The 130,554-nt window shown below is 48.9% G+C and overlaps 12 protein-coding genes, 1 long non-coding RNA gene and 2 pseudogenes across 19 annotated transcripts; 4 read left to right on the plus strand and 11 right to left on the minus strand.

Annotated features, from left to right (window-relative positions):
• Positions 1 to 11,971: 11,971 nt before the first annotated feature.
• LOC120672029 lies at positions 11,972 to 108,565 on the plus strand (annotated as a pseudogene). The gene is made up of 4 exons (XR_005673938.1): positions 11,972 to 12,157; positions 12,266 to 13,180; positions 24,123 to 24,149; positions 107,607 to 108,565. The product of XR_005673938.1 is annotated as an uncharacterized LOC120672029 (transcript).
• LOC120672033 (probable inactive purple acid phosphatase 16) lies at positions 19,340 to 21,347 on the minus strand. Its single transcript, XM_039952326.1, has 5 exons — positions 20,877 to 21,347; positions 20,543 to 20,767; positions 20,156 to 20,444; positions 19,876 to 20,050; positions 19,340 to 19,714 (listed from the first exon to the last, which is right to left on the minus strand). The coding sequence occupies exons 1-5, from the start codon at positions 21,160 to 21,162 to the stop codon at positions 19,493 to 19,495; spliced, it is 1,197 nt and encodes a 398-aa protein (XP_039808260.1). The 5' UTR covers positions 21,163 to 21,347; the 3' UTR covers positions 19,340 to 19,492.
• LOC120672037 (lichenase-2-like) lies at positions 23,277 to 27,947 on the minus strand. The gene is made up of 2 exons (XM_039952333.1): positions 27,601 to 27,947; positions 23,277 to 24,484 (listed from the first exon to the last, which is right to left on the minus strand). Exons 1-2 carry the CDS (start codon positions 27,680 to 27,682, stop codon positions 23,547 to 23,549), a joined length of 1,020 nt encoding a protein of 339 aa, XP_039808267.1. The 5' UTR covers positions 27,683 to 27,947; the 3' UTR covers positions 23,277 to 23,546.
• LOC120672038 (glucan endo-1,3-beta-glucosidase GII-like) lies at positions 30,058 to 32,414 on the minus strand. The gene is made up of 2 exons (XM_039952334.1): positions 32,336 to 32,414; positions 30,058 to 31,252 (listed from the first exon to the last, which is right to left on the minus strand). Exons 1-2 carry the CDS (start codon positions 32,412 to 32,414, stop codon positions 30,321 to 30,323), a joined length of 1,011 nt encoding a protein of 336 aa, XP_039808268.1. The 3' UTR covers positions 30,058 to 30,320.
• LOC120672028 (zinc finger MYM-type protein 1-like) lies at positions 47,919 to 51,069 on the minus strand. Its single transcript, XM_039952321.1, has 2 exons — positions 49,661 to 51,069; positions 47,919 to 49,571 (listed from the first exon to the last, which is right to left on the minus strand). Exons 1-2 carry the CDS (start codon positions 50,501 to 50,503, stop codon positions 48,009 to 48,011), a joined length of 2,406 nt encoding a protein of 801 aa, XP_039808255.1. The 5' UTR covers positions 50,504 to 51,069; the 3' UTR covers positions 47,919 to 48,008.
• Positions 56,615 to 58,203, minus strand: LOC120672034 (glucan endo-1,3-beta-glucosidase GII-like). The gene is made up of 2 exons (XM_039952328.1): positions 57,898 to 58,203; positions 56,615 to 57,787 (listed from the first exon to the last, which is right to left on the minus strand). The coding sequence occupies exons 1-2, from the start codon at positions 58,049 to 58,051 to the stop codon at positions 56,850 to 56,852; spliced, it is 1,092 nt and encodes a 363-aa protein (XP_039808262.1). The 5' UTR covers positions 58,052 to 58,203; the 3' UTR covers positions 56,615 to 56,849.
• On the minus strand, positions 58,542 to 64,350 carry LOC120672032 (DNA repair protein recA homolog 2, mitochondrial-like). The gene is made up of 8 exons (XM_039952325.1): positions 64,162 to 64,350; positions 62,718 to 62,778; positions 62,272 to 62,492; positions 60,499 to 60,586; positions 59,933 to 60,102; positions 59,527 to 59,673; positions 59,299 to 59,433; positions 58,542 to 59,225 (listed from the first exon to the last, which is right to left on the minus strand). The coding sequence occupies exons 1-8, from the start codon at positions 64,282 to 64,284 to the stop codon at positions 58,941 to 58,943; spliced, it is 1,230 nt and encodes a 409-aa protein (XP_039808259.1). The 5' UTR covers positions 64,285 to 64,350; the 3' UTR covers positions 58,542 to 58,940.
• LOC120672030 (amino-acid permease BAT1 homolog) lies at positions 64,535 to 69,062 on the minus strand. 2 transcript variants are annotated; one of them, XM_039952323.1, is made up of 9 exons: positions 68,909 to 69,062; positions 68,068 to 68,277; positions 67,720 to 67,980; positions 67,405 to 67,423; positions 66,109 to 66,328; positions 65,758 to 65,939; positions 65,334 to 65,623; positions 65,121 to 65,250; positions 64,535 to 65,014 (listed from the first exon to the last, which is right to left on the minus strand). In XM_039952323.1, exons 2-9 carry the CDS (start codon positions 68,184 to 68,186, stop codon positions 64,667 to 64,669), a joined length of 1,569 nt encoding a protein of 522 aa, XP_039808257.1. In that variant the 5' UTR covers positions 68,187 to 68,277; positions 68,909 to 69,062; the 3' UTR covers positions 64,535 to 64,666. The 2 variants fall into 2 exon arrangements, with proteins under 2 accessions (XP_039808257.1, XP_039808256.1); XM_039952322.1 differs by lacking the exon at positions 68,909 to 69,062 and having other exon boundaries at positions 68,068 to 68,460.
• LOC120672040 lies at positions 72,457 to 75,578 on the minus strand (annotated as a pseudogene).
• Positions 75,971 to 81,085, minus strand: LOC120672035 (RNA-binding protein Musashi homolog 2-like). Of its 2 annotated transcripts, none has more exons than XM_039952330.1 (15): positions 80,896 to 81,085; positions 80,027 to 80,038; positions 79,836 to 79,905; positions 79,655 to 79,744; positions 79,246 to 79,311; positions 79,082 to 79,147; positions 78,885 to 78,973; positions 78,751 to 78,796; positions 78,038 to 78,092; positions 77,472 to 77,548; positions 77,149 to 77,287; positions 76,919 to 77,055; positions 76,744 to 76,848; positions 76,483 to 76,617; positions 75,971 to 76,336 (listed from the first exon to the last, which is right to left on the minus strand). In XM_039952330.1, exons 3-15 carry the CDS (start codon positions 79,851 to 79,853, stop codon positions 76,271 to 76,273), a joined length of 1,089 nt encoding a protein of 362 aa, XP_039808264.1. In that variant the 5' UTR covers positions 79,854 to 79,905; positions 80,027 to 80,038; positions 80,896 to 81,085; the 3' UTR covers positions 75,971 to 76,270. The 2 variants fall into 2 exon arrangements, with proteins under 2 accessions (XP_039808264.1, XP_039808263.1); XM_039952329.1 differs by having other exon boundaries at positions 79,967 to 80,038.
• On the plus strand, positions 83,474 to 84,973 carry LOC120672031 (protein JINGUBANG-like). The gene has a single exon (XM_039952324.1). The coding sequence runs from the start codon at positions 83,496 to 83,498 to the stop codon at positions 84,768 to 84,770; it is 1,275 nt and encodes a 424-aa protein (XP_039808258.1). The 5' UTR covers positions 83,474 to 83,495; the 3' UTR covers positions 84,771 to 84,973.
• LOC120672039 (NAC domain-containing protein 48-like) lies at positions 93,408 to 94,431 on the plus strand. The gene has a single exon (XM_039952335.1). It carries the CDS (start codon positions 93,537 to 93,539, stop codon positions 94,179 to 94,181), a length of 645 nt encoding a protein of 214 aa, XP_039808269.1. The 5' UTR covers positions 93,408 to 93,536; the 3' UTR covers positions 94,182 to 94,431.
• On the minus strand, positions 99,357 to 101,828 carry LOC120672036 (F-box/LRR-repeat protein At3g26922-like). 2 transcript variants are annotated; one of them, XM_039952332.1, is made up of 5 exons: positions 101,576 to 101,828; positions 101,307 to 101,418; positions 100,351 to 101,208; positions 100,122 to 100,266; positions 99,357 to 99,875 (listed from the first exon to the last, which is right to left on the minus strand). In XM_039952332.1, the coding sequence occupies exons 2-4, from the start codon at positions 101,409 to 101,411 to the stop codon at positions 100,195 to 100,197; spliced, it is 1,035 nt and encodes a 344-aa protein (XP_039808266.1). In that variant the 5' UTR covers positions 101,412 to 101,418; positions 101,576 to 101,828; the 3' UTR covers positions 99,357 to 99,875; positions 100,122 to 100,194. The 2 variants fall into 2 exon arrangements, with proteins under 2 accessions (XP_039808266.1, XP_039808265.1); XM_039952331.1 differs by having other exon boundaries at positions 101,307 to 101,828.
• A 1,585-nt stretch (positions 108,566 to 110,150) lies between the features above and the next one.
• Positions 110,151 to 119,150, plus strand: LOC120673698 (crossover junction endonuclease MUS81-like). 3 transcript variants are annotated; one of them, XM_039954668.1, is made up of 15 exons: positions 110,151 to 110,490; positions 112,546 to 112,622; positions 112,748 to 112,826; positions 112,988 to 113,074; positions 113,159 to 113,272; positions 114,282 to 114,414; positions 115,222 to 115,297; positions 115,516 to 115,616; positions 115,712 to 115,857; positions 116,316 to 116,373; positions 116,956 to 117,114; positions 117,896 to 117,975; positions 118,148 to 118,382; positions 118,479 to 118,569; positions 118,744 to 119,150. In XM_039954668.1, exons 1-15 carry the CDS (start codon positions 110,255 to 110,257, stop codon positions 118,749 to 118,751), a joined length of 1,680 nt encoding a protein of 559 aa, XP_039810602.1. In that variant the 5' UTR covers positions 110,151 to 110,254; the 3' UTR covers positions 118,752 to 119,150. The 3 variants fall into 3 exon arrangements, with proteins under 3 accessions (XP_039810602.1, XP_039810600.1, XP_039810601.1); XM_039954666.1 differs by having other exon boundaries at positions 118,479 to 118,565; XM_039954667.1 differs by having other exon boundaries at positions 115,715 to 115,857; positions 118,479 to 118,565.
• LOC120673699 lies at positions 111,308 to 111,806 on the minus strand. The gene is made up of 2 exons (XR_005674753.1): positions 111,507 to 111,806; positions 111,308 to 111,430 (listed from the first exon to the last, which is right to left on the minus strand). It is a non-coding gene; the product is annotated as an uncharacterized LOC120673699 (long non-coding RNA).
• Positions 119,151 to 130,554: the final 11,404 nt, after the last annotated feature.

Consider the following 130,554-nt stretch of genomic DNA (forward strand, 5'->3'; position numbering starts at 1 on the left):
CGCCGACCGGAATCGAAGCTGCAGACCGCGGCCGCCATTGGAGTCTCATCGAGCTCCGCCCCCTCTCGTCGAGTTCCACTTTTCGGCCTCCCTCCGCGCAAAACGAGTCGCCGGTGAGCTTCTACGCGCGCCCTACTTCCTTCCCAGCCTTTTCCCCGCGCGATTTAGGCGCCGCCGACGCCGGAACACTGCTGCGCCGCCGTGGTCGCCATGGCGCCGCCGCTGCGCCCGCTGCGGGCCGCCTCTGTGCAGCCTTGCGCGGCGCCGCCTAGCGCATGGGGTTCGCCTGGGCCACTAGCCGCGCGCGCGCCCCGCCTCCGCCGCCGGCCGGCCACGGCTGGACCGGACCGCCGCGCCGCCGCGCGCGCCCCTGCGCTGCCGCCGCCGTCGCCTCGCAGGTGCCCCGCGCCGTCGCCCCGGCCCTGCGAGCGCCCTTGCCCCGCTCCACCGGCCGCCCTGGCCGCGGGCCCGCACCACCGCACCGCCGCCCGGAGCCCGCCCGCGGAGACCGCCGCCGCCGCCGAGCCTGGTGGTTGCCACGGCCATGGCGTGCGGGCGAGCAGAGAGCAGAGCAGGGGAGGGGCGCCCCCTTTTCTCTCTTTGAGCCACTGACGGGTGGGACCCGCGGGTCAGAGAGAGAAGGGGGGATTAGGGATGGTTTTGTTTTCTTTATTGTATATTTTTTGGCTGGAAGTTTGATAATTGGTAGAAAAATGCATAAAAATGCTAAAAATGCAAACCAAATTTTGTTAGTCTTCTTAAATCTAGATCTTCAGAAGAAAAATACTGGTTCATGTGAAATGTCACTTTTGCCCCTACTAAATTTAGGGTTTGCGTTTAAGCTAGATTATTTTGTATCGGTTGTTCTATTTGTCTAAAAATCCTGAAAAATTTGTGGTAACCTACTCATTGCATGTGTAATCCACTGTAAAAATCTCATGTGCTGGTGTTGTACACTTTGGCATAAATCTTTTTATGTTTAGTTTACCTTGCTAGAGTTAAATAAATGGTTTCGGTCGTCTTTAAATGTGAGAAAATTTGTGTAGCATGCTTTAGCAAAATCATGTTATTCTTATTTATTATTGCTAGATCATGTCTGCAAGTCAAGTCCTTGCTTTTAATTTATCCCTAGCTAGGTTCTGTTCTTATTTTTGTTGTAATTAATTCTTTTATGCATGCATGTGTTTTGCAACAAAACAAGCCCCTAGTTATTTTGATCCATGTTGTTCTAGGGTTGTGTTAATCCTTTGAAGCGAGTTCGTAACTTTTGCTTGATAGGAGACACTTCAGGCTAAAAAGGCCTTAGAACCAAAAGCTGCACATCCGTTCTAAACCATTGCTATCGTAACCCTAGTTGTAAGGTTGCTCTATAGACACTTTTGGAGTTGGTCCATGTCTTTCGTTGTTAGTAGTGCTTTGCATCATTTCTTGAGTCTCATGCATGGCATATTTTTCCTCGTGTAGCCGCCAACACCGAAATCGCCTACGAGCTGGTTGCCGAGCCGGTCCAGGAGCCTTTCGCAGGAGAACCGCAGCCAGGAGAAGTCGTTAATCAAGCTCCCGGAGAAACCACTAACCCCGCTGACTTGCAAGGCAAGCCCCGGAGCATAACCATAATTTAAAGTATTCATTGTTTATTTAAGTATTGTGCATTTATGTTCTAGGAGTTGAATGGAACCATAGTATGCATGTTCCCTAGGTACCGTGGGCCTATACTAGTATGCAGGTGTCGATAGAAATGCTTTGCTAAATAGGATTTCGGTAGAAGTCGAGTGATTGCTGTCACTCGCGAGTTTAGGATCTTGATCCCTTAGCTTGGGCTTGAAATGAATTGTGGAGTAAAGAGAAATGGAGACCGGGCGGAAATGAGTTGGTTTTGGTATGGAATGGATGGAAAGTAAGCTCCGCCTGTGTCGATTGAGGACCGTTCCGTTGTTGGCAGTGCTGATCGAGGATTGAACAGTACTAACCACATACCGGAAGTAGGAGGTAGTCGAAACCGGTAAGCTGTGTACCACCTTACAGCGGTAATTTGAATTCCGCCATGCTACGCTGGGCGTGGGAGTTGGCGGGTGTTGGATAGGATGCCGCCTCCGGGTTCTCCGGGAGTTCACTGCGAGGGGCCCATCACCTGGGTTTTAGCAGGCGTAGTTCAGATGCCGTGGTAATGTGGAAACAGTTGACGCGAGTGGCCCGACGGGGCTTGCATGTGTCGTGTGAGTTAGGTCCACCTTGCAAGGTTAAATCGGATCGATTCGCCGTGACTCGCGGATATGAGAGCCTTGGTCAATGCGTCGCATCGTAGTAAGAATTAAAAGGACAGAAAGAGAAAAGATGGTTTTATGTGGCGTTCTTGAAAAGATAATATGATTAACCATGTGTGCTCTAGAGAAGTAGGCAAACCTAGTTTCTAGCTATCAACACAATTGGAGCTAAAATATTGAAAGTAAGGATCCAGTTTTAGTAGCTTTTCAGCAAAATAACTCCAAAGCCAAAGAGCTGTGCATGTCTAGATAATGGGCTAAGTATACCCATCGACGGGTAAGCCTTGCTGAGTATTAGAATACTCAGGGTTTGGTTGTAACCCTTCTGAGCAGGTTGTATTCCGGAAGACTTCGAGGAAATCAGTGCGTCCTGGAGTGGTCAGCCTCTTCCTCCAGGTTGGACGTTCGAGTGGGTTCCGCCTTCTCCGTGATTGCAGGCAGGTGAGCCTCACATCAGTGGGCAAGATATGAAGTTCGTCTTTTGGTCATCGACGTTATTTATCGTACGGTATTTTGAAGCTTGTTTCAAACTGTTTGTATTTTCCGCTGCGTTTGAACTCTGTATTCGAAATGTAACTCTGGCTTGTAAAACTTTATTGTAAATTAATTTTGAAGACTTTTGTTTAACTCTGGCTGTAAGTTAAGTTTGGAAACTTTTGTTGCTTGTAATCACCTGTGCTCGTCTTTTGGCGAGAGTTCCTGTGCAACCGATCCTGGTTAAAGCAGGCAGTCTGAGTGTACTGGTGAAGTGCATTATTGGAGGATTAAGTTAAATGGTTAATTAGTGCACTTGATCGGTATTATTTGGACTGTTCTGTGACATAGCCTCAGCAGGCTACGCCGCAATCTACGCTACTCCAACGGGCGCCTAGCTGACGGGACAAGGAAAGACCCCCCTGGGTCAGAAGAGCAGCAGTACGCATATCGGAGGAAAAGATTCGTAACCACTGTTGTCTTTTAAGTACTCTGCGCAGTATGCTGCACAGCACGTTGGGCCCACTTGTCGGGGCCCAACGTCCAATGTATCCGCTCCCCCTTGATCTATAAAAGGAGGGGGCGTCGCTAGAAGACCTCAGGCTGGGCAAGAGCCAAGGCCAACAGAGGATAGATTCATACACACCACCAAGAACAATACATCTCCCAGTGGACGTAGGGCATTACGCTCCGGCGGCCCGAACCACTCTAAATCGTGTGTTCCTGAGTCCTTGTCTCAGCGTAGATTCAGCCCCATCGCCTAGTACTTCCCCGAGTACTCCCTCACGGGGAATAGGCGGGTGCGTTCCGCCACCCGGCTGTGGGTACCCCTAGAACCCCCACAACATTTTGGCGCCGTCCGTGGGGAAGTCAGGCGCAGGTTGGATCTTCAGGCCTCTGGGCTGTGTTCTTCCTCTGCAACGACGAACCTGAAGATGAAGGAAGGCAGGGCCACACTCACTCCACCTGTCTTGGCACCGGCGCAGCAACGCCCTCGGTGCGGCGGCGCACGATAGCGACGCCTGCTGTGCGTCGCCACTGCGACACCTCGGAGCCGGCGTAGCGGCGCACAGCGGAGGCGCCGCTGGGCGCTGCTGCCCCTACGTCGGCTCAAGGTTTTCTCACAAGCAACGGCCACACCTCCTCTGCGGTGGCATGGTGTCGGCTCAAGGCTTCCTCTCAACATGGAGCCTGGAGCCGACGGCCATCCCGGAGGATGTGGACCGTGTCGTCCTGCCGTCTCCAGCACCGGAGATCCACCTCAGCGTTGCTCGGTGCTGCTGCAGACAGGACCCCGCCTCCTCGCGCGGGGGCCCCTGGCGCTAGCACCAAGGACAAGCCGGCGAACGACCGCACTTCTCCACGCGTCGCACCGGTCCATCTGCTGCGCAAGGGCTCTGGTTTCCATCGGCAACGGCGACGGCAGGGGGAGGGGGCCTCTTCCATTCAAAGCCAAAGAATTTGTCTCATGCCATGTAAGCATGTGACAGCTCTTAAGGCAAGGAGGGGTCCCCCGAGCTCCCGAGGTGATGCTGGATGATGCGGTTCAGGCACGTCCAGGGCGCCTTCACCTCCGAAGAACACGCTGTATAGCATGCAGCCGTAGGTTACTCCTAAGAAAAGACTAAGAGAATTCCTCCTTTGTAATAACGTGGCGCCTACGTGTGTGTCCAGAGCGGTCAAGGTCCGACCTTGTAAACCCGACCTCTGGCCCTATCACACAAACAGGCAAAAAACGGTCCGGAGCGGTGGAGGTCCGACCTCGTAATCCCGACCTCTGATGTATACCGTGACAACCACAATAATAAAGGAGATTTACTTTCTCAGTTTTACCTAGGCTCCACCCTGATTACATTTATTCGCCTTGGTTTAACTATTCTTTCCTCTTGAACGGAGTTTTCCTTGTTGCTAACAATCCAAGTTAAGTTGCTAGCTTGTGGTCAGGTGAAGACACCCCTTCTAGATGGAAGGCAGTCCGGACCCCTGAGGACCTGCTCTGGAGAAGTGGTGCTTGTATCCTGGGGTAGAGAAGCTCCGCGTAGCTTAGCCTGGTAATGTACCCTAAGTTTACGTACTTCACTACCCTGTTACAAGTACTCTAGTATTCAGGACTGCTGTCCTTAGAGGTCCCGGGCTCCCTTCTAGTATAAGGCTTGGTTTCTTTACACCTTACTATGAGGTCTGGTAGCATGCTTCATCAGATCGTCAGCAATGACCCAAGTCCACTCCGGTGGCCCGCTCCGGCGGAGACCGCTCGCCACGGTCGCCCCAAGTCCACTCCAGTGGCCCGCTCCGGCGGAGACCGCTCGCCACGGTCGCCCCAAGTCCACTCCGGTGGCCCGCTCCGGCGGAGACTGCTCGCCACGGTCGCCCCAAGTCCACTCCGGTGGCCCGCTCCGGCGGAGACCGCTCGCCACGGTCGCCCCAAGTCCACTCCGGTGGCCCGCTCCGGCGGAGACTGCTCGCCACGGTCGCCCCAAGTCCACTCCGGTGGCCCGCTCCGGCGGAGACCGCTCGCCACGGTCGCCCCAAGTCCACTCCGGTGGCCCGCTCCGGCGGAGACCGCTCGCCACGGTCGCTCCAAGTCCACTCCCGTGGCCCGCTCCGGCGGAGACCGCTCGCCACAGTCGCTCCAAGTCCACTCCGGTGGCCCGCTCCGGCGGAGACCGCTCGCCACGGTCGCTCCAAGTGCCGGGTCCGGGAAGTGGTGCTTGCTCCCTGAGCGACCCGAGGTCTGTGTAGCCGCTTAGTTTGGTTCCGTACCCTAAGCCTACACCCTCGTCGCCCTGAGGAGAGCGCTCTAGTACCTGAGCCTGGCAACAGGTGTACCGGCCTCAGGGGTCCGGGGCACCCGATCTCTGCATGAGCACACCAACGCAACCGAGCTTGCATAGAAACACATCACGATAGTGGCCCACCCGCGGGTTCGTACCTCTCCCGAGGTGGGCCCGGGGGCCACTGTCGGTACCCCAGGACTGGGGTACCCCCTCTTGCTGTGTCTAGGCAAGGGCCTTGTAGTTATCCTTGACTACGTCCAAACAGCCGGACCCCTGTGGTCCGGAGTTCTGTTCTCTCGGCAACGGTCCCGGACCTACCTCACGACTGGGAAAGATCCGGGAACGACGCGTGTCCCGGAGGAGGCGGGCAGCCCGAACAGCCGGGGCTCCGGACCTCCCGAAGGGTCCGGACCCCCGCGGAAGTCCCGGACCCCTCATAGGGTCCCGGACCTCTTGTATGGTAACCGGACCCCTCGCTAAGGGAAGAAGTCGACGCCCTACCTCTGGGTGGTCCGGCGCGGACACGTATACAAGGGCGCTTGGTCTCCATACAAAGCCTCACCCACCACTGCATTTATTGCGGTAGGTGGACGCCCCGCATTGATACAGTGGAAGCCGAGGCGATTCTTTGACCAGGAGGCACTATTGATCGCGTATTACCAAGGTAGTGGAGCTGCTGGCGCCGCCCACGCCGCGCCTGCCAGTCTGCCATAGCAGATGGATACGACGGCTCGGTTTCGCCCATTATGACGCCTACATAATAGCCTCAGCAGGCTACGCCGCAAGCTACGCTACTCCAACGGGCGCCTAGCTGACGGGACAAGGAAAGACCCCCCTGGGTCAGAAGAGCAGCAGTACGCATATCGGAGGAAAAGATTCGTAACCACTGTTGTCTTTTAAGTACTCTGCGCAGTATGCTGCACAGCACGTTGGGCCCACTTGTCGGGGCCCAACGTCCAATGTATCCGCTCCCCCTTGATCTATAAAAGGAGGGGGCGTCGCTAGAAGACCTCAGGCTGGGCAAGAGCCAAGGCCAGCAGAGGATAGATTCATACACACCACTAAGAACAATACATCTCCCAGTGGACGTAGGGTATTACGCTCCGGCGGCCCGAACCACTCTAAATCGTGTGTTCCTGAGTCCTTGTCTCAGCGTAGATTCAGCCCCATCGCCTAGTACTTCCCCGAGTACTCCCTCACGGGGAATAGGCGGGTGCGTTTCGCCACCCGGCTGTGGGTACCCCTAGAACCCCCACAACACAATTGTTGCAGGATCGACCCACCTAATAAAACCACAGTTTTCTGTAGCATCGGAAGACTGCAAAACAAATTTCATGTAAGGCGTCTCAATGAAGATAAAGGAATAAAACAACCGAGTAGTACCCATATTACAGATATGTTCGATACAAACTCGACGCACGATATTTATACATTACAGATATGTTCCATACAAACTGGACGCACAATTACTACATATTACAGATATGTTCGATATAAACTCCACGCACGATTAGTATATAAGTAAAAACTGCACACTGGTGGATCATGACACCGAGTGCCTTCCACGAGAAATTCTCGCCGATGGTCGTCTGAACGTAGGAGGTGCTCTATCTCTGGGATTTTCGGAAGGACCGACGTCAGCAGGATCGTGAAATGCATTCTGAGGACACTTCTTGTAGTTGTGATCCAATGCTCCACATTGGCTGCAACGCTTTTGTGCCTTGCTTGCTTCAGACTCGTCCATACCATTCTGAATACGACGTGTCTGACGGCGGCCTTTGCCTTTCTTAGTGGCTGGATCGGGAATAAACATCTTATTCTTATTATCCTGAATGAAAAGTCACACTATTCCAATCCCGTATACCTCATGTCCCAGGTGGATACAGCTGCTTCCTTGCTGAAGTAAGGAGAAACAAATACTCATGTCTGCAACTCAGACTCTGCACATGCCGTAATGAGATGCGAACATGGCAAATGTAATAACTTAGACTTCATGCAGTAGCAGATGGCTTTGCCATCTACTGTAATCAAACTCTCCTGTACCACCCTATCTCTACGGATACCACGACCAGTTCTATCCTTACATAGAACCTCAAATCTATGCTCCATTGTACCTGTCGATATGATGCGGTGCAGTTTGGCCTTTTCAATCTTCTATTGCATATATTGTGTCACTCTTGTGCAAAACTGAATTTGGGGGTTGCTGATGTTTATGCTTGCAGCCATGTAACGCTCTCTGAAATACTTCATGCACCCATACATGATGAACTCAACAATTCTCACAAGAGGAAATGCACGACAAGAACGCATAACCATATTGAAACACTCTGCATGGTTCGTTGTCTGAATACCATACCGTATTCCGTTGGTATCATAAAGAAATGACTCCCTAGCCTCTGCAACCTAGCCTCGTACCATACCTCGAATCCAGTGTGAAAATGGCTTCTCAATTGAATCCCTAGCCTCTGCAACCTGACTCGTGCTTGCTCCTGATGCCCTTACCTTCACTAGCTCTGCAGTCAACTGATGAAGCATCTGCCATAATGCATTGAATTTTCTCTGTTGATTTTGGGTGCACAACCTCTTATACATATTCTTAAGATCCTTTTTCTTGAAGTGGCCATAGAAGTTTGCACCCATATGCCTAATGCACCACCTGTTTTGGACATTGGGCCACAATGGAGGCGTTGCCGCAGTTTCACGTTGCAATTTCAGTATTGATTGTAGCAGACCTGCATGCCTATCACTAATAAGACACACATCTAGATGTGCAGCAACAACATGAACCTTCACTCGTTCAAGGAACTAATACCAACTGTTTAAGTTCTCATTCTCAACAAATGCAAATGCGAGCGGAACTATTTGGTTGTTGCAATCTACCCCCATTGCGGTGAGTATCTGACCTTTATACCTTCCAGTCAGAAATGTGCCATCAATGCAGATCACCGGAAGACAATACTGAAATGCCCTAACACAGGCACCTAGGCAAAAGAAGGCTCGTTGCAGAATGCTTTACCCCCTAGTCACGGCTGGTACGGGGTATGTGTCATAAAAGCTTCCAGGATTGCTAGCAGCAACCCGGGATAACATACGAGGTAGGTTATCATATGATGCCTCGTATGTGCCGAACCGCATCTCGAACACCCTTTGTTTAGCCCGCCATGCCTTCAAATAACTAATGGTTTACTGGTAAGTCTGCTCAATGTGTCGAACAATCATTTTTGACTCATAATTTAGGTTGTCCATAACCAACCCATATATTTGCTTTGCAACGAAGTCGCATGATATATTGCGATGCGAGAGAAGAACTTCTGACAGCAAACAAGTGTGCTCTGTCACAATGGAACATTTCCAGTTCGAGTTCCATTTTCCCTTGAATACATGTACTCGCCATGGACATCCATCATTCACACACTTCACCTCATATTCTTTACTGCCAGACTTTACGACTCTAAATTCTCGTTGCAATGATATTGCCCATAGTCTCACAGCATCTTTTACGGCTTCAATGTTTGGATATGTTGCACCTTGCACTACCTCATTCCCTCTGTATTTCAACTCCTGATTTTGTACGTCTTCTGCGACATTATTGCCAAAACCATGCTCCTTCCACTCTTTTGTCAATGAGTACTGCTCGTCATCAGATGAGCCCTTATATTCTTTCATCTCTATTGCGGTTTGGTCTTCTGCCTCCATCTCGTTCACAATGCTATGTATCTTCTCTCCCTCATCAGCAAGGCCCTGTTGTCCGATGTTTTGGTTCTCTCTCTTCTGACTCATCTTGCTCAACATAGTTGGTCTCTCTTCGAATACTCGGAGTTGCTTGATCTGCACCATGTTGGATTTCATTTTGTGTCTTCTCCCGGATTTGAACAAGAATGGCCAGAGGCCACCCACGATCTAGAGCTGCTTGCATGTAATTCTGCTAGTCATCAGTGCTGTGTATCATCATCAATTTCCATAAATCACTTTCTACCTCCCAATTAACAAGAGACTAGACGGTCATCACATGTGTTAACAGATCAACACGGAATCCACGCTGCAGCCACTTACATATGGAACCAAAACTCCTTTCCAGATGTTTATCTATGACGCTAGATGTGCACTTAAAGGCAGAAAGGTCTACTCCATTTGGTCCATACAAAACATTGTAGTCACCAAAAAATACTTGAAACTGCATCTGCTCGACATATCTGTATATCACAGAATACTTATCGAGTTATACTCTTTACTTCACTACCTTATTCAATAATCCGTAAAAACTAAGTATGGATTTCAACTACAACATATAAGTATTCATAACTACGTGATGACACTCAAATTCTATACTGTATATGCGAAATTCTATTCTAAATCGTAATTAATTTATAAACACGTCTCTAATAGTACTGCAATTGTAATAATAATTGCGTAGTACTAATTTTCTAAACTAATTTATTACTACGTAAATAAAGTATCATTAAACTCCTACTTAAATGGTTCTACTATAGCACTAATTAAATTAAATTACTCTACAATACCAATGGAAAAATACATAAGCTAAATGCACTAACCTGCAGATCACAAGTGCGCAATCCGGCAGGACTTCGCCGCTTTCCTTCTCCTCGCCCCTCTCTTTTTTTTTGAATTTTTGGTGGAATTTTTGGACTCAAATGAGGAGAAAATAGAGGTAGAATGCTTATATAAGGGGGCAAGACCTGGTCGCCCGATGGGGGGGGCGACAGGCCCCCTTGCACCCGCGCGCCCCCGGTCAAGGACATCGTTGCAAATTTAAAGAAAAAAAATTATATTTAGGGCCTGTCGCTCCCCATAGGGCGATCGGGTATATTTTTGAAATTTTTCGAAATGGACATATATTTTTAAAATTTTGATTTTTTTAAATATAAAAAAGAAAAAATCGCCGGAATGCGATATGTGCCGACGCAACTGTGCTGGAGACGCGAGCAGCCGCCCGGAGGATCAGGCACGCCAACGACAGGCTGGTATGCACGGGTCTCTTGGGCCGAACCAAACTATTTTGTTTCTGTCTTTGAGGGCCGGGCGGGCCGAAACCAGAAAGTTAGGCAGATCTGAACGGGGTTCACGACTTGTCTTGTTCCTCTCCGCGGCGGAGCTGCAGTGCAACGAAACGAAAGCGAGAACGCGTCGCGGCACCACGTAGAAACAAGACGCAACTGGGAGCTAGCTAGGCGATCGATGTCGCCGTAGCCCCGTCAAACGGGGCAGTGCAGGATGGATTTCATTTTCAGGTCCCGGTCAGGTCAGAGAGGCTTGGAATTCCACGAGCCCGCCCAAGGCGCGGCTTTGTAGTGTATCTGTACGCGGTGCATGCTCCTACACAGACACGGTGACACGGAGGCCAGGCCGCGATCGCCGGAGGACCTCGCCCTGCTGTTGTCCATGGAGTTAGGCCGCCCGGGATCGCGACCACCACCAGCCTAGCCTCCCAGTTCAGACCCCGCCCAGCCTTCCGAGTTTCGAGTAATCTTATCATACTATTACTAATTGAAGATTTCTTTCAAAGCTCCACGTAAAGCCACTCAGGATTCTAAATGGACACTAAAATTCTAAAAATTCTCATAAAATTCAGAAACATCCGAGCGTCAATTTGACAACTCTAATTATAATATCTATTGGATCTGTTATCATTTCTTAACAAATTACCCACCTCTGCAATTATAAAAATAGACTAAAATAATGTATCTAAATTACCCACTTTTACTATTATAAAAAATCTAAAATAACCCTCTAATCTTCATGTAAATTATCCACCTATGCTAACATAAAAATAATGCAAATAATCTCCTAAATTTACATATAAATTATTTAATTATGACATTATTAAAATTTAAAGTAACCCCTAAATCAGAATCTAAATATATAGTTATAATAAAATATTAAATTGAACCAATATAGATTCTAAATTACTATCTCTATCATTATAATATATTATTTATGATATTATTTATATAAAATAATATCCACGATATGTGTCACCATATATTCATATATGATGGAAGAGATAAAAATACCAACTCAAAAACAAATAATTCAATTAAATATATATCAAACAAACATGAAGGTGTGATGCAAAATGAAATCTACTACAACTAGATAATGATAAATTTGTATTTTAGAGCATGTGTTAGAATATTTAATAGATGAAAGAAGACGTAAGCTAAATAATAATTATTATTAGCTATAAATCTTATTCCTTATATTCCGCACGAGTTGATACGCCAGTGTTGCTAGCTGGAGCCCGTGAACCAGCAGCGCCGATGGGTCAACTGATAACTACGCTTTGGCTCTACCTAGTGCCAGTGGTGGAAAATTGGCAAGAAAAAAGAAATGAACGGAATTGACGGACGTGTGGTATCGTGCCGAACCGGCCCGGGCAGAGGTACAGACAACTCGCCTATAAATAGGCCTCGGTGGATTGCATGCAAACTTCACTTCAGCAGCTGTTTCAGTAAATCTATCTGCTGTCTACCGGCTACAGGCACTCTTCCCGTACCTAGCCCTGCACGTAGCCGCACGGAGATAAGCAGCAGAGACGATCCAAGATGGCGAAGCAGCAGGGTGTCGTCGCTTCCATGGTTGCACTGGCATTGCTGCTCGGAACATTTGCAGCCATCCCTACAGGTACTGTCACGACTGATCGAGATAGATGATGTCCCTTAGTACAGAAAGAACACGCACGCACGTTAAGTAGATCAATGCTAATTAATCAGCTTTGTCGATCACCAACAGGGGTGCAATCCATCGGCGTGTGCTACGGCGTGAACGGCGGCGGCCTGCCCTCGGCCGGCGACGTCGTGCGGCTCTACCAGTCCAACGGCATCAACCTCATGCGCATCTACTTCCCGGACGCCGACGCGCTGCGGGCGCTGAGCGGCACCAACATCGGCCTCATCATGGACGTGCCCAACGAGAACCTCGGCTCCATCGCCTCCGACCCCAACGCCGCCGCCGCCTGGGTCCGGGACAACGTCCAGGCCTTCCCGGCCGTCTCCTTCCGCTACATCGCCGTGGGGAACGAGGTGGCCGGCGGGGACACCGCCAGCATCCTCCCCGCCATGCGCAACATCGACGCCGCCCTCGCCGACGCCGGCCTCGGCGCCGTCAAGGTGTCCACGGCGGTGCAGAGCGGCGTCACGCAGGGGTTCCCGCCGTCGGCCGGCAGCTTCTCGCAGGGCCACATGGGCCCCATCGCGCAGTACCTGCAGAGCACCGGCGCGCCGCTCCTCGCAAACGTCTACCCCTACTTCTCCTACATCGGCAACAAGGCCCAGATCGACATCAACTACGCGCTCTTCACCTCCCCCGGCACCGTCGTGCAGGACGGCGGCAACGCCTACCAGAACCTCTTCGACGCGCTCGTCGACACCTTCTACTCCGCGCTCGAGAACGCCGGCGCGGGGAACGTCGGCATCATCGTGTCGGAGAGCGGCTGGCCGTCGGCGGGGGGCGACGCGGCCACCGCGGCCAACGCGCAGACCTACAACCAGAACCTCATCAACCATGTCGGGCAGGGCACGCCCAAGCGCCCCGGGCCCATCGAGACCTACATATTCGCCATGTTCAACGAGGACCGGAAGCCCGGAGCAGAGACGGAGAAGCACTTCGGATTGTTCAACCCGGACCAATCGCCGGCATACCCCATCAGTTTCTGAGCCAACGGATTTCATACAAGAACAAGACATACATACAGATATACATACACACAGAAATAACGAGATAGTACTTCAAATTTGATGAATAAGCTATTTATCAGATGCCTATAAAATGCAAACTGCATTCATGTAACGCAAGCACTTCAATTGTTTCCTAAAGATGAATAAGAGGCATCACGTTGTAAAATTAAACGTGCATCGGCGAATATTGTGAATTAAGTGGTGGATTTGAGATTTGGAGAAAAGGGGAACAGCGGACATGAACAGGCAATGAGAAAACTCTGGATCTATCCCCCCTTCCCGATCCTTCCCTATCCATCTATTTATTCTTGGTATTTTTACACTCTAGTCCACATAACATATCTAATATACAAATACGTACACCAACACTCCCCCTCAAGATGGGGCGAATACATCGTGTAGACCCATCTTGCTACAAAATGCAGAAAATAATTTTTCAGGTAGTCCTTTGGTCAAAATATCAGCTACTTGACTAGCTGATTTTACATAAGGCAGACAAATTATTCCTCTATCTAACTTCTCCTTAATAAAATGACGATCGATCTCAATATGCTTAGTTCTGTCATGAAGAACCGGATTGTTGGCTATATCAATAGCTGCTTTGTTGTCACAGTATAGCATCAAAGGCTTGTGCTTAAACAATTTTAACTCCATGAGAAGGATTTGCAGCCATAAAAGTTCACACACACCATGAGCCATAGCACGAAACTCAGCTTCAGCAGTGGACCGTGCCACAACACTTTGCTTCTTACTTCGCCAAGAAACTAGGTTACCTCCAACAAAAGTACAATATCCAGAAGTTGAACGTCTATCATCCAAAGAGCCGGCCCAATCAGCATCAGTGTAGCACTCAACTTGTAAACTTCCTTGACGAGTGTATAAAAGACCCTTTCCTGGACAACTCTTAAGATATCGCAAGATGCGATAGACAGCATCCATATGAGATGATTTAGGATCATGCATAAATTGGCTCACCACACTTACTGCAAAGGCGATATCTGGTCGTGTGTGGGATAGGTATATAAGTCTCCCAACAAGTCTTTGATAACTTTCTCGATCCACAGCAGTCCCCACATCTTTACCTAAACGATGATTTTGCTCAATAGGTGTGGTTGCAGGACGGCATCCGAGCATACCAGTTTCTTTCAATAGATCTAGCACATATTTCCTCTGAGAAAGAAATATAACCTTTGGACCTCTGGAGATTTCAATTCCAAGGAAATATCTCAATTGCCCCAAATCTTTTACTTCAAATTCTTGTGCCAGATATTTCTTCAAAGAACATATCTGAGTAAGGTCATTCACAGTTATCACAATATCATCGACATACACTAATAGAATTGCCACCTTATTTGCATCATGCTTATAAAACAGTGTATGATCAGCATTACCTTGGTAATAACCCTGCTTGAGCATTGATTGTCTAAAACGGTCAAACCAAGCCCTTGGTGATTGCTTTAATCCATATAAGGATCGGTGCAAACGAAGCACCTTCCCATATGTTTGATTTGTTTCAAAGCCAGGTGGAATATGCATATATACTTCTTCATAAAGATCACCATGAAGAAATGCATTTTTTACATCCATCTGATATATTTCCCAATCCAGGTTGACAGCACAAGATATGAGCATCCTTACCGAATTCATTTTGGCTACCGGTGCAAAAGTCTCATCATAATCAATCCCATAAGTCTGCGTATATCCTTTTGCAACCAAACGAGCTTTGTACCTGTCCACTTTCCCTTCTGGTGTATGTTTGATGGTGAAAACCCACTTACAAACCTACAGGTTGCTTTCCTGGAGGTAGATCCACAAGCTCCCAAATTTTATTCTTCTCCAAAGCCTTCATCTCTTCTAACATTGCTTCTTTCCACTTAGGGTCGTCCTTGGCCATTTTCCAGTTAGTGGGAATGGATGTGGAATCTAGAGAGGCAATACAACTTTGAAAGGAAGGACTACAATTTTTAAGGGACAGGAAATTGGCAATATCATGTTTGTACCCAACATAATCTTTGAGCCGTGTAGGAAAATTTGAAGATCTATTTGGTTTTCTCAAGGCAATAGGTGAGTCATTCCGAGAAGAAGATTGAGTAAATGATTGATTCTCACCTTGCTTTAGAGTGCTAGATGGAGCAATAGGATCGGGAGACTCAGGGATAATATTTGGATCCTCATGCATAACAAACTCTATATTCTGAGAAGGGAGTGTATTTTGTATGTCTCTATGACAAGAATTATCATTATCAATATTGTCATTATTATCATACCTTACCTCCCCCTGACTTGTATTTTGATCAATACTAGAAGGTAACACACATGAAGTCGGAACATGAATAGAGCCCACGAGAATACCTCTACTGTTACTATCCCCCTCTTGTTCAGGTAGGGATAGAGTAATTCCAGTATCATTGGTTGGACCATAATATGGTTCATGTTCACGAAAAGTCACGTCCATACTCACAAAGAAGCGACGTTCAGATGAACACCAACATCTATAACCCTTTTTATTAGGAGGATAACCAACAAACACACATTTAATAGCATGTGGGTCAAGTTTTCCAACATTACTTCTATAATCATGAACAAAACATACACATCCAAAAACTTTTGAAGAAACAACAAAATCATTTGTTTTCAATAGTAATTCAGCAGGGGATTTATTATCAAGGACCCGAAGAGGCATGCGATTAATTAAATATGTTGCAATCTTCACAGCTTCCCTCCCAAAGAAACTTTGGAACATTCATAGTAACATAAGTGAACGGGCAACCTCAAGTAAATGCCTATTTTTTTCGTTCAGCGACACCATTTTGTTCCGGAGTGTTAACACAGGTTGTTTGATGTTCAATACCATTCGAACTAAGAAAGTGTTCAAATTCCTGGTTAACATACTCCGTACCATTGTCCGAGCGTAAGATTTTAATGGTGTTACCAAACTTATTTTTGATGAGAGCACATAGGTCCTTAAACACAACAAAGACATCACTCTTATGTTTCAACAAATAAAGCCAGGTATAACGACTAAAACCATCAATAAAAGTCACAAACCATCTATGCCCAGAAATAGATTGCACCTCACATGGCCCCCAAACATCAGAGTGAATAATATCAAATGGTTTGTTACTCCTTAAACCCAAACTAGGATAGGGAACCCTTGTATGTTTAGCAAACTCAGATGCATCACATATAAGTGATTCCCTATGGCAAGCATTAAAAAGAGATGGATAACTACAAGACATAGTAGCAAAAGAGGGATGTCCAAGCCTGCGACGAAGTAATAATAATTCTTGACATGGAGACATCTTGGTAGCAAAAGCAACCTCATCACTTCCTTCATCAAGATAATAGAGTCCATTATGCATGGTCCCAGTCCCAAGAATTCTCCCTGTCCCAACCTCCTGAAAAGCACAATGAGAAGGATCAAACCAACCTCTACAATTGAGAGATTTTGTGATAGAGCTAACAGATAATAGGTTAATAGTAGGTTAATAGGGAAATTAGGGACATGCAAAACCGGTGATAAGGATAATGTTTTGGTGCATCGGACGGATCCATGTCCAGTTATAGGAGCCATGGATCCATCAGCTACACGGACCTTATCCTTACCTGAACACGAAGTGTAGGAAGTGAAAAGATTTGACGCTCCTGTCATATGGTTAGTGGCTCTAGTGTCTATAATCCAGGATTTAGGTGTAGAGCTATGTTTTTAAAGCGGTAAGGCGAGGCGAGGTGATCCACCACCGCCTTATCGCCTAGGCGACGCCTAGGCGGGCTAAGGCGAGACCTTAAGCAAGGCGAGCCGCCACCACCTTGTCGCCTAGGCGACGCCTTGAAAACAGAGGTGTAGAGGTTTGGACATGATTTATACCTTGTGAGGTGGCATGATAACTGAAATTAGTGGAGGAACCTTGAGTGGAAGATAAGTCTTCAGAGAGTTTAAGCTTGGAGTTATATTTCTCAAGAGCTTGAGCATCTACCACTAGAAGCTCCCTTTCAGTTGCAGTGTGATTTGCCCTGTTCCAATTTCCACCTCGAACTCCCCCTGGCTGAGGTTTTCCTTTTTTCCACCCAGGTGGAAAACCATGTATCTTGAAACACTTCTCTATTTTATGCCCCTCACGACCGCAATGATCACATTTCAGCTTTGTGTTACTATGATCCCCTCTGGCATTAAGTGTGTGGCTGTTCCGAATAGATAAAGCAGCTTGAATATCAGCTTTCTTAAAATCATCTACTTTGGGATGAGCCAATCTTGTTTCTTCTTCTATGATGCTGGAAATTATATCATCTAAATTGGGCCATTTAGACTTGGAGAAAATAAGCTGACCCCGTAGATCGAATTCTTGATTCAATCCATCAAGAAACAGTTTGCTTATAAATGATTGAAACCATGTGTGATGAATAGCCATGTCCTTCTGATCAACTGGCTCAAATGGGTGATAATAATGTAGGTCTCGATATAGCCTTTTAATTTCACCAGCATATTCAGTCACTGATTTTGTGCCTTGCTTCAAATGTAACAACTCATGCATAATACGAGCAGCATGCATCTTGTTTGATTTACCTGCAAATTGATTATGTAAAGCACCCCACACTTCTGCTACTGTACTCATGGTTTCAACCTGTTCTCGAACAACTGGTTCCATACTACCCAACGGCCACACAAGTGCTCTGTCATTAATTTGTTTAGTCTGAGCATCCATCTCACCTTCATCAGTAACCAATAACTTCTCGTACCCATAAGAGCTCAAGATTAATCGGGCATGTCGAGCCCAACTTATATAATTTTTTTTCCTAGTAACTTTATGGGATTCTGCTCAAGAGCATATTCAACAACTTCTGAAACTATATTGGGCTGCTCCATTATTTTGCTAAGAATTTCACATAATTTTTCAATGCTAGAATCACCCTCCTCTTCTCCACTAGTGCCGGTCATGTTTCTATGCTCCAAAAATCACTAGAAAAGAACTCACAAGACAAGTAAATTTGGCTCCGAGAAATCACAGCATCACAAGCAGCACTACGGGCTGGCCTTGGACAGCATTACAGGCTGAGCTTTGAGCAACGCGGCCTCCGCTTCAGGCCGTGCCTTGCCGGAGGCCGGAGCTCCGCCACACGGCCCGCACCGAAGCCTCCCTGCAGACGAGCCCCACGCCCGCACTCCGCCCCATGGCGCGGGGCCTCTTCGCTGCTCTCTCTCTCTGCCTATGCGTCTCGGCGCGAGCGCCACGCCATCGCGTGACCGGCCCGTCCAGGCCTCCGCGCGGCCGGTGGGAGGGCGCGGGCGGCGCGAGGCCTGATGGTCGTGCAGGCGGCGGGCCGCCGAGCACCAATGCGCTCATCCTGGCCTTCGCCCTGCCGCTCTAGGGGAGTCCCTCTTCGTCAGCGCCCTTGCCACCGCCGCCCGCGTCGCAGATGTTCAACGAGGACCAGAAGCTCGGAGTAGAGGCGAAGATGCATTTCAGATCGCTCTACCCGGACAAAGCGCCGGTCGCTCCATCGCCGGCCGTCTTAGCCAGCGAAAGGAAATCCCGCTCTGCTGCCTTCTCTTGAGCCGGCGGACCACCGCGGCTCGAGGAGAAAGACGACTCCGCTGAATCCAGGCCGTACAGGTCCCATCGGACGGACGGTGTGTAACCAGGGGGTGGACGGTATATCAAACACCGTCCACCCGGTCGGTATTTGAAATGCCGCCGTCCGCCTCCGCATCGCGAGGAAAGCCGCCTCCGCTTCAGGCCGTGCCTTGCCGGAGCTCCGCCGCCCATAAGAAAAGACGACCAGTCGACCAACGCTCGGGCGCACAAGGGAGGCCCCCTCTCCGCCTCGCGCTCTCAAGCTCGCCGCGCGAATCCGGTCTGGCTTACCTTTAGTCTTTCTCATTCTCATGGAGGTCTCGCAGCCGCACGCCCTGCTTCGACCAAGGTCCAAAGTCCACGCGATCTCAGAGCGCGCGTTTAGATAGAGACAGGCAGATAGCTCTTCTGCAGGACTGCAACTCTGCAAGCTCCAGTAGTGCTGAGAATTCCGCTGTTTGTCAGTTATTCAGTTCAATCATTCAACGTCATCATCTCAAAGTCCTGCCGTATTGTCCTTTTTTTATAATCACCAAATTTTGTGATCCTCCACTATAGATGATTTATCACGCGACCATTATTTCAACTAAATAGGAATGCAACCCCATCATTTTTTCCACAAAAAAAAATCAGGGCTCACACACACTTTGTAATTTACAGAAAATAACCACTCAGTCCTCTGTTTCTCTTTTTTTTTCCTTTCTTTTTTTTTAAAAAAATATCCTCTGTACATGAAATTCAGGCAGATTCGTCCCGTTTTCCATCCGTATCCATGACACAGTCGAGGATGGGTTCTCAGTTATCTGAATGATCCTTGCTCCTTTGGGCCAGTTACCGTAACCTCCATAACCGGTGTGCCGTGCAAAACATAGCCAAATTTTCTCATACGGGCAGCACCAGTCCAGCCCGTGGTTGTGCCCAACAAAGATTGCCTGTCAAATAAAAATAGTGTTGTATTTTACACATTATAATATTTTGATCTAGGGACCTCAACCTGCCCATCCAAGGCATACAGTCCGGAGGAATAAGCAGCAGTACACACCATGGTATTCAGAATTTATCAGATGAAACTGAAATTAGTGCTCTGAGATACCTTAACTGACGGCCTCTTTGCAAGAGCATCCATCATACCCCATTCAGCTGCTTGTGGCGCTACATCCTCCTTGTTGATAGAGCCAACACAGGGCTTGCTTATTTCAGATTTGGCCTTTGGAGCTACCTTGACATACGCTGTGCTTGGTATGTGCCAAAAGATCAGCTCAGGGATCCTGCAGACCTCAAGGAAATGAGGGGAGAAATAACATCATACCACTGTCATCAGTGCGATTAACAGACAAGCTAACGTACTCGCCAACTGTAGTACTATGTCTGACCTTCCATTTGGATTCAGAAACTGAGACTGGCTCTGAAACCACTTGACCTGAGCACTGGATAAGACCTCCGTGTACGATCCTCCGCCGGAATCAAGGCCGGAATCAAGGAAATACATGAGCAGAGCCGGATCGTCGTGGGAGCGTGAGAGCACTTGCAAGACGTAGTTGGTGACGCCGGGCCACAGGTCCTTGGGGCCGTTCGATGAGTAGGACAGCCTGTTCTTGCTGATCTCTGCTGTGATGAGGTCAATCCGCGGAGTCTCTCGAAAGCTGCATCCTTGATCCGCACCTTATTACACACAACGGGAAGCAATCAAGGACCTGTCCTCAATTGAGGGGGGAAAAAGATGTTTGTTTTTCTATTTCAAGTTGTTCATTCATGTTTACCTGAAGCCGACATGCTCGTCGGTGGGCAGCGCAGCGGTGGAACGCCGTCGGGGGAGAACCACTCGGGCGGCCACTCGAAGGGCATGTCGTCGTGGTTCCCGAACACGGCCGCCCACGGGATCCCCCTGCCTCTGGCCGCGGAAACCGCCCTGTCCCAGTAGAGGCTCGCGTTGGGGATCGGGAGGTTGTTCGCCGTCACGAGATCGCCGAGGTACACCACGAAGTCTGGAAAGGAGAGGAGCTGAGCTTCAGAAGAAGAAAAAAAAACTGGAGTTTCGCAATTGCGCATGCGTGCATAGGGATGCAAGGGCAGAACAGAACGCAGGCACCGGACCGGGCTTCTCGGCGTCGAGGACGGCGGCCATGACGCGGTCGGAGCCGGCGTCCTGCGCGGGGCCCCAGTCCGTCCACGCGTCCTCGCCGTAGTGCAGGTCCGCGAAGAGCGCCACCTTGAACGACCCTCCCGACCCGAACCGCAGCGGCGGCCGGTTGGCGTCGGTGGCCGACGGATGCCCGCGCTCCGCGGCCGTCGGCCGCAGCCCCGCCACGGTGAGCGCCAGCGCGGCGGCGAGGGCTGCCAGCAGGACGCCCGCGGCGGCGAGGCTGCGCCACCGCCGCATCGCGGGCTCGGCGTGGCCCCTCCACCGGGTTTGGTGCGTTCTTGGTGGAGCTGCGCGAGACGTGACGCCGGGCGGTGGTGGTAGCACTAGCACCGTGACAGCTCGGGCCAGAAAAGGCTGCCAGGTAGTGATTGATGATTGGTAGATGCAGGCCCGTGTGATTTTTGTGAAAATTTAAAAGCAGCGCAATAACGTCGCTGCCGCTCCCGTCCTTGAGAAAACAATGTCAGAGCTGATGTGCCTGATCAGCCGATGCATCTGTACTGCATGTCGCGGATTAGGACACGCTTCATCATTTCGTCACTTAGGCTAACTTCAACTTGCGGTAGGCAAAATACGACATGCATATTTTTGTTTGCATTGTACACAGTAGAACTAAACTCACGCATTTTTCTTCGTCTCTAACAGTTAAAGCAAATCCGACTGCGCAGTCGCCTCCTCCGTCCATCCCACCCGAGCCCGCCGGCGGCGCCCCCTCCCCAAGTTCCTGCCGCTCCTTCCTCCCGGGCAGATCAGGGGCGGGGCACGGCGGCTCCTTCGTCCCGGCCGCTTGAGGGGCCATGGAGGTCTGGCCGCTCGAGGTCGATGGAGGTCCGGTGGCTCGAGGTCGGTGGACGTTTGGCGGCGGGAGCTCGAGGTCCGGCCCGCGTGTTGCCGCTGCGCCGCCTCCTCGCCCGCCGCACAGGCGCAGCAGCAGCCGCCCTCCTCCCTCGGTGCCTCCTCATTCCCGCTTGCGTGCGCCGAGCCTCCGCAGCGCGTTCCTCCCCTCCTCTATTCCCCCCACCCGCGAGCCCCGCCGCCCCAGGAGCTCGCCGGCCCTGGAGAGCCCCGCCGCCCCAGGAGCTCGCGACCGCCGGCCTTGGAGCAGGGGCCCTGCCCTCGGCGGCGGGCCTCGCGGCGGTGGATGTGGCCCACGCGGCGGCGGAGCAGAGCATGGGAAGGCGAGCAAGCGCAACGACGGCGTCGGCAGCGGCCCGCGTGGCTGGGGCAAGCTTGGGTGCGGCAGGCTCCGGTCTCCCTCGCCGGCCGGTGCTGCCCTGCGCCCAGAGCTCCCTCCTCCCCCGGCCGACCTCCTTCTCCCTCCCCTGCGCGCGCGGCGGCCGCGGCCTCTGCTTCGTCCGCGCGCGCCGGCAGGAGCACGACGGTCCATGGCGCCAGCCGAATCCCGGCGTCCCTCCTCCCTCGCCTTCCCCCACCGTGCCGACCCTCCTCCTTCCAGCTCCGGCGCTCGCTCCGCCTCCGTGCTCCGCCTCCGGCGCTCGCTGCTCGCAGCACGGATTTGCCTCCGAGGAGAGAGGGAATCCATTTTTAGCTCACCTCTCTCCTCGCGATGGAAATTGCCTCCGGCGTTGCCGCTTCTGTTGGACGACGAATCGAGCAGGCACAGTGGCGAGCGCGAGGCAAAATTGCTTTTGCCTCGCGCTGTTGGACTCAGTCTTAGTCTGAAGATAAGAGGAGTGTATGTATAGGAAAGAAAAACAGAGGCTGTTACATTACGCCGCTGATGGGATTCGTAGCATCGGAGCCCGTCAGGTCAGCAAACAGGGGAGGGGGATATGCTGCAGGAGCGCGCAAGAATATGCTTTAATTTGTTCGCATTAATCCAACGAGTGTCCCACGGCACCATTTTCTTAACCAACTAGTTAAAGCCGTAGGTGCTCATTATGAAAACTGTTTCATTGTCGTGTTATTTTATATGAGATTCTAATTTACTCCATCCATTCTGAAATATAAAACATTTTATTTTATCCTAAATAAATTATGAAAATATATTTCATAATGGATCTAATTATTCTCATTTAACATTTAAAATATTGTTAATTTTTCATATAATTTTAGTTAAATTTAGAATAATTTAACTTAAAACAAATCAAAATTACTGATAGTTCAGGATGGAAGGAGTACAGGACTACTAATATGGTGGCAATACTGGGGAGGTGGATGCCAAGGTAACAAAATCGCTCTCAAAAGTCAAAGCCAACATTCGCGGCAAAAGTGGTTCAAATTAGGAAATCAGACGACTACATCCAGGATAAAATTCATAATCATAGAAATAATTGACAGGCAAATCTTGTTCTAGCGACATCTAGTTTCAACTGTGTACTTGAGCACAGTGAAATGAAATTCAACTTTGTTTGTCCAACAAACGTGTCGAATGCCCAAATCTCAATACACCTCCCATACACCTACTGCTGTCTGGCAAGTATACTATACACATAACATGTACGATGGACCCCTCAGCGTACACGTCTGAGCAAACAAGAACTCAGCGGTCGCGATAATAACAAAAAAAAATCATTCCTGCACAAATACGGTACACGCAGACACCAAGCAAGCAACACCGGCAAATACATACGTATTCACTATTCAGGCAGGGTTTGTCATCAGGCGCCGAAGGTGATTGGGTAAACCCTCTCCATGTTGGGGTAGAAGAGCCCCCAGTTCTGCTCCACGCCGGCCTCCTTGAGGTTCTCGTTGAACATGGCGAACACGTAGGCCTCCACCCTCCTCGGCCGCCGCGGCGTGCCCTTCCGCACGTGCCGTACCAGGTTCTGGTTGTACGCCATCGCGTTCTCCACCGACGCCGCCGCGCCGCCCGCCGTCGGCCACCCGGTCTCCGACACCACCACCCGCACCCTGCTGCCCCCGAGCTTCGCCACCGCCGTGTACAGCGCGTCCACCGTCGCGTCGAACAGGTTCTGGTACCCGTACTCGCCGTCCTGCACCACCGTCCCCGGCGACGTGAACAGCGCGAAGCTCATGTCCATGTGCCCCAGGCCGAGCGTGTAGACGAAGTACGGGTACAGGTTGGCCAGGAGCGGCGCGCGGGTCCGCTCCAGGAAGGACACCACGTAGCCCATGAACGACCGCGCCTCCTCCGTGAACTCGCCGGCCGACGGCGGGAGGTGCACGGAGATGGTGCCCTGCGAGATGGCCGTCGTCACCTTCACGTGCCCCAGCCCCGCCGCCGCGAGCGCCGCGTGTACGTTCTCCATGGCGGGGACGAGGTGCGCCGTCGCGCCAGCGGGGACCTCGTTCCCGACCACGACGTACCGGAAGGTCACCAGCGGGTGGGCCTGGATGTTCTGCCGGACCCAGGCCGCCGCCGCGGACTCGCTGGCGGCCAGCGCGGGCAGGACGTCGTTCGGCGCGCCGACGACGACCTTGATGCCCGTGCCGGCGAGCGCCGCGAGCGCCGCGGGGTCCGGCCAGTACAGGCGCACCACGGTGAAGCCGTTCTCGCGGAGCATGCCCACCACGGTGCTCGCCGGCGGCAGGTTGTCGCCGCTCGTGCCATAGCACACGCCAACGGACGCCGCCCCTGCATTGAACCCCGCCATTACATCGATTAATAATCTCTAATAAACCAACACAAGATTAATAGTCCAATTAAGATTGTGGGTTAGTAGCGCAGGGTATGTAGAATGATCACCAACTACTCCGATTTATATCCATCAAAACTGAGCTATGTACTTGAGCCAGAGTATGCGTGGAAGGATCGATGAGTGAGTTACTAAAGATGGAACACAGTACATGAATGGAGAAGATGAGTGAATAACTGGATCTGGTACTTGTTGGGCATAAACATGCGTGTAAGGATGTATCGGTAATAATCGGTTTGTTTAGTTTGATGTTTCTTGTTGCCAAGAATTAAGTTGTGATGGCGCGGTAGTACCTCGTATGAATGGTACTCTGGCTCTATCTGAGTTCTCAGTTGCAGGATCAATCAACTATATGGATGGAGTGGACAAGAGGTTCAGTTCAGAAAAGGGCAGGCTTAAGGCTGTTCAAACATTTTTCTGAACTTTTTGTTTGTGATGGAGGAAGAAAAGGACAAGTAACTGAAAGTTCCGGTAGATTCCAAACGTTGCAACCTGTTTTCTTTATGTAGTGCTCTCTGATGGAACATGGTGCTAACTTATGTTGATTATTCTCTAATTTCTGGCTGACTATGATGTTTTACATTCTCCGATGACTTCCAAGAATCTAGCTAGGTCAACTACATGTCCTGTAAGGCTGTAACTGTAATGGAGAGGTACGGTAGTTGTTGACCGTTAAATCAACTGTCAGAACAAAAGTAAGCAATCAGCAGGCAAGACCAGCGACTTTTGTAACAAAAGAAAAAAAAAACAATGGATTAGAGAGCTTCTGTTGCAACGTCTGCAACAGGACCGTTAGTTAGTCCATCTCGCCTCCGAAAGGGAACAAAAAGATGTCCACTCCGACAGAAAGCAGTAGCTGCTGGCTGCTAGCACCACTCGTTACCGGAAATTGCTAGAATGCCGTGTGCCTCTCTGTTTGCCGTGTGCTTTTTGTCGGGCACACGGCAAAGAATCACTTTGCCGTGAATTCATGCTTTGCCGTGTGTTTTTTTACACACGGCAAAGTAAATAGTTTGCCGTGTGTTATTTTCGGCACACGGCAAAGTTATAATTTTTTTTCTCTTCTCACCTCGAAACTTTTTCTACCCACCACACACAACATGTAGTACCCCAAGTTAAAATTGGGTACATTTTTAATTTTTTTTTTGCTATATATAACTAATTAATTGCATTTCGAGCAATTTTTTGAATCAAGTCATATTTGAACTCCAAGTTATTCAAATAATAGAATAAAATGAGTGAAAAATAATATTCATGTTATTTAGCTCAGTTTGAGGCCTTACACGTGAAATGAAAAGAAATTCTCAACATCTTGTCTAGAAAACACGGTCACGAACGTGTGTTCGAATGATTTTAAAATTTTAAAAAAAGCAAATGAAGTCTGAAAATTATGATATTTGTCAATACCTCGTTATATCATATGTGAAGACAGTGGTAAAAAATTGAGTAGGTTTTGTAATTTTTTCACGTACGATGCTTACAAATGGAAACATCTCTGGAGAAGACTTAGAGATTTGAGAAGGATGCAGTTAAGTTTGGAGTAAAAGTGACGGTCGAATTTGAGTTCGACTTCGAAAATTTTTCTACTCTTCACATACAACATGTGGTACTCCATGTTAAAATTTGGATTTTTTTTGTATTTATTTGCTATATTTAATTAAATAAATATATTTCAAATAATTTTGGAAAAATAGAACTTTGCCGTGGGTTGGAATTGGGCACACGACAAAGATGCCATGTCATCAATCCATCCCTTCAAATGGGGCTCTCCTATTGGTCCCCTCCTCCCCCACCGGATCAGCCCCCTCTCATTTCTCTCCCACCCCTCACTCTCTCTCTCCTTCCCTCCCTCCATCTCTGCCGACAATTGCAGCGGCGCAGCCCCGAGTGGTGGCCGGCGCGACGATGGCCCCGAACGGCGGCGCGGCCCCGGACGGCGACGCGACCATGGGCGGCGGGGGCGCCCACGGGAGGCGGCGGCCCGGCCACGGGCGGCGGCTGCGCGGCCACAGGCGGTGGCGTGGCCCCGGACGGCGGCCGGCGGGGGCGTCCGCGGGCGGCGGCGGCGCGGCCCCGGGCGGCGGCGGCGCGGCCCCGGGCGGCGGCGGCGCAGCCCCGAACGGCGGACGGCGGGGGCGCCCGCGGGAGGCGGCGGCGCGGCCACGGGCGGCGGATCGGCCACGGCCGGCTGGGGCGCTCGCTGGAGGCCGAGTGTACCTATGTTTTTTTTTTGGAAAATTGTTTGCCGAGTGTCAGCTTTGGCACACGGCAAAGGCTTTGCCGTGTGTCCGATAAATGGCACACGGCAAACGACGCCTTTGCCGACGTCTGAATGCGGTGTGCATATAGGGCTTTGGCACACGGCAAAGCAGCAGTCTCCCGTAGTGACTAGAGCTCTCCAAGCCGGCCAAGCTCGAGTGCCTTACAAGCAACATGGATTATTATTTATTAGTGCAGAAGAATTGCAGTAATAGCATTTCTTAAACTAAACAAAAACTTCCTCATGATAATCAAGCTACTCGATTCTCAATGGGAGAAGTAATAACCTGCCCGTGCAACATGCCGGTGATCTGATGCCTGAATAATCGGTTGGTGCAATATTTTTCGGTTGCAGCCAGATGGCATGAACTGCATACGTGCTCTCGTACCCACAAAAGCTGGTATACAATCAAGCATCGTCATGGGACCCAGTTGACTAGATTGCGGTCCTAACGGAATGTAGCTTTACACGCCAAAAAAAAAAACGGAATGTAGCTTGATGAACCAAGCGACCAAGGGAACTTAAGCTAAGAAAGAGAAGGAAGGCTTTGCTTGCACGGAGGAATTGGACTTGATGAACCGAAATATATGCTGATGCTGGACTGCTAGTAGATCGATTCAATCAACAAAAATGCTGGTGGTTCCTAGACGCCACCACTGTCTCTCTTGTTCTCGGGCGGCACTCATATATTCAGAAAGAGACCTCTCGAAGACGAGAAGGATTAGCATCTACGGACAAGCTTATTATAATCAGGGTTCCCTGAAACGAACAAGTAAGAGAGATGGAGACTGTTACTTGCAAGGATAGAAGCCAAGACTCCGAGGAGCAGCGCCATGTCGAAGCCGGAGAAGAATGGGGGAGCAGCAGCTGCTGCCATTGACCTCTCTTCCAAGATGATGACTACCCAGACTTCTATCTAAGCTTCGAGCTGCTGCTGCTGCTGCTGCTGCTGCTTGCAGAGACCGATAACCACCGGTTCTGCTGTACTGGCCAATATATATACAAGTTGCAGATATGCTGCTGCAGTTGGGTCCAAACCAATGTATGGTGCTCTCTGACGTATTAAAGAAAAAACGGCGGTCTCTGTATGCGCTGGTCAGCATTTGGCCAACTTCACTTTAAGAAGGATGACCCACTGTCCACTGACTTACGCTTACGCTTGACCAACCTTTGTTAGGCCTTAAAAATAAACTTAAATCTCGGAAGCATCAAGTCAGGAACTCCGCTACTCTACTCCATATCTCAAGTCAAATTTTTAACAGGAAGTCACAGAGTGAACTCCGCTACTCCATATCTGAAATTTGTGAGACTGCTAGTGCTAGCTAGCCTACAATATAATTTCAGGGCCTACATGCGCGTCGGGTGGACAATGTGCAAATTTGGTGGCGTTTATGCAAATGGTCCTTCAGTTTGGAGTGCAACTGCGCAACGAGTGCAAATGGTGGCGTTTATGCATATGCTCTGACATACTCCCATAACCACCGGTGAAGACAGCATTAGGTGCACCGAATGCTAGCTTGGCTTGGACACCCTCTCTACGTAGTTCCATGCATTTTTGTTTTGGAAAAAACGAAATACTTGTACACTAGCATATACTTTGTGGCTACCTATATATAGCAATAGGCAAAATTGTCATTTTCCACCTTCCTCATCATCGCTTCTTAATTTTGGAACTACTCATGTGAAATAGCCGCCTAATTTACCAAGACAAAGAATTCTCTAGACTAATTATTGGTTCTAGCAAATATATGTATGTAGCCTATAGCTCTTTACCTACAGTAGTCGCGATGAGATTTCAAGATTTTCTTCTTCATCTGAAAATATGTGAAAAGATTTTATCAATTTTTAAGGGTAAACGAAAATGAAAATAATTATTGATAAAACAAAAACGAAAATGGTAAAACAATATGAAAATGAAAATAATTTGAGCATCCTCCGATCGTTTTTGAGAACTATCGTATTTTCAGGTATTCTGTCGTATCTCACCGATAGAAATACCGTATTCATGTACAATGCCAGCAACTGCTATCTATATTCATAGAACTATGAATAGTTTCTTGGATGGTGGGATTATTGTCTAAACTTTTTGTACTATGAAATGAGATACATGTCATGGATGGATGGATACTTGAATAACCATCAGTATTTGTGCACGAAATGTGTCAAGCCATATGGTTGGAGTTGTGCTCTATGTTTTGATATATTTATCGTTTTTCAAAATAGCATTTCGATAGGTTTCGATCATTATCGATATGTTCTCGATTGTAAATTTTTGTTTATGAAATTACCGTAATACCGATGTTGTTTTCGTTTCTGATAATATCGTATCGTTTCATTTTCGATGAAAAATGTGAAAGATAAAGTGATGGAGCCTTTCACCGATCGTTTCCGACCGTTTATAGATGAGTTTGATACAAACGAATGAATAATTTTATATATCCACCGTACAGTACTAAACTCTGAAAACAATCATAATTTCCAATATATTTTTTGAACATGTGGCTTATTATTTGGTATCTTCAGCCATCTCACAAAATTTGAACTAACGTATCCATCACCTTAAGATAAAAAAAAAAGAGAAGTATTATTTTGGTGCAGATTATTATACCAACTGAATTGAAATAGTTTGCGAGTAATCGAGCTGAGCGTTTTGTTGAAGAGTTAAGCGGTGGATTGTTCGGCTGGTGTTGGGCTGTTGGCGCTTGGCTTTACTTGTTTTGCGCGGCTGCTCATGCACGCAATTAGCGGCCGGTTTATGGTTAAGAGAGCGAGCGACCAGTAACGAGAGTGGAGGCGGACGTTATTGGGCCCAGCCCAGCGACAGGCAATTCGGCCTGTTGCTGAATGCTGATAGTGGCCTACGTAACGTAGTGGAAGAAGCAGGTGAGACGTCAAGCACCAAGTGAATTTTTTTAATTTTTATATTATTTTTTCCACGATTTGTTAAAAATATATGTCGATTTTTTTTTGCAAAAAAGCCATCCTGCCGCCAGTTCAACCGGCGGAATGAAAGCAACCTTTCGCCAGATGAACCGGCGGTATGTTTCTACAGTGCACCTGCCGCCGGTTCATCCGGCGGTACCTATCTTCCGCCGGATGAACTGGCGACAGGATGATATTTTTGCAAAAAAAATCGGCATATATTTTTGATAAATCGGAAAAAAATAATATAAAAATTAAAAAAAATTTGCACCAAGTACACGTTCTTGGGCCCGGTTAGTTCTCCTCTGCCCAAACATATGGGCCTGGGAATTGCTACAATCTTCAATTGGGCTTAAATTGCTACAATCTTCAACTGCTACTACAGTCATATCACACATAGATGTGCTTAATTCCCTTTATTCATACGTGCACGCTGCACTTTATGGAGTAGTTACCACTGCTGTGCATGCAGCTTATTACTCTAGTATTTTAATGTTTATTTAGGCTGATAAAATAAAAGCAATGAAGAAGAGGGAGGCATCTCCCTCCCATCATCTTCTTGCATAGCATAGCATATACCAGCTTTAGGTTGTTTAGAACCGGATCGGGTACACGGGCTGCTTGTTGGGGAAGAAGAGCCCGAAGTTCCTCTCCGTGGGGTCCCCGTCCTTCTGGTTCTCGTTGAACATGGCGAAGATGAAGGTCTCCAGCGCCCCGGGCCTCTTGGGCGTGCCGCGCCCGACGTGGTCGACCAGCCCCTGGTTGTAGCTCCGCGCGTTGTCCACGCTCGCCCCGAACCCGCCGGCCGACGGCCACCCGCTCTCCGACACCACGACCCTGACGTTCGGCGCCCCGGCCTTCTCCAGCGCCGCCACCACGGCGTCCACCATGGCGTCGAACAGGTTCGTGTAGGCCAGCCCGTTGCCGCTGTCCCTGACCGTGGTGCCCGGCCGGAACGTCGCGTAGCCGAGGCTGATGTCGCGCGGGTTGCCCCGGTACGCGAAGTAGGGGTACACGTTGGCCAGCAGCGGCGCGCCGGTGCCCGCCAGGTACCGCGCGATGTCGGCCATGTACCCCTGCGCGAACGCGCCGCTGGAGGGCGGGAAGGAGTTGGCGACGGCGTCGAAGCGCACCGACGTGGAGACCTTGATGGCGCCGAGCCCCGCCGCGGCCAGGGCGGCGTCGAGGTTCCGCATCGCCGGGAGGATGCGGCCCTGCGCGGCGGCGCCCTGGACCTCGTTGCCGACGGCGATGTACTTGATGCTGACGGCCGGGTAGTAGGGCCGCACGTTGGTCTGGACCCACGACGCGGCGCTGGAGGCGAGGCGGGCGAGGACGTCGTCGCTGTTGCCGGTGTCGAGGATGAGCGCGATGCCGGAGCCGCGGAGGGCGTCGAGGGCCTGGCTGTCGGGGAAGTAGACGCGCATGCCGGTGATGCCCCTGGACCTGTAGAGCTGCACCACGTCGCTCCTGGACGGGAGGTTGTTGCCCACCACGCCGTAGCAGACGCCGATGGATTCCACGGCTGCGACGCGCGCGCGCGGTTAATTCTTTATATTAATTATATATTAGGCAGAGACGACCACAGTAAAGATTCATGCATATGCACGCACACTGTACTTGTTAGCTGCTGTAAGCTGACGATAGATGCAACAATATTAGTGTTACTGTATGTGGGCCGGTGTGATGAGTGCTCGATCGGTTTAATTAATTATCTGGCTAAACACGAAAGGAATGAGGTACGACGACGGAATGTTATGTGTTAGTGCAAAAGGAATGTTAATTATTAGGGAACATATCTGGTGCAAACCACGACTTCGTGAAAACCTGTGCAAACCGCGGTAAAAAAGTCGTCTAAATTCACCAAAAAAATCACACATGTAGATGGTATGATGATATACAATGTTGTAAAATATCTTGTCCAAACTCGACTTCGTTTGTGAGATATAAAAATAACAAATTTGAAGCCAAAAAGCTGTCCAAATGTTTTGTTAGAAATTTGTTATTTTTATATCTCACAAATGAAGTAGATTTTGGACAAGATATTTTACAAGATTATGTATCATCATATCATCTACATGTGTGATTTTTTTTGGTGAATTTAGACGATCTTTTTGCCGTGGTTTGCACGGGTTTTCACGAAGGGTATGGTTTGCACTAGATACGTTCCTAATTATTAAACGCACGTGTCACTTTGTCAGAAGATGGATGCTGCTGCTTCTTGCTATATACATGATCGACAGGCACAGGCCTAATAAGATTCCTCCTGTGACGTGCACGCATAAAAATTACTAGCAGACCGATCGCTAGTAGTGGTAAATACCGTAGGAGCTAATATAAAACTTACGCTCAAAATCACCTGGCAGTTTCTTCTACAAATCCGATCCATTGCAGAATAAAGCAGGGGACAGCAACAAACAGATTAAATTGCAAAAACAAAAACGCAAAGCAGCAGTTAATTCAGGAACTGCATCCATATGGGCGCTGCTAGCTGTTTTTCATTCATTCATTAACTCTAGGTAATACTAGCTACCAGGATGCAAGCAAGTAAAACAGAGCGACAGAAGAGGCAGAGACTGTATATATGTATGACGCCCATCATCAGTACCTGTAGGAATGGAGGCAAAAGCTCCAACGATGAGAGCAACTGCAAGCATGGAAGAGGCAATAACTTGTTGCCTCGCCATTGTCGGCAACGCACACCCTTTTGCTGGGCACTCGAACAACCGATGTGCAGTGCAGTGCAGGCAATGCAAGCCATGCTCCCCCGGCCGGCTCCTTTTATAAACAAGTTTCAGTTGCCGGTCCGGTGCGTTTCCCGCGTCCAGAGGCGCATTCATGTGGCGGCGATGCGTCGCACCGTTCGCCGCCGGCCGCGTTCGTATGGCCACACGTCAAGTTGCCTGCCTACCACACGTCAAGTTGCGTTCGCATGGCGGCGCGTGTCCCTCTCCGCTCCGGCCACGGCCAGCCTGCCTGCCTACCACACGTCGCCCTCCGCCCATTTTCCACGGCAATAGCTACTACCTAGCTGCTGCTACCGGTAGGCCGGTCTCGATCTGTTTCTCTGCTGGCTGGCGCACCTGACCCCTGAGTGATCTGTGATCATAATGCGCGCGTGCATCTATATCGTCCCAATGCAACGAACAATTCATGGAATTCTCCTCCCCTGAGGTACACCGCCGGCGATCGCCTTTGCACGGATCGCCCATGGCGGCGGCCACTTAGCTCCGAACACGTCGTCGTCCATCTCTGGAAAAAAAAATGGCCATCTCCCGACGCGGTCGACAAAGTCCAGGGTTTGTGGAAGCCGGCGGTTTTCCTCGCGCACTCTGCTACTACCGCATCTCTCTGCGACACCGTACCGCATGGAAATTCTTCTCTCCCACCGGCCATGCACCTGCAGCGGCGTGTTTCGCATGGTTTGTTTTAGCTTCAGCTTCAGCTTCACTTATTTCGTTCACAAAGATTGATGAGATATTGTAGCATGGAGCCATTTTATAAGCCCATCTAAAATGAACTAGAAGCCAGGCAAAACTACGAAGCCGTTTGGCATAAGCTTATCTTATTTGCGTGCATACGCCGCCGCATGCGTACGGGTAGAGATGTTGACGAATACGTGGAATTTCAGGTCGTCGTCTGGGGCGCTATCGGATTTGACTTGGACTATGTACCCTAGTGGATCGGATTTGTTTCTGTCTCTGTTGTTGATCCCTGTTTCGTCAGATAGCAGGAGCTGCAAAAGAGTATTTTATTTAATTTCTTAATTGGAATTGTTTTTTTTCTTCTTTTAAGTCTTCATCGTTCAATAATTTGTGCATCATCTTGCACTGATCGAGATGTGCGCTAGGCTGACACGCCAGCATAATCATCCGCGCTCTGCATGACTGTAACAACCACCACGCGGACAGTCCGCGAGGTGACGGCGGACAGTCCGCGAGGCATCGCCAGATATTTATCTGGACGGATGTGGGACCCGCTGGTCAGATCTCTCTTCCTCCTCATTTCGTCCAGAACCGAGCGACTCTAGACCGCTCGCCTCGACGTCGCCCTCTCCCCTCGATCTCCCTTCTCCGGCCATCCTAACTCGATTCCTTGCGCGAGTACCTTCCCTAGCCCCTCCTCCACTTTCCCAAACCTCCAGACCGGCTCCTCACGGCCGGAATCCTTCCCACCACCGCCGGACGCCATTGGAGGCGTTGAAGCTCAGTTCCACCGCCGATCCGCCTCTCCGGTCGCCCTCCACTCGAACCGACCGCGGGAATGGATTCGTGGTGAGTTTCTTATGCTTCCCAGCCTTTTTCCCCTTCCATGGCGTGTCGCCGGCGCCGGAGCACGGCCTCCGCCGTCGCCGCCACCCTTGCTGCCGCCTAGGGCGAAGGTCAGAAATTAGTTATCGCGGACGGTCCGCCTGGGAGGCGCGGACGGTCCGCCGGTCAGGTTAGTTTTGTCCAGAGACGATGTTGCCTCTGGTTGTTTTTGCAAGATTGACTGCGGACAGTCCGCTATCGGGGAGCGGACGGTCCGCCATTGAGGCTCAAATTTGTTCCAGAGACGATGTCGTCTCTGGAGGTTCGCAGGGGTGAACTGCGGACGGTCCGCTACTAGGGCGCGGACAGTCCGCAGTAGAGTCTAGGAAATTGTCCAGAGATGTTTTCGTCTCTGGTGGGTTGAGTACTTGAACTGCGGACGGTCCGCCAGGGGTGGCCGGACAGTCCGCAGGTAAAATGGGAAAAAGTTCCAGAGACGTTGTTGCCTCTGCTGGGTTGGTAGGATAGTGCGGCGGACAGTCCGCCACTCGGGCGCGGACAGTCCGCAGGGTGTTTCAGTTAAAGTAAACTAGTTACATTCTTGGGCTGCACTCATTTAATTCATATGCATACGTGTAGCATCCGCATCTGAGGGAGCCGTCTTTGAGGTGATCGCGGCACCACAAGAGCAAACGACGCAAGCCCAAGAGGAGGGGTGTGAGCACCCGGCCCAAGGCCCGTCTGGCCCCAGTGTTGAGCAGCAGGCGCAAGGCAAGCCCCGGTGCACATCCTAGTATTTTAAATTAAGACACCTATGTATGTTTCTATTACTTGTGCATTAGGTTCAGGAATTATTTGGAACCCTAGTTGCATGATTCATAGGATTCCCGGAGTTATACTAGCATGTATAGGACGATAGTTGTGCTAAGCTTAATGTTACCGGTAGAAGACGAGTGGTCTCCTGCACTCGCGAGATGTAGGATGTTAGGAGTCGAGTAATTTCCGGTTACTTGCGAGATACATTATTATCTTTATATAATTCAGTATATGAGCTTGGTTTCGAAATGAACATGGAAATGTGAGACCGGGCGGGGATGATGGATAGGTATGGCAGCAGGACAGGGTTCCTGGGTGTCTTAGCCCCGTCTGTGTCGATTAAGGACCGGTGGATGTGGCAGTGCTGATCGGGGATTGAACTGTACTAACCGCATGCCGGGAGTAGGAGGTAGTCGAAACCGGTAAGCCGAGTACTGCCTTGCTTCGAAAGTACAGGAACCCGCACCCAACTCCTGGGGCGAGTCGAGTAGTCGCGGAGAATTGGGATGCATGTGTTTACTTTTGGTGGTCTCACGTTGAGCTCGGCTGACCATATGTCGTTGGGCTGGTTCCTGTAGTTCGAGGCGGGGAGGGGAATGGTTGGTATGTATAGTCCGACGGGGCAAATACGTGCCGTGTTGGTTAGGTCCACCTTGCAAGGTTAAATCGGATCGATTCGCCGTGTCTCGCGGTTATGAGGGCCTTGGTCTCTTTGTCACACCGTAGCAAAAATGTAGAATATGAGTTAGGTATGTTTATATAAAATATTGAGCTCATCGAATTATTTTGCTTGCATCACCATGTTTGCTATAGTAGGTCTTTGCGAATATGAGATGAGAGTTAATTTATTTAGAATCTGAAGCTAAAATAATGAAAGTAAGGAATTACTTTAGTTGCTTTTTCTGCAAAATAACCACCAGCCAAAAGCCTTGCATGTCTAGCTATGTGGGCTAAGTTATACCCACTGGTCGGGTAAGCCTTGCTGAGTATTAGAATACTCAGGGTTTGTTGCCAACATTATTTCAGGGCACGCAGACGTAGACTTCTGTCCCTGCTGCGCCAAGTTCATCCGCCGGGATGCAGAGGGATGGGTGGTCGTGGAGCCGGACGTTTAGTTAGGGATCTCTCTAGGGCTCACTTTTGGTAGCTGTAGGCCCGTTCCTCTAGACGAGCCAGGATTTCAGTATTGTAGAGTTTGTGAATTATGTATTTATTCAAACTCGGTTTGTAAAACTTAAGGTCAAGTTCTATGTATATTTGTTGTATATTCAAATATGTGTCGTGCTTGTACCATCTGCGCCCACCTTCGCGTGGGACTATCGGTGATGTTTCGATCGGGGCGTGGGTTGAGAAAGGATCGCCAAATTAAGCCATTAAGCTAATGAGCCCGATGTGTTCAAATGACGGCCATTACGCTTAATTAGAGTTTTAATTTGGCGGTTCCGTCACAGCTGGTATCAGAGCCGAAACTCACCGAGGGTGGTACAGGCGTGACTAAATTTCGAGTTTTTCTAAAAATATAAAAATGTGTTTTGTGCGTAGGGCGAGCATGCATCTCGTTTTTGTAAGGTTTTTTGGGGTTTTTCCGTGGGAATTGGTGGGGGTGTGAGTCTACGATCCTAAGGACCTTTGTAGATGACGTGCGGATCGAGAGGGTTGGTAGGGGGGCGTGAAAGGTTGCGAGAGTATCGTCGGCCGGACCGGAGGCACTGTCGCAAGGCATGTTCAGCGGACAGTCCGGTTAGGACCCGCGGACGGTCCGCCGGACCTTGAGAAAAATTTACCAGAGCCGGGTGGAACTGAATCTGGTTGACAGTGCGCACGGCGGACGGTCCGCAGACTCTCCGCGGACAGTCCGGTCAACTAGGATTTTGGGAAGCGGACGGTCCGCTTATGTACTGCGGACGGTCCGCCGTACTAATTTCGGCTGGACCAGGGCAGCTCGGTCAGACCAATTGGTGGCGCCGATCGATCGCCTGGCCCCGCCTGCTAGTATCCTTCAGAATTGTTTTGAAGCCCTACATTATGCATTGTGCCATGACTTGCAAGGATTAGTTGCTATCGGTTTTGTCTTGATTTACCATGGATGATGGAACTAACCTCGTCATGGTTGAATGCAGAATGGGAGAACCACCGAACCCTCCTGAGTTGGCCCAGGCCATTGCGGCCATGCTCACTGGGCGCGATGAGCAGACGGCACTCCTCCGTGAGCTCGTGGCGCAGGGCAGAGCGCCGCAGCCTGGACATCACCACCAGCCGCCTGCTCCTGGATATCCAGAGTTTCTGGCTACTCAACCACCGCTCTTCCATAAAGCGGATGAACCGCTGGAGGCAGACAGCTGGCTTCGGACTATCGAGTCCAAATTCACCCTGCACCAGTACAATGATGGGGACAAGGCAGGATTTGCCGCTCAGCAGCTTAGGGGCCCAGCACGCACATGGTGGGATAATCATGTGACAATGTTCCCCGCGGACACTCGTTTCACTTGGGAACAGTTCAAGGAAGCCTTCAGAGCGCAACATATTCCTGCAGGGGTTATTCGCAGGAAGCTCACCGAGTTCTTGGCCCTGAAGCAGGGCAATAACAGTGTACTACAGTACTCCCAAGCATTCAACACTCTCTCACAGTATGCTGGGTACCATGTGGACACTGACGAGAAGAAGCAGGTGTGTTTCAGGCAGGGGCTCAGTACCAAGCTCCAGGATCGCTTGGCGATGGTCAGGTTCGACAGTTTCAGTGAGCTAGTCAACGGGGCTATCATACAGGAGGACGCCCACCTAGCTCACAAGGCAGAAAAGAAGAGAAAGGCGCCGGCAGCGGGATCCTCAAGCAGTGCCCCTCAGAGGTTTCGCTTGGTGCAGTCGGGCCCACAGCGAGCCCCCTTTCAGCACCAGCCACAGCAGCAGTGGGGATACAGGCCCCCTCAGTACACTCAGCCACAGGGGACGGTCAGGCCTCCTGCTCCTCAGCTGAATGAGCAGAAGGTCTGGGTGCAGCAGCCGGGGGTGCGCCCCAATCTGTTTCCGTGCTACAACTGCGGGCAGCCGGGTCACTTTGCACGGAATTGCCCAATGCCACCCAAGCAAGGCCAGCAGTCGAGCCAGCAGGGTCAGAAGCAGCAAGTGGCCCACTTCAAGTCGGGGCAAGTGCACTACACCACCCTCGAGGGTATTCCTGAGGGAGCTCCAGTGATGGCGGGTACGTTCTCAGTAAATGAACAACCCGTTACAGTATTATTTGATTCAGGGGCGTCTCATACCTTTATTAGCAAGGGGTGTATTGTTAGACTGGGATTAAAAATTGAAAGCATGCCCAAGCCATACCACATTCATTCGCCTGGGGGAAAGTTAATCACCAATCAGTTTGTTAAGCAAGTACCCCTACAGTTGCAAGGAAAAATTTTCCCTATGGCCCTGATAATGTTACCAACCCAAAGGATAGATATTATATTGGGTATGAACTGGATGGAGGGTCAGGGAGTTACTCTGGACACGACCTCACAATCCGTGCACATCAACTCCTCTATTCATGGTAGTATGACTTTGAATTTGAGGGATCCAGCGTCTTTGACTCATGCGGTGCACCACGCTGAGGGCAAGAAGCTAGAGGACATACCAGTGGTGTGTGAATATCCGGACGTCTTTCCGGATGATTTGCCTGGAATGCCACCGGACCGTGATGTGGAATTTGCCATTGAATTGCAACCGGGTACGGCACCGATATCTAGGAGACCTTACCGGATGCCACCCAATGAGCTAGCAGAGCTAAAGAAGCAATTGCAGGAATTGCTTGATAAGGGCTACATCCATCCTAGCAAGTCACCCTGGGGCTGTCCTGCACTTTTTGTGAAAAAGAAGGATGAAAGCCTCAGGTTGTGTGTGGACTACAGACTTCTAAATGCTGTCACAATCAAGAATAAATATCCCCTTCCCCGGATTGATATTCTGTTTGATCAGCTATTCGGGGCCAAAGTATTTCCAAGATTGATCTCCGCTCTGGCTATTATCAGATAAAGATTAGAGCTGAGGATATTCCCAAGACAGCTTTTTCCACCAGATACGGACTTTTTGAATATCTGGTCATGTCTTTCGGGCTAACCAATGCCCCTGCTCATTTCATGTACCTCATGAACTCGGTATTCATGCCCGAGCTAGATAAGTTTGTCGTTGTTTTCATCGACGACATTCTTATATTTTCCAAGAATGAAGAAGAGCATGCAGAGCATCTCCGCATTGTGCTTCAGCGCCTGCGGGAGCACAAGCTGTATGCCAAATTTAGCAAATGCGATTTTTGGCTCAAGGAAGTCCAGTTCTTGGGCCACATCATCTCGGACAAAGGGATTTCTGTTGATCCTAGCAAGATTCAGGATGTCCTGGATTGGCAGGCTCCTACCTCTGTTCCTGAGATTCGAAGTTTTCTTGGGCTAGCAGGATATTATCGCCGGTTTGTACCGGAGTTCTCAAAAATTGCTAGGCCCATGACCGAATTACTCAAGAAAGGAGTGAGATTTAGTTGGGGCAACAATTGTGAGCAGGCTTTCCAGACCTTGAGAAGACTTCTGACGTCTGCTCCTGTCCTGGCTCAGCCAGATATCACTCGACCATTTGATGTTTATTGTGATGCATCAGGTATGAGTTTTGGCTGCATTCTCATTTCCGCCTTTGACTTAGCCAGGTATGATTCTGGCCTTGATGTTTGTATGTGATGCATTAGGTACGGGCCTTGGCTGCGTCCTTATGCAAGATCAGCGGGTGATAGCTTATGCTTCCAGAGCACTTAGGCGACACGAAGAGAATTATGCCACTCATGATTTGGAATTGGCAGCAGTGGTGCATGCGCTGAAGATTTGGCGTCATTATCTTCTGGGTAATCCTGTGCATATATACTCCGACCACAAGAGTCTAAAGTATATTTTTACTCAGAATGAGCTAAACTTGCGCCAGAGACGGTGGTTGGAATTGATTAAGGATTATGATCTGGAAATCCACTATCACCCGGGCAAAGCTAATGTGGTAGCAGATGCATTGAGCAGAAAGGCAAGTTGCAACTGTATCTCAGTAACCCCTATGCATGCAACTCTATGCCAAGAGATGGAGAAGCTGAATTTGGCTATAGTAGCTGAGGGTACACTTACTCATATTACCCTCACTCCAACACTGCGGGATCAAATTATTGCCGCTCAAAGAGATAATATTGGCATGGAAAGGATTAGGCAGAGGCTCATGGAAAGTGACCCTCGTGTGGCATGTTTTCAGCTAGATGGCGAGGGTGTGCTATGGTTTAAGAACCGGCTGGTGGTACCTAAGGATTTAGAACTCCGGAAACAAATTCTTGATGAGGCTCACCTCTCTAGGTATTCTATCCATCCTGGCAGCAACAAGATGTATCAGGATCTGAAACAGCGGTTTTGGTGGACAAGGATGAAGCGGGAAATCGCAAGTTATGTGTCAGAATGTGACACCTGTCGGAGGGTTAAGGCTAGCCACTTGAGATCAGCCGGCCCCTTGCAGCCATTGAGTATTCCATCCTGGAAGTGGGAAGACATTAGTATGGATTTCATCGTCGGTCTACCCAAAACTACCAAGGGGTATGACTCGATATGGGTTATTGTAGATCGTCTCACCAAGTCGGCCCATTTTCTACCGGTAAAGACCACACATGCGGCGAAGCAATACGCTCAGCTATATATAGATCGCATTGTGAGTCTTCATGGAATTCCAAAAACAATCATTTCAGACCGGGGTGCTCAGTTCATTGCCCGGTTTTGGGAGCACTTTCATGCCGCCCTCGGCACTCGGCTCCTCCGCAGCTCGGCTTATCATCCCCAGACTGACGGTCAAACAGAGAGAATAAACCAAATATTAGAGGACATGCTTAGGGCTTGCGTGCTCACCTACAGTCAGAAATGGGATGAGTGCTTGCCATTGGCCGAGTTTGCTTATAACAACAGTTATCAAGAAAGCATCAAGATGGCTCCATTTACGGCCTTATATGGACGGAAATGCAGAACGCCTTTGAATTGGTCAGAAGCGGGGGAGAGAACTTTCTTTGGGCCCGATATGGTGAATGAAGCAGAAGAGCAGGTTCGGGTCATTCAGGAAAATTTGAAGATTGCCCAATCCCGACAAAAGAGTTATGCGGACAAGAAGCGTCAATCCACCCTGTTTCTAGTGGGGGATCATGTCTATCTGCGGGTATCTCCAATGAAGGGGGTTCAACGGTTCGGGGTGAAAGGAAAGCTCGCACCTCGTTATGTTGGGCCTTTTCTTATTGTTGAGCAATGTGGGCCAGTGGCATACCGTTTGGAGCTTCCTGCCCACTTATCCGCGGTTCATAATATATTCCACGTATCTCAGCTCAGGAAATGCCTCCGTGTTCCAAAGAAGGTGCTTGACATTGAGAAACTACAAGTGGAACCCGATCTTGTCTATCCCGAATACCCAATCAAAATCGTTGATCACAAAACCAGGGTCACTCGGAATCAAACCAGTGTTTTCTATAAAGTGCAATGGAGCAACCACTCCGAGCGGGAAGCTACTTGGGAGACGGAGGAATTTGTTCAGGCTAAATGTTCGGAATTGCTACAAGTCTATCGAGGTACACACCAATTTATAACTCTCCCTTTAGCTATTCCTTGAATCTCGGGGCGAGATTTCTTTTAGGGGGTAGGATTGTAACAACCACCACGCGGATAGTCCGCGAGGTGACGGCGGACAGTCCGCGAGGCATCGCCAGATATTTATCTGGACGGATGTGGGACCCGCTGGTCAGATCTCTCTTCCTCCTCATTTCGTCCAGAACCGAGCGACTCTAGACCGCTCGCCTCGACGTCGCCCTCTCCCCTCGATCTCCCTTCTCCGGCCATCCTAACTCGATTCCTTGCGCGAGTACCTTCCCTAGCCCCTCCTCCACTTTCCCAAACCTCCAGACCGGCTCCTCACGGCCGGAATCCTTCCCACCACCGCCGGACGCCATTGGAGGCGTTGAAGCTCAGTTCCACCGCCGATCCGCCTCTCCGGTCGCCCTCCACTCGAACCGACCGCGGGAATGGATTCGTGGTGAGTTTCTTATGCTTCCCAGCCTTTTTCCCCTTCCATGGCGTGTCGCCGGCGCCGGAGCACGGCCTCCGCCGTCGCCGCCACCCTTGCTGCCGCCTAGGGCGAAGGTCAGAAATTAGTTATCGCGGACGGTCCGCCTGGGAGGCGCGGACGGTCCGCCGGTCAGGTTAGTTTTGTCCAGAGACGATGTTGCCTCTGGTTGTTTTTGCAAGATTGACTGCGGACAGTCCGCTATCGGGGAGCGGACGGTCCGCCATTGAGGCTCAAATTTGTTCCAGAGACGATGTCGTCTCTGGAGGTTCGCAGGGGTGAACTGCGGACGGTCCGCTACTAGGGCGCGGACAGTCCGCAGTAGAGTCTAGGAAATTGTCCAGAGACGTTTTCGTCTCTGGTGGGTTGAGTACTTGAACTGCGGACGGTCCGCCAGGGGTGGCCGGACAGTCCGCAGGTAAAATGGGAAAAAGTTCCAGAGACGTTGTTGCCTCTGCTGGGTTGGTAGGATAGTGCGGCGGACAGTCCGCCACTCGGGCGCGGACAGTCCGCAGGGTGTTTCAGTTAAAGTAAACTAGTTACATTCTTGGGCTGCACTCATTTAATTCATATGCATACGTGTAGCATCCGCATCTGAGGGAGCCGTCTTTGAGGTGATCGCGGCACCACAAGAGCAAACGACGCAAGCCCAAGAGGAGGGGTGTGAGCACCCAGCCCAAGGCCCGTCTGGCCCCAGTGTTGAGCAGCAGGCGCAAGGCAAGCCCCGGTGCACATCCTAGTATTTTAAATTAAGACACCTATGTATGTTTCTATTACTTGTGCATTAGGTTTAGGAATTGTTTGGAACCCTAGTTGCATGATTCATAGGATTTCCGGAGTTATACTAGCATGTATAGGACGATAGTTGTGCTAAGCTTAATGTTACCGGTAGAAGACGAGTGGTCTCCTGCACTCGCGAGATGTAGGATGTTAGGAGTCGAGTAATTTCCGGTTACTCGCGAGATACATTATTATCTTTATATAATTCAGTATATGAGCTTGGTTTCGAAATGAACATGGAAATGTGAGACCGGGCGGGGATGATGGATAGGTATGGCAGCAGGACAGGGTTCCTGGGTGTCTTAGCCCCGTCTGTGTCGATTAAGGACCGGTGGATGTGGCAGTGCTGATCGGGGATTGAACTGTACTAACCGCATGCCGGGAGTAGGAGGTAGTCGAAACCGGTAAGCCGAGTACTGCCTTGCTTCGAAAGTACAGGAACCCGCACCCAACTCCTGGGGCGAGTCGAGTAGTCGCGGAGAATTGGGATGCATGTGTTTACTTTTGGTGGTCTCACGTTGAGCTCGGCTGACCATATGTCGTTGGGCTGGTTCCTGTAGTTCGAGGCGGGGAGGGGAATGGTTGGTATGTATAGTCCGACGGGGCAAATACGTGCCGTGTTGGTTAGGTCCACCTTGCAAGGTTAAATCGGATCGATTCGCCGTGTCTCGCGGTTATGAGGGCCTTGGTCTCTTTGTCACACCGTAGCAAAAATGTAGAATATGAGTTAGGTATGTTTATATAAAATATTGAGCTCATCGAATTATTTTGCTTGCATCACCATATTTGCTATAGTAGGTCTTTGCGAATATGAGATGAGAGTTAATTTATTTAGAATCTGAAGCTAAAATAATGAAAGTAAGGAATTACTTTAGTTGCTTTTTCTGCAAAATAACCACCAGCCAAAAGCCTTGCATGTCTAGCTATGTGGGCTAAGTTATACCCACTGGTCGGGTAAGCCTTGCTGAGTATTAGAATACTCAGGGTTTGTTGCCAACATTATTTCAGGGCACGCAGACGTAGACTTCTGTCCCTGCTGCGCCAAGTTCATCTGCCGGGATGCAGAGGGATGGGTGGTCGTGGAGCCGGACGTTTAGTTAGGGATCTCTCTAGGGCTCACTTTTGGTAGCTGTAGGCCCGTTCCTCTAGACGAGCCAGGATTTCAGTATTGTAGAGTTTGTGAATTATGTATTTATTCAAACTCGGTTTGTAAAACTTAAGGTCAAGTTCTATGTATATTTGTTGTATATTCAAATATGTGTCGTGCTTGTACCATCTGCGCCCACCTTCGCGTGGGACTATCGGTGATGTTTCGATCGGGGCGTGGGTTGAGAAAGGATCGCCAAATTAAGCCATTAAGCTAATGAGCCCGATGTGTTCAAATGACGGCCATTACGCTTAATTAGAGTTTTAATTTGGCGGTTCCGTCACAATGACGACACTTTCACCGGAATTTGATGCGATACACGGCTGAGTGCTGACGACGTGTTTGGATGGAAGAGCCCAAAGCTTTTCTCCGTCGGCTCCCCCGGCTTCTGCTTCTCGTTGAACATGGCGAACACGTACGTCTCCAGCTGCACCCCGGGCCTCTTGGGCGTGCCCCGCCGGACGTGGTCGATGGCGGCCTGGTTGTACCTGCGCGCGTTGTCCACGGTCGCCGCGAACCCGCCGGCGGACGGCCACCCGGTCTCCGACACGACGACCCTGACGTTCGGCGCCCCGGCCTTCTCCAGCGCCGCGTAGATGGCGTCCAACAGGTTCGTGTAGACCAGCCCGTTGCCGCCGCCCCTCACCGTCGTGCCCGGCCGGAACGTCGCGTAGCTGAGGCTGATGCTCCGCGGGTCCTCCTTGTAGGCGAAGTAGGGGTACACGTTGGCCAGCAGCGGCGCGCCGGTGGTCGCCAGGGACCGCGCGATCTCCGCCACGCAGGGCTGCGCCAACACGCCGCCGGAGGGAGGGAACGAGTTGGTGACCACGTCCAGCCGCACGCACGTCGACACCTTGACGCCGGCGAGGTTCCGCATGGCCGGGAGGATGCTCCGCGTCGCGCCGCCCTGCACCTCGTTGCCGACGGCGATGTACGCGATGTTCACGGACGGGTAGTAGGGCTTGACGTTGGCCCGCACCCACGACGCGGCGGAGGCTCTGTTGGAGGCGAGGCCGGCGAGGTCCTCGTTGGCGACGCCGAGGACGAGCCTGATGCCTGATCCGCGTAGGGCGTCCAGGACATGGGTGTTGGGGGCGTAGATGCGCATGCTGGTGATGCCGGGGGACTTGTACAGCTTCACCACGCCGGTCGCTGGCGGGAGGTCGTTGCCGACCATGCCGTAGCAGACGCCGATGGACTCCACAGCCTGCACGCGCCGCGTGCTATAACCATAGTTAATATGCTTTCAAAAGCTGTGATGATGCATCGTGTTACTTTTCTAATTTCTATCCATGGTGAATTCCTACCTTCTAATATCAGAACGTCAAAGTCTAATTCACTTCTTGTTTCATGTAACGATGATAAAAAAAAAACAAGTATGAGCACGTACCCTTTGGAACCAAGCTGTGGAATAATAATCCAATAATATACAATGCGAATGCAAGCAAAGGAGCAACCCCGTTCATACCCACCATCTGAAATTCTGAATGAAACCAGCAAATGCAATGGGCAAGTAAAAATGGCACACCTTGTTTTATACTTGACGTCGTCCTTTGCTGATGGAACAGAGGGATATGCAACTTCTCATGGATTGCACTGGATAGCTAAGACATTTATGATTCTTCCATAAGACTGTTGTATGAAATAATCTTTGTTTACGTACGTGGATGGTAGTCCCCCAAACCACCAAATGCAATGCTTTGGGTATCAAATCAATGGGCATCAAAATCCACGAGCGTATCCAACTTCTTGTGGATTGATGCACATGTTTTATATAAAGGATGGAATAAAGTTATTCCTTTATCTTACAGAAAACATCTGTATGAAGTATTACATCCCAGCAAGTATACTTAAGACACATGATCCTTGTACCACATATCGTTGGTATTTTTATATAAATAATATAGTAATAGTGATAGAAATAGTAATTTAGAATTTTATATTGACACGCTTTAATTATTTATTATAATTATATAATCTAGATTCAGATTAAGAGATTACTTAATTTTTAATAATGATATAATTGGATAGTTTATATGTACATTTAGGGGGGGTTATATGTATTATTTTTATAGTATATAGGTGGGTAATTTACACGAAGATTAGAGGTTACTTTAAATTTTTTTAATGGTAAATATGGGTAATTTAGATTCAGGGTTATGCCGGCATAAAGCGGGGTCCTGTGCAAAATTCTAAGTGAGGTCTACTAGACTAGCGAAATAGAACAATCAAATATTGAATATAATATAATATATTACATAGGAACGAAACATGCCAAGAATTGTACGTATTTAATCTTAATTGCATAATATTTAGATAAACAACTTTATTTTTGTCATGTTTCTTGCAATAAAATATTCAATGCATCATCAATCTTCTCCAACATCTCTCAAGTACTATGATAATAAAATTATTAAGTGGGATTTGTTGGAATCATATTTTCTAGATCGATTTGCACAAGATATAACTTTAAGCGATCTTTATATCATAAAAGATGAATGCATGAGTTCGCGTCATGATGACGTGATTGCGTCAAGATGAATCAACACCTGCTAAGACTCGAGGGCAACTGGGCAAGCTAGCAGGTCTTTTTGGCCAGGGATGTGTGCCCAGCGTGTCTGCGTGTGTCAGTTACATTAGGGGTGATAAAGGGTCTTAAAATATAACCTAGATAATCTAAGGTCCGGGCACTAAAATAGTCGGACCCTAAAAAGACAAGCTCTAATATTATTTAATTTTGAGCCAAACATATATAAAGGCTAAATTGGATTGTGAAGCGACTATCAGGATCATGATCAGTTATCACCTCTAGTTATATTTGGGCCGACCGATTAGGAACAAGGGAGCTAGTTAATAATTATTGGGCTAATGAGCTTGATCGTGATGGGCTACATTAAAATTTTGGTGCCCCGAAAAAATGGGGCCCCTGTGCAGCTACACGGGCTGCACGCCCCTCCGTCCGACTCTGTTTAGATTCATGTTTAGAGGATTTACTTTAGTCTATTATGATAATAGCATAGGTGAGTAATTATTAGGAAAGATAACATATCCAACGACTAGTATGATTAAAGTTGTCGGATTGATGACCGGATGTTTCTAATTTGTATGATAATTTTTAGAATTTCTTTATTTTTTAAATATCCAAATTTGATTCTAGATGGCTTCACGTGGAAGTTTAAAATAAGCTTTTAATTAGTAATAGTAAGATTATTATTGTTGCGAATTTGCAATATTTGTTGGGGGAGTAGTAGGCATGTAGCATGATATTTTTATTGAAACAAAATAACAACACACTCGTATATAAGAGGTTCATCTGAAAGTGATGGGATACACCGGAAACTTGTTAGGATAGAAGAGTCCAAAGTTTTGCTCCGTCGGCTCCCCCGGCTTCTGGTTCTCGTTGAACATGGCGAACACCAAGGTCTCCAACGCCCCGGGCCTCTTGGGCGTGCCCTGGGCGCCATGGTTGATCAGGTTCTGGTTGTACGTCTGCGCATTCTGCACGCTGGCCGCCGTCCCACCTGCCGACGGCCACCCGCTCTCGGACACAACGACCCTGACGTTCGCCGCGCCGGCCTTCTCCAGCGCCGCCACCACGGCGTCCACCATCGCGTCGAACAGGTTGGTGTAGACCAGACCGTTGCCAGCGTCCGTCACCGTCGTGCCCGGCAAGAAGAGCGCGTAGTTGAGGCTGATGTCGCCGGGGCTGCCCTTGTAGGCGAAGTAGGGGTACACGTTGGCGAGCAGCGGCGCGCCGGCGGTCGCCAGGAACCGCGCGATGTCCGCCATGTAGGGCTGCGCGAACACGCCGCTGGAGGGAGGGAAGGAGTTGGTGACCACGTCCAGCCTCACGCACGTGGACACCTTGATGCCGGCGAGGCTGGCGGCGGCCAGGGCGCCTTGGAGGTTGCGCATGGCCGGGAGGATGCTCTGCGTCGCGCCGCCCTGCACCTCGTTGCCGACGGCGATGTACAGGATGTTCACGGCGGGGTAGTAGGGCTTGACGTTGGTCTGGACCCAGGTTGCGGCGCATGATGGGCAGGCAGCGAGGTTGCCCATGTCAGGGGCGAAGCCAGGATAAAATGCCACAATACAGATTTGGTAAAATATAGTACCATACAAAATCTTAATATCGATAAAATGAGATAAAGGACATTCACATATTGTGATAAATACAAAGTAAGCATTCACTCCCATGACTACCCTCTACGGTTACGGTCCTCCATCGTGTTAAAGCGGACAATTACATCTTTGATTGGAATTGTGGCTAGAAATCCTTGTTCTACAAAGCATATGATACAATGACTCATAAATTCATCACCAATACGATTTCGCAATATTGTCTTCACAATTTTCATTGCTGAAAAGCATCTCTCAACTGATGCAGTGGCAACAGGAAGAACTAGTATTAACTTGAGAAGCCGATAGACCAAAGAAAAAGCAAGATCCTTTTTTGTCCGCACCATCAACTTAGCAAGTTCAGAAATAGTATCCAAATTGGCAAATCTTTCATCAGCTCGCACATTATCAATGTAAATAGGAAGCTCAAGTCCAAGATCCTTCAATTGTGTTGAATTAAAATCATCGGGGTACGACTTAGCCAACTCCATCAAGCTCTCAACTTTGAAAGCCTCAAAAGAATTTTTGGGACTGAAAGCAGCAATCTGAGTAAGCAGTTTAGAATTCACCTCATTAAAACGGTCACTGAACTCTGCAAGCTGCAAGTCAATAATTGGATTCAAGCAATCATATCTATAATGTTGATAGTTGGTGCGATTGGTCTTTTTTCTTGGATTATGACGATCAATATAGTCCTCCTCCATATCAACCTTAGGAATGCCATGTTCTTCACAAAAGGAGTATATGGCCTCCAATAAAGAGTCACAGCCATCATCTCTAATTTGCTGAAATTTTTGCTTGGTTAACTTCACCTCTAACATGGCTTCTAAGATGTCTTTATCCTTCCTTTGCAATGATAGTGACAAAGAATTTGCATGTCCTAGAATAAGCAGCATTAACTGTAAATGGAACACAAAATCAAAATCTTTGAGATAGTTCAAGAGACCACGAGCTTGACGTCTCTTTGCATCATTTGGACCTTCTTTTTCAACATAATGGAGCACTTCAATAACTTCAGGGTACAGATTGTTAAGGCTCTTGAGGGTTTTATAATGAGAACCCCAACGTGTGTCTCCAGCTCTTTGAAGGGCTTGTTCTTGATTTAATCCAGTTCCACTACTAAGCTGTCCACTGCCTATGGCTTTTTTCACTCTCTCTTGTTGACTTTCTCGAATCATATCTTTACGTTTGCAAGAAGCCCCCGCCACAGTAAGCAATAGGGATACCATGTCAAAAAAATCACTAGAATCATCATTCTTTTTAGCTACTGCAACAATGACTAATTGCAGCTGATGGGCAAAGCAATGGATATAATACGCAGAGCTATTTTCTCTCATGATTAAAGCCCTTAAACCATTAAATTCACCTCTCATGTTGCTGGCTCCATCATAACCTTGTCCTCTAATTTGTTTGAAGCTCAATCCATATTTAGCAAACACATGATCGATGTTAGCTTTAAGACAAGAAGCTGATGTCTCTTTCACATGAACCACAGCAATAAGCCTCTCTTTTATTTCCCCGAGCTTATCAGCATATCGCAAAACAATAGCCATTTGTTCCTTACCAGAAACATCTGCTGATTCATCTACTAATATGCAAAAGACATCCCCACCAATTTCTTCAATGACAGATTTCACTATGATCTGCAAAAGAAATAATTAATTCATCTATTCACACTTAGAGAGAGAGAGCATATTTTCTGAAACAAAATAATATTGCAAAGTTCTCTTACCTCAGCAAAACACTCTGCAATATCCTTTTGAATTTCAGGAGCTATCATCTTATTGTTTTTTGGAGCCTTACTTATTGCTTCCTTTACCTTGTCATTTCCATCTGCCAAAAGTTGTAACAACTCTCGAAAATTTCCCTTATTTGTGGACTCTTCTGATTCATCATGGCCACGAAAAGCTAAACCTTGATTCAACAAGTATCGGACTGCTTTAATTGAAGTGGTCAATCGAATCAAATGCATCTCTTTAGTCAGATTACTTTGCTTGTTCAAAGCAGCACCAATTGATTGGCCAGGCTTCAATAAGTTGTTGCATCTTTTCACAGCTGTGTTATGAAAACTATTACATTTGCCTACATGATCTCGAAGCCTATCAGATTTGTTCCAGCCATCCCAACCAGCTATTACAAATGCATCATTCCCACCTTGGCCCATGTTGCAATCTCTAAACAAGTAGCAATATAAACAAAAGCACTTATCCACCTTTTCACTGTACTCTAGCCAATCATATCTAGTAAACCAATTAGATTGACATCGACGTGGATGACCTGCTATTATTGTCTCTGGAAACTTAAAACCAGGTGGTGGTTTAAAAGGACCCCTTATCAAATACTTTCGCCTTATGTCATCTTGTAGATTTTGGCCTATATAATATGATATTCTCCTTCTATCTGCTGGATCATATGGAAGCTCATCAAAATTTACCTCCTGTCGTGAGACCCGTGAAGAAAGATGAGTAAAATGATTAGCGTTTGGTGCAGTGTCATCTCTTCTTGAAGTGCCTCTATCAAGATTCTCATCGTTATCATCAGTTAGGGGCAATTTTCTTTTCAAGAATAGTTCCATTGTGCTTTGATTGCCTAAAAAATTAGTCAGCACAAATAAACATTAAATTAGATACTGAACGCAACACTAAAGTAGTCACTATTATTCAATCTCTTTACCTGGCATCTTGTTGGAACAAGGAATGCAGCTATCAAATAAATCTCTTTTCCTGGTTACAAGCAAAAAAAAATTCCTCTTTGCTTCTCCTTTAGTCCTTTCTCATCGCATAACTGAACCAGAATCAACAATTATAAAAATCCCTGAGACCCCTACATCTTCAACTCTGCAGCAATTTTTTCACCCGTTTAACAAACAAGGAATCGAATGGTCAATTGAAGTTGAGGAGTTGGGGTTACCTGGTACCTCTTAGGCTCCAAACATGGTGATGAGATGAGGAGAGGATGCACAAGATGGCAGGGGCTGGCCGCCTGGGCGCTAGGTCGACGGGTCGGCGCAAGACGAAGAGCCGGAGAGAAGGGGAAGAGTAGATGTCGATCTATTTTTCCCAGCGATCCTGACCCTGTCTACCGATTGGAGTATGGGCTGGTGGCCTGGTGTGCAACCTGGCTCATGGGCCAAGCAGTGCGCCTTGTAGCTGCCGTCTACCGATTGGAGTATGGGCTGGTGGCCTGGTGTGCAACCTGGCTCATGGGCCAAGCAGTGCGCCTTGTAGCTGCCTATGCTGGGCTGTTGGACTGGGCCACCGGGGTCATGCAATTTTTTTACTGGGGTCCAATATGGTGGAAAAATGCTGGGTACAACTGATGTTTCGTGGATCATCGGGTCGGCTGACCCCTACGCGAGCACGTAGCTTCGCCACTGGCCCATGTCTTGGTTGACGACGCCAAGGATGAGCCCGATGCCGGAGCCGCGCAGGGCTTCCATGACACGGCTGTCAGGGGCGTAGATTCAATACAGAAGCGTGCGCAGTACAGTGCTCTAGTTATTCATTCACAAATCGCAATGTTCAAAAAGCATTATACATGCTTCTGTTACCCGCAAAAAGAAAACCGTTTTTCTAACGGAGAAATTGTTAAAACACAACTATATGGAGCATGGGGATTGCATTTTTTATGGAACCAAACTAGTACTTCGATTTAGTGAAGCAATCCGACCACATAACAGTAAGAAGGGAGGCCAAAACTCCAACGGCCATTGCCCCAGCAGCAAGCATAGCAGCAGAGCCCTGCATAATCGCCATCTTGCAGACCAGGACTGAGAAAGGAGGCCGCCAAAACTCCAATAGCAAGCAGCAGAAGTTTGCACCTGGTTACCTAGAACATGTAAGCATTCTACAAGGAACTCACCAGGGCGACCTTATTTTATACTGGTTTCACCCACCTTGGGTTGGTGCTGGCCTGCTGGGGATTAATAATTTCCTTTAATGTGGTGCGGCAGAGCATGTGTGGTTGTTTTCAGAAGAGAAAAAAATAAACGCGTCTTCAATATGTGCCCAAATCAAATTGGATTGGGAGATTTTTTTTCCCCGATGCTAAGGCTTTGTTTGGATCACTTTGTATTTTGGTTTTTTGGATTTTTGGAAGGGAATCTTCAATATTTAAAGTATTAAATGTTGACTAATCACAAAACTAATTACAGATCTCGTCTGTAAACTATGAGACGAATCTAATGAGCCTAATTAAGATATAATTAGACACTAAATTGCTATATTAATGCTACAGTAACATGCTCTAATGGTAGACGTGAATAGACACTAAATTGCTACAGTACATGCTCTAGTGATAGATTGATTAGGCACATTAGATTCGTCTCGCGATTTACAGTCCATTTGTATAATGCGATTTATTTTCGATTACATTTAGTACACCATGCAAGCAATTTACAAAAAAATTGCATTTTGGCTTTATGAATCTAAACAGGGCCTAAATTTTATTTTACAGTCTTTTGACACCGTTTTCTCTCACTCTGAATGTAAACACTGTTCAAATCTGGTATATATGTGCCAACAGTCACCTCAAAAGATTTGTAATTTCAATGGGTCGGAGAAATTAGGCCCCCTACGGCTGGAACTTTGCAGTTCTGATTTGTGCCACCTCACAAAACTTGCCATGCATTCCGGAAGAAGTAGGACTGGAATTGTGAGGTTTGGATGATACGCGTGGCTCATTAAAACTTGCCATTCCGGAAGAGAAATATATAGGAATTGCGAGGTTTTGATATCTGCCATCTCGAAACTTTAAATAATGAAACCTCAAAAGAGGAAACTTGGCATTGAACAGCTTTGTAGTATGCAACAGAAGGCTAGCTATGCGCCACCTCAAAACGAGCCAATCTCTCTGTAAACACCTGCAATTCAAGAGAGAATTTCGACCTCAAAAGATTTGATTTGGTGAATCTCTCTGATACATGCCACTTAATTTAATGCGTTCCAAATGTGGAGAATGACACCATTAAACATTTTATTTCCAGCTAGTGGCATTATTCGAGGAGATTAAAATGAGAGAAAAACAAATATAAATCGCCAAGACCAATTCTACCACTTCTAGTCGAAGCAGTTGTCACAAGAAGGAAAAAAAAACAAGGGTCGTGGAAATAGAGGCCAATGCAGTATTCTTTCCTTTTTGAAAGGAGTACACAACCCAATCAATTAAGAGATCAAAGCGAGGCACCCTGCGCTCGAACATTAGTGGGCTAGTACCTGGGCACCATCGGATCTAGGCCATCAAAACTCGGGGGAGTCTATTCCTCACATGTGCGAGGAATCGACTGCACATCGCTGAAACCAGCGCCCCCGCCTCCCTTGCCTCCCCCAGCTCCAGCGATGCCACCGCCGCCGACCATAACCAAGCACGCTGCCAGTCTACTGCCTTGCCCCCGTCGCCGGCCTCCGCCCACCGGAGATCCAGCCCTACCCGGCCGGCGGCACTCTTGCGCCGCCTCGCCCTCCGCCGGCCCAACCGCCGCCACCGCCGGGCCGCCGCCGCCGCCCCCGGCCTCCTCTTCTATAGCCGGAGGCTATGGATCCATCCCACCCCCGGCAACCCAAACCCTAAAGGCCGCCGCCGCCCTCCACCACCCCGGCCGCCGGCGACCTCACCGGCAGCCGCTCCCCCCACCAACCACCCCTCGCCGACCGCCCTCTCCTCCTCCCCTAGTTGTCTCAGCTCGCAACCCCTCGCCCGCCGCCCTGGCTGGAGGTGGAAGACAATCCACAGTGCCTTCACGGGCTTCTGTGATGGATCACCGGGAAATCGCATATGAGATGAATAGATTTCTCGTCAAAACTCTCCTTGGTCCTACTAGAGTGCAATGTTTCAAATAGGAAAAAGTCCAGTTTTAACCTCTCAACTCTTCACGAAGTTTAATTTTAACCTCTCACTTCCAAACCGTCTAATATAGGGACCTCAACTTTACAAACCGGTCAATTTATACCCTGAGGCCGGTTTTTGGGTTTCATGCTGATGTGGCGGTGGTTTTCGGCGATCAAACAATGTGGTGCTGATGTGGCAGCCCATATAGAGAGGGAGAGAGAGAGAGGGGCGGGGAGCAGAGCAAAACAAAGCTCGGCGTCAACGCGTATTGTGCCCACTGCAGTACTGCATCTCCTCCTTCGCTGGAAGACGCGCAGCCACCCCCGCGTCCGCGCCCAGCCGTGCTCCTGGTGGAACTTAGAGCTCCCCATCCTTGTGCTGGAGGAGACAAAGAGCCTAGCCCCCAACAACATTGGCAGCCATGAATCCGACAGAGGAGGCGCCTCCCTGTCCCCAGCCCCCACTCATGTGCCAAGCCCCGCCCTCATACCCCCGCACCAGCCACGGAGAGGCCGGCGAAGAGGGCGAGGTTGTGCCTGCAGTGCGGAGCGGCCGAGATGTTGCGGTGGAGGTTGGGGCCGGGCACGCTCTGCAGCAGATCCACGCTCGCCGTAGCTCGAGCTTGAGGAGGGAGATGCGCGAGGAGAGGGAGGGAGAGGTGCCGCGGGGTCGCCGGGGAGAGGGAGAGAGAAGCGTCAGCGTCGGGGCTCTTCGGGGGAGGCATGGGAGAGGGAGGGAGGAGCTCCTACGTGGCAGCCAGCGAGGTTTAATCTACAGCTCTGTGCTAATAAAAGAGTGAGGGCGTGTTTAGTTCGTGAAATTTTTTGAGTTTGGCTACAGTAGAATTTTTGTTTTTATTTGATAATTAGTGTCCAATCATATACTAATTAGACTTAAAAGATTCATCTCATCATTTCTAGCTAAACTGTCTAATTAGTTATTTTTAAAATAAACTACATTTAATGCTCCATGCATGTGTTCAAAAATTCGATGTGACGGGAAATCTTAAAAAAATTTGGGAACTAAATAGGGCCTGAGTTTAAAAGATGTTCTTGGCACGATGACCATTTTCAAATTCCTGCACCAAGGGGAGTGTGTTCTCGGGTGATTCTAGCAATTTCGACTACTCTCTGAAAAGAAAGAAATAAACGATCGTATTTTTCAGGACACCAAACACACAGTGCAACTTGTAAATGAAGTGCGTGACATGGCTAGATTGTGGGTGGTTGCAGGGGCAAAATCCTTAGGAGCAGCTCTGGTCTGCCAAGCGGGGATTGTATGTCGTTTGGGCGCCTCGCACTTGTAAAACTCTACTCTTTAATGAATGCCGGAGTGGTCTGGGTCCTTCAAAAAAAAATCATGTGAGCTTGCAAACCAAGCTTTTGCTCTGTCCTCGGCACAATAGTTATTTTCAAATTCCTCTCTTTCCTCTATACTTGAAAATCATTATTTAATACCATTTAAAAAAGAGAAAATTATTATTTTAATAGCCATGATATCCATGAGCAAACAACCACCATTCAATTGTGGTTCACTAGGAAAGACAACATTGGATTGGTGTCCACCAACAGTTACCAACAAGGAAGAGTGTCCTTGAGCAAACTTACCCAGTAAAATATGTTCCTATGTTCCCACGGGATAATTCTTAATATGTAAAAAGAATAGCAATTCCATGCTTGTTCTCAAAAGTGTACTAATTACCTCTCAGTTCTTGCATGGACTGTAAAAATCAGAGCGTACCCGTGGTCAATATAATGTCCTCTTAAACTTGACTTGGACACGATCAAGATAGTACCAGTAGTCTAGTCTACTAGGGCCTTGTTTAGTTCATTTTGCATTTTTATATTTTTAGAAGGGAATCTTCAACATTTGTAGTATTAAATGTAGACTAATCACAAAACTAATTACAAACCTCGTCTGTAAACTACGAGATGAATCTAATGAGCCTAATTAATCCATCGTTAGAGCATGTTACTGTAGCAATTTAGTGTCTAATCGCGCCCTAATTAGGCTCATTAGATTCGTCTCGCGATTTACAATCCATTTGTGTAATGCAAATTATTTTTCGTCTATATTTATTACACCATGCAAGCGATGTAAAAAAAATTTGCATTTTACGTTTTGGAATGCCTAGATCTCCAGAGAAGTCCAAGTCCTATGTGCTTGTTTTCGTGTGCAGCTTTGAAGCACAGAATTTGTGATAAGGTATGGACTTGTTCTGACTCTGAGTCAACGTACTGCATGCATTTGGTCTTTGGTTTCTATAACTTCCAAGCTCTCGTGACAAAAATAAACTTGTCGACAAGCTTCAGTTTGGCTTAAAATATCAACATAAACACAATTTAGCAAACATCAGGTCTAAGCTAGTTCACACAAAATTAAAACTAATACCTGATAAATCCTTCTTTGTGTATACAGTATGTCTGTATCCACTTATTCATTCCGTTATCTATCTATTATCGTATTATTTGGCCAACAAACGGAGCCTCCACATTCGCTCTTAAGGTCTAGAAATTACTACGTTAATCGAAGAAAATTAGAAAAATAAAAATTACCCACCAATGCTATTACAATAAAAATAACCTAAAATATCCATGTGCCTAATTAAAAATTATGCACCCATGCCATTATAAAAATATAAATATAAAATATTATTTAGCTATGTATCAGCTACAAACATATTATTAATAAAAACTAAAGCTAACAACAATCAATCAAAATAAAAAGAAAATAAGAATAATTATATGCATAATATTATTAAAGCTCAACAAATCAAATTGTTATTATAGGTAGATCATATTTGAATTGTTTAACCAACAATAAGAAATAATTTACGATAATGATAATGAACAAGCTGATGTATGGTAATAAATAGTATACTCTTTAATAAAAATATAAGGATACAACAACATGCAAATTTTTGAATTTTCAATACTAACTGCGCAAATGCGCGGGGCCATACGCCTAGTTTATTATTTATATGGTTGCAAAAAAAGTTGTTCATATATACTCGTATGCAGTAGTATATGTATATGCAGTATTCGAAGCATGCGTAGAAATAATCCGGCTTGTATGTACTCCTGCGTTACTTAATCTCATGCGAAATTAATAGGGTAGACTGGTGTCTTGTCGGGACCATTGAACAGCCCGAACTTCTTCTCCGTGGGGTCGCCGTCCTTCTTGTCCTCGTTGAACATGGCGAACACGTACACCTCCATCGGGCCCGGCTTCCTCGGCGTGCCCTTGCCGGCGTGGTTGATCAGGTTCTGGTTGTATGTCCGCGCGTTCTCCACGCTGGCGCCCCTCCCGTCGGCCGACGGCCACCCGCTCTCCGACACCACGACGTCGACGCCGCCGCCGCCGACCTTGTCCAGCGCGGCGTGGATGGCGTCCACCATCGCGTCGAAGAGGTTCGTGTAGGTGAGCCCGTTGGTGTCGACCACCGTCGTGGAGCTCGGCTCGAACAGCGCGTAGTTGAGGTCGATGCCCTGGCTGTCCTTGTAGGCGAAGTAGGGGTACACGTTGGCGAGCAGCGGCGCGCCGTTGCCGGCGAGGAACTGCACGATGGGCGACATCACGGAGGGGTCCCTGAACACGCCGTTGGAGGGCGGCGAGGAGTTGTCGTCGAGCACGTCCATCTTCACCGCCGTCGACACCTTGATGCTGCTGGCGAGGTTGGCTGACGTGAGGGCGTCGTGGACGTTCTGCATGGCCTGGAGGACCGAGGCGGCGCCGTCGACCTCGTTCCCGACGACGATGTACCTGATGTTGACGTCCGGGTAGTAGGCCTGCACGTTGTCCTTGACCCAGGACGCCGCGGAGGCGGGGTTGGCGGCGAGGTCGCGGAGGTTCTCGTTGCCGACGTCGAGAGCGAGGCCGATGCCCGAGCCGCGCAGGGCTTTGAGGACATCCTGGTCGGCGAAGTAGAAGCGCATGTTGCCGATGCCGTGGGACTTGTAGAGCTGCACGACGTCGCTCTTGGACGGGAGGCCGCTGCCGATCACGCCGTAGCACACGCCGATGGCTCGCACACCTGCACGCAATAAATAAAGAAAGCAAGCAAGGGCTCTGAGTTTCGTTTTCCTCTCTACACTAGCCAGATGCATGGTTCGTTCGCCGGAGTTCAAGAAGATGGATATATACTTGTAGCGGTGGCGGCGAGTGCCGCAACGACCAATGCGGCTGCGAGCACGGGAGCAACGCCTCGCCGCCTAGCCATCTTCTTCGACGCCGCCGGCCGGCCTCTGCAACCGCTGCGAGTATCCAGAGATCGCCCGGCCTTGCAGTGGATGCTCATCACAACGCAACCCTGATTGTATTTATAGCCTTACATTCCTGCCTGCTGCTGGATGGAACTCGGAACTTTCAGCCCCAGCAAACGGGACTCTGGTGATGAGCAGAATTGGCTACCGTGCAATTAGGCGCAAAGACCGGACAGGGTCAGCCGATCGAAGAAAACCTCGCCGTCTTGCGTACGCTTGCTTGGAACAGTTTTTTTTTTTGGTGCGCCCATGGCCAAATTTTGCATCCTTGGCGAGAATCCGAGAGAGGCCGGATAGAGACGCATGCGTGCCAGTACAGAGAGGGCGCAGACTTGGAAGACCTCTGCAGACTCGCCTGGCCAAGTTTTCCAATGCCAACCAGGACTTGGCGCTACGGTCCGTCAGCATGTCACGCATGAAAACAATCAACGTATACGGCGAGTCTTGTACGCCAGTTCTTGTGGACAACACACGTATGGATCCAAAGCTGGACTTCCAGGCTATCAAGCCGCGTAGCAACAGGAATTCCATGATATCAACATAAGAATTTCAGGAGAAACCGGTTCACATTTAACTAACATAGGGAACTAGCAGCATTGGAGGGAATGGCCCTCGATTCACTGAGGTAAAATCCAGTAAGTTACAGAGCAAGATGTATCATATATAAATCTACTATGAATACATGATACAATCATACAACTATGCCATACGCCGAGATCAAGACAACTTGACTAGCCTCTAATTGATCATCCCTTAATCGCACTTCCTTTGTAGAATAAATGATAGATTAGATACTTAAAATGATTCCCCGGCAGTGCAGTGTGCCCCAATTTTCTTCTCGGATGTTATAAAAACTGTACCCAGTCAAGGTGACGACTGACGAGAAAAGTTCAGAGCCAGCTAACTTCCACTGGGCTTCGTTTGTCACCTTTGAAGGAACTGATCTCTCACGGTATTGCAGATCTCATCTGCCACACCAGCGTTTTCATGTAGGAATTTCTCAGCTTCTGCCTTGCCAGGCAGGAACTCGCCGTTGATCCAATACCCAGACCCATCCTTCACAACAACTCCGACAGAAGCAGCCATCTCCAGAATCTCAGATTCATGGCAGATCCCCTTTCCAAATCTGATGTCGATACCGGCTTCCTTCAGACTCGCTGGAGCTAATTTGTTCTTCATGATTTGCACTGATATACTAATGCCAGTAGCCTGCATAAGCACAATACATTGGTATCACCTAAGTTTGACGTGTTATCATGATGCTTGTGTGTAAGACTCCTACCTGGTCTTCATTATAGCACAGTTCCCTTCTTGAAGTCCTCATTCTGACTGCAGCATAGAATCCTAACGCATTACCACCACAAGGCACCTCCTTGTAGATCCCAGGAACGTGATTCGAGCTCAACTTTGTTCTAACCTACAAATATCACCAAAAAATATAGCCAAAATAAGGCAGAAACATCGTTTTCCATATGTCAAAAGAAATCAAGATACATAAACGAGGCCATACCTGATTCACAAAAATAATAAGTGATTCAGAGCGACACAAAGTGTACTGAATTTTCCTAAGCGCCCGAGTCATCAAACGGGATTGTATGTCTTCAGAATTCGTGTATATTTCACCTTCCATTTCACACTTGGGAATAAGTGCTGCCACCTGTCACAAGTCCAAGAAAAGCAAGGTAAATAATGGTGTGTTCCATGCAAATATACTGAGGTTGGTGAACATAGCAATAACAAATCAAGCAATAGATATATGAAAAATAGGATTTCAGGCCTCAAAAAGAAAAGGAAAGAAAAACTAAAAGAAAGAGAAGAAGCTATGCCCAGGCAGTGCTATCGGCATACCTTCAAAATAAGTAAGGAACTGAAGACATAACATAAATATATGAAAGAGATGTAGGGTAGTAACATACACTATCCACAACAACAACAGCAACAGATCCACCAACAAGAGTATTTACAATGCTCAAAGAATTTTCAGCAGAATCAGGTTGGGCTATCAAGAGCCTTTCACTGTCTACACCAATAGCTTCCGCAAACAAAGGGTTAAAAGCATTTTCTGCATCAATATAAGCGCAACAACCTGCAAATATGCAGTCACAATGCCAGTCAGGTATGATAACATTTAGTAATAAGAGAAGGCAGTATTAAATATCTTGCGCGAAGAAAGAAAGAAAATTTAAATGGATTCGTCTGTCTAAAATCGTAGATAGTAAAAACAGGAGCACACTTGTAGACAATCTTTACTAATACTTGTAAAGTAAAATCATAAAATCTGGCAAGAGGGATATAATATAAATTGTATTGATAAAAAGATCACCAACCATACTAGGTAGCCCCCTAGTATGGAAGTCAAAAATGGAGAAAGATTTCAGGAGTATAAAATAATAAAAAAAATCCTATTTGGATTTTTTAAATAAAATACTTGCAAGCATTAAAAGCAGAAGGAAAAATAGGGCGTCATATAAGAAACTCAGACCTCCATTCTTTTGAGCTTCCTTGACAATATGAAGTGCAAGTGTTGTTTTGCCAGATGCCTCTTTCCCAAATATCTCCACCATTCTACCCTGTAGAGATACTCTAATCAGTAATTCGCAAAGCAGGACCAAAATTACATATGATAAACATCAAGTTCAATATAATTATAAATTTATAATCCACTTTCATGGATCAAATTTCTCAAGGAAATGTTGCTATTCAACACATTATGCTGACCAGAGAAAGACAGATATAAAGACATGGGCGATTATGATGGCAGCATTTCTAGCCAAGACATCCTCTCAAGAAGAAATTTTAGGCAAGAGATAAGCATAAATGTGTTCTGGTGCTTATCTTTTTCTGAGCAGATATGCTGAAGAAAAAAATGCACTTTTGTAGAGGCTAAGTATTACTCCCTCCGTCCCAAATTATTAGTTGTTTTGGCTTTTCTAGGTGCATAGATTTTGCTATGCACCTAGATATATCTTATGTCTAGATGAATAGCAAAATCTATGTATCTAGAAAAGCCAAAACGACTAATAATTTGGGATGGAGGGAGTACTAAACTAGCATGCTTACCAATTGCAAAGAGAAGGACCTTTGCCACTAAATAAACTAGTTCGACTCTTGATGGCAGTTAGATCGATGCATAGAGTAGACAGGCATCAAAAGATACAAAGAACCACATGACATACTCCATGACTTTTGAAACTTACTGGTGCTGACAGGAATAACGAGGTACTGTAAGTGTAGGCAAAAGTTCAAATTACTACCTCCTAGTATATGGTATGTCCAAATAACCCCCTAAACAATTAAATGGTTTGTTTAACCCCTTGTTTTCTCTAAACCAGATCAAAACACACCTTTTACGCAATCTAAAACCAGATTTGCTGACTTGGACGGTTTTTTATGACTAAGACTTACACCTTGGCAGTCATACATGGCAAATATCTTTAGATCCAAAACAGGCCCTCCTGTGTCTTCCCCTTCTCTCGCTCGTCAATTTTATTTCGCCCGCTGGCTGCTGGTAGCCCAGTAAATCAATGTACTTTACTCTTGATTAGTTACTTGGATATGTTGGTTTAATTCAGTGGTACATTGTCACTTGGAACATTTCAGTGCTGCATTGTTGCTTTCAAAAATTCAGTGTCTCAAATCTCAATCTTCTACCGTTTCTTCCAGCCGTGCACCTAGCAGCAAGTGGTGGCGAGGCAAGAGCCAGATGCCACCCAGGGGCAAAGGCTGCTGTGAAGCAGGCGTTCTGCAACAAGCAGCAACAGGACAGTGCCAGATGCTGCCAGAGGGTGCCGGTGCCTTGCGGCCACTGCCGGCAGAGCTGGGCATCGTCAAACAAGATAGAAATGGGAAGAGACACAAGAAATGTTCTGTACTGGCAGGGGGTGATATGAACATAAACATAGCTGCCAGCCAGCCACGTTGGGCTGCTAGCATGTTCATCTTAATCAGCAAACCAGGTTTCTAATTCCACCTAATCAGCAAAACCGGTTTGAAATATGTATAAAAGGTGTGTTTTGATCTAGTTTAGGGAAAACAGGGGGTTAAGTAAACCATTTAATTGTTTAGGGGTTATTTGGGCCTACCATATACTTGGAGGTAGTAATTTGGACTTTTTCCTTAAGTGTATGAAGTTTGTTTCTTATGTTTAATATCAACACGGGATATGAAACATTAAAGCATTAAGTGAATACCTCTAGAAATACAAAACAATAAAGTAACATGGATACTTAAAAATGATATGGGGACACATTATGACCTTTGGTAATCCTCCTGTGCCGAGAGCAAGATCAAGCTTAAGAGAGCCGGTAGAGATGACAGATGCACGCCTTGTACGGGAAAATCGCTCCAAACATAGATTAGATACTCTATCAAAATCAGTGGCGAGTTGAGAGACAGCACCATTTAGTGACGACTCCTTCTCAAGAGCTTTTGCATCATCAAGTGGGGGGTCACTCTCATAGTCTAACTGCATATCAACTGGAAATTTGTAGAAATTCCTGAGTAACGTTGCAAGTTGCAACTCATAAGGTATTGTGGATACAGAATGCTAATGAATAACCGTTCAACTTTGGAAATTATCAATTCTCTGCTACCATACTTTAACAAGTTGCTTCGTAAAAGGAACAGTAAAGGTGGAATCTTTTATGGTAGAAACGCTAACAGTAAGAAACATTTGAGCAATGATAGGTTAAATGGGTATACCTGTGGTTGACATCGAACAACCCTTAGACCAAGAGGAACAAAATGTCTCTCCTTTTCCATTCTAGCAAATCACAGGGAAGAAAAGGTGATGAGCAATTTGTGCAAACATCTTGAAATTTTAGCAACTCAGCATTCTGGAACTCCACTCAAACTAAAAGCCACAATTATCCCCAAGTGGAAAAGCGCTGACATGGGAATCGCACTAGCAGTATTCACAGCACAGTGCGTAGCTGCTTATTTCTCCGCTTTTCAGTTTTCACAATGCACATGAGTAGACTTGTACTACGCTCATATTTAACCTAACACGGGAAATTGACAACAGGAACGAGAAATAGTTCTTCTCCGTCTGGTTGAAAGTTCTCGATTTACAAAAAAAAAACCTACAGATCCCTAACACATGGCAACAAGCAACAAGCCCAGAAGCGATGGAGCGGCAGGGAGATGTGTGTGGGTATGGCTGGGCATATTACCCGAAACCCGAACCCCGAATCCGAAAAACCCGAGCCCGAACCCGAAAAACCCGAGCCCGAAAAACCCGAACATAATTTCGGGTAGCAAGCCACGGTACCCGAAATTATTACGGGTAATTCGAGTTCAGTATCCCGGTACCCGAATAACCCGAAAGCCCGAATTTTATTCAACGTGCTGTATGAGCCTAACATCTAGCGGCCCGACATTTCATCCCGGCCCACTTAACCACGCCCCCCCCCCCAAGTAACCCTATCCACTCACCTGCCTTGTCTTCTCCCTGCGCTCCTCCCATCTCATGCTTTCCGCCGCCGCCGTCGTCCGCCCGTCTGCCCAGACCATGGCAGAAGCTAGGACCTCTAGCGGAAGCAGGCTGCAAATCTCCCTCATGCACATGCTCATCCACGAGGGGCGAGGCCACAGCGCACCTTGGCCCTGTGCTCCTTCCGCTGCAGCTTGCCCCCCCTCGGTCTGGGCTCCTTCCGCTGCATCTTGCCTCCCTCGGTCATCGTCTTGCTGCTTGGTGTCAATCGAGAGGATGGCTGCAAGTACCACAGGACCAGGTTCCGATTGAAGTTGTCTTTGATTTTTTTGGGCATCGATTTGTAAACAATTTAATGCTACTGCTCCACTATTCTTGCTGATGTGAGATCTACTGCCTTTATTTTGTGTAGTTAGCTTGTTGTGCAATTTTATTTACTAATCGACTTTATTTTTAATTTCTTTTCTTATTCCTGCAAAGATGATACAAATTTAGGAACCATCTCACAAATTCTCGGGTAGTTCGGGGATACCCGAACCCGAACCCGAATTTTCGGGTACCCGAATTGTCGGGTTCTTCTTTTTTCATACAAATTTCGGGTAGCAATTTTGAAAACCCGAAATTCTTAATACCCGAAATACCCGACCCGAAATTTTCGGGTAACCCGAATGCCCACCCATATGTGTGGGTGTGGGTGGGGTGGGTGGGGCAAACCTGGCGGGGAAATCGGCGGAGAGGAGAGGGTGCGGATGCTCTGGCGTTACTCAAGCCCGCGCGGGAGAGCTGGGCGGCGGCTCGTCGGAGGAGAGTGGAGGAAGAAGAGAGGAGCCCTCGCATGGCGGCGGCTGTCTCGGAGCAGCGGGCCGCGCGCGCGCTGGAGCTGGCGAGCTGCCTTCCTACGCCGCCGCTTAGCGTGGTGCGTGGGCTCGCCTAGTCCTGTCCGCCCGCGTGATCGGCCCAATCCAGATAGGCCGGCCGAACGGGCCGAATCCATCACAGTCTTCCGTGTGGGCTTATACCTACGGGCCTTGATCTCATCCCATGTCGGAAAAAACATTGTAAATTAAACAGTTGCGTGAAGATAATCTCAGGAAAAAAAACAGTTGCGTGAAGAGATTCTGATAAAAGGAATCCCCAATTTTATGCCACAACAACACCACAGCAGACAACACCACCTAAAAAAAAATACAATTGCGGCTCCCACAATGAAACGGAAGCATTACACGTCGACATTGGTGATGGGCCCTTGGAACCAGAACCGGGCGTGGAGCACCCAGGCGCCGACGCTGAGCAACAGCACGCCGCCGACGAGGACCGCCGTGTAGTTGAAGTTGTCCTCCGCGACCGGGTACGCCACCGGCAGGGAGAAGAGCACGGTGACGAGGGCCACCCAGGCGACGCCGACCCAGCCGACGAGGAGGCCATATTTCCCGAGGTGGAACGGCCCCGGAACGAAGGATCTCCGGGCGGTGGTCACGCGGAAGACGATGGGCAGCGCGTAGGCGACGTACTGCCCAACGGTGGCGATGGACACCATGGCCTGGAACGCCACCTGGCTCCCCAACGACTGTCAATAATGAAGCACAAAATGAGCCGTGTTATGAGATGGCATGCTGCAAGTGTACTGCAACCACTTGAAGTTCTTCAGAGATGAGGGCAGGGCGCGCGCGCACCGTGAGCGCCATGACCAACGCCACGGCCACGGAGAGCCAGACAACGTTGAAGGGGACCTCCTGCTTGTTCACCCGGTACCAGACATGCGAGAATGGCATCGCCCGGTCCCTGGAGAAGGCGTACCCCATCCTGCGTGCACATTTCAGCTCAGATTGGGTTTCAGAAAGAAAGGCCAATTGGAGGTAATTGTCAGACACCACTGAGCTTACTACCTTGAGTTGCTCGTTATGCACGCACAGCCGCAGAGGAAGGTGGCGATTGCAACGATTCCCAAGCAGACGAGCCCTCCGACGCCGGTGCCGAACCTCCTGTGGAAGGCGGTGTAGAGAGCCTGCGCGACGGCGTACCCGCCGGCGTCGTTGCCGGGGTCCAGGAGGGACGGGATGTCCGTCACTAGCGACGTCAGGGCCACCAGGTAGATCCACCCCAACACGCTCGACAGAGCAACAGAAGTTAGGATCCCCATTGGGCCGCTCCAGTCAGCGTTCTTCGTCTCCTCTGTCTGCACTTGAAAACAGATGTATCATCAACCTTCATGCCGCATGCCTCTGTTAGTTTTCGATTGTCTGAAATTCTGAATAATACCTTCAATTCCTTCAAAAAAATTCTGAATAATACGTGTCTAGAAAGATTTACCATATGTGCAGATGCATCGTAGCCAATAACAGAGTACTGGCTCATTAGCAGCCCCACAGCTAGAGTGTAAGCCTTGTCTTGGATCCCTGTGGCATCGTCTACGTTGAAGTGGGTGAAGATAAACCCCACACTCGCTCTCTCCTTAGCAACTGCTGGAATCAAGATGACCAGAACAAGTATACCTACGATACATCCGATCCATCCAGTTTAGTACCAATGATCAATGTGTGCATTCAAATGTTATAGTTGTTTTTAAGGGAACTAGCAAGGACAACTACTTGTAGTTTGTCTATACCTTTTTTTTCTTGTTGCATAGATACAATGATTCTACATTTGTTGTGAGAAGGATACCTGCTGCATTCCAAAATGCTCCAAGTTGGCCAAACCATGCCATGTATTGGATAGGGAGGCTGTTGATCAGCCCGTGTATGACAAGGATGGCACCATAGATGGCCAGTACCACATACTTGGATGCCATGTAGCCGCCACCATTCAGTCCCCCGGTTCCAAGCAGGACAATCACTTGCACAAGCTGCGCCAAGGAGAAGTCGATGCTCGTGGTAGCAGCCCACTGTGTGACAGTTTAATCAAGAAGGTCAAGCGCTAGCTACCTACATGATTGATGCATCAATAACTCATGGTCATGAAAACGGACGAGGTAATTTTTCAACATTAGAGATTATCATTTTATATATTCACTTGTATGCGATTGCGACATCAATAGATTTTCCAGAGGATTGAAATCAATGTACCTTTTCTTGCAAAGTGAAATCAGTGTACCAGACTGTGCTAATGTACTAATAAAGAGTAAAATGCATCACCGGTCCTTGAACTTAACTCGTTGTATCCTCATAGATCCCCAAACTTCCAAAATACACATCCAGCTCCACAAGCTTACTAATTGCATCACGTGAAGTTCAAATTATTATTTTAAAATTATAAAGTGGAAGTATTTATGCTAATGTGGAGCTTACATATTGCTCCAATTTTATTTTTAATTTTTCTGCTCAACTCTTTTAATTTTGAAATTTTCTCCAAAAAATTTGTCAAAAAACGTTATGTCCAAAAAAAATTTCCAATGTTCCCTCCAAAAGTTATTCTTTTTTATTTTCTGAAATTTTGCAAATTTTAGCATATGTGTTTCATTTTACTACAAAATTTTTACATAGATCTTTTGAATTTGAATATAGTTGTACTAGTAAATTTGATATGACTCTTTTGCGTGTATATAGTTTTGTATTTATGCAAATTATATAACTTTTGATTCAGCCGAAATAACTATAATTTGGATCTCACGTGATACGGTTAGCAAGTTTAGTGATTTGAATGTGTATTTTGAAAATTTGAGAATTTGGATGACACCTCAAACCAAGTTTAAAGACCAACAATATTTTACTCTGCTATCTACTAGTACTAAGATAATAAATATAAAAACTGAAAGTGCGGCCAGCCCGTCAGCATATGGAAGCAAACCCACATGCCACGATGCCCGCTTAGCAGCCAGTCTAAGCACGCAAGATTAAACCATCCTCTATTTTTTTGCAGGTAAATTTAATATACTCTCAAGCTAGTATGATCTAAGCCAGGTATAGATTGACCCCATTAAATTAGGGGGAATACTCAAATAAGGTGCTATGGCCAGCGTACCTGTCCCACGATGTTGAACCTGTAATGTAGGACACAAGATTAAAATTATTATTTATTATTTTTTTTTTGAAGAAAATAGCAGAACCACTGCTATATCATTTAAGAGAGGAAGCAAGCAAGTTACAAGATCAAAATTAGGCATGATGTCCATGAAAGTCATCACTTTTCTATTGTATTGTTCGTTTTCTGTATATACTTGACGATATCCAGGTCACAGATTATTCTTTGGAGGCGTGTAAATATTTACTTGTGAGCCAGCTATATATGTGCATACACAAAAATGGCAGATAAATGATATATCCGAACAGAGCGCACCATCCAGTGATCCAGGAAGCGAGTGGAGCCCATTCCTTGCCGGCGAGCTTGGCGCTCCAGTAGTAGAGGCCACCGGAGGTCGGGTAGGCGGAGCAGATCTCCGCCATGGACAGGGCCACGCAGCCGTTGAACACGGTCACCGCGAGCCACCCGAGCGTCATGGACACCGGGCCGCCGTAGCGCAGGCCCGTGTTGTATGTTATCGTCACGCCCATCATCACGGAGATGATCGAAAAGGACAGGGCGAAGTTGGAGAGAACGCTGCAAGCACGCATGGAGTAGAAACCTTCAGTAGCGAAAGGAGGACGAAGCAGAAAGCAGCAGCAGGGACATGGGGGATCATCTTACGAGAGGCCGCGCTTGAGCTCCTGCTTGTAGCCCAGTTGGTGCAGCCGGGCGCGGTCCAGATCGGCGGCCGCCGGCGTGTCGGCAACGGGCAGCTCCTGGGAGCGGCGAGACACGGCCATCGTCGTGCTCTCCGGCGGAGCAGGCCCGTCGATCCTCTGCAGGTGCAGCAGGTTGCTGCTATCTGCTTACTGATGATAGTTATCTTTAGCGCTGCACACATGGAGTCAACGGATTGAGTGGAAATTTCGTATGGTTGCCCTATTCTGTCTTTCTTCAAAGTTCGAAGATTCTTTGGTGCCGATGCACTGTACGCCCCCAATATTTCTTTCCGTCAGAGAAGCAGACAAACCGAGGCAATATGACATCGGAGCGCTGTCGCGCAAGCGACTGGGAGCAGCAACGTTGCTGACATCCCATACTGGTTTTCTACTGTTGGACCATTCTACGCTAGCTATCGCTTGATAATTGCTAATTTGCAGAAAAATTTAAAAATTATCAAAGTCCTCATTTTTAAGCAGAGCATTCAAATTAAATTGAGTAAAACACATTTGCGGTCATCGAACTTAGGTATTATCTAGGTCCTAAAACTCTCAAAATGCATTTTTAGATCCTTAAACTTATCCGGAGATGCCATTCAGATCATTTGATATCATCAGGGATATTATAGTTTTCTCATTTAACATGGAGATATCAATGCGAGGACCAATGGTGGTTACCCTTGGATGATGAGTGATTGACAACATTGCGTGGATTTGATGTGTCTCTTAGCTCGTGATGTGCAGATATAGGATACGATGTGGCAGTCGACAAATGCTGTCAAGGTCAAGCGAAAGATTCATACCGATGGACCAAGGACGGTGAAGGATGGACACGAGTAGGCTTGGACCGAGGACCCGAGAAGTCCGGGTGGAGTCACGGGGCGGTCCACATGGTGCACGGAAGAGCAAGAGTACATGAACGTGATGAAGATGGTGTCAGCCAAGTCAAGGAGGAAGGTGATGGCGAGTTCGAGTAGGCTGCCCGTGCGGCGGGAGCACGAAAGATCTTGAAGACGTCGTGGCACTTGGCGGGAGGTCGAACACGTGTCGACATCGGACGGTGGCAAATTTACCGGTTTGGGCCTCACTACTACAAAAATCTTTTCTGAGGCGGTTAAAAACTATTAACAGAGGCGGTTGGCACCAACCGCTGATCTAACGTCACAGAAAATAGGCATTAATTAAGGTGGTTTTGATGCCCGCCTTAGTTAATAGAATAGGAAAAAAAAGGAAAAGCCCGCCAAGCCCATCTAGGGCTCGGCGAGCCTATCACAGCCAACACCGGCCACCGCACCGGCTGCCGCCCGCGTGTCCTCCCGACCACCGGAGCCCGTCCGCCGGCCACTGCCAAGCCCATCACGGGCCTCCGCGCGCCGCCGGCCGCTGCCTCTGCGCCGCGTCCGCCCCGGGCCGCGGCCTCCGTGCCGCGTCAGCCCCCGCTGCCGCTCGGGCCGCCGGGGCCGGATCCGCGCTCGCCGTGAGGGCCACCGCCTCCGACATCCTCGATGTCCTGAGCAACGGCGTACAAGAGCATCGAGCACCGGGTGCTGCCAGACGCAGAGATGGCCCGCACCACCTTACGTCCACCGAGCACGAGCGCCGGCCCCGTCCGCCGCCGCCGAGCACGAGCGTAGGGAGCAGAGCAGATCTGAGAAGGGGCAGCGGCACGAGCAGAGTAGAGAAGGGGCGGATCAGGGAGAGAGCAGAGCAGAGGGTGGGAGAGAGAGATTGGAATTAGGGTTTGCTCGGGTATATGGTTGGGCTCGGCCCATTAACTGAGACGGTTTTCTATAACTTGTTCGCCTCAGAAAATAGGGGTATTAACAGAGGCGGTCATGTTAAAGGTGACTGCCTCTATTAATAGATTTTGAGATGCGGTTTCTGTAACCACCTCAGTTAATAGAAAATGACTGACTCTGTTAATGATGGGCATTAACAGAGGCGGTTATATTTTTTTACACGCCTTAGAGCTAAAAAAAGTCGTTATTAATCAGTTTTTGTAGTAGTGCCTCAAAACCGGACGTGCGTCCGGTGCGGCCGGATGGCGGTTGGGGAGGGCACGTGGAGTCATTGCGAAGCTTGTGTCGAGGCGAAGTGAAATCGGGAAGGCGGCATGTCTGTGTGGTGCTCCAGCAAAAAGTTGGACGGTTTTACCCTCAGGGGTATTTGGTTTGTGTACTTCATGTAAGGGTATTTTGGTAATTCGCCAGGTGCCTATATATATGTGTGTGGTGGGCTGTTGGGGCGGCTACCTCTTTGCTCCTATATGTGTGTGGTGGGCTGTTGGGGTGGCTACCTATTTGCTCCTCTTTGGTGGGGTCCTCTCATTTGTTTTGTGAGAGTTTGGACTAGGGTTTGAGAGAGGGAGAGAGATTTGGCTCTTTGTTTGAGCTTTTTGTCATTCTAGATTTGATTGTTACTAGAAGTGGCTTTGTAACCGGACCTTGTGAAGCAATCTGAAGATCGAATTCGTATTCTTTTATCAATCTCGTGTGTTTTTTCTTTTCCCCTATTTTCGGAGCTATTTTGGGTGATTTTCGATTCATCACTTGCCTGCGAATTGGGTCATGTTTCTTGGTGGGATTCGGTGCCGGGACATATGCTTATTTATAGGGTGTTTAGTTGGTGAAAAAGTTTGGGTTTGGATACTGTAGCACGTTTCGTTGTTACTTGACAATTAATGTCCAATTATAGATTAATTAATATAATTAGATTCATCTCGTAGGAATCAATTAGACTGTGTAATTAGTTATTTTTTCCTATTACATTTAACGCTCCATGCATGTGTTCGAAAACTTGATGTGACAGGTACTGCGCAAACATTTTTTAGAACTAAACGCCCCCTTATGGAGTTCCCCTACTGAATTCATGCACGAGCACCTCAAATTTTGGGATTTCCTGGAACCCTTGCTCTCTAGTGTTTTTGACCTATTTCGTGAAATTCGTGGAGATGTCTTAATCTTTCTGTGAGGATCTTTAGGGCAAAGACTCTATACATTCTAGCGAATCTCTGGTTAAAATTTCACGAAGGTAGGATGTCGTTTGATTAAATTTGCTCTTTTCTTCGCATTTTCCTGCGCCCAGGAAAAACCGTAAGTTTCGCATTTTGAAAACCAGAAATTTCGGAGTTTCCAAAGTGGGATTTTTTAGGATATTTCTTGGGAGTAGACTCATGGTGGCTAGGGAAACCTCTGGTTCAAATCTCATGATTTTGGAGGTCATTTGCTATAGTTTCCGAATATTTGTTGGCATTCCTGGACCAAAACCGGAAATTCTGGTTTTGGAAACCGGAAGTTCTGGTTTTGGATTTCTAGAAGTTCTGGTTTTCCTGAACTTGAAATTTCAGTTTGCTTTTGACTCGTGTGTTCGAAGTATCTGCCACTATGCTTCCTAGTATTTTTCCTATGGTTAGTGAGTCCGCTCTGACCACATGTTCTTGAATATTGCTAGAAGAGAAGGTCGTGAGTTGATTTTTGCGACATAGGCCAAGTTTCTTGTTCATCGAAAAAAAATTATTGGCTCCTATTCAACCCTTTTCTGGTCGCCTGTTCGGTCCCACACAATGCTAATTCTAAACATTTCCTACTACTGACTATTTATATTTTGCATGTGTTTTGTATACATTTATTTTGTTCCCATTCTCAATGAAAATCAAAATAGCAATTCTATTAAGTTTAGGGATCGTTGGCGTACTTTACTCAATTACATTTTAGTTGTATCATTACATTTCTCTTATGATAAAATTTTCAAAACAAGACCATGGTTGAGTATATATGTTAATTTAGATCAATGCAAACATAGGAGGCGCTCACATACTATAAACTAGGCGTATAGTCCGCGCATTTGCGCAGCTAGTTTTGAAAATTAAAAAATTTACATATTATTGTATCATTACTTAAAGATTATACTACTTTTTTACCATACATCATCATGTTCATTATCGTAAATTATGTCTTATTGTTGGTTAAAATAATTCAAATATTATCTACCTATAATAACAATTTGATTTGTTGAGCTTTAATAAAATTATGCATATAATTTTTTTTATTTTTATTTTGTTTTGATTGATTGATTGTTGTTAGTTTTAGTTTTTATTAATAGTATATGTTTGTAACCGATACATAGCTAAATGATATTTTATATTTAATTTTTCATAATGGCATTGGTGGTACTCTTAATGAAAAACGTGCTCAGGCACGGTCGCCAAAAAAATAATGGCATTGGTGGGTGATTTTTAATTAGACACATAGATATTTTAGGCTAATTTTGTCATAATTGTAGTGGTGGGTAATTTTTATTTTTTTATTTTTCTCCGATTAACGTAGAAATTTCTACACTTTGAGAGTGAACGTGGAGACTCCGTTTGTTGGCCAAATAATAAGATAATAGATATTCACGAGTGCAAGCTGCAGCTGAATGCCATCGCTGCCAAACAGGCTATTTACAAGTCAACATTGGTGATTGGCCCTTGGAACCAGAACCGGGCGTGGAGCACCCAGGCGCCGACGCTGAGCAAAAGCACGCCGCCGACGAAGACCGGCGTGTAGTTGAAGTTGTCCTTGGCGACGGGGTACGCCACCGGGAGGGAGAAGAGCACGGTGACGAGGGCCACCCAAGCGACGGCGGCCCAGCCGACGAGGAGGCCGTATTTTCCGAGGTGAAACGGCCCCGGAACGAAGGATCTCCGGGCGGTGGTCACGCGGAAGAAGATGGGCAGCCCGTAGGCGATGTACGCTCCGACCGTCGCGACGGACAGCATTGCCTGGAACGCCACCTGGCTCCCCAGCGACTGTCAGGAACAGACAAGCACAAAAATGGTTGGAATTGACATGGAAATCGTCCCTTTGCTGTGACGACATGGCAATGGCATGCATGTGTTCTGCTGCACTGTATTTGTGACCACTTGAATGAAGCTAAGTTCAGATATGAGCAGATCATCCCGTACCGTGAGCTCCATGACGAAGGCCACGGCGACGGAGAGCCAGACGACGTTGAAGGGCACCTCCTGCTTGTTCACCCGGTACCAGAAGCGCGAGAAGGGCATGGCCCCGTCCCTGGAGAAGGCGTACCCCATCCTCGAGTTGGTAGTTATGCACCCGGAGCCGCAGAGGAAGGTGGTGACCGCGACGACTCCCAAGCACAGGAGCGCCCCGGCGCCGCCGCCGTACCTCCTGCGGAAGGCGGTGTGCAGAGCCTGCGCGACGGCGTACCCGCCGGCGTCGTTGCCGGGGTCCAGGAGGGACGGGATGTCCTCCGTCATGAGCGACGTCAGGGCCACCAGGAAGATCCACCCGAACGCGCTCGACAGAGCGACGGCGGTGACCAGCCCCGTCGGCCCGCTCCGGTCCGCGTTCTTCGTCTCCTCTGTCTGGCGCACTCGTGATTGGTGATCGATCGGTCAGAACGAACTCTGATGCGCCACTAATGTCTGCACTTAGTGTCTTACCATGTGTGCAGACGCGTCGTAGCCGATGAGAGAGTACTGGCTCATCAGCAACCCCATGGCAAGAATGTAAGCCTTGGCGTGGATCCCCATGCCATTGTCCGTGTTGAAGTGTGTGAAGATGAACTCCAAGCTTGCTCTTTCCTTAGCAACCGCTGGAATCAAGATCACCAGAACAAATATACCTAGCATACATGATCCATCCATCCAGTTAACACCAATGCCTGCATAATGCTATATCTGCTCTCTGTCAAGAATGCTCCGACGTGGCCAATCCATGCCAGGCACTGGATAGGGAGGCTGTTCATGAGCCCGTGGATGACCAGGATGGCACCATAGATGGCCAGCAAGACGTACTTGGACGCCATGTAGCCGCCGCCGTTGCGGCCCCCGGTGCCAAGCAGGATGATCACTTGGACCAACTGCGCCAACGAGAAGTCCACGCTCGTGGTACCGGCCCACTGCGTGAAAATTCAACCATGTTGTTGTTGCGGTCCAACTAAGGAATTTGACCGTTTCTTTTACTTTCACTGTCAGATTGAAAGTCCAATTGAACTATTAATATTGCAGTTTTAAGCTACACAATCAATGCTATGTGACTGAGCCACGGAGGCATGAACAAGCAAGGAATTTTCAGACGCTTGAAAGTTGACAGGCCTCTAACTAAATAAAACCTGAAAATGCGGCCTGCCGGCTCGCGTGTGGAAACAACAATGCCAATGGCACATATGCCAGGATGCCAGTAGGTGCAGCCAGACGACAGTCCAAGCAGGAGTGCATGACCAAGGAACTAGGTACCGAAACGGAGGACCTGTGAACATGAAGCTAGCCGGCGTACGATGTTGAACCTGTATAACACAAGAGACAAGATATAAACTTGATTATTACACTGTTCTACCGAGTTTCATAAAACAAATAAGATACCGAGAATCTCTGTCTGATACAACTGTTCGTTTCCAATACTAGCTAGGCACAAGATCATCTACTGTAAATGTTTTCGAGTATTTATTTATTTATTTGTTGGGCCATCTACCAACCATATACGTACCCACCCATACGGCAAAATGAGGTTAATATCTAGCACCCAGGCAGATTGAAACTCGCTCTGAAGTCTGAACAGAGCTGGCGTACCATCCAGTGACCCAGGAAGCGAGGGGAGCCCATTCCTTGCCGGCAAGCTTGGCGCTCCAGTAGTAGAGCCCGCCGGAGGTCGGGTAGGCCGAGCAGATCTCGGCCATGGACAGGGCGACGCAGCCGTTGAACGCCGCGACGACGAGCCAACCCAGCGTCATGTGGTGAAACAAAGCGTATACCTGGCCCACGATGTTGAACCTGTTAAACATGACACAGGATTAAATATAGTAATAACTAGCAATTGACAGAGGATCATTTGAAAACGTCGTTTTGTGTTCACTATTATGGAAAAGTAACATAAACAAAACGAAAAGGTTTCCTAATTTCCAAATGGTCCAAGGAAGCGTGTGTTACCATCCGGTGACCCAGGAAGCGAGGGGCGCCCAGTCCTCGCCGGCGAGCTTGGCGCTCCAGTAGTAGAGGCCGCCGGAGGTCGGGTAGGCCGAGCAGATCTCCCCGCCATGGACAGCGCGACGCAGCCGTTGAACGCCGCGACGACGAGCCAGCCCAGCGTCATGGAGGCCGGCCCGCCGTAGCGCAGCCCGGTGTTGTACGTCGTGGTGACGCCCGCCAGCACGGAGATGATGGAGAAGGAGAAGGCGAAGGCGAAGTTGGAGAGGAGGCTACGACAACATGCAGCAGGGTGAGAACGAAATTGCTCGAGGGTTAATGAAACCGCATGCTGTGCAGATTGCGGAACGTACGAGAGGCCGCGCTTGAGCTCCTGCTTGTATCCCAGCTGCTGCAGCCGCGCCCGGTCGCCGTCGGCGACGGCCAGCTCGGCGGTACGGGGAGACATCACAAAGCAGAGTACTTGCTGATCCTGGGACTGGGTTCACACTTGACAGGGCCAGTGGCGCTCACTCAGTACTGATAGTCAGGAGGCTTCACCTGCTTTTGTGATATTTCTTGATGCATAACAAGGTAGGAGTACTAGTCAAAGTCATCAGAACGCCGCTCTTGCAAGTCGCAGTCCGTTTCGAAAGAGATGGTTTCGTCTTCACGTTCCTTGAGTGACTTACAAGGGAATAATAATAAGCTTGATTGCGATGATTTGTATGCAACGTTACGTCAGCTTCATCAGTTCAGTTGATCTTCAAGCTGAGATCTTTCCGTTCTACTTGCTCCAGCTTCAACCTGTGCCAACAGCCAACTAAACCAACAGGTGCAACTACTGTTCGGAACCCGCACAGAAGCGGTGTTGCACGGTTCGAGCTCCAAAAGTATCAGTCGGGATTTTCAAAAACTCACTAGCGACCACGAAAATGAGATGGTGCACGGCAACGGCTGTCGGCTAATAAGTTTTTTTTTATTACAGGCAGCAGTTCCACACAATAACTACAAGGCTGCCTTCATCTTTAAGCATCAATCTTTAATTGCGACAAAGAAATAGCACCATAGCATTTCCATGTCAAAAATTACAACATGAACAAATAGATAGGTTCCACACGCCCCACTTAAGATTCACATACCACTTTGAGGTACCGCTTAGCATTCTCAAAAGTATTTCTTTTCCCCATCTCCACAGTTTCCTCCCCTAGAGGTGAACTAAAACAGCACTTGACAATAACCGAGACACACGACTTGTTCAGTAAGGTTGGTATCGCCAATCCCCTCTTGATCTGCTGCTTCCGCTGCTGGGTCCATACCCATACTGGAGTATGACAAGGATTCATTATTAGATCATGCCAGAAACAAGTAACAGCAACAAAAGATTTCTGTTTTGCAGAGCCTAATCATGCAATTTCATTTGTACCATAATAAGCCTACTATGCCACGAGAACATCCTTTTGTGCTTACATTATAATCTAGACTGCCACAGAACCTGCCAAAAGATCGCATTGAACCATAAGCACCATAAAGGTCCATGGGATCAATGTAAGCGCCGCCACCAGTTGAATCGCTCTCAAGCGGTGCAGCTGTGTCTATTGCAACCTGAAATAGCAGAACACAACAAGTCACATTTTTTCTCCTCAGTATAAAGTCAAGACTATCATATTTTTATACTAGATGCAAGCAGCAAGCTACGCAACCGCCACAACGACAAGGAATGCCCCTTACCTCTTGTCCCAGAATTTCATGGCTTCTGCGAGCTACACGTTCTGCCACACCCTCATCAGCGAAGGTGACAAAACCAAAACCTCGGTGGCCACTTCTTTTAGGGTCCTACAAGGGTAGAGAAGTTTATACAAATAATAAGCAATGATATGGCAAACAGTAGCAGTCTTAGCCTCACCTTTGGAATATATGCATCTACGATTCGACCAAATCTGCCGAAGTAATGCCTCAGGTCATCTGTGTTTGCTTCTTGTGGAAGCCTACCAACAAATATCTTCTTGCCAACTGCTTGAGAGGATCCATAATACCCTCCTCCTGGTTGATGCAAGTCAAATAGTGAAATGCGTAGTCCACTAGAATAGTTGCTGCGTGTTCAAATCTGAGACAAACTTATCACCGAAGACTTACTTCCATAAGCTGATCCAGGATGGTCATACAGTGTTGGTGCACCCAAAGCTGCATATCTGGTAGCAGCTGAGATATATGCGTTATATGCACCATAGCCACCTTGCGATGCCCTGCTCGGTGGGTATCTGACATCTTCATCCTGATACAAACATATTTCAGGTCTTTGGCTGGTTTTAAATAGTGGGCAACTAAGTTGATGATCTAGTATTTTAATTCACACAGTACCCTAAAACAATTTGGGATGTATCATTAGACAATATAGTTGGAGGTAATAATTCAATTTGACCACCATTGAGCTCTATTTCAGAACAGAGTAAAGGTACCTTTGGAGTTGCACGATCAACAACTACAGTTGTACCATCAAGCTCATGCGACTCTTGCATGATGCTGTCCACAGATTCTGTTAAATAACATTGAAAATTAGAAAATGCAAAAAGGAAATAATGCAGAAACAAGAAAAAGGCTCGGGAGAATGAGCACAAGACAACTTTTATGTTGAAAACTGAGTAGAACACAAACTGCAATAAATAAATGGTTCAAGAACTGCTACAAATAGAAATCTATCCCAAAACCTAGCATATCAAATGTCAAGCACAAATAGGAAAAAAATCAAAGAAAAAGGACAGTGTAACAATTGTCTACAAGTGCAATCATCTAACATAGAAATATATCCTTGGCTAAAGAACAATTTTCTACAAGATAAGTAAGACCGCTGTAAATCACTCTACCATTTACTCTCCACAGGTTGACACGTAATTGGTACCCCAAAAACGTAAGTCAACTACTTCTTTTGTCATTCTGTTTCTGTTAAAGCTGCTGCGCCCACCCCCTCAACTCAGCCGAAAAAACTATTCACATATAATAAGCTAGAAGGTATCCGTAAATGTACCTGCACTCTGAAACGTGATAAACCCAATTCCACGATGCCCTTTTGAACCATGTTCCTACACAGGAGATAAGAGTGTGGAGTGCAAATTTTAGTAAGATCTTGTCATATCCAGCTGTAGTCTACATCAAGTCCTGCAATGCTGCATAACCATTGAATGCTACTCTAAATTGCTTTACGAACATGGAGCAATGTACTCATGCAAAGTTTCTGCATTATGATCTTAACACCGGTAGCAAGTACAACGTCTGTCTTATTCAAAACGCTGTGAATGTGCTGATATAATATCAATCCTCATCTTCCCTAGCACTCCCCATATTCCCAGATTGCTACACGAATGATGCCTCACCAGTAAGGCTGAAGAAATCCACGAATGTTGTATAGAAGTCAAGCACAACAAAGCAAATTCATTTTGGGACATTTAAGGACTAAGTTAGGGATTTAGTTTTATCAAAAATACTACATTTATGTTTAACATTGCATGTTATAAACCTATAAGAACTGATGTAAACCACATATGATTTATTCAGATTAAGATGAGGTTTCCCACAATTGCATAGGCAATAATGATAACATTACTGGAGATCACCTTACTCAATATTGCTGTGAATTAATAGGTTGAACAGGGCAACAAGCATATGTGCCTTATGTATGAAACAATAGTATCACTGTTGAAGGATACCAGATGCAATGCATGTCAAACAAATTTTTCTAACCTTTGGCATGTAAAGATCAAGAATTTCTCCAAAAGCTTCAAAATGCCTGTTAATACAGAAAATCCCAGTTTATACAAGCTCGATGCATATCAATGCGTAAATAAATAACGAAGAAAAGTCAGTCTTTAGCTCACCTACGAAACATCGACTCATCCACAGATTGTGGAATTCGAGCAACAAATATCCTTGTAGCTTTCTTTGTTCCTTGTGATTTCATTTCTTCCTGCATTAAGTGGAAATTGCACCATAATCAATTTCAACAATATCTTGACACATATCAACAGTAGACGGTCACACAAAGGAAAGGTAAGTTCTTGTGTATGTTATTTACCTTTGGAGTAGCTATCTTCACTTCTAAAGTCCGGCTCCCAAGAACATGTTCACATTCAAGAACATTCTGAAAGGATAATGTAGTGACTCAGAAAAATGAATTTGTCACTACAGAATCGATGCATATGGATTCTAGTAAAAGGTTGCACTATTCGCAGAATGTACCTTTGCATCATCAGCTGATGAGAATGTTACATAGCCAAACCCACGTGATCGCCCAGAAGATCGCTCCTGTTATTTTCAACATGCAAGACACATGGTGGTAAATCAGAATGGCAATTAGCACATATAGTGATCCAATCATGTAATGAGCTGATGATGCAAAAATTCAAAATGAAATAGTAAACCTCAAACAGATTAAATGAATGAAAAATTAATACCAAGGACACGGCCATATGGCCACACATAATTAAGTATTCCTATGCAAATCATCCATGCATTATAAGCAAATAATCAGTGCAGAAAATAAATATGAGATATTTAACCAAGAGTTTCCAAAATTATCAAATACTTCCGAGATTGCGATGCCGCAAAATTTTCTGGAAGCAAACATATATATGAAATTATTGCAAACCTTCATGACAACGCAGTCATCTAGGGGTCCAAACTTGGCCATGTACTCCCGTAATCCTTCAGTGTCAACATCCCAGGGGATACCAAGAACCTAAGTCCATTAATTGTGCATCCTCATTATTCCTCAGGTGAGCATTCGTGTATAGAATCTTACAAAGGAAAGAAGTGGGGGTGTCACTTACCACAAGTTTTGTAGCCATTATAACACTGGCTACAGTGCAATATCAAGAAAACCTAAGGTTCCTTATTCCCCTGTGTCCAGGAAAACTCTCAGCAACGTACTGAAGGTTACCAAAATTAACAAGGATATTGCCTTGAAGTTATGGTGAAGAGATGCATGGATTTCTTAAACACCATATGTCGAGTTGGCAACCTTTCACTGGATCTGAAAGTTGATATGAATATGATTTAGTAATGGTTGCTCAGCCAGAGAATATCTATATCAAATTTGGAGTAGAAACAAGCATTTAATCATCAACCATACAATGGTATCCCAAATTTTAACACTGGATAAGGACAGTATCTATCTGTGATAGACGACAATATGATATCCTCGAAAAGCAATATTGCTATTCATGAGGGGTTATACCTGGGTATACCATAAAAGGTTCCATTAATGTGTGAACAAGAGGGGGGGGGGGGGATAAACAGCAACTTGACATTAGGTAAAAAAACAGTGAGTATTGTGGCAAAAGAAATTATTGCTGCAGAATCATTGGATTGACCTCTCTTTGGAACATCTCCCTCTATCTAGTTATCCAGCAGTTACATGGGATACAACCATTCAAATTGGTGTTGCCACGTGCCCCCATTAGGCTCATGCCGAGGTCCAAAATTTACTTATCAGCTACACACAACACGGTTTCAAAGCTTTAGAAATCGTCTCCAGAAATCCCAACCCCCCAATGCCTAAATCATAATTCCAGATGGACCACACAACCAAGCACAGGATCCTATTGCCTTGTCACAGCTATTGAAAGCTGCAACCCTAAATTTTGCGGTTAACCCCTCAAAATTGCCGGGGAAGGCTTGGGGGCGGGGCATGGCAGGGGCGGACCCAGTAGCGGACATGGATGTCCACGCGAATACACCCGATAGATTTTGCAAGAGAATCGAAGTTAGTAGGTGTGTGATACACGTACACACTTGCAATTGTGTCAGATCCGAAAACGAATAGGTTACTCTAGGGTTTGGGCCGCTCCGTTTCGCACAGCGGGATGAGAATAGATAGGGCGGGCGTACCTGGTGGGCGCTCGTCGCCGGCGAAGGGCCCGGCGAAGGGCGGCGTCACCGCTCGCCAAGTCGTCGTCGCCGCCGCCGGGAAAGGAAAGCCACGAGAGGAGAGAAGGGGAGAGCAGAACGGGAGACAGAAAAAGACGAGGAGGCAGCGCTTGATGGATGGGAGTCCGCAACCGCAACAGCCGCCTGCCGCCCACAGCACAAGCAAGCTCTCTCTCATAAAACGAGGATTTGATGGGCCGTATTTAAGAACAACTGCTGGGAATTCGGCCCATATGGGCTATTGCGAGTTCATTCTCCGCGGGCCAAATTCAAGGACAATGGACAAACACTCTGGAACTCAGCCCGTACGCGCTGCGGCCTGCGGGCCGATACTTTTGTTTGCAGCAAGTGTGGTTTTCTATTCTGCATTTCTCAGTTTCCGTTTCTGACGCTAGACAGCGTGTTGGGCCGGCCGGTAATCAGCTTTGCTTTTCTCTCACACACCAGATCAGTAGCACACCCACCAGATCAAGCGGCAGTGTTTTTCTGTTACATCACATCAGTATCAGCCACTAGTCAGCAGCACTTTTCTCTCGCAACAAATCAGCACCAGCTACCCGTGCCAAGCCAACACAACAGGCTCATATATACTTTTGAATTGGTCGTGGAGTTAACGTATTGTTCTTAATAATATGTTTAGCTCGACTACTTCTGCCGGGGCTTTGGAAGCTAAGGAATTGCGATGATCAAAAGCTGGAGGCTGGTGTCTCCCATTTCACCAGATTGATCCATCTTTGACATCATCCTTCCATCTCCTAGGTGGAAAGGAGACCGGAGCAGGATCAGTGGAAGCTAACCTGTCACACGCTCCATATACAGGTCAATGCCACATGGCGGCTGGGTCAAATCGTCAATTGCTCACGTAATCCGCGCAGCATCGCTTTCTTGATCTGAATCATGCAAATCGCCCATCAACAAGCTGATGCTAACGTTGTCCGCCCACTATTCAAAAGATTTCAGCTACTAATAAATAATAATGTAATCTTCGGTATGTACGCATTTGGCTTTATACCTTCTGGAGGTTTCTGGTAATTTTTTCTGTTGCCACTTGAGAGGGTTTTGAACGGTTCCAGCTAGCGATCGTCTCCTCCGTTTTTAGACGATCGAGCTCTACCAGCTCTCCCAGCTGCATCAGAATGAACATTCTCCTGTCCAAAAACTCCAATTAAAAGCTTTATTGATTGGTATATAAAAAAAAGGAAGGCAACTGAGAAGCTAGCTTGATGAATAGCAGGAACACGATCGAACTGCCTTTTTTTTCAGTCTGGCCGGAAAGGTGTTCTCCAACACCAACCGAGAAGGGCGGCAATTGCTTCATACGCGAGCATGCATATACACTCGAAAATCAAACGCCGTACTGCGACTTTTGCTTGGAGTGGAGCGTCGCATATATAAAAAATTTGAAAAACTTTTGAACCTACCGCACTAGCGTAAACAGCGCGTGCTCCCCATTTGTTTTTCGGCTCGCGTGCGTCGTCAAACCAGGCAATGCAAGCTTTTGTCTCCGGAACCAGCGGCCCCTAGGACTGTCAACGCACCAAAGCAAGCTGATACAAAAAAAAAACCATATAATTTCGTCCTTCCTTAGCCATTTTACACGTGATCGATTATTTGAGCTTGTTTCGTTCGAATGCTAAATGAAAGGTTTAATTTGATTATCGAGTAGTGTTTGACGAACAAGCTAGCTAGTCGTCTCTCCTGCTTTGCCGGAAGCAACGTAAATTAAGCTAGCCGTGCGAGGCCGATCATATCGATCGATTACAGGTGGTTGCGAGTAACCTGTCAGGCAAAAAATTGCACAAGCGTGTATGTTCTCTGCAAGTGAAGGTAGCCGGCACAAGCAAGCAGCGGCAGCGGTCGCAATTTTGCAGTGCATAGTGTGTCCCTTCCCTGAACAGTAGGAGTAGCATTATTCTGTGGTCGCATGCATGCATACCGTCCGCGTTCGCGTCCGGGCCCGGCTCTGGTCGGTGGATAAATAGTGGAAGTCGTAGCTGCAAGTTCGTTCAGTAGAGAGACTAGCAATCCAAGGGCCAGTCTTGAAGGGAACTCCAGCCACAAAAGTTGGGTGCATGTTCATGCGGAAAAGGTCTGACGATCTCTCTCTCCTCACAGAAGCATTCATGGCATCTACGAGCTGTGGTCATTCTTCCTTTCGCCCCCTGTTTCTGAGGCGTTGCATCGTCGTTCAGTGCACCGGCTGCTAGTTTGCCTATGAATCAATCATTTTTTCGTCGCAAGTGCTTAATGATCAAGCACACCAAAAAGACATGAGGGTCTAATTAGCAGGCCAAATGTCGGAACGAGGGTAGAAGAAACGAAAAGCGTTATCCTTTCCTCTCTCTCTTGTCTGGAAAGGAAAAGGGAAAAGAAAAATGACACGAGCCTACCCAGGCCCTGTCTGGTCGTCGTCTTAAAACGGCCGGCCCTCTGTCCCCAACGAACGCCAAGCCAGCGCCGCGCTCGCGCCTCTCCCCTCCGCTATTATAGCCACCGCGAGCTCGCGATCGCCCCCTCCCAACGTCTCTGAGCCCCTCCCCCTCCTGACCTAACAAACAACCATGGAAATGCCCGACCAAGACGACAGCGCTGCGGTGTCCGCGCCCCTGCTCCCGCGGCCCGCGCACCTCTCTGCCTCATTTTCCTTCTCCTCCTTCGGCTCCACGTCCTCGTCCTTCACGGACGCCGCCGCCTCGCCGCCCTCCGCGGAGGGAGGAGGACCCGCTGCGTCGCCGATGGGGGGGCCGACCGCGTGCAAGGCGCTCGCGGTGCTGCGGGACCACCCGGGCCCCGTCTCCTGCCTCTCGCTCTGCGGGGAGTTCCTGCTCAGCGCCTGCACGGGCGCCGACATCGTCGCGTGGCAGCAGCCGGACCTCCGCCGCTTCGCGCGGTTCGGCCGCGGCGAAGGCTCCGTCAAGGCGCTGGCCGCCGCGGGCGGCCGCGTCTTCTCCGCGCACCAGGACGGCCGCGTCCGGGTCTGGCGCGTGTCGCGCCGCTCCGAGAACGCCTTCAAGCTCGTCGCCGCGCTGCCCACCGCCAGGGACTACCTGGGCCGGATCTTCCGCCAGGCGAGCTACATCCAGACGCGCCGCAACCACAAACGCCTCTGGATCGAGCACGCCGACAGCATCTCCTGCCTCGCCGTGCACGACGGCCTCCTCTACTCGGGATCCTGGGACAAGACGCTCAAGGTCTGGCGCACCGCCGACCTCAAGTGCATCGAGTCCATCCGCGCCCACGACGACGCCGTCAACGCCGTCGCCACCGACGCCGGCGTCGTCTACTCGGCATCCGCCGACGGGCGCGTCAAGGCCTGGGAGAAAGGCAAGGCCGCGCATTTCCTCCAGGGTGTCCTCGTCGCCCGCGACGGCGTCTCGTGGAACGCCCTCGCGGTCGGCGCCGACCACCGGGTGTACGCTGCGGGGTCGGACGGCCACGTCGTCGCCTGGGACCGGCTTGGCAGCAGGAGCGCCGCCCGGTGGACCCTCGCGTGCGACGTCAAGGCGCACGACATGGCGGTACTCTGCCTATGCATCGCCAGAGACCTGGTGTGCACCGGCTCCGCCGACAAGACCATCGGCCTGTGGCGCCGGCAGAGCAGCGGCGAGCTCGCAAAGGTGGGCGCCATCGGAGGCCACGAAGGCCCTGTCAAATGTCTGCAGGCTTCCTGGTGCAGGGTGAGCAATGGCTGCATGGTGTACAGCGGGAGCCTTGACAAGAGCATCAGAGTTTGGTGGGTGCCCGGTGGTTTGGACGGCAATGATCAACAGCAGCAGCAAGACAAGTGCATCAAGGATCAGAATCAGAATGACAAGGCCTCTCTGTTCTTGAGATGAAATGTTTTTCTTTCAAATTCAAAACGAAATCGTTTGTTATTGCTTTGGTCTAGTCCTTAGTTTGGATTGTTTCACACTGCCGGGGTTGGTGATTCTTATATTAGAAGATGAGATAGAGCATAAAAAGTAAAGTAGCCATAGGGTGCGTGTAATTGTGTAAATGGCTGTATACTATATTCTGATTTTTGAAATAGGTTTTTTTATTGGGAGGAAAAGGCTCAATGACCTTATTGTTCGTGAATTATAATGTTTATTATCCCCTCATTTTTGTTTAGACGGATTAATTCTTGTTCGTATTGAAATGCTAGTCAATGGCATTCCCAGGTGAATTCCTCAAACATAAGTATTCCCTAAGGGCAGTATCAAGATTCAAGGATTCATACCAAAGAGCTCGAGATAAATGACCACACATCGTTACATGCATCTCACTTCCAACTTGCTAATAGATGACACATTGCACATCCTTGCTTGTAAGATGGCTGTAGAGATAGTTTTTCCCTGCATTTATGTATGGATCTTCATCACCAAGAGCTGGAAGTTGAGAACCTGGAGGTATTGTCCCGGAGAGATTGGTGTGGTGGCTTAGAAAGTGCAGTGGTGATCATGCCCTTAGCAATTTGAAAGAAGAGATAGAGATGGAGAGAACAACCGCAAAACTTTCATTGATCTATCTTGGAGTTTAAATACATGCGAGTGTACACTGAGCACGGGCATGCCGGCGTTCCCGGTCATGCGCGGGCGACGCGCGCGTGCAGTTAGCGGCGGGCGAGTCTACGCTGCATGCGCTCATGCGGTGCCGCGTCTTGCGCGGGGCGCGCAGCGGGGCCGCGTCGTGCGCGGAGCGCGCGGCGTCGCGCGCCGTGCGGAGGCAGTTGCATCGCCTCCGCTATCATCCCCCCTCAATCGCAGCGTTCGGCACCGGAACGCAGAGATTGGATCGGAACTCTTCGAACAGCGCCGTCGGGAGGCCTTTCGTGAAGATGTCGGCGAGTTGGCGCGTACTGGGAACGTGTAGAACACGGACGTCGCCAACGCTGACCTTCTCTCGCACGAAGTGGATGTCGAGCTCAATGTGCTTCGTCCTCTTGTGATGAACTGGGTTGCGCGACATGTATGTGGTAGAAACATTGTCGCAGAATACAAGCGTGGCCTTGGCGACGCCGTGGTGAAGCTCACCGAGCAAGGAACGAAGCCATGTGCACTCGGCGACTGCATTAGCGACGCCTCGGTATTCAGCCTCTGCGCTTGATCGGGATACCGTCGTCTGCCGTTTCGCCGACCAGGACACCAGCGAGTCTCCAAGGAACACGCAGAAGCCGGACGTAGAACGCCGCGTGTCGGGGCAGCCGGCCCAGTCCGCGTCTGAGTACGCAGTGAGCGTCGTCGACGGCGAGGCGCGAAGATGAACACCGAGCGACGGAGTGCCCTTGATGTAGCGCAGGATCCTCTTCAGCATGCTGGCGTGTACCTCAGTAGGAGCGTGCATGTGAAGACACACTTGTTGCACGGCGAGCGCGATGTCGGGCCGTGTGAGTGTGAGATATTGTAGGGCGCCGGCCATGCTGCGGTAGAAGCTGGGATCGGTGACTGGCGTGCCGTCCTGTGTCGATGCCTTCGCCTTGGTGTCGCAGGGCGTAGCCACTGGTTTGCAGTTGGCCATGCCAGCTCGCCCGAGGAGATCGTGGACGTAGCTGGATTGCGAGAGGAAGAAGCCGTCGGAGGAGCGATGGACGTCGATGCCCAGGAAGTAGGAAAGGGCGCCCATGTCCTTGACGGCGAACTCGGATTTGAGGCGGGCGATGATTTGCTGGAGAAGAGCCGTGGACGATGCTGAGAGGATCATGTCGTCGACATACAGTAGGAGATACGCCATCCCTGCAGGAGAGGAGAAGATGAACAGCGACGAGTCCGAGCGGGCCTGCTGGAAGCCGATCGTCTGGACAAACTGCGCGAAGCGAGTGAACCACGCGCGAGGAGCTTGCCGGAGGCCGTAGAGGGATCGTCGAAGTTCACACACAGCGGTTGGGCGTGCGGAATCGGCGAATCCCGTGGGCTGTTGACAGTACACGCGTTCCTTGAGGTCGCCATGGAGAAACGCATTGGAGACGTCAAGTTGGTGCGCTGGCCATTGCTTGGAAGCAACGACGGCAAGCACTGAGCGGATGGTGGCGGGCTTGACGACCGGCGTGAACGTTTCCCCGAAGTCGATGCCGGGCCGTTGGTTGAACCCGCGAACGACCCACCTCGCCTTGTAGCGTTCCAGCATGCCGTCGGAGCGCAGCTTGTGCTTGAACACCCATTTGCCGGTGATGACGCGTGCTCCCGGAGGTCGGTCGACGAGGGACCAGGTGCCATTGCGCAGCAGGGCATCGAACTCGGCTTGCATTGCACCGTGCCAGTTGGGGTCCTTTAGAGCGACGCGAACTGACGACGGCACGGGTGAGACGGTTTGGGTTGTGGAGTAGAGGGCATATTTGGGGTTGGGTTTGTATATGCCGGCTTTGGCGCGTGTGAGCATGCGATGGCCAGTGGGTGTAGCAGACGTGCGCGGCACAGGGTCAGGGGAGGGGGATGTTGTGGACATGGGTGGACTCGTGGGCGAGGCAGGAGATGCCGCGCGCGAAGTTTGCGGCGGTGGCGGCGAGCTAAACGGCTGAGGGAGAACAGGGACGGTGTCGTCGACTGGAGGCGTATGCATGGGCGTATGCGTGGGCTGCGGTTGGCGCTGCCGGAAGGGGAACTGACTCTCGTCGAAGACAACGTGCCGTGAGGTGAGCACGCGGCGCGTCGTGAGATCGAAGCACCGGTAGCCGCGGTGATCTGGCGGGTAGCCGATGAAAACGCACGGCGTGGATCTGGGCTGGAGCTTGTGGGACGCGGTCGCGGTAGTGTTGGGGAAGCACAACGCGCCGAACACCCTAAGCTCGTCGTAGCTGGGAGGAACGCCGAAGAGGAGCTCGAACGGCGTGGTGGAGCCGGTGGCACGACACGGCCGGCGGTTGATGAGGTGCGTGGCCGTGGAGAGCGCCTCGGCCCAGAACGTGTAGTCGGCGCCGCTGTGAACGAGGAGGGTACGAACACAGTCGTTCAGAGTGCGGAGGATCCGCTCGGCCTTCCCGTTCTGCTGAGATGTGTACGGGCAGGAGAGCCTGAACTGCACGCCATGGTCGGCAAGCAGCGTTCGTAGCGCGACGGTGTCGAACTCCCGGCCATTATCAGTCTGCAAAGCAAGCATCCGCAAGCCAAACTGGGTACCCACAGAAGCATGAAAATTTCGCAGGATTGGCAGAGTTTCTGATTTGTGGCGCATGGGAAAGACCCAAACGTAGTGGGTGAAATCGTCAAGGAGAGCTAGATAGTACTTATAGCCCGAGAAGCTAAACACAGGAGAGGTCCAAACATCCGCATGAACAATTTGGAAAGGAAAATATGTTATAGATTCACTGGGAGCAAAAGGTAACCTAACATGTTTGCCCATCTGACAAGAAGAGCAAATGTGGGATGTGTCTTTATTGCACTGGAAATCAAAAGACTGAAGCAAAGTAGATAGGGTTTGCCGGCCGGGATGTCCGAGCCGCTGATGCCAGAGATCACGAGTGCAGGATGAACTGAGCGCGATCTGTGGCGGCAGTCGGAGCGGGTAGAGGTTGCCGGAGCTGTCACATCGGAGGGTCACCGTTCGGGTGGGAAGATCCTTGACAGAAAAACCGTTAGGATCAAATTCAATTGAAACATTGTTATCACGTGTGAGTTGACGAACGGAGATCAAGTTCTTTACTAGATGAGGAGAGACAAGAACATTGTTGAGAAGTAAGGGGGTACTGGAGGTAGGAATGGAGGTGCAGGCCGAGTGGGTGACCGGCAGCCTAGCACCGTTTCCAACCGTGATGTAAGAGGAGGAGGAAACGGGGGAGGAGGAAGAGAGGATACCGGGATTGTTGGACATGTGTGTGGTGGCGCCGGTGTCGAGGAACCAATCACCGGAGCTTGGAGGCTGCTGCGGAGGACCCCCGACCGATGCGAGTGCCGAGAGCAGGGCCTGCTGATCCCAGGCTGAGGAAGGCGGCGCAGTCGGGGTGGGCAGCTGGAGCTGGTGTTGCGCCGTCATTGCCTGTTGAGGCTGGAACGGCGGGCGCGGCCCGAGGACGCCAGCACCGGGTGCGCGGAATGGCATGGGCCATGCCTGGACCAGACCAGTCCAGGGGTTGTAGCCAGCGGCCCAAGGCAAGGGCTGTGGAGATCCGCTCTGGGGTTGGCCACCGGACGCGCCTGCGTTGCGCGTGCCCTGGACACCGCCGGAGTTGGAGCCGGAGTTGTTGGCGCCGCGACGCTTGTTCCGCTGGGATCGGTTGCGAGAGTTGCCGCCGTTCCCGGAGTTGGTGGAGTTGTTGGAGGATGTCCCGTGGCCGGCGGCGTACGCCTGGCCCGACGCGACCTTGTCGTCATGCTTATCGCAGAGCTCCTCCAGGAGGAGGAAGGAGCGGGCGGAGGCGAAGGTGTGCGGCGGCGACTTGGACGTGACGATGGGCTTGAGATGGCGATAGCGCGGATTCAGCCCACGCAGAAGATTGAGCACTTGGCTCGGCTCGGAGACGGGGTGACCAAGGTCGCGGAGGATGTCGGCGAGGTGCTTGAGTTGGCCGCAGTAGTCGTCGATGCTCAGGTCGCCCTGCTGCAGGGAGCGGAGTTCGGCTTCGACGAGGACGGCGCGGTGCATCTCATTGTCGCGGAACAAGCCCTCGATGGAGTTCCAGACGGTGAACGCAGACGCGCGCGGCTGGTAGATGAGGTTGAACACCTCGGTGTGCACCGTGGTCTGGAGCCAATTTACCACGCTGTGGTCGTTGAGGATCCATTCGGCATCGCGCTCGTCGAGGGGTGGCGGCGAGAAGACGTGGGGTGCGAGGCCGAACTTCCCGAGAACGGAGTCGAAGCAGCAGCGCCATTGGCTGTAATTGGACTCCTTGAGGCTGAGGGTGATGGGGATGTGGGAGCGGATGTTGATCTGCTGGACGACGGCCGCCGGAGCCGGTGGGATGGCGACATCGCCGGCGTCGTCCGAGGAGGAAGAGGAGTGGCGAGGGGAGGCCATGGCTGCGGGAGATGAGGTGGACGCGAACGGAAATTCCAAGGAGGATCGTTCGTAAGCTGATACCATGAAAGAAGAGATAGAGATGGAGAGAACAACCGCAAAACTTTCATTGATCTCTCTTGGAGTTTAAATACATGCGAGTGTACACTGAGCACGGGCATGCCGGCGTTCCCGGTCATGCGCGGGCGACGCGCGCGTGCAGTTAGCGGCGGGCGAGTCTACGCTGCATGCGCTCATGCGGTGCCGCGTCTTGCGCGGGGCGCGCAGCGGGGCCGCGTCGTGCGCGGAGCGCGCGGCGTCGCGCGCCGTGCGGAGGCAGTTGCATCGCCTCCGCTATCACAATTACACCAGGAAGTTGGTTCAGTGAGAGATTAAGGAACTTATGCTGCCGAATTTGGACAAGGAGGAAATTCCTTGACAGATCCAGACTTACATTTTCGGCAGCTCCACAATTTCAGCAGGAACTTCAGCAGTCAGATCATTGTCAGAAAGCTCTAGGTTCTTCATCATCAGATAAAGAATACTATCACTATTTCTCCTCCTTTGATTGTAATTCATAGACCCTCATTGTAATTTATTAAGACCACTGCTAAAAGCCAGCAACAATAATGTGAATGCCATGAATCCCTTTCGGTGAAGTTTTGGGCAAGTACCTCGAAAGCTTGTTACTGGCGAGATCCAATCCAACAGTATGCCTTGCAGCTATGACAATCCAAGAAGAACATTTCCAAAAGAAACGATTTAAGTGCAGCTTAAGGATAATGATGAATCATGTGGCAAGAAACACAGTGGCCCTGTTTGTTTTGCGCTACAACTCCTAGCGCTACAAGAAAATCTTGCATGCATGAAGTATTAAATGAAATCTATTTGCAAAACCTCTTTATGGATGGGTGTAACTTTATGCGACGAATCTAATGAGGGTAATTAATCTATAATTAGCTACAGTAATATTATAGTAACCATTCTCTAATCATGCAGTCAAAGGTCTCATTAGATTCGTCTCGTGAAGTAGCACAAGAGTTGTGGAGTTAGTTTTATAAACTGACTTTATTTAACACCTTTAATTGACAGTCAAAGTTGTGCTAATAACTAGCGTAGCACAGACAAAACAGGGCCAATGCTGGAAATCAGAAATAACAGATTATAATATTATCATTCTGCTTATGATTCCTTAGTTAAACACAAAGCCAAATACTGAAATATTGCCTTCAGTCTCAAACCATCGCCTGATCCGCTCATCAGTCTGATCCCACTGTATGTCATTCTTTTTAGATAAAAAGCAAAAAACATGATCTTTGCAGAAAAGCTATGCATCACTTACACTGCTATCCCACTCCTGTTGATTAACGTCCAACAGTGTTATGGTATCTATTGGAAGATGTTGGTGACGTGAAAAATTAAATCAAGACAATTGAAGGTAATAAACAAATCCCCCTTCCCTACATTGTATAGATTGCATTGCCTTTAAATGGAACCATTTGCAATCTAGTCCCAGGAGTTAGGACATGCCCTATCCCTATCCTCTTGTCTGACACCCAGTTCTGTCAAATTAGCTAGCAGCAACTAGACCTGGGCAAACATCGGGTCGGGTTCGGGTTCGGGTCGGGTCAAGGTCGGGTCACGGGTCGCATAGGACGGCCCGCGCCCGACCCGTACCTATCACCGGGTCGGGTCGGGTTGGCCCGTGCACCCTGCGCGGGCGTGTCGGGTCGGGTTTTTTTTCGGGTTGGGTCGGGTTTTTTGGCCTTTGGGTCGGGTTTTTCGGGTTGGGTCGGGTTTTGGGTCAAAAATCACGGCCCGTGCCCGGCCCGTTGATTGTTGCGGGTCAAAAAATACGGCCCGCGCCCACCCGCCACGTAGCTCGGGTCGGGTCGGGTCGGGTTTTTTTCGGGCGGGTTGGGTCGGGTTGTTCGGGTCGGGTGACCCATGCCCAGGTCTAGCAGCAACGCAAATTCTAATTTACGTTCTGCTATTTGATATTGCGGAAGGAAGCTTTGTACGAAGTACACAACGAGGGGGTATGAAACCCGAAGCAGTGGTATTTTGGAAGGCAACAGCAGGCGCATCCCACCTACGGTTACCGCGGGCGTCTCCGCCGCGAATGCCGCAATTGCACGCGACCATGGACATGGACCAGAGGTCTGCCGACTGCCGAGGGAAGGGTTCGAAGGTTGGGGGTTGGGTGGATCCACCAGACCACCACGGATGCTGCGTTGTGGATCGGCGAGAGCGCAGCGCTGGCTCTCCACGGCCCACGGGGTCGCCACGAACACGACGGGCGGCATTCAATTCCTAGTGCAGCTGTGCAGGGGCTAGCTTGTTTTGATCATTGAGTGAATTTTCTATATGCATATAGGGAATTTGCTCTTGATCATTTTGGTGTTATTACTGTGTCCTGAGCCCCTGAGTAGGCATGTCCTGAAATTTGGGGCAGTTTTCTTTGCCAGTTGCCACCAAATTTACAACGTCCTAGCCAGGTCGACGCATGTTTGGCATATCCAAATTTTGACTACGAAATTAGAGCATCTTTAGCGTATAAATTTTTAGAGGGTCCAAACTGCCATATCAAGAAGATGCTAAATTTTGAAAATCTCCAGTGTATTGCGCTTCATTTAGCCTAAGATAGGTCCCACAACTTGTTGAAATCATCTCCACCAACTCTATTGCAGAGAACCACCTTGTGGACATGGGCTCAGATAATGCTAGCAGAGCACCGGTGAAAATTTTACTCGAGCGTATGATCAGCTCACTCCTTATCGTAGCACTACCACGAAACGCATGCTATGGACTTTGGTCACCTTGACGAGGCACACGTATTGGAGCACAACTAGAAACTGTTGGCAGAAGAGCATGAGAGTGATTTTCATGATAAATTGAAAGAATAATCACATCGAGTCGTAGAGATGAGCCGCCTCTTTGTACTTTGGCAAGCTGCTGGATGGAAGCGGTCAGCGTGCTGGGCTCGCAAACGCTTTGCTATTCGCGCGGGGCCCATCCGTTTGGGGGAGTCTATTCCCCGCATATGCGACGGGGGAGGAACCCATCGCAGAAGCTTCCGCCGCCGCTCCCCCGCCATCCCCCGCCTCCCCTAGCTCCGGCGCCGCCCCGACGCCTCCGCCGCCGCCAACCCTAACCAAGCTCGTCGTCATCGCGTCGCCGGCTTCTTCTCGCCCCCGCCGCCGGCCCGCCGCCCACCGGAGGTCCTGCCTTGCCCGGCCGGTGGCGCTCCCGCGCCGCCTCGCCCTCCGCCGGCCCAACCGCCGCCGCCGGCCTCCCTTCTATAGCCGGAGAACATAGAGTCATCCTACCCCCGGCAATCCAAACCCTAAAGGCCGCCGCCTCCCTCCACCACCCCCGCCGCCGGCAACCTCGTTGGCGACTGCTCCGCCCACAAACCACCCCTCTCCCTCTCCCCCTCCTCCAGATCGCCGGCAGTCGCTCCACCTCCTCCCCTAGCTTGCTGGCGACAGTAACAGCCCCATTGCCGGAAAATCGCATATGCCGATTTCCCACGTCCATCCGGTACGGGGACCTTAAATAACAAGGCGCGCTGCCCAACCGTGTGCCGACACCACTCCGTCTCCGAATCCGCCTGTCTCTTTCCTCCTCGGCTCCGTCGACTTGCAAAGCAAAGCAAGGCGATTGGGTCGTCGGTTGCAACTTGCAAGGAAAGAATGGAGGAAGAGGAGCTGAAGAATCTGAGCGCCGAGGAGGGACCGGACTACCTGCCGGCCGGCGACCTCGGCGGGTTCGACTTCGACCCGACGGAGGACGAGCTGGTGCTCCACTTCCTCCGCCCGCAGCTGCGCGGGCTCCCGCCGCGCGTGGCGGGCGCCGTGCTGGAGGCGGACCCCTGCGCCGCGGCGCCGTGGGAGCTGCTGGCGCGCTACGGCCTGCGGGAGCAGGGCCACTTCTTCGCGGCGCGCGCGCGAGGGCGAGGGCGCGGGTCCGTGCGGCGCGCCGTGGCGGGCGCCGGCGCCTGGATGCACAGCTCCACCCGCGCCGGGCGGTCAGTGACGGACTTCGGCGTCGTGGTGCGCTGGAGCCGGGTCAGCTTCTGCTTCTACGCGCAGGGGCGGGGCGCCGGCCCCGGGCAGCGGAGCACCGGGTGGGTGATGGAGGAGTACGAGATCACGGACCCGCGGTGCTACCGCCGCTGCGACGAGGAAGGGGAGGAGGACGACTACTGGGTGCTCTGCCGCGTCAGGAAGAGCAGGAGGTCCTCCCCTCCTCCGGCCAAAAACAAAAGGCAGTGGCGCAGGGTCGACGACCTGCAACCGGATTCGACCAAGATCTCCTCACAGCCGCTGCGCGCGTGAGAGTGAGAGCATGAGCCACGAGGTGAGGCGATGAAATGAATAAAGATGCCATTTTACCTTGTTATTATTATTAATCATATCCTCAACCTCCCGCCTGCCTGCCACATGACATGATACATGTGGTCACTTGTGCTCTGTAATAAAACTCTCATTATCTACTAGATAGAGGTTGCAGTAACTAGCAGTGAGGGCATTGCAATGCATCAGTGTATTGCTGGTACCCATGATACAGACTTACAGACTGTTCCCATTCTCTGTTTTTTCAAGAATAGGGCCTTGTTTTGATGCACTCAAAATTTCAAAATTTTATAAAAAATTTCTATCACATAGAATCTTTGAACGCATGCATGAAGTATTAAATATAGCTAAATAAAATTACTAATTACATAGTTTGACTATAATTTGCGAGACGAATTTTTTGAGCCTTGTTAACACATGACGGGATAATAATTACCAAATACAAATGAAAGTGCTACAGTACTTTACACCCAAAACTTTTTGCATCTAAACAAGACCTAGAGTGGACCCTGGTGGAGTAGTACCCGATCATTCATTGACACGACGACCCGGCCGCGTGCTGATCATTGACATGTAGCTGTGTTTGTTTGGCTGTGGCTGGTGGCTGGTGCTGATTTGTTATGAGAGAATAGTACTGCTAACTGGCTGTTAGCTGGTGGCTAGTGCTGATTTAGTCTGAAAGAACAGTACTACTGGTTGGTTGGCTGACAAGACATATAGGAACAGAGCGTTAATATTCCTCTTGCCCGCTGCACTAGCACAACTTGTTGACAGGAAAGAAAAAGGTTTATCTATTAAAAAGTGTTGGGAATCAATCAATCGATTCTGCTTAAAGCAAGCCTGCCATAGCAAGTCTGAGAGTATATAATATTGTTGCATACAAGTGCATGCTTCGATGCTCGGCATCTTCAGCCTTGTTTTAATCTTCTTTTTTTTTTGAAACTAGGCCCTTAATCTCCAGATGGATGTAGCCCACGGGAAACCTGTTGCAGTTGGCTGCAGCATAGGTCTCAACTCTAAAAACAAATGGGCTAGGTCTCAACTCTCATAACAAATGGGCTTGGCCTGGCGTGGGCCGACCTGACCGTGATGGGCTTCAAACTAGGTATACTTACAGGGGCGGTTTTTTTTATATTTTAAAAAAATTAAAATTTCAAAAATATATGTCGGTTTTGGAAAATTTCAAAAATATACCCCGGTCGCCCTATGGGGAGGCGACAGGGCTCAAATGTAATTTTTTTTTCTTCAAATTTGCTACGAAGTCCCTGGAGAAAAAAAAGAGGGGGGCCTGTCGCCCCCCCCCCCCAACGGGCGACAGGCCCCTGTCGCCCACCCCAGGGGCGACAGGCCAGTGGGCCCGCCAGGGGGGCCGGTCGCCCCTCCTGCGGGCGACAGGGGGGGGCCTGTAGCCCCCCCCCCCACGGGCGACCGGGTCAGGCCGCCTATATAAGGCCTCCCCCTCATTCCCTCCTCTCATTTGACCTCAAAAAATCCAAAAAAATCCAGAAAAAAGAGAGGGGTGAGAAGAAGGAAAGCGGCGAAGCTCTGCCGAATTCCGCACTTGTGATCTACCGATAACTTTCGTATAAATTCGTTGATATTGTATAACAATTTAATTTAATTAGCAGATTAGCTGAATTAGATTTGGTGCTTTAGAACACTGGTTTAGTATTACAATTTGAGTACTATTACAGACTTTTTCAAATAAAATAATTATACATTAGAATAGAATTATGATAGTACCTTATTGATATTGCAGTATAAGCTAATAGAATTATAACAGTACCTATATTTTCACGCATCGATTTGGTATACGATATGTGCATTGCTTAAATTATGGTTTGTTATTTGGCGCACCACACTATAGCGCCAATGTCTTCGTCAGGATCAACCTACATTCCGTGGAGCAAGTGTAAAGCCACCGTACCCAAAGAAATTGATGTGCCAATGTGCTTCTTCGGGTCGTTATGCAAGTTCATGCAATCTGAGGTTTTAGGAGATGACTACGGCATGAGGTTCTTTATGTGTGAGAACTACGAATATGATCCACCTAAGCGATATGGCAAAGACCGGGCCAAGGTAGCAGGACAACATACGCTATTTTTCTATATGACCTAACATTGAGTTATGATTCTAACTTGTGTTGGACAAAGTCTCCTCCGCCTCTTTGTGATTTTATGCAGTGGTTCGACACCGTGCAGTCGCAGCAGTCAAAGGACATTGTGGAACAAAAAGCAAGATGGGCTGCAGAACGTTGGCGCCGAATGAAGCACGAGGAGCAGTAAGAGGAGAAGCGCAACAAAGAGCAAGAAGAGATCCGCAAGAGGATGGAGGAGGTGGATCGTAAGGCGGCGGCCGAACGTGAAGCTGACAGGGAGAGAAAGCGAGAGAGGGCACGCCGTGCGAAGGAAGCCGGGCCCGAAGTAATTAGGAAGTGCAAATATCCTAGGTGCACTCAGTAGAGTAGTACCATGTAATCCCGGCATTTTACATTCCATAAGGCATGGTAGGTTTAGATGCAACAAGAAATTATCTTGTCGCGTGCACATGCCACTGCAATTAGTTGTTTATGTTTTAAATTGAGAGCTTAACTCTGTGTGTTGTAGCCTTTACCATTAATTTGCAGTTGTAGCCGGGAGTCTATGAAATCTTTGAACTTTTTCTTAATATTTTCGGAGCTTTTCATGTCACTAGAATACTAAAAACACACATTAATATAACGATAATAATTAAGAACTAAGAAATACATCAGGGTCTGCTGCTAAAAAGCTCGAATAGCTCGAGATAGGAACCATAGTGTATCTAGCTGCGAGTACGAGATCACAGGTTGCCACTGCTCAGCACGGCGATCACGGGTTTCCCAAATGTCGCATTCTTTGCCCAGACATACGTGACAAAAGACGACAACCCAATAGCAGTGCTCTTCCAACATTTCAAAAAGATGTGACAACACGGCAACCACACCAGCTCACCTTCAAAGCAGTCTCTCTGGCGAGGACGACAGACCTGTCATTCTACATCGAATGTCTGTGGCGTGTAGTGGGGAAGGCGGCATCTAGGCGCGATCGACCGAGCGGCAGTAATGCAGTGCTGTGAATCTGCATGCACAGAGATGCATTGAGTAGTCATTTCGAGAATCCAATCTAGCATTTTCAGTGTTAGGTCAGCTAGCCTCTTCACTGTGTTGTCATGTAGGTTTTTTAGGTGCATTTACACTCCACACTCCGGGTATCAGACCTTTGTGCGCCTATAAATACTCCCAAGTTTGTGAACTCCCAGCACAACTCAAACATCAAACCTCATTGTATACCCAATGTCTGGAGGTGGGTCTAGCGGGAAGAATTACTATGGTTTTGGGAAAGGAAAAGGGGAAGAAAGGGAGACCCCATAATATGGGAGGGGCCTCTTGGACCTGATTCCTTTCCGAAACCAGTGTTTGAGTTTCCGCCACAGCACAAGAGTGAATTTACCAATGAAACTCCTCTTCGACAATACGATAACCGTAGAGAACCGTGACCAAAATGCAGACATGGTGAGGACTGCTTAGTGCAGATGTGCACCGACGGGATGGATTGCGGTCGGCGTTTCTTTAAATGTCCACACGCATGGGTAATACTTGGTTGTTGCATTTCTTTATTTTCAATGAGACACCTTACATGGAATTTGTTTTGCAGTCTTCCGATGCTCCAGAAAACTGTGGTTTTACTAGGTGGGTAGATCCTGCACCAATTAATTCTGTTCAGGAGTTCATCGAGTACCTGCAGATAAAGATCTTTGATCTGGAATGTAAGGTGAACCATTATGAGGAAGTGAGCGTGGGTAACAAAGACGACGAAGTTGATGATACCAGCAATGCAGCCGGTTCACAGGATGAACCATGCACTATTCCTTACTGCAACTGCACTTGTCACAAGAAGAAGGGCCATGCGCCTCCGGCACCACCGCCTGCACCACCTGCAATGGGTGGATACTGCGGAGAAGGCTCAACGCAGTTTGCTACGTGGGGGTACGGCTACTAGGACTACCCTAGTGCTAGTGACATGCTGCATCATTGTGTTTATTCTGTTTTTTTAAATTACCTAAGGCATGTTATGTTAGTCCGGAATCTGTTTACCGTAGTTTGCAACGGGTTCTGACATGCCACTGCATGTGTGATGTGTGTTTCATTATCGTTGTATTATGATGTAAAATTTGGTGGTTCACGTTACGTAATGCATTTCTTAGTTCTTATTTCTTATCGTTATATTAATTACATGTGTGCTTTTAAGTTACCTGTAGATCAGGAGTACACAATTCGGCAGAGCTTCGCCGCTTTTCTTCTCATCACCCCTCTCTTTTTTTCTGAATTTTTAGGCTCAAATGACAAAGGGAATGGCGGCGAATGGTGGCCAGGGTTTAAGTGTGTTTGCTTGGACTATGCTATTTCTGAATAATATTTTCTATTTCATAGGAAATCTTGGTCCCTTATTTATAGTTCTAGCATTAACAGATCTGGAATTAGGTGTAGCTATATCACAAGCTCATGTTTCTACGATCTCAATTTGTATTTACTTGAATGATGCTACAAATCTCCATCAAAATGAGTAATTTCATAATTGCACCTTTCGAACATTGATATTGTAAAAATTCTGTGTAAAGCCATCATTGTCAGAAGGGAGCAGGAGATACACAACTCCTTTAGATATCAAAAGTTGCATAATAATCTGACAAGTAAAGAACTACATATGAAAAAAAAGCATCACTGTAGTGAATTTTCGAAAAAAGAAAAGAACGGAAGCAATTGTTCCAATTTGCATCAGTATTGACACAGGGGACCCTGTCGCCCCCCCAACGGGCGACAGGGGCATGTCGCCCGTTGGGGGGGCGACAGACCCCCCTCTTTTTTTTTTCTCCAGTGACTTCGTTGCAAATTTGAAGAAAAAAAAATTACATTTGAGCCCTGTCGCCCCCCATAGGGCGACCGGGGTATATTTTTGAAATTTTCCAAAACCGACATATATTTTTGAAATTTTACTTTTTTTAAATATAAAAAAGAAAAAACCGCCTTACAGGGCGAGGAAGCTTGGTGGGCTGTTTGTCATGTAATGTTCCAGATCGAAGTAAGTAAAACCTGTTTGCTGGGTAATATTTGACCAGTATCACTTCTGACAGCAGAAATGGAAGTAAATAATGGCTTCATCAAAGCAAAACATGCCTTGTTTTGACATCGTGCTAGGTCCACGATGCGGCAGCTAATAAATCATAATGATAAAACTTAATTTAAACAAACGCTACAACATAAACTTACCATACAACTACATTGCCTTTTGCAAACAAAGTAAACAAGTTACACAAAAGCTGCCAACCATCTGGCCGAGCTTCCATGTCAAGCACATTGTCTTACATCATAGTAACCTTTGTATTCTCTGATGTTCTTCCCTCAAGGTGTCTCCTGACAATGTCCAGTGCCTCGGATCTCGATTGCCTTTCGTACTCTTCGTCCAAACCAAAGTGATTAACTCGATCGATAGTCAAAGCCTCCAGGTTAGGGGCATTCTCTACGATGTGCATCAACAATTCAACTTGACCCGTGCACCCTGCAAATCCTGTGATGCTCAGGTTCTTTAGATGGTTATGTGTATTCCTTGGAAGACTCCTGATAGGCTCTGGGCAATGTGGCAAGGCACAGATTGAAAACTGCAACATTTTGGGAGAGAGAAAAAAAAGATATGTCAACAACAGTTATAATCCAATGGTAGCCAACTCTGAAACAATACAACACATAGTAGTCGGTGCTAAACTGCTAAAGTTGTGTACGTACGCAGTTTGATTGTTAAATAATTTAGAAGATACATTCATTAACATTTATAAATGTCAGTAATGAAGTTTGAAATATATGACAACTAACTACTAGGCAAGGAAGTAACCCATGAGAATACTCACATGTATCTCTAATTTCTCGATGAAAGGAGCAGCTCTCAAGATTGAGGCCAACCACAGAAGGTTACTGAGATCTTCAACCAGCACAAAAAACTTCAGTTGTAGATACTTCAGCTGACGAAACTTGGAACTGTCTCCTTGAACACGTCTGAAGGATGGAAAACCAAACATGGGTCACCAAAACAGAAAAAAATGAGAAAACAACTCAAAGATACAAGTTGTTGAAACAAACCTTAAGTGGCAAGGATGAATGCAAAATTAGATTCTGCACGCTTGGCAGCAAGTTGGGTAGCGCATTCAGCGCAAACTCAAGAGTCGCCTTGCCAGAATAATAGAGCCTAGCATCTTTCACTGCCAAAGCATGACCGAGGTGAAAAGGAATCCAGCGCCCACAGTATACAAAAGTCTGCAGGATCATGGCATTGAATTCTATCCCACTTATATCACAGTACGCGACATGCAAGTATAGCAGACGGGGCAACGGACGAACCACCTTCAGTTCAGCATAATCCAAATGGCATCTAACTATACTCAGCCATTCAAGATTGAAGCAGTTTGACAACATATCTTGAATGTCCTCACGAGTGACACGCAACACATGCAAATCAAGCTTCTTAAGGTTGGGAAAACCACAGAAGTTGGAAGGTGATTCCAAAGACACAAAGCTAAGCTGCAGCTGTTGCAGACGAAATATGCTTTCGCCATCAAATAACTCTAGGGGGAATCTGTACCGATCAGGACGGAGTCCAAACTTGGCCGGCAGTAAGTCAAGAGCTAGACTCTTTGTTCGTGATGACAAAGCAAAGTTAACCCAATCATCGAGATGTTCAGATAGCGTGGCGTCAAATTCAAACTTAACGCCAAGCTCTTCAACCACCTTGCCACTGTACTGTTTCAGGACTCCATTGACGTTGTCAATGAACTTCTGTGTATAGTGCTGTGTACCAGTCACATCTTCAGTGCACATTGTGTTACCATCAAATCTGAGTTTGGGGCAAACTGTCCAGATGTGTTTCCAATTGTTTGATAGAACACTAGTTCTTACAATTTCCTTTGGTGGCAATTTTGATAAGATTGGGCCTACCACATCCTGCAGTGAAGGAAAAGAAACAATCAATTCCATATGTTGTTAGTAAAAACTCCTGAGTATGTATATATCCATAAACAGAATGCTAAGTCAGTATATACCTCGGGAAGGTCAAGAAACTTTATTTTTGAACTCCATTGTCTGAAGATGGGCTTCTTATGACAGAGCTTAAGTCTTTTTCTACTGCACATTAGATGGCCTTCCATTTTGGTTCTGCAAGAAAGAATGTCATGTGATGAAATATAAACATACTGTTGTATTCATAGCATAACCATAACACTCCCCTTTTTGTTTGATTTTATATACATTTGGATGCATAGGGGTAAACACCAAAGCCTCGGTGCGGAGAGAGGCAGAGAGTTTTTACTACCTGTTAACTTTATCGACGGTGGCACAACATACATAACGCTGTCAGAGACGCGATCCTGCCTAGCACGGACAAATATGAAGCCAGCAGCGCTGCTCGGCGACTCGGAGTAGTACTCCGATTCTTGGCAGGCTAATCGGAAACAAGTTGCTGGGATCCCGATCTCCAGACCGAGATGGAGACGGATCTCCCGTCGGGGACTCAAAGGCAGTGTGCTAGGGGATTGGAGGGGGGGGGGGGGGGGGGTTACGGAAGAACGCGGCGGCGGCGGCGGCGGCGGCGTGAGAGACGGGCAGCTTCGGGCCAAACGGCTCCGGCGGCCCGGCCGTTCTCTCTCTGTGAGTGGAATGTTTTCAATTAAGCCCTTCTAGATACTACTAGTAGAAGTAGAGACCCTCATAAAAACATACTACTACAAAAATAGACCCGAGCAACTCCAGCAGACCCTCTATTAAACCTCATATCTCAAATTCAAAGTGTGAAATCAAGGAAAACAACTCCAGCAGGCTCTCTACTTCAGTCTCTAAACTAGAGAGGCCTTCAAATCTCCCCCTCCACCCCTTAGGCTTTGGGGGTCTCTAGGGAGCCCTCCACCCGTGGATCCTACTCACCAGCCCCTCTAGACTTGGACGAGAGCTCAAATATGAGGGATTCTGCTGGAGTTGAATGTATTATTTGGAGGGTATGAGATAGAGACCAGCCCCCAAAAGATATATGAGGGCTGTGATTTGGGGCTATTGCTATGAGAGATTCTGCTGGAGTTGGATGTATTATTTAGAGAGTATGAGATGGGAATCAGCCCCTAAAAAATATATGAAGATTGTGATTTGGGACTATTGTTGGAGATGCTCTTGCCGAAAGCACAAAACGCCTAGCGTAACACACCTGCACCTGCACCCGCACCCCTCTCGCCCTCGGGCATTGTCTGTCTCACAGAACGTTGCGTGGAGAAGCAAGTCGACATGGGAACATGGACTCTGGCGTCATAAACGATCACACGTCTAGCTACGAGCCTACAACGTACAGGACTGTAAAGTTAATTATGGTAAAAAATTAGACAGCTTACGGATATTTGTACTTTCAAATTAAAATAATCGAAAATTCAGACCGAATCAAACAGTCGCCGTCCACCCCGTAGATTAGATTAGATCCCCAGCAAACGCGAGCGATCACGTGCGAGCGCGTCGATCACCAAGAAATTATCAAGTACTGATACTTTTGCCGACAAATTCAAGAGATCAGCCAAATATGTGGGCAAATGCACTCCATTGATACAACTAAATTTTCAAGGGAACGTATTGGCTTCAACGATGCATGCAATTACAACCAATGACGATATAAAGAAGATGGTGATCCAGGCATGTCAGCCAGTAGAGATAAAGAGGCTCTTCATTTTTATTTTTATTTTTGCCTTCCATGGTTGAAAGTTTAGTCTACGGACTCGGTTGTGATACTTTACTTTCTTTGTTTATAACCTGGTTCGGTAGTAGTGTTGATCTAGCTACTACGTGTAAGAATGTGTGGACCGATTTTCTTTTAACAAGAGGGATGAAGCTGGAACTCTTTCCATTTTCTAAAAAAGGTCACAGACTCACGGAGAAAGAAAGAAGGTAAAACGCTCTTCCTGACTTCCTCAAGACCATGCATGTTCCTCATAATCCGTTTCGTGCCGCAGGTTTTGAATAAGGTTAGCATATGTTGCAGTTTCATATAAGAATTAGCATGCATATCGTAAACAATTTCTATTCCAAATCATGTACATACACACTGTGCCATGTGTACTAGCTAATCTTCTGCTAATAATAAGAAATCTTGCTCAAACTTCAAATTCGTCTATAATACGCATGCATCTCCGTTTGCGCGGGGCTCAACTTCTAGCTTCACATTAGATACAGAGTTTATAGATTAAAATAAAAATGATCTAAATATGTATGACCGTATGGTACTCCCCAATGCCGCAATGGATCGAGCAGCAAACTCAGTATGATGAAACTTGTTTGTTAAATAACTAGAACATCAAAAACAGGATCAGATCACAAGGAGTACGTGAATCAAGATGCCTATCAGTAGACAACAAAGCATACCGAGACAAAACGTTAATTAAGAAACCACCACTGTCAATCTGTTGCATTACTTTTTAAACCCGGTCTACAACTGCTTTTTATCCTGGTTCCTTAACTGGGATTGGCCGTCCGGGATAAATACGTGCATCTCTTTTGTCCCGGAAGCTATGGAACCGGGACAAATGCTAATTTTTGCGAACAAAAAAAAAATTAGGTCGCTAGCGCCCGCGTACGGGAGCCAGCTTCTCCAAATTCAAAATCAATTACAATCACAAATCAATCATTCACAAAATCAATTATCACAACTACAAACGATTTTTTCACAAATTAATCCGTTCACATATACATATTTGACAAAAAACAAGAACAGCAGCGCCTACCGCCTGGATCTGGCGGCGCCATCCCCGCCGGCGTGACCGAGCAGAGCTGCTGCCACCACGAGGGCCTGGCCGGGGTGCGGACCCAAGCCGACCCCACCGGGGCCTGGACGCGCCGGCAACCGCCCCCGCCGGGCTGAGCAGCCCCCGCCGGGCCTGGCCGCGGCGCGGACCCGCGCTGGCAACCGCCCCCGCCGAGCCGAGCAGCCCCCGCCGGGCCGAGTTGTTGCCGCCACCGGGGCCTGGCCGCGGCGCGGACCCGCGCCGGCGACACCAGTGGGTTGGAGGCGCTCCAACGGGCCCGAGCCACCCTGGCCGGTGCCCGTGCCTTGGCTGCGCCCTGGCTGCGGCTCGCCGGCCCCGCCCACACCGGGGGGGAGCTGAGGGCCGGAGGGAGGGAGGAGAGAAGGCAGCTGAGGAAGGGGGCGAGACTGCGGGAGGAAGAAGATAAGGCAGAGGGAGAGGAGAGGGAGAGAAATGAGAGGAGAGGAGCCAGCGACTTGGAAAATATCGGGAGAGAGACGTCGGTCGTTTTTTTGTCCCGGGTGTTGGCTCCACCCGGGACAAAAAGGCTCCCTTTTGTCCCGGTTGGAGCCACCACCCGGGACAAAAGGCCCATTTTTTCTCTCGGTTGATGTCTCCAACCGAGACAAAAGGCACATGTCCTCCCGCTGGCCCGGCTAGCCATTGGACCCGGGACAAAAGCCACCTATTGTCCCGGGTCCAAAGGCAGTCGGGGCAAATGGCCTGGAACAAAGGCCTATTCTATAGTAGTGCATGTTACGTAGCTAATTTAGGACAATAAAATTACAGGGCAACACGGGACTACATAAAACAGGCCGTCGCAATATTAGCAACCACCTACATCCAGTCATACACTGCAATAATATAATCTGGCACAACTTCCTTTTCGAGCACTTCAACTTACATCATAACAATTTTTGTATTTTGTGATACTCTCCCATCAAGGTGTATTCTGGCAATATCCAATGCCTTCAATCTTATTCGTCTTTCATACTCTCCATCATTACCAATTTGATCAGCTCGATCAATGGTTAAAACCTCCAGGTTAGGGGATTTTTCCACAATGTACACCAAAAATTCAACTTGGCCGGTGCACCCAGCAAATCCCGTGATAGACAACTCCTTCAGACAACTATATGTACATTGTGCAAGCCTCTAGATAAGCTCTGAGCAATGCAACAAGGCACAGATTGTAAACTGCAACATTAGGGAGAAAATGGAAGGCATGTTATTAAGCAGGGTTCTAATCAAGGATCAGCAACATTGAATCACAATCCATGCATTATGGTAGCTGCTAGTTATCAAGTTTGTGGTCATGCCCTGTTCAGTATTCAGTTATGAAACAATTGTGACAAAGTTTTTTTTGCACTAGGTAAGGCCAACAGAGGGGCCCATCAGTGCTACCATGGCGACCTGGGACGCGCCGCAGATGGGCCGTGCGCCCGTGCCCCAGCGTGCAAGCACCCGGGTTCGAGCCTGAGCGGGTGCGCTCCTCACTAGGAACGCATCAACTGAGCTACGCTCGGCTTGCAATTGTGACCAAATATTTATTTAATGTAATCCTTTATCGTGACAACTAAGCAAGGATAATCCAGGAGAGTACTCACATTTATATTTAAGGTTTCAATGAAAGGAGCAGCACTCAAGAAAGAGGCCAAGCACAGAAGATTATTGAGATCTTCGGGGCACACGATAAAGCTCAGTTGTAGATACTTCAGCTGAGAAAACTTGGAGATGTTTCCTTGTATCAAGGGAATCTGAAGGGTGGAAAACAAAAATTAGGATCATTACAAGAGAAAAATTGTTATAGATAACATCAAATATTAGTAATAATTTTTAAGGCACGGACCTTAATTGACAAGATAGAATGCAAAATTAGATTCTGCACGCTTGGCAGCAAGTTGGGAAGTGAGGTCAGAGCAAACTCAAGAGTCATCTTGCCAATAAAATCGAGGCTAGCATCTTTCAGTGCCAAAGCAGGACCGAGGTGAAAAAGGAATCGAGCGTCCCCTGTATACAAAAGTCTGCAGATTCACGGCAATGAATTCTATCCCGCTTATATCACAGTACGTGACATGCAAGTATAGCAGACGGGGCAACGGACGAACCACCTTCAGTTGAGCACCATCTAAATGGCATCTAACTATACTCAACCATTCAAGATTAAAGCAGTTTGACAGCATATCTTGAAGGTCTGCACGAGTGACACGCAACACATGCAAATCGAGCTTCTTTAGGTTGGGAAAACTGCAGAAGTTGGAAGGTGATTCAAAAGACACAAAGCTAAGCTGCAGATGCTGTAGACGGAATATGCTTTCACCATCAAATAACTCTAGGGGAAATCTGTACCGATCAGGACGGAGCCAAAACTTGGCTGGCAGTAAGTCAAGAGCTAGATTCTTTGTTCGTGATGATAAAGCAAAGTTGACCCAATCATCGAGATGTTCAGCTAGCGTGGCGTCAAATTCAAACTTGACGTCAAGCTCTCGAACCACCCTGCCACGATACTGTTTCAAGATTGCATTGACATTGTCAACAAACTTCTGACTATGGTGCTGTGTTCCAGCCACATCTTTGCCACACATTGTGATGCCATCAAATCTGAGGTTGGGGCAAACTGTCCATATGTGTTTCCAATTGTTTGATAGAACACTAGTTCTTACAATTTCCTTTGGTGGCAATTTTGATAAAATCAAGCCTAGCACATCCTGCGATAGAAGGAAAACTGGGAATTAATTTCACAGATGGATTGCTCTAGTCTTAACTCCTAAGTCGATAAATATCATCTATCAGCAACCAGAATGGTACAGATGTTATACCTCGGGGAGGTCTGAAAATTGGACCTTTGAACTCCTGTGTCCACAGATGGGCTTATGGAAGCGCTTCAGTCTTTTTCTTCTGCATACCAGATAGTGTTCCATTTTGATTCTGCAAAATTAAGATGCCATGTGAAGTATAACTCTTAGATCTCGGGATAAACCAACGCATTGGTGAGGGATAAGGGGAGACAAAGAGAGTTTACCAACTGAAGTTCTTTGACGGCAGCAGAGTCTCACGTTCCTTTGGAAACGAAAGTAAAAGAGAGAGTTATATGAACCTGGCTCGCACCAACAGCGCTAAGCCGCCTGGAAGTAGAACTCCGATTCTTCGTTGCGGAGTCGAAGCCGGACAACGATTCCGTACCGTCCCCCCCGCGGCCCGCTGCCTCCGAAAATCGGACAAACTGAGAGTGAACACTGAACCGGAAACAAAATCGGAGACGGAGGTATATGCATTCTGTTTCTGCAGTGCAGCTAGACAGCTAGTACTCGCTTGTTCAGTTGCTCACATGATGCGTAACCGGCAGACCCAGGGCCCGGCGACCCTCACTCGGGCTCCCTTGCTATACGTGCAACAAGCTAATGCTAGCACATTGCATCTCCATCGATCTCTGTGCAACTGCAAAATGGGAGGTACTGTGGGTTTTCGTCCCTTTTTTATTCACCATCTGTTGATCAAGCTAAGAAAAAAAGAAGAAGCTTACTTGTTGATCCGATCCGATCCGATCCGTCTTGGGCGGGCCGCATACAGGCGCGCACGGTGTCTGCTACGGCGTCACGGGCGACAACCTGCCATCGCGTGCGGAAGTGGTGCAGCTCTACAAGTCCCGCAACATCCACGCCATGCGCATCTTCCGGCCGGACCAGGAGACCCTCGCCGCCATGCGCGGCAGCGGCATCGGCCTCATCCTCGGCGTGGACGGCGTCGGCGCGGTCCGCGCCCTCGCCAACAGCGGCGCCGCCGCCATCGTCTGAGTCCACGACAACGTGCGGGCCTACTACCCGGACGTCCTCATCCGGTACATCGCCGTCGGCAACGAGGTCCCCGCCGGCGACGCGGCGCTCGTCGTCCTCCCGGCCATGCGGAACGTGCACGCCGCCCTCGTGGCGGCCGGCCTCTCCAGCAGCATCAAGGTGTCCACGGCGGTCAGAATGGACGTGATCGCCGACTCCTACCTGCCCCCGTCGCGCGGCGTCTTCAGCCACGACGTGCAGCGGCACATGGTGGCCGTCGCGCGGTTCCTGGCCGACACCGGCGCGCCGCTGCTGGCGAACGTGTACCCCTACTTCGCCCACAGGGACAACCCGCGCGACATCAGCCTCAGCTACGCGGCGTTCCGGCCGGGCACCACCGTGAGGGACAGCGGCACCGGGCTGACGTACACGAACCTGTTGGACGCCATGGTGGACGCCATCTACGCGGCGCTGGAGAAAGCCGGGGCGCCGAACGTCAGGGTCGTCGTGTCGGAGACCGGGTGACCGTCCGGCGGGTTCGCGGCGACCGTGGTCCGTGGACAACGCGCGCAGGTACAACCAGGCCGCCATCGACCACGTCCGGCGGGGCACGCCCAAGAGGCCCGGGGTGCTGGAGACGTACGTGTTCGCCATGTTCAACGAGAACCAGAAGCCGGGGGATCGAACGGAGAAAAACTTTGGGCTCTTCTCTACCCGGACATGCAGCCTGTCTACCCGATCACCTTCCCAAATTAACATGATCCGGTTTCAGTGTGATCGATGAGGCAGCTTTGTCATCAAGAAAAAATAAACTCATATAACTAGTCAATAAATCTATACTTTACTCGAAGACTTGAACTAGTAGAGTGATTTATTATAAAGTCTATAACAAAACCTGAACAACTGAATTATGCTCGACTTGTGCTCGTCTTCGTCAATTTCTTTTGAACTTAGTGGCAGAAGAGGTTTAAAAGGCACAACTCGGGGCGACTCGGGCGGCGCCCCAGCCCCACCGCCGCCGCCACCCTCTAGGCCTCCTCTCCACCTTGCCGCCGCCGAAGCAGGGCACCGGAAGCCTGTGTGCCTGTTAGGAAGGCGGCAGCGGTGCTTCTCCCTTCTTCCGGGGTGCGCTCGCCCCCGGATTTCGGCGCGCCGGCGCTGGATTTGTTGGGCGGCGGCGGCGACCCAGGGTGGCGGATCCGGCATCCTGGGGACCGGATCCGGCGCCCCCAGGGCCGGATCTACGCGGCGGCGCGGGTGCTGGGGTGCGCGCGGAGGTGCACGGCGAGGGCGGCCGCCTTATGCCATTGGCGACGCGGTGGGCCTCGGCGCCGAGGAGGTGGTGCGGTGGTGGCGGCGTGGTGCTGTGTGCGTTGTGGGCTGCTCCCGCGCGGCGGAGGAGGAGAAGGGGGGCTGCCCGGCGAGAAGAGACTCGGCGCCGGCCTCCGCCGAGGGTGCACGGCTCTCCTGGCCGCCCTTGGCGCGGTTGCGCGCGGGCGGCGCGTCGCCGCGACGTGCGGATGTGCTTTGGGGTTGCAGGAGGTGGACGCGCGCAGGAGGCGGCGTGCCTCTGGTTTAGAGTACCTCTGTGCTGTGCCCCCCAGGTTGTCCAAGATGTAATCATGTGGAGCATATATATTGCTCAGTGTTTGGATTATACGATGTACCATGTTATCTCTTCCGTTGTTTTTTATTTGCATGGAAATCAACTGAATAAGATGAGATTTGGTCATCTCTGGTGAAACCTCTGCCGTGCTGCCACAACGTTAAATTAGGCTTTTGGATAATATGAATCATATTATATGATGAAATGTTCTGTATCAGATCTGTAGAAATTACTGACTGTACTGGAGGCTGGGCACTGGTGTATTTTGTCATTAATAATCGGAATTCCTAAACGTTACTCGAGTAATTTTTTGTTCTGTCCGTCAATCGATCCTATATTAATATTTGTTTTAGGGCATCCTATAATAATAATCAAAGCGCTAGGCAGCAGACATCTTGTCTTTTTATTCTGAGCGTGGAAGAAGTAAACAGGCATTTGAGCTTACATTGGGCTTTAAGTACGACCTGAGCCCAAGTAGTAGGCCTGCTCTATATTGGGCTTAAAACAGGCCGGCTTTGCAACGATTAGAGGAGTGAAGTTGTTAGGGTCATCATCCCTCGAGCTCGCATAACTTTCAATTTCTTTTCTCAAAAAAAAAAACTTTCAATTTCAAAGCACCCGACCGCAAAAATCCCTTCGAAACCACTCAATGGCGGGCTCTTCCTCCTCCCCAGTCCCCACTCCGAAACCCTAAACCCTAGCCTCACACCCAATTCTCGATCCGGCGATCCCCTTCCACCCCAAGCCTCAAACCTTCGCTGATGCGGCCTCCGGCGCTGCGTCACCCCTGATCCCCAATCCCGCGATCCCCTTCCACCCCGAGCCCCAAATCCTCGCCGATGCGGCCGCCGGCGCCAAAGCAGCCGAAGCCGGCGCTGCCGGTGCCGAAGCAGCTCAAGGTGCAGCACCCGGAGAACGAGGCGCTATCTCGATTCTTCCTGGAGAAGTGGAGGGCTATGATGCAGGAGCCGGACGGGCTCTCGGAGAACAACTACCTCACGATCGCCAAGGCCAACCGGAGCCTCTGCGCCGCTAAGGAGCCCATCAGGACGCTGAGGGACTTCTCGAAGGTCAAGTACGTTTGCTTTCTCTGCTCGTGTCCCCTCACACCGCTTCCCAGTCAATGGGTGTGAAATTCTGCATTGAGGCAAAGGGTTTGTTTGATTTTGTTCGTGCTGAGTGGATGCCTTGTGTTGGTGAGGATGCTTCATTTCGAACTGGAATTAGATAGAGAACGTTTGTTTTAAGTTGTTTCTGGCGCCTAATAGTGGATACTGTAAGACCTCTGATCTACTTTGTAATTTTGCCATGCTGGCGCATTCATTTAGCTAATCAAATCAGGGGCTCACCCCCCGTTCTAGCACTTGAATACTGTAAGTTGCATGACTCGCTTTGTAGTTTTGGCATGCAGTGGTGCTCATTTTGCTAATCTGAATTGGGGACTCATCCTGGTTCTGGTTGTTTCCAACATGGCAAAATTTGCCATAGGACACCGTTAGAAGCGTGACTTTGCTGAAAACCACTAAAAATGTTTGTCTTTGCTCAAAGCCATTACAAATACATATCCCTTTGTTGAAAGACACTATGGCTCATATAATAACAATTTCACCTCAAACAAGTCACAATACATATAAATCTGGACAAGAATACCCCTGCCCTTCAAATAGATCTATTAGCTGCAACGGGAGCATATCCAACAATAGAAAATACATGGTTCATCGATATTTAAGTATCAGATTCAGCAATACAAAATGACATGGTTTCAGCCACATTTGGCAGCAAGTACATCACATGTTTCAGCCACATTTCCCTAGCAAGTGCAGCAATAGAAAATAACATAATTTGAGCTATAGTGCTCCAAAATATTGCCTTCATGTTTTTTCAGCACACTCTAATTTTTCCTGGACCTGACAACCTTCAATTTTTTTGCCTTTCCCTTCTCAATAGCAACTGGAGATGTGGTTTGAGAAGCAACTGGCTCTATGATGTCTTCAAGTTCTAGTATCCTTTTGCGGCTGCAAGTGGATATAAAAGCATATCAACACAGTAGACATAAGAAATAGAAATGCATAAAGGGTGGAAGAGTTATACCTCCTTGTCATAGGGCTCGGTGTAGAAACTGTAGCGATTGCTCTAGTTGGTGTAGATGGCTCTAGTTCCAACAACCTCCTTGACATGCTGCACGAAGATAGAAAGATGTGAAATTGCAGATTTGAGAAGAAAGACGAATATTCAAATTCAAATTACAGGTCTACCTTCTTGTCACAGGGCTTGGTGTAGAAGCACAACTGATGGCTCTAGTTGGTGTAGCGCTGCGAGTTATTTAGATATGTAAGATACATGTAAGGATTGTAAAAAACTCACAAAAGATTGAGTTAAAAAAGCTCACAATGGATCAGCACGTGATGGTTGTTCTTGCAGCGGGGCAACAACACTAGATGGTACTACAGTGACACTTTTCTTTCCTCGCTTTTTCTTTGGCTTTGGAGGAGCAGGTGGTGGGGCATCAGAATCATATACGTATTCATTGCATGTTTTTGCCATATGTCCAAGCTGTTTGCATCTTGTGCATTTTGTGGTTCTTCTTCCAGTTCCTCCTTCTGCAGCTGATTCTGATATCACTTCCCAATTAAGTTGATTATAATATTAGTTCCGGTGTCTTCCAGCCAATGCAACTGATTTTACAGTGTCTCTCGGCAGGGATGTAATTTTTTAGTGGTCTTTGGCAAAGTCATGCTTTTAACGGTGTCTCTGGGCAAATTTTGCCTTCCAACATCCCAGGAACTCGCTGGTCATTTTCACATCTTGGGATGTAATGTCACATACTTGCATTTGCAATGTTCAAAAACACTGTAATCTTCGTTAGGCTGCAATTTGTATTGTACATTGGGATTTGATTTCCCCCAGTAAACATAGTCGATTTGTAGGTCTCCATTTTCTAATAAGGTTGAAGTTTTTGGCTTTTTGCAAGTTAATGTTATATATAATCATATAGGTCTGCAATGCTTGATTTTTCCCTTATGCTACATTAGCACTATACTTTGAACTTGTGCTGTATCATACGGCATTTTCAATGTAGCATTGCATATTAAAGTATTAATCTATGCTGTGTTCTATCAATTGTTGTCAGGGGTGTCGGTCAGTGGCTCTCAAGGCATATGGAAGGATTCTTTGCAGACTCCAGTCAGGATTTGTCTTCCGTAAAAGGTAATGTCGCAGGATAGGGTGTAAGTGTTTATATAGTTGACTATATGTCCTTTAAAATCCTCCTCTTTTAGGCTATCCATTCATGTTCTTCTGTGAAGTTTGAAGAATATTGTTCATTCTTACAGGAAAGAAAACAAGAGGACCAAAGTGTTATTTGCCAAGGAAGAACACTGCTGCTTATGCAATATTGATCACACTCCATAGGTATGATTAGTCTTGGATATATTTTAATATTTGACCTTTTTTACCCATGAAAGAAAAAATATATTTTTCACAAACCAAATAATGATGTCAAGTCATAGGAATCAGGAGAAAGATACCTAAGTTTCTGGAATAGATCATATAACAATCGATTTTCTGTACAGGGCAAAGATTAGAGGGAAAGAATTTATGATGAAACAAGAGCTTATTGATGCTGCCGAAGCCAGCGGTCTGTCACGAGACGCGATTGGGTACTGTTTTGAAGTAAATTCATGCTGTCATAGATAGCACCTGCTATTTTTAGTGCATTATTAACTAGCTGCTATTTTGAGCAGTCCGAATAAAAGTAAAGCAAAACAGAGTTTTGGGAAGGACTGGTATACTGGCTGGAGCTGCATGAAGACATTGATGTCCAAAGGACTTGTCATCAAGAGGCGTAGTCCAGCAGAGTAATGCACTAGTTTCATCTTCCATGTCTGTGTTAACATATGGCCTTTTTTTTTCTTTGATGAAGACTCGTTGAGTTTAGAAACTGCAGTTACAAATGTTTAACTGTTGTCATTGATGGAGCAATGCTGTGGGCTCTGTGCACCTATTCTGCATTTTTTTTCTTTGGCAAGACAAATACTTGCCTATACAAAAGATTGCACATGGACCCTCATGATTGAAGAGATGCTGTAGAAGAAAAACAGGCCCCAGAACTAAGAACTTGTTCTAACTACGTGTTGTCGGTGTATGTCTGGTCTCTACAAATAGTAACATTTTCTTAAGAAGAGGTTTCTGAAAGGATAATTTGATGATTGGATGGGCTGAAGGATTGATGGATATCGTCAGAATGTTCCCACTGTTAAAACAATGTTTAGGAAGCCACCAGAGGGCTAGAAATTATCACATCAATACGCCTGCATTTTTTATTGTTTGTTGTGAGAAAACTTGGTATGTTAACAAAGTAAAGTGATTTTGTATGCTAGCAGATATATTTGCTGTTTGCTGTTTGATTTTATCATGTACTTCAGGCTGCCTAATATTCTCTAATCTCCTGAAATGTTACAGGAAGATTTTTGTTAAGGTTAATTACTCCATTTCATAGTTCTATTGAGATAGAGATAAAAGAGGTCGATTAACCTATTCCGTAGCCCTTTACACCTGTAGAGCCCACAATATGGTTGTGCAACATGTGTTTAATAACCTTGTGCATATCCAGCATGATTTTGAGACCTACATCTTTTTAGTCACACAAAGTGGATCCCATGTCGCCTATCTTGATCTTTTAGTCATCTCCCTCTGGTGCGCTGATCTTTTCTTCATTTCATTTCATCCTGGGCAACAGCAGGAGAATTCTCTCTTGTAGTTTATTCAATTTGTATGTCATGTATCCTCTGTTTTTTTAATCATCAAGCATCAACATTCTTTTGAGATGTTAAGCATAGCTTGGCGTTGGCTTGGTGAATTTTGTAGGTATTTGTTATCTGGAGAAGGGGAAAGCACTGCTCGTGAGTGCCTTTCACGGTCTGGATTAGATGATTCTGCAGGGCCTTTAACGATAACCAATGCTCACAATGCATCTGCTGCAAGTCAAGATCAAACTACTGTAAGGCCTGCCCTTTTCTAACAGTATTTTCCCCCATGCTAACAATGTTAAGATAGCCTCGACGTTTAGGTATGATGAAAGACATAATGGTGTCCTTTGATGTCTTATTGAGTTGCTACCTTTATGATGTTTCCCAATTTTATATTTACAGTATTCAGTCTTGGCTCCTGGCCTGACACAAATAAAAGTGCTTTTCAGTTTTTAAACTTCAATAGCAGAGCAAGGCTTAATATTATGCGTTTGTTCAAACTGTATAGCCTTTTATATAGTCGATTAACTCTGCATACTCACAAGCTCCACCAGAATATTTGTAGGTTCAATGATAATGTGACAAGGAAAAGTAACTTCAATTGTTTAAATTCTTTTTGCCAAAGAGCTATTCCTATACTCGATCAAAAGATTTCCAATTTGTAAGGAGCTTCTGTTACTTGCAATACATTCCTATAATACTATTATATTGGAGATTTACTCACGCTTGTTGTTTAAATATAATATTAAAAATATTGCATAATTTCAGCTGGTATTTGTTCAACTTACTGATACATTTCCATGATACAGTGGAGCTTAGCAGGAGCTAGGGGCCTTTCCTTGCTCTCTGTCCAGGGAGAGGGAGGGGTTCAGTTTACTCGCTCCTATGTTGATCGCTGTAGCTAGTGTGACGGGTGATTAGTTCCTACGTTTTTTGGGGGGGTGTGGGGTGTGTTCGGGTCTATGTATGACTCTTTTCTTCTTCTATTAATGCAATGATACGCAGCTCTCCTACGTGTTCGAGAAAAAAAAACTCATGGTTTCTCTTATCATGTGCAGAATTACAGTGATGAAGGAATCATTTGCTGCGATTCAGATTCAGAAGAACCTTATAGAAAAAACATTCTTCTCAAAGGTGTTGACTGATTTCTGTTAATATTGCATATACTCATAGAACTATGTTTGCATTTTTGTTCCTCTGCATTCCAGTTCTAAAGAATTTACTGAAAGGGGTGGCCACCAAAATTGAAAACATGCAGTTCTGTTTTCTTGATATCACTATGCTTGCTTTAGATAGTTCTCAGCTGATTCCTACATAGCCCTAAAAAAGCTTATTCCTACATTTCTTTGCAGGCAAGGGACCAACTACAGATTGTGGACAGCCAGATTACCCAGTTTCTGTTTCTCCTCTATCATCCCAAGGAATATTTGAGCTGCAATTTTCTAGTAGAATGGTATGCTCGACTTTTGATGCAAAAACTTTCTCAGCATATCTTTTTTTAAAAAAAATATTTCTATTGAAACATACTATTTTTTTTTCTTCTACCAGCAGGGCCCTGCTAAATTCAATATGCTGGACAATGATATTGCTTTCACAGACGAACCTATACTAGCTATGCCACCTCGTCAATCCAATAGAAACTTTCTTGAAGTTTATGAAGTTGTGTTCATATTGGATGATCGTGAAAAATTCGGGTTTGTATCATCATTTCCTACTCACGAAGAAAAACTGTATCTACTATTGTATAGACTTGTAGCTATCTTTGATCGTCAGGTGTGATATCTCACCCGATGCGTAATACTAAGAGAAAAGTGGCCATTGCTGCATATTTTTCAAAAGTAATTCAAATTATCACATGGAAGGTTACCTTATGCAATGTTTATAATCGTGACACAAGTTTTGTTGGTTTGACTGGTGTGATTTACTCTACTATTTCTGCACACAACTCTGATATGTGACTTGGCTTCCATAGGTTCATAGACTATTAGGTATAAAATTGTAATTTTTTATTCCTTTTTCGGTAATCTTTATCCATATGCCAACACTATTATGGCTGCAAAACATTTTTTGGATGTCTCGTTGATTTGGTTTCTATTCAGTGTATTTGCTGTGCATGGAATTGGGTTCTCATGTTTTTTACCTTTTTGTGCAGGGGTCGTTCAAGAAAAGTTGCTGATAACATTCGTTCACAGATCCAAGTACCTGTAGAGGTTGGTAGGAATCAGAGTTATGCACGGTCTTCATCATATCCTAATTTCTCTCTGCCATAGACATGAAAGTAGGGAAATAGTCATACTAATTTAGGGACACTAAACTGAGACGTTATTTCATTTTCCACTATATTTTCCTCCCCTTACATTTATTCCTCTACTACATAGCATGTTTAAAACATGTGCCATTTGAATCCAAGTTTCATCAATTTCAATGATCTTTGACAATTGAAAAAAATTCTGAGAAACAACTAACATTTGACTAAAAATAGAATCATTGAAAAGGCTGGAAAAAGACAAATGGCATAAAATATAGGAAAATTTGACAGAAATAATAGGATCACTTGGTTGAGTTTTTGACTGTCCCAATTGCTCTGATGCTTTCAGCCTACAGTGCTTCCTTCCTTATGCATTGCAACCCATTGGATTTTAACTTATGAACGTCCATAATATATCCTGTCTGATATATCTTTGTTTTTCTTTTCCAACATAAAAAGGTAAGGTGTAATGCTTGATTAATCTGTTTATGTAATTTGCCAGAGAAAATGGTTTTGATTTCTCAGTTTGAACCTTGTCATCCAGATTAGAAAGTTACCTGTGGGAGATGGTATTTGGATTGCTCGTCATAGGAAAGATCACACAGAGTATGTTCTTGATTTCATTGTTGAAAGGAAAGAGGTTTTGGATTTAGATGGCTCAATTGCAGACAACAGATACCGAGATCAGAAATTAAGGCTCAAGGTACCTTCTGAACTTTCACTTGCTTCAGCTGTTCTTATAAGCCTTGAACATTCACTTCCCTCTTCCTTCTTTGTACTTTCTGCTTAGACTGTAAAATATTACATGCTTCGGATTGTTTCTTGTGATAATCCTGATGGGTTGTTGTGGCAAACTCATTAGGCTGTAGACCCCCCACCACCACCCCCCCACACAAAAAAATATTACTATCCTTATAGCCTTTTTAATTTTTTAACATTACTTTTTCCTTTTTGCTGGTTGCTCATGTTGGACTTCATCTCTAGCCTACCCCAGCTTGCTTGGGAATAAAATGTGTTGCTATATTCATCAGTGAATAATGCTGCAAATAGATTGATGTTTAAATCATATATGTGTTTGCTGTCATGATCTTGGAGGCAACTGTAGCAGTCATCAGTCATTCAGAGACTATAGTGTCATGTATTCTGAACATAAAGAAATGTTGAATTAACAACGAGTGCATCACTACGAGGAGTCACATCTTTGCACGTGTCAAATGCTATTGCCCAGTCCAATGTGGCCCTAATCTAACCTTTACGGAGGTTATTTTTAAACTTTGTGAGCTTAAAATCATAAATTATCTCATCTGGCAATGATATGATAAAGGGTATGCCGGTATGGTGATTATAAGTGTGAGTCTATAGACTGCTAATCTTTTTCACAGCAAATGTCTGCTCATGTTAATGGACTTGCAGGAATTACCAAGTTATTTTGTTTATTTTAGTCACGACATCATGTGGTACTTTCATTTCTTGCATCTTTGTAGAGATGCGGGCTAAGGAAGCTGATTTATCTTGTTGAAGGTGATCCAAACCACCCAGACGCACCAGAGAGGATTAAAACAGCGTATGTTTACTGCTAAAGTCATAGTGTGATGCTGAACACTAGTACATTTGTCCCATTGTTGACATCTTATTGTTATTTTTTTCACTTATATGTGAATGTCTATACTTGTTAACTACCAAAGTGAAGTGCTAGATGCACGGCTTTTTAATTGCTCCCTGGCATTTATTTTCAGCTGTTTCACCACTGAGATTCTCGATGGATTTGATGTTCAGAGAACCAGTGGGTTTGCTGATACTCAGAGGAGATATGGCCATCTTACACGTTCAATAATTGAATACTATGATACAAACTTCTCAACTTATGCTAAAACTTCTCGTGTTTGCCCAACCTATGATGAGTTTAAGAGGAAGTGCTGTGATCTTGAGAAAACAACAGTGAGCGACATATTTGCCCTTCAACTTATGCAGGTAACTGGGCAATATTTGCCCCCATCATGAAAGTTATCCAGCTGGTTCATTTAGTGGAATGGAAAAGTATCATAATCGATTGTGCATGCGATGCAGGTGCCGCAAGTAACCGAAGAAGCTGCACTAGCTGTTATAGAGCTATATCCAACTCCTTTCTTTCTGGCACAGGCATACTCCACACTTGTAGGTCCTCTCTGTTCTTTTTCTTTGTTTTCATTTACAATCAGAACAGTTACTCATACTAAGAACAAATCACTGATTCACTGTACTACGTTTCTTATTCTTTGTGTTCCAGTGCTGTTTATCGCAAAATACTTCCGCTCATTTCTATGAACTCAAAATTTCATTTACAATGTTGTAGGATGGTGATACCCATGCACAAGAGGAGATGTTGAAAAACAAGAGCAAGAAGGTAAATGCAGGAGCAAGCCGAAACATCTTTGAGCTTTTCTGTGGCGATGGACGAAATATTCGTAACTAGTTTCATACCGCCATCGTAGTGATCTGGTTTCCAGCTTTTGTGTATAGCTCACTAGCACCCTTAGGGCCTTAGTTATTCAATTGCAAGGCTTTCATGTTCTGAAGCAAAATGGTGCCATCGAACACCGGGAGTTTCAGAGGATGTAATGTAGTCACTGCTAAGAAAGGTATTAGCATGGTTTCACGTCCTGTTTAGAGTAGTCTTATGTGGTCACCAGATCGTACGACATGGGATTACTCATGGAATGAGGTGGCATATAAATATCTGTTACTCAGTCGCTTGGACTATGTGATGTCTCTTGTTGCCTCTGCTTTGTTTGAGTGGAAGTCGACAGGGTAACATAAAGATTGCAGCTACGGACCATATGCACAGCCGCGTGCCTACAGGGCTATGGGTTCGTCCATGTGCCGAGACCAATTCATGGTCGGCGCCTTGTCTGGTCGGTGTTTGATTCTTGTTTGGGTCGTCTTTGGTTGGTTGAGGCTCTCCCTCCAGCTATGATCAGGTAACGGTGTGCTTTCGGTAACTTTTGATTCATGCGTGAATCTTACGGCGATGTGCCTGCCGGTGGTCTGTGTTCTCACTCAGGGACGGTTCCAGAAAGGATGGTTGCTGGGAGGAGGACTCGGATGGCAAGTGGCAACGGACGCTAACATCATCGCCTGACACGGCCGTCATATCTGCACCAGAATCAGGTTCCGTTCGTTCTATCACCCCTCTGGCGGCCGTAAGCAGCGCGTTAGAATTTCTGTTCCTAAACCCTAGACTATATAAAGATCAGTGATACAAAAATGATAATCTACTCCAGCAGGCAGCAGTAGTTAGTGTAATCAGGAAGTGGCACTAGGTTGGTACTTGCTAGCACTTGTGATGATGGAGAGAGTAGTGGAGCATAAGGGCGGCTGCAGAAGGTGACAACGGGATGTCCTAGAATAACGTGGAAAAAAACGGCACGCCATGCCGCTTGGGCGAGTGGCGCCAAGCGGACGCGGCCGTCCCGTAGCGCCACGGATAGGCGCTGCTGATGCGCGCCCCGCCACCGTGCCCGGCTCCAACCAAAGCCAGACAAAAGGTTAGCTTGGCAGTTGGCGCAGGGGGGACGCGTCCAAACAAAGCAGCTCCCCCCGCCCCACGCCACGGAACCAGCCAGCCCAAGCCCAAGGCCCTACCAAACCAAACCAAACCACCTGTTGGTTTCCCACGCACGGCAGACGGCACGGCGTGGCATGGCGGTGGCGCGGCGTGGCAGGCAGGCGGGCGGGCTGGCGGGCATCAAAGTGGTAAAGTCCAAGCCAGGCGAGCCCGGCGCGTCGGCGTCGCCATTGTTCCTATCCGTTTGTTCGCGGCATCCGTTTCCGGCGGTGGCTAGCGTCCAACGGAGCCACGGTGGGCGGGGACGGGGACAAGCAAGGAAACAAGCGAGCGGTCGCGTCCGGAGACCAGCGAGCCAACCAACCCAGCTCAGGTGGCCGCAGCGCAAGCCTCCAAGAGGAGAGGGCCTTGGCTCGTGAGCTCGCGTTAAAGCCGCGGGTGGCCGCCGGTGATGCGTCCAAAGAATCGGTTTGCGGACACGCGGGTGCCGACGCCCTGCAGCTCGCGTGCACGCCTGCTCCCTTCTTGGCTTCTCTCTCTACTTGCTCGATACCATACTCTCGGCCATCATCCCTATCCTCGCGGCCGCTTGCTATCTGTCCTGTTCGCTTCGCCTGACCTCACCCCCATGCCTGTTCGCCACTAGCAGCGCGCGGCACTACGTGTGCGTGCGTTTCTTCCTCGCGAAGCGTTCCTTCTTGCTGGCCTGTTTGTTCTTCACCGGAAAGGAATAATGGCGAGAGATGGGAGCCCGCTGCAAGTAGCGACCTGCCGACGACGGATCCAAATTTGTTTGTCCTGGAACTTCTGGTTCGTTGCTGCAACAAGGAGGTCCCCCTTACCTTTTTTTTTCTTTCGATTTGAAAAAAGGAGGGCTGGAGATAAACATATTCTGTCCCTGGAGATCATCAGGCAAACAAATAAACTAATAAGCGCCCGGTTGTTTTCACTTGCCTAGTTTGAGCCCATCAGTCAAGCCGCTGTACGTTATCCTATTGCTACCAGGCTGTTAGTTGCTTCATCAACTCTAACGCACAGCGACCTATCGTGGTACCGAGCCTATTATAAGCCGCGTCGGCCTTTGCCGTCCCCTAGCCGCTATCCATTCGGTTTAAAATGACCATTCCACACCACAAATATATGCACCAACAGCATCAGTGTTTTCTTTTGACTGGACAAGGTGGTACCAGAAAACTAGCTACATGCTGTATAATTTGTTAAGAACTGCAACTTGTGTGGAGTAGTATTTAATTAAGTTCGATCGTGCTGGTCTAGTGAGCATTGTGACTCGTTTTTTTTTCTGGAGAGAATGGAGGAAATTAGAGTTGCAGGATTAGTTCAAGGAAAACATGAGTTATATATTAGCATGCATCTCCATGCCCATCTTGAGAATAAGCAAATTGTTTCTGCTATTTCTTGGCTGTAAAATGATCATCACTGGACCACTAGAGGGTGATCCTTCACATATGAATTCTCAACACTAAAGTCCTGCCAAAACAATAATGTTCTGCTTTACCCCTATCGATCATGACTTGCCAATATCTTTATTGCAGTGATCAATCGCCGAATAGCTGATTAAGTGATGACCTCATCACATCACAAGCTAGTCTGCTAGTGTCACCCACTCACCCTTCCTAGACCGTTCCCTACCCTACCCAGGACACAAGAGATCTGAGACGCAGCATCTCTCTTTTTTTTCTTGTCTTAAAACATTACGAAAAATTGGTTCAAGGAAAGAAAAAAAAAGAAACATTGCGGCATCAAGCAAGAATTGAGCGGTAGCTTCACGCCTTGTCTTTCATGGAAGAAAAAATAAATCCAAGACCTTTGGTTCCAACAACTCGATTGTTTGGACCCGGGCAATAAGGACAAGTTTCGATTCAAAGTTTCAAGTCGTCATTCATTACATACCGGTATGGTCAAAATCAGACACCTCACTTGCGCACGACTTCCTGGAGGAAATGACAGAAAAATAATGCTCAATAAATGTATGATTGACATTGAATTATATACAGCGCGCATGTTCAAAGCCACCAGGGCTGTGTTTAGATGGGGAAAAGTTGGGAGAAAATGGAAGCTTATACTCCCCCGTTCCTATATGACGCCGCCGCCATCCTCCCCTCCTGCTCCGGCGTCCGCGCGGGGGGCCGTCCCGCCGCCATCCTCCCCTCCCGGTCCGGCGTGCTCTGCGGGCTGTGCAGCGGCGCCAGTCGTCGCCGGGAGTGGCGGCGGCGTCGCCGGTAGGACCCACTCCAGCGCCGTCGGGCGGTGCGGCGGCGTCCGAGAGCCGTGCCGCTTGCGGCTTGCTTGTCCTCCCACCGAACTCAGGGCAGAAATATCATTTCCTCCTTGTGCTATTTGTGTGTTTGAATCCTTGGAATGCTTACATATTGGGACGGAGGGAGTAGTAAACAAATTAAAAATGGCAGCGTGTCCAGATCTACTCTGGCCCCGTTTGGTTTGTAGCGTGCTAGTGAATAGTGATAGTTTGACCGTTAATTACGGTGCAAATAAAGTCAGTTTACAAAACCAACTTCAGAACCCCGCACTAGTGACTCTAAAGAATCTAAGGATTGGTTCGGGCCGCCGGAGCGTAATACCCTACGTCCACTGTGGTGTTGTATTGCCTTTCCACGAGAGTGAGAAGGTTGCGAGAGCTTGAGTCTGTCTGGATGTCCCTGTGCACAGCGAGCGCCTCCCTTTTATATCTCAAGGGGGCGCGTACACAGCTGTTGGGTCCCCGACAAGTGGGTCCAACGTTGTAGTATAAAATAACGTACTGTTCATACATTATGGCGTCGCAGGCAAGGGTGATCTCTCTCTGGATTCCCTTGCATGCTCCCGGAGCCCTTCGTCCATCATGTCCTGGTGCTGTCTTGTCGGGACGGAGCCTGACGTAGCTAGTGGCATCGCCCGCCACGTTGCTTAAGCAGGCGGGTAGCGTGCGGCGTAGGCGGCATGATGGAAAAGTGCCGTGCTGTCGTATCCATTTAATGCTGCAGGCGGGCTCTGCGCGGCCGCGGCACAGGCGGGCTGCACTGTGCTCCTTGGTAATACGCGGTGTACAGCGAGGCCTGACAAAGGCTGTCTCGCGTGCAGCGGCGGCAGAGCACGCCTTGTCCATCTGCATTAAATGCGGTAGGCGCGCGGGTCTTCGAGCGGAAGGCTCGCGCGCGAGCCCGTTCCTCCGGGCTACGTGGCAGCTCCGGACCCCTACGTGGTAAAGGGAGGTCCGGGCGTATGCAGGGGGCCTCGGACCCTTACGGGGGGTCCGAGGCCCCGGTGGTCAACATGGAGCTTCCCTTTTATAGAGACACGTGGCGTCTCCGGACCCTTCCCCAGGCAGGGAACGGGTCCGGGGCCGTTGGCCTGGTGAGGGAAGAGCCTGACCCGTGGGCCTGGCTACTCCGTTCTTCCCACGCAGTTACGGATAACTACGCAGGTCCTGTCTTGCTGCAGTAAGAGTGGGTATCCCTGCTACAGGGTACCAACAGTGGCCCCCGGGCCCACCTTGGGGGAGGTACGAACCCACAGGTGGGGCCACTTCTGCGATTTGGCTCTGTATAGCTTGAAGCTCCTTTCTGCAGGGGTCTTGACCGGCTTTGACTACCCGTCGGGTTGGTTGCTGCCTCATCACATCGCAACGGCTTACTGACTATGGGCCCCGAGAACAGTGGTTTACCTAGTCACGCGCGCGACGTTCGGCATTGTTGCGGCCGGAGTAAACGGATCATTTACCACCGGCGCAGCTCCCGAAAAGCTCGGCCACGCCTGCGATTAATGCGCGCACGTCAGCTCAGCTTCCGCCTTGCTTCACACGCGCGGGCGACGGTTCGGATCCCGCCTTTTCACACCTCTGTTGGTTACCCGCTTTCCCAGACAGGTGGGCCTGGCCCCCCTTGCCATGGACCGGGCGGTTAACCCTAGGTGCGGGCGTCGCTTGGGTTCCCGCGACGGTTCCGGGGCGCGCCGGTTGAGTCAGGCTTTATATTGGGGTGAACCAGATTCCGTGGTTTCTTTCCCACTTTCGTCTTCTTTCTCCCATCCCTTGCGCCCCTTTGCCTTCGAGCTTTCCTTGCCCCTTGCTCCCCTGCGCCGGCTGCCTCTCACTTCCACTAAGCGATGGCATCCCTTGTTCATCCCCGCCGCTTCCAGACCGAGGGAGAGTTGAACACAGTGCGCCGCCTACTCGGGTGGAGTGCACAGGAGACCGGCTGGGGGGTTCGAGCAGGCTCGGTTCCTCTTGGCAACCTCCGCGCCGGGGAGTTTGTGCTATTCACCTCGCACATCTCCGCCGGCGTGGGACTGCCGATTTCTTCATTCCTGCTGCTGCTGCTGCTGGAAGACTTCGGCCTCCAACTTCAGCATCTGACGCCCCACTCCCTCCTCCTGACGTCCATCTTCGTGCACTTATGCGAGATGTTTGTGGGAGTGCGTCCCTGCGTCATCCTCTTCCGCTACTTCTTCATTCTGGTGAGGTCCGGAAGGAGCAAGGACGAAGTGGGGGGGTACTACTTCCAGATAAGGAGCGACCTGCCGACTCCTTACATTCCCGGTCTTGCTGGCGGAAGGTGGGAGGAGTGGCGCAGGGATTGGGTGATCGCCACCACCGAAGCCAACGAGCGCCTTGCCCTGCCGACTGGGGGGCCCGCCTCCGACAAAGCATCCTGGAGGGCCAAGCCGTCGCTGCAGCCGGAGTTTGACTATGTGCTGGACAAGATCATGTCACTGGCGGAGAGCGGCCTCACCTCGTGGCACGTGCTCGGAGACTTAGTGAAGCGCCGGATCGCTCCCCTGAAGCAGCGGCCGCGACCGGCGTGGAGCTTCACCGGCCTCAACGATTGCAGCAGGACCCACCGCGGGGAGGGGAGCGACCTGACCCAGGAGGCCTTGGAGGTCCTGGTGCGGAACGTGACGGGAGACGCCTTTATCCCGGAGAACCTGATCCTCCCGCAGAGCATAGTCCCCCTCTGCGAGGACCCCGCGAGGGTGGCGGTGCTGGCTACTCTGCCAACTCTGGACGACGGGGGACTGGCTCCACGCCAGACCGGAGGCGACCCGAACCGTGGGCTCCGGATCCCTGTCGCGTCCGGGGATCAAGCTACGCTGAGCGCTGCGGGATCCGGCGCCACAACAAAGGGGAAGCAGGCCGCGGCTAGCAGCGCGGCCGCAGCTGGCTCCAGCCGGGCACAGAGCATCTCCGGTGCATCGTCGGGCGACGCAGGCCGGCGGAGGCTACTCCGGGGCGACGGGACCCTGGTCTCGGAGCCCGCCGCAAAGCGCCAGAGGTCTTCTGAGGGCGCAGGCCAGGGTAGCTCCCGGACCGCCGGCCCCCACGGGTCCTCTGGGGCGACTGGACCACCACCATCGTCGCCGAGGAATTCCTCCCGCTGGCAGCAAGAGCAGCAGCAGCAGCCGCAAGAGCAGCGGCAGCAGGCACGCGAGCGGCAACAGCAGCAACAGGTGCGACCCCGGGTTGCGCTCATGCCGCAGCCACAGGGACAGCAGCAGCTGGAGCAAGCCCGGGTTGCGCCTGCATCGCAGCTGCAGGGGCAGCTGCAGCAACAGCAGCTGCCGCAAGAGAAGAGGCCCGGGCTCCGGGGACGCTGGGTACCTGGTACTCCTGGGTTAGTGTCATCCGGCTCTCTTCCCTTGCGCCGGTGCTCTGTGTTTTTTTTCTGAAGGCTTTTCTGCTTTGCTACCAGGGCTCCTCGCCCCAGCGGTTCTTCTACCATCGCTGGCACATCGGCTGGTGCCCAGGCGGCGGCGGCCTCGGCGTCGATAGCGACGGCGACAGCAGGTGCGGCACCCTCAGGTACGGCGACCTGCGCTAGCCCCGTGGTGCGTGACGTGATGTTGACAGGCGTGTCTTTTTCAGACTCAGCAGCGCACAACGCTGCGGCGGCAGGGGCGCCGGTGCTGGGTGCAGCTGTGCCCGACGCGGCGACAGCGGAGGCGTCGGCGCTGAACGCAGCCGCGCCTGACACGGCGGCGGCGGAGGCGTCAGTACTGAACGCAGCCGCGCCTGACACGGCGGCGGCGGAAGCGTCGGTGCTGGGTGCTGCTCCCCCCGACGCTGCGGCGGCGGAGGCGCTAGTGCTGGGCGCAGCCGCTCCTGATGCGGCGGCGGTGGAGGCGCCGGAGCTGAGCACGGCCGCGCCTGACACAGCACCAGCAGAGGCACCGGAGCAGGGCACAGCCGCACCCGACGCGGCGGCAGCGGAGGCGTCGGAGCTGGGCACAGCCGCACCCGCCGCAGCGGCAGCGGAGGCGCCGGAGCAGGGCACAGCCGCACCCGACGCGGCGACAGCGGAGGCACCGGAGGCAAGTGCTGCAGTGGAAGCCCCTACCTCCAGTTCCGGTCCTGCTGCAGAGGAGGAGTTGGAGGTGGTCTTTGGCAGACGGCTCCTGCAGCTCCAACTCCCGGAGGAGGATGCGACTCCCCTCCCCCAGGTGCTGCTCAAGGTCCGGCGGTCGATGGAGGAGGCAACCTCCTCCGCCGAGGCGGCCTTCCGGCGGGAGTGGTCTGCTCTGGAGAGTGAGCGCCAGCGCCTCTCCGACTGGCACACTCGCCTGGAAGCGCACACGAAGGCTGAAGCCTCCCGCGCTGCGGAAGCCCGGTCAAAGCTCAAGGCGGACCAAGAGGCCTACCGAGCCAGCCTTAAGAAGGTATTTGACCGGGAGTTCGCAGTGTCGAACCGAGAGAGGTCCCTGGTGCAGCGGGAGCAGGACTTCACCCTTGAGGTTGTTGGCTTCGCGGCTCAGCGGTCCAACCTCGAGGCTCACCTCGCGGCTCAACAGTCCGAGCTGGAGACTCGCAGCGAGGACCTCGAGTTCCGGAGGCAGGAGCTCGACGTCTTCTCTGCTACTCTGCAGGGATTGCGCGAGCAACTGCAGGAGAGAGCAGGCAAGCTGACTGATGCCGAGGCGAAGCTGGAGGACGCCCGGAAGTCCCTCTATGCACGGGAGGCCCACGTCACGGGCATAGAGAAGGAACTTGGCCGCCAGCTGGACTCGCTCAAGAAGATGAAGGAGTCGGCGGAGCGGAAGGAGACCAAGCTGGAGGAGAGGTCCCGCGAGCTCGTGGAGAGGTCTCGCGAGGTGGAGGTGGCGAAGGCGTCTCTGGACACCCGGGTGCAAGAGGCGGTCCAGGTGGCGGTCCGGAAGCACCAGGAGGACCAGCGCGCGGGAGCCCAGCGGATTGCTGACTGGGCGGCTGAAGAGAGCTTAGCGCTGGTGCCATTTGGAATGAGCCCAATCCAGGTGGCGGAGCCGCCAGCTTCGATAGCTGACGCCCTTCCAGTGCTAAGTTCTGTTTCAGATAGACTCCATCGCCTGGAGCCGGTCCTTGCTGGTCAACTCGAATCCGAGGGTCGCGAGCTGATCCGGATGGTGGCGGAGCACATCCTGACCTGCCTCCGGAGCCACGACCCGGCCATCTCGCTGGCGCCCGTGGTCAATGGCCCTGTAGCGGAGACGGAGGCCGCCGCTCGAGACAGCGTGCGGGAGGTCGTTGACTTCGTCGCCGCCTACTTCAAGCGGGAGCCTGCAGACCCTTGAGCTGGGGATTGTATCTTTTGCATTATGTAATAAACATTGTATTAGTTGAAATTTTTGAAATAGAAGAAACTTCAACTTAGCTGTTTGTCTATTGTTGATTTGCGGCATGCAGCACCCCGGCACCCTGGCCCCCTGGCGGATAGGTTCAGTTGTTTGGACCTGTCTGCCACGTGAGCCGTAGAAGATACTCCGGACCTCCTTGGGCATAGGGCTGTATAGCTGCAACTGTTTGACGTCTGGAACAAAGCGGATGCCCTGGGCCCCCTGGGAGATAGACTCGGTTATTATGAGTCTGTCTACCATCGAGACTGGTTCTTATCCTGCATGAAAGCTTTGAAGCGGATGCCTGGATCCCCCTGGTAGGTTGGCTCAATGGTTTGAGACTGACTACCACCAACCAGGGCTTAACCTGTGTACCACTTCAAAGTTATAGCTTAGTAGCAGACCCGCGGGGCTCATTCCTGACCAATCCCAGGCTGGTACCAGGTCCAGGGCTCTAGATGCGCAGGTCCGGGCAGCTCAGCGCTTGTTACAGAGTGGTGGAGTGCGTAGGCTTAGGGTCGGAACCAGGCTAAGGCACTACGCAGGGCTCCGGGCCACTCCAGGAAACAGCACGATCTTTCCGGACCTGGCTTCATCGTCCCAGACCCTTCGCAGCAGTGGGTGAGGTCACTTTGTTGTACTCGATCCTTTGAGATATAGAGCTGGACATGCCGTGTTGGACTTAGGAAGCCAACTCTTGAGCTGGAACGAGGTCCGGGCCCCCAATTACCCGGCTCCAGGTACTAGAGCACTCGTTAAAGGGTGGTGGAGTGTGTAGGCTTTTGGGTACGGAACCAGCTAAGCGGCTACACAGGCTCCGGACCACCCCTGGAAACAAGCTCCCGCTCCCCATAGTAGGTCCTTAGGGGTCCGGACCCTTCTCTAGCACCAAGAGGGTCCGGATCTGTACGGCAGTCCAGCAGCTCAATGCAGATCTTAGTTGTAGCAACAAGAGTAGAGGTCCCCGCGGGGGTTAGAAAAGCGAAAATTCCGAGAATAGAAATGCGTAATTTAACCTTGACACAAAGACAGAACTAGGAGAGAATCTTTCCTTTGCAATCTCGATGTACATGGCTTGCGCGATGGATGCCAGAGGCCGGGTTTACGAGGTCGGACCTCTACCGCTCTGAGCCGCGCGTTAGCCGACGGTGCGATGGATGCCAGAGGTCGGGTTTACGAGGGTGGCCCCCACCCGCTCTGGGCCGCACGCTAACTCTATCTTATTACGCAGATGTAAAACTTACGCAGATGCTCTATGTTCCATGGGTTGGGCAGCGGCACTCCATCTTCTGTGGCGAGGCGAACGTATCCGGGCCGGCATACCTCTGTAACCCTGAAGGGCCCCTCCCAGCTGGGGGAAAGTTTGTGGAGCCCTGCTCGGCTCAGGATCCGTCTGAGGACGAGGTCGCCAGCCCGGAGCTCCCTACTGTGCACGAACCGTTGATGATAGCGCCGGAGCGCCTGGTTGTAGCGTGCATTTCGGATTGCTGCTCGCCACCTTCGCTCGTCAACGAAGTCCACGTCGTCGCACCGCAGCTGCTCCTGCATGGATTCGTCAAAGGCCTGGACCCGTAGTGAGCCCAAGTGAATTTCTGGGGGAAGGCACGCTTCAGCCCCGTAGACCAGGAAGAACGGAGTCTCCCCGGTGGCTCGGCTGGGTGTGGTCCGGTTGCCCCATAGTACGCACAGAAGCTCGTCAACCCACTTGGCACCATGCTTCTTCAAGCAGTTGTAGGTGCGGGTCTTGAGTCCCCTGAGGATCTCTGCATTCGCTCTTTCAACGGGGCCGGCGTGTAGGAGCTTGCGGACTTCTTCGCGGATGAAGTTCTGCCGCTCCACGGACTTCTTCGCGGATGAAGTTCTGCCGCTCCACGGACTGCTTCCGAGGCTTTTGGCGCACCGGCGTGGCGTCGGTGTAGATCCTCAGATTGTGCTCGATCACTTCCCTGGGGATCCCGGGCATCTGTAACGGTTCCCAGGCGAACACGTCGACATTTGCCCGGAGGAAAGCGATGAGCACGTCTTCCTATTTCTCCTCCAGGTTCCCCGCGATGCGGGTGGTCCTGGTGGAGTCTGCTCCAATCTGCACCGTCTTCACAGAAACATGGTCCGGATCGGACGGTTGGACCTTGGGAGCCTTTGCAGGCGTCTTGGGTTGCGAGGTGGGTGGATCCTCCTCGGAACGTGCAGCCTCTGCGGCCAGAGCATGCAGTCTCTCAACTGCAGCGACGGCAGCGGTGCGGTCGCCCTGCACGGTGAGGACTCCGGCAGGGGAAGGCATCTTCAAGACCAAATACCCATAATGAGCAATGGCCATGAAGCGGTTGAGTGCCGGTCGGCCAATGATGGCGTTGAACGGAAGGTTCACCTCCGCAACATCGAACATGACGCTCTCTGTGCGGAAGTTCTCCTCGGTCCCGAACATGACCGGCAATGTGATTGTCCCCAGAGGGAACACCGGGTGTGGGCCCACTCCGGAGAATGGGCGAGAGGGAGTCAGCTTGGACTCCGGGATCTGCAGCTGCTTGAACGCTGCATAACTGATGACGTTGAGGCCAGCCCCACCGTCAATCAGCACGTGGTAGAGCCTCACGTTGGATATGACAGGAGCGGTGACTAAAGGTAGCACACCAGCTCCGGCCATATTCTCCGGGCAGTCGGATGGCCCGAAAGAGATGGTGGTGTTCATCCACCTCTGGTGCGGCGCCGCCTTCGGGACCCCCGGCTTCACCGAAAGGACCTCCCGGCGAAGGGTCTTCACGTCCCCGCGACCCCGGTTCTTGTTTTTCTTCTTCTTGCCACCGCCCTGAGCAGTAGCACTGGAGCTACCAGCCTTGGTGTCTCCGTCTTGGGGGGCTGTGCCATGCACGGCCCTCAGCGGCCCTGGCACACTTGTCTGCCAGGGAGAAAAGCGTAGTGACGCTTTCCACCTCGTGCGTCGCCAGCTTCTCGAGCATCTTCTCGTCACGTACCCCCTGGCGGAAAGCAGTGATAATA

This window comes from Panicum virgatum, chromosome 5N (assembly GCF_016808335.1).
Source record: "Panicum virgatum strain AP13 chromosome 5N, P.virgatum_v5, whole genome shotgun sequence".
Lineage (NCBI taxonomy): Eukaryota > Viridiplantae > Streptophyta > Magnoliopsida > Poales > Poaceae > Panicum > Panicum virgatum.

Bases quoted from the DNA above. Each gene is read 5' to 3' on its own strand.
- LOC120672033 (XM_039952326.1), bottom strand. From the start codon at position 21,162: ATGCGGCGGTGGCGCAGCCTCGCCGCCGCGGGCGTCCTGCTGGCAGCC. The intron at 20,768-20,876 runs GTCCGGTGCCTG...TCTCCTTTCCAG, and splicing joins CCTCGACGCCGAGAAGCCCG to ACTTCGTGGTGTACCTCGGC. The intron at 19,715-19,875 runs GTATCTCAGAGC...TTTATTTGACAG, and splicing joins CAAAGAGGCCGTCAGTTAAG to GCAATCTTTGTTGGGCACAA.
- LOC120672037 (XM_039952333.1), bottom strand. From the start codon at position 27,682: ATGGCAGCAGCTGCTGCTCCCCCATTCTTCTCCGGCTTCGACATGGCG. The intron at 24,485-27,600 runs GTAACAGTCTCC...GGTTCAATGCAG, and splicing joins CTTGGCTTCTATCCTTGCAA to GGGCGGCGTCCGTTGGCGTG.
- LOC120672038 (XM_039952334.1), bottom strand. From the start codon at position 32,414: ATGGCGAGGCAACAAGTTATTGCCTCTTCCATGCTTGCAGTTGCTCTC. The intron at 31,253-32,335 runs GTACTGATGATG...CGCGCGTCGCAG, and splicing joins TTTTGCCTCCATTCCTACAG to CCGTGGAATCCATCGGCGTC.
- LOC120672028 (XM_039952321.1), bottom strand. From the start codon at position 50,503: ATGGAACTATTCTTGAAAAGAAAATTGCCCCTAACTGATGATAACGAT. The intron at 49,572-49,660 runs GTAAGAGAACTT...TTTCTTTTGCAG, and splicing joins TTGCAGAGTGTTTTGCTGAG to ATCATAGTGAAATCTGTCAT.
- LOC120672034 (XM_039952328.1), bottom strand. From the start codon at position 58,051: ATGAGCATCCACTGCAAGGCCGGGCGATCTCTGGATACTCGCAGCGGT. The intron at 57,788-57,897 runs GTATATATCCAT...TATTGCGTGCAG, and splicing joins ACTCGCCGCCACCGCTACAA to GTGTGCGAGCCATCGGCGTG.
- LOC120672032 (XM_039952325.1), bottom strand. From the start codon at position 64,284: ATGCGAGGGCTCCTCTCTTCTTCCTCCACTCTCCTCCGACGAGCCGCC. The intron at 60,103-60,498 runs GTCTGAGTTTCT...GCATATTTGCAG, and splicing joins GGAAGCTCAAAAGAATGGAG to GTTGTTGCGCTTATATTGAT. The intron at 59,226-59,298 runs GTAGGAGTCTTA...GTGCTTATGCAG, and splicing joins TGTGCTATAATGAAGACCAG to GCTACTGGCATTAGTATATC.
- LOC120672030 (XM_039952323.1), bottom strand. From the start codon at position 68,186: ATGGCCGTGTCTCGCCGCTCCCAGGAGCTGCCCGTTGCCGACACGCCG. The intron at 67,981-68,067 runs GTAAGATGATCC...GCGTGCTTGCAG, and splicing joins GAGCTCAAGCGCGGCCTCTC to CGTTCTCTCCAACTTCGCCC. The intron at 65,624-65,757 runs GTAAATCTTTCT...TTTCAAGTGCAG, and splicing joins ACGATGCATCTGCACATATG to ACAGAGGAGACGAAGAACGC.
- LOC120672035 (XM_039952330.1), bottom strand. The intron at 78,093-78,750 runs GTTAGAAAAATT...TCTCCTGTGTAG, and splicing joins TTGATCTTTACATGCCAAAG to GAACATGGTTCAAAAGGGCA. The intron at 76,849-76,918 runs GTGAGGCTAAGA...CTACCCTTGTAG, and splicing joins TAGATGCATATATTCCAAAG to GACCCTAAAAGAAGTGGCCA.
- LOC120672031 (XM_039952324.1), top strand. From the start codon at position 83,496: ATGGAAATGCCCGACCAAGACGACAGCGCTGCGGTGTCCGCGCCCCTG.
- LOC120672039 (XM_039952335.1), top strand. From the start codon at position 93,537: ATGGAGGAAGAGGAGCTGAAGAATCTGAGCGCCGAGGAGGGACCGGAC.
- LOC120672036 (XM_039952332.1), bottom strand. From the start codon at position 101,411: ATGGAAGGCCATCTAATGTGCAGTAGAAAAAGACTTAAGCTCTGTCAT. The intron at 101,209-101,306 runs GTATATACTGAC...CCTTCACTGCAG, and splicing joins AGTTTCTTGACCTTCCCGAG to GATGTGGTAGGCCCAATCTT. The intron at 100,267-100,350 runs GTTTGTTTCAAC...TCCATCCTTCAG, and splicing joins ATTCATCCTTGCCACTTAAG to ACGTGTTCAAGGAGACAGTT.
- LOC120673698 (XM_039954666.1), top strand. From the start codon at position 110,255: ATGCGGCCGCCGGCGCCAAAGCAGCCGAAGCCGGCGCTGCCGGTGCCG. The intron at 114,415-115,221 runs GTAAGGCCTGCC...TATCATGTGCAG, and splicing joins CAAGTCAAGATCAAACTACT to AATTACAGTGATGAAGGAAT. The intron at 118,566-118,743 runs GTAGGTCCTCTC...ACAATGTTGTAG, and splicing joins CACAGGCATACTCCACACTT to GATGGTGATACCCATGCACA.